General features: G+C 45.8%; 1 protein-coding gene and 2 long non-coding RNA genes across 9 annotated transcripts; 1 reads left to right on the top strand and 2 right to left on the bottom strand.

The window, feature by feature from the left end:
• Nucleotides 1-12798: 12798 nt before the first annotated feature.
• Nucleotides 12799-27222, bottom strand: LOC111846393 (uncharacterized). 5 transcript variants are annotated; one of them, XR_011984793.1, is made up of 6 exons: nucleotides 26882-27222; nucleotides 24841-24963; nucleotides 24108-24218; nucleotides 23021-23135; nucleotides 22450-22623; nucleotides 12799-14001 (listed from the first exon to the last, which is right to left on the bottom strand). It is a non-coding gene; the product is annotated as an uncharacterized lncRNA (long non-coding RNA). The 5 variants fall into 5 exon arrangements; XR_011984792.1 differs by having other exon boundaries at nucleotides 23021-23100; XR_002838874.2 differs by having other exon boundaries at nucleotides 22450-22549; nucleotides 23021-23100.
• Nucleotides 27223-56990: 29768 nt separating this feature from the next.
• Nucleotides 56991-116891, bottom strand: LOC111846423 (BAH and coiled-coil domain-containing protein 1-like). Of its 3 annotated transcripts, none has more exons than XM_072704625.1 (27): nucleotides 115582-116891; nucleotides 105831-106160; nucleotides 81313-81486; nucleotides 78372-78494; nucleotides 76409-78271; nucleotides 76173-76287; nucleotides 75879-76084; nucleotides 75619-75777; nucleotides 75129-75328; nucleotides 74596-74929; nucleotides 72997-73731; nucleotides 72066-72229; nucleotides 71831-71967; nucleotides 71385-71498; nucleotides 69938-70052; nucleotides 69644-69845; nucleotides 68811-68978; nucleotides 66718-66977; nucleotides 66333-66477; nucleotides 66118-66232; nucleotides 65790-65865; nucleotides 63778-63886; nucleotides 63514-63630; nucleotides 63232-63393; nucleotides 61747-62966; nucleotides 61349-61585; nucleotides 56991-60782 (listed from the first exon to the last, which is right to left on the bottom strand). In XM_072704625.1, exons 2-27 carry the CDS (start codon nucleotides 106000-106002, stop codon nucleotides 60573-60575), a joined length of 7632 nt encoding a protein of 2543 aa, XP_072560726.1. In that variant the 5' UTR covers nucleotides 106003-106160; nucleotides 115582-116891; the 3' UTR covers nucleotides 56991-60572. The 3 variants fall into 3 exon arrangements, with proteins under 3 accessions (XP_072560726.1, XP_072560725.1, XP_072560727.1); XM_072704624.1 differs by lacking the exon at nucleotides 115582-116891 and adding an exon at nucleotides 108841-109180; XM_072704626.1 differs by lacking the exons at nucleotides 105831-106160; nucleotides 115582-116891 and adding an exon at nucleotides 84223-84358.
• An 8084-nt stretch (nucleotides 116892-124975) lies between these two features.
• On the top strand, nucleotides 124976-127477 carry LOC140581659 (uncharacterized). Its single transcript, XR_011984785.1, has 3 exons — nucleotides 124976-126010; nucleotides 126673-126738; nucleotides 126851-127477. It is a non-coding gene; the product is annotated as an uncharacterized lncRNA (long non-coding RNA).
• Nucleotides 127478-144179: the final 16702 nt, after the last annotated feature.

The raw sequence follows: 144179 nt of genomic DNA, 5'->3' as shown, positions 1-144179 counted from the left end.
ATACTCTCCGCAGGGTTCTGGAGGGTTCATGGGAGTTTGCCCAACCAATCTACATGTGTTTTGTGGACTTGGAAAAGGCATTCGACTATGACCCTCGGGGAGTCCTGTGGGGGGTGCTCCGGGAGTATGGGGTACCGGGCTTCCTTTTAAGGGCTGTTCGGTCCCTGTATGACCGGTGCCAGAGTCTGGTCCGCATGAGCGGCAATAAGTCGGACTTGTTTCCGGTGAGGGTTGGACTCCGTCAGGGCTGTCCTTTGTCACCGATTCTGTTCATAACTTTTATGGACAGAATTTCTAGGCGCAGCCAGGGCGTTGAGGGTGTCCGGTTTGGTGACCTCAGGATTAGGTCTCTGCTTTTTGCAGATGATGTGGTCCTGTTGGCTTCATCAAACCGTGACCTTCGGCTCTTGCTGGGACAGTTCGCAGCCGAGTGTGAAGCGGCTGGGATGAGAATCAGCACCTCCAAATCCGAGACCATGGTCCTCAGCCGGAAAAGGGTAGAATGCTCTCTCCGGGTCGGGGATGGGATCCTTCCGCAAGTGGAGGAGATTAAGTATCTCGGGGTCTTGTTCACGAGTGGGGGGACGATGGAGCGGGAGGTCGACAGGCGGATCGGTGCGGCGTCCGCAGTGATGCGGGCGCTGCATCGGTCTGTCATGGTGAAGAAGGAGCTGAGCCAAAAGGCGAAGCTCTCGATTTACCAGTCGATCTACGTTCCTACCCTCACCTATGGTCACGAGCTATGGGTAGTGACCGAAAGAACGAGATCGCGAGTGCAAGCGGCCGAAATGAGTTTCCTCCGCAGGGTGGCTGGGCTCTCCCTTAGAGATAGGGTGAGGAGCTCGGTCATTCGGGAGGGACTCAGAGTAGAGCCGCTGCTCCTCCGCATTGAGAGGAGTCAGATGAGGTGGCTCGGGCATCTAATTAGGATGCCTCCTGGACGCCTCCCTGGTGAGGTATTCCGGGCATGTCCCACTGGGAGGAGGCCCCGGGGAAGACCCAGGACACGCTGGAGGGACTATGTCTCTCGGCTGGCCTGGGAACGCCTCGGGATTCCCCCAGAGGAGCTGGATGAAGTGGCCGGGGAGAGGGAAGTCTGGGATTCCCTGCTGAGACTGCTGCCCCCGCGACCCGACCTCGGATAAGCGGGAGAAAATGGATGGATGGATGGATAATATAAGGAAGGAATAAGTTTTCCTTTCAATACCGAATCTCTTGTAGATAGTCTTCTAACGCAGTGAGCTGGGATGCATCATATGGTTTGACAGAAAAATATAACTGTGTATCATCAGCAAAACAATGGAACCGTACACTATGATTTTTAATAATGTTACTAAGAGGTATCAAATATAAGGTGAACAGTAGTGGGCCCAGCACTGATCCCTGTGGGACACCATGTTTCACTTTAGTAGGTTTGATAGATTCATCGTTCACATGGACAAACTGATAACGATCAGTTAAATTAGAGAGAGCTGTCCCCTTAATGCCAACCACAGATTCTATCCAGGCCAAGAGTATATTATGGTCCACAGTATCGAATGCTGCAGTTAGATCTAGCAACACCAAACAAAGATATACAACCACAGTTGGAAGCCACAAGCAAATCATTCATTACTTTGAATATAGCTGTTTTTGTGCTATGGTTTGGTCTAAAACCAAATTTAACAGGGTATTGCTAATCAGTGGTGCAATCTCCTTAAGGAGCTTTGTAGGAATTGGGTCTACAAAGCTACTAGAAGATTTGCAGGAGGAAATTAAGCTCAAAAGTTCTGATTGGTTTACAGGAAAGAAAGATTCATAGGTGTCATTATCAGTATGAATAGGAATAGTAGAAGTCTGGTAGCTGCATGAAGCTCTGTATGGTCTGTCTAATTTTAGTTATTGTACCATTAAAAAATGTAATAATGTCATCACTCCTAAGAGATTCTGGGACTCTTTAACATTGAATTTTGTGTTAACGTAGAAAGAGATTCAAATTGGAATTTAGGATTGTTTTTGTTCTCTTTTATTAGTCTGGAGAGATACCAATTCTGATTGAGATGCTTTTTTCTCTCAGGTAGAAGGTAAACCATTTTAACACTGGGCCCTGAAGTGGCCCAACTTGTGCCACTAAGCATTGGAAAAGATTCTCACGGTCAATTGTGTTAAAACCTGTGCTAAGATCAATCAGGACTAAAATTGCACAAGGGCCAGAATTGGTAGTGAGTAGAATGTCGTTCAGTACCTTCAGCAATATCTTGGAAATAAGTGGTAGCTTGGAGATGGGCCTGTAGTTTTTATGGTCACTGTGGTCTACGTTATGTTTTTAATTTTTTTTTCCATTGACAAATACACTTCTGTAAACTGACATATGTGAAAATGATCATTTACAAAACATCAAATACTTTCCATTACTGTTTTAAAATGCTACTTAGCTAAAGTAATGATTTGTTTATCTTTGGACTCTTTCGTGCAATGAGTAAATTTACTTGAATTATAGAAATAGCCAATGGCACTACATCACATTATTTGCAGTACAGCTAGCTAAGTCCTACAACTTTCCATCTATCCCTAGTGTCAGGCCTACCTATTGTGTTGCCCTAATGTGTCTATTAATGACCAATTATAGAGCCCTGATTGCTATTTATACGTAAGGGTTTGGGCTCTGACTAGCAAGTCAGGCATTTGTTGTGTGTGTTGTGGCTGTTATTGCCTTTGCTGGCACCGGTATCTGTGTCTTGTATGTTACCTCAATCATCTTAGTCTACCCCGTGCATAACCCTCCTGTACTGGCATCAGAATCCCAGTCTTCCTTCACCTGTGCCAGGCTGCGTGTCACACCTGTAAATAAAATTTCCTAAACTGAGAGTAAATATTTAAAAGCTAAAGATCTTTAAAATAAAAAGCTAATAAAACCACACTGAAAACTAAGTAAACTTGAACTGAATTTTAAATGAAAATTGAAAATACCATAACTAGATTCAAAAATCAAAACTATAATAAAAATAACACAAAGGCATGGACAGCTATATGGTGTTTCTGTTACGAAGGTATTTTATTTTCATTTACGGTCATCTAGGAGTCTTTATATAATCCCATAGCGGGGAATCACGTAAATGCTTGTATTTCTGGACTATGTCAGTCAACCTTTCTTCTATGTTTGTTTTCAGTCTGATGCGAAAGGCTAAAAAAGGTGTTTGTATACAGTCTTTGGTCTGATCTTCTTTCTGATCAATTTCTGCTACTTTTCCCCTTGGCCGGTGAATGATTGAGGTGCGTTTGCATCACTGATCAGTGTTGTGTCAGTCTTTGAGTGGCCCGTGCCCTCGGTCACCACAGCCACTGGCGTATCCTGGTCAAGCATGACCCAGGCTTAAGGTGGCAATTCATGGAGGGGGTTTCATTTTATCATAGGCATATATTTTCCTTTCTCCTGTTTTTCCTTTATGGAAAGGGGTATACAAAAGTCAGGTCAGCACTGGGGCGAGGCAGGGGACACTGTGGATGGGATGCTGGTCCATTTCTGAGCACATTCATACTCACAAAGGATATTTCAGAGACTCTCAGCTCTTTGAAGAGCCCTGAGGAGATGGGAGAAACCACTCAAAATTGGAGAGAAACCCCACAGCCACCACACCATCCTGTAAATGGCACGGTTGCTTGTATATTACAGAAGGCATAAATGATAAATAATAAATATCATAGTGGGCATGTGTGCACTTACCCTGAACACTGCCGATGGTAACCCATTTTTCTTGGTGGACAAGTACTTTCTGTTGCTGGTTTTCAGCCCCACCCTGAGACCCAGCCACTCGACCCACAAGCAGGTTAGAACATTTTGTCAGTCATCTCTGCAGCTGCTGTAAGGGCCCCAGGCTGAATATCCCCTGTCTGATAAAGGGCTGTTTATAAAAACCTGCCTCCATCATTCTCAGAAACCCACCCCTCCACCTGAGAGTGCAGGAGCCCCTGCATCAGCAATGCCATTTGAGCCCAATAACTGAGTGTAAGACGTCCACCTGCATGACCAGCCTTAGAGCAGATGGCGGACAAGGCTAGCATTAGTCTGCTAGCTATCCAGGGGGGGCACATAAAACCTACCCTGTATACAATGAGGGATTCCTATTGCCTCTCTCCTCTCTCTGGGACAGACAACACCCTTGTCACCAGCCATCTGAGTCAGACAAAGCAGACATTGTGAAGATTCTACCTTTGCTATCAGATTTCTACCTTTGCTATCAGTAATTAAGAAATAAAACCAGGAGCTGCCTGAAGTCACATGTGCTACCCATGTATTAAAGGTATATTACAGGTGTTCACATTCACAATCTACTTCATAGTCTTTGGGACATCAGTGGAAAACGCGAGTTTAATCCTGCTTATTACAATTACGTCACAGTCAACAAACAATTAGATAGATGTGGAGATCTGGACTTATTCTGACTTTCACCACTGCATTAAATCTGGCCTGTAGATCGATCTTTCGCTTTCCACAGAATAAAAAAATAATTTTGCTCATCTGCACCGGTAAACTTGTGAAGATTCTACCTTTACTTTAGTAAAATTTTGGGGTAGTATCTACTTTGAGAATGAAAATTGAGTACTTTTTCCACCACTGGATTAGACTGCAAAAAACTGCATAGCAAACCAGGAATCCATTATGCTTGCTTAATGTGAAACAGTGTTAAGGAGTTAAAGAGAATTGTTAAAACTCTTCATCTGGAAAATAAGTGTATATTTGCCCAGGAAAACACAATTTAATATTAGAACACATGCAAATTAACAGTAACACAATAAAATCCAAGCAGAATTTCTTCTGTTCTCCAAAAGGTTACTGATATATTGTTGGATGGCTAGATGCACACTGCTTCTGTTCCCGATCCTCTCCTCACCACAGCCATAGTGCTGTATGTGAGACCTGACCGTGGAGAATATAAATAACACATATGAGTGGCATTTCATGTCTGACTGGACACTAAAACATGGCGACTAAGAAAGAAAGAGTACAACTCTCGCCGGAGTCTTTGTGTATTATCTGGTTAGATGAGAGATTTCAGGAACACAGAGCTTGTCTAGGAATCACTCTGTCCAAAAGCAGCTTCCCAGGTTCCCTTCCCAAGAAATGAGGCACAAAGGCACTGTGGGAGCACCAGCCATGAGCTGGAGACAAGCAGGTATCCAAAAGCAGAGCAATGACAGGCAATCAATCACTAGATGCCCCATAGTGGACTTTAAGATGATGGTTACCTTGTTGGATGGAGACATATATGTTGTTGCTGGCCAGTATGACCACCTGTGGATAATTCTACTCTGGGTCAAAAACCTCATGCTTTCCAGGTTTGGCACAGCGCCCAGAGTGTGAGGTCCACCGCGGGTGAGGGGTACCTCCCTTCACAGTCCTTACAAGCCAATTTCCTGGATCAAAGTTCTGTCCCAGGACTGCTGTCTGTTATTAGCCTGCCATTGTGGTTCAGAAATCGGTTGTTGCAGGTTTTACTTGCAACATCCCTGCCCAGTGGATGTCGGTGTCGACAGAGACCTCATCCTCAGGCACCCACTGGTGGGCATAGTGCTTGCAACTGATGCTCAGAAAGTTGGCCTCTGGGTAGAGGGCCAGGTGCACGGACCACAGCTCCGACTCGCCGACGGACTGGGCACAGCAGGACAGGTAGTCTGTAGCGCAGCAGAAGTAGTGCTGGTGGGGCTCGGAGAGCAGGGTGCAGTGGTCACCGGGCTGGTGGGGCTCGGAGAGCAGGGTGCAGTGGTCACCGGGATGGTGGGGCTCGGAGAGCAGGGTGCAGTGGTCACCGGGCTGGTGGGGCTAGGAGAGCAGGGTGCAGTGGTCACCGGGCTGGTGGGGCTCGGAGAGCAGGGTGCAGTGGTCACCGGGCTGGTGGGGCTCGGAGAGCAGGGTGCAGTGGTCACCGGGCTGGTGGGGCTTGGAGAGCAGGGTGCAGTGGTCACCGGGCTGGTGGGGCTCGAAGAGCAGGGTGCAGTGGTCACCGGGTTGTGTGCCATTGCAGGCATCTCTGCCAATATTCAAGAGAGCTCTGAGGTGGGGTGGGGGAAGTATCTGGCGGAGGATGATTAAAAGGATCCTAGTGGGTGTCCTTCAACCCCAGAAAACATCTTATTCCTCTGTCTTCCAGCTCTCTCGTGTTTTGCCGCTGCTGTCCATATTCGTTCAGTTCTTTCCCGTATACGTGTAACATCAGGTGTCCCCTCTCCGCGTTGGAAGCTGCTCTGATTGTGCTTGCCATAGCACTGCATGCTGCAGTGCTACGGCAGTGAAAGGAAAAAAAGCTCAACTCAAAACTTGCAACTCAAAAATTGCAATTACAGTACCATTAGGTACTATTATGCTGTATATGGTTACATTCACATTGCAGGACAAATGTGGCCCAAATCTGATTTTTTGCTCATATGTGACTCAGATCGCATTTTTTCATGACAATGTGAACAGCACAAGTCACATGGAATCCGATTTTTTCAATTCCGATTTGGGCCACTTCAGTATGTGATCATAAATCGGATACAGGTCTGATTTTTTTGCAACGCGACCTCAGTCTGAACAGCGAAATCGGAATTCATGCGACTTTTACGTCACTCTCGATCGACGTTCGTCACAATTCTGCGCAGGCGGAAGTCACCATATGTCCCCGTCAGAGTGCCAAACATGGAGGAGAACACAGAAGCTGGCCAGTGGAGGGACAGGGAGGTGCTGGATTTAATAAGTATTTGGGGAGATAAATCTGTTCAGGCAAAACTGGATGGTTCATATCGTAACCGGGCAGTTTTCGAATCAATAAAGTGTCATTGCGTCTTTGTTGTTTTGTGCGCACGTGGGCCAGTTCAGTATAGTGAACCATTCACATTGACATCTGATATTGCCCACATTAAAAAGAGTAATGTGAACAAGCAAACAAAAAATCCGATCTGAGCAGAAAATCAGAATTGAGCATTAAGTCCTGCAGTGTGAACGTAGCCTATATGTGAGGTACATACTCTGCTTTTCCCTGAACGATGGGCATGCGATGTGTATGTGTGTGTGTGTGTGTGTGTGTGTCCTTGTGTGTGTTGGGAAGAGAGGTAGAGATGAAAGTGATGAGAAGGAGAAGCAAAGGGAAGATTGATGAAGGGGATGTTATTTGGCCAGGATATCCAACCAAAGCCTGATGAAACCAAAGCCAGACTCACCACAGAGTGAGAAGGCCAGAGGTAGGGGCATGGCAACCACCAGCATAACGCCCCGCCCATGGCACCCCCACCCCTGGCAAATCATGCCATGCATGTCATGCCACCCCTATTGAAGGATGGGGTTTTTTTTTTTGTCTGTATAAGTGGGAGACAGAAGGCTATTCTGGTCTGATGCATTAACAGAAGCAGAACATGCAGGCTGGCCCAGCCCAGGACAGGAGAGATCAGTGGGCAGGAGGGGGGACCCCCAGAGAGCCACCACCCCACACCAGCTCAGTGACCCTCCCCAACCAGAGGCACAGGGCATAAGAACCACTCTCAAGGCCCCGGTCTGAGAGAGGAGGGAGCAAAGCTAACTAGGATCAAGTGGAAGTGATGGGATTGGGGGGCTAGTGAAGTCAATATTTAATGGGAGGAGTAGTGGAGGGATGTGGAGAAGAAAGAAAAGAAAAAGAGAAAGAAACAAGAGTGATTTTTTTTTCTTTTTCACAATTGCACACCTCTTATCATCACATATAAGTACAATCTCGTCTCTGTTTTTTCTCTTTCCCGTTTTCCTGACAGGTAAAGAATAACCTAGGCAGGAATGAACTCCTCAGACAGGCCCCCAAACTGCTGATGGTACTGACTGTCTCTCTCTACCTCGGCTTCACTTGCTCAGTTGCGCCCCCTTGTTATCAGGTTGCTACGTGCGAACCATGTGGCTTCGTCTAGTTTGATGACAAATGGCAGCCTGTGCATTAAGGTGATACTCTATTCACTCCATCTTGTCCCCCACAATTGAAATCACTGTAGTGTCTGCACAGACTACCTGTGGCTCTGCTACCATGCATTACGAGTGATCAGACCACAGATTATGGGATTTCCCAACAGCCGTAAGCTGGCCCTGTGAGCGCTCAGTTCTTTGGGCCAGTTTAGCCCCTCTTAGCACACAAAGCGCTCTTTCAGCTGGTTCCTGCCCCCAATGGTCTGTCCCCAGCAGCGCTGCTCCAGCACCCCCCACACTCTCCAACCTACCTGATTTGTCTCTTTTCCCGAGACAATGACCCATCTTTACCTACATTTATGGTCAGAACACCCCACACTCTCCAGCCTGCCTGCTTTGACACTGACATTTCCCGAGCCACTCACCCTTTCCCTTACCTCCAGCTCAGTCTTTCCGCTCCACAGATGACACATAGCTGTGTAATTCAACCCCAGGTCAGGTTACCTGTACAGCAGCCTGTGCAGTGTGTGTGCATTACAGAGGGCACCTAAGACTGGAGTGTGAGTATGGGTGTCAGTATTAGCAGAGGTTCAGTGTCAGTACAACTTCCTGGGGGTGATGATGAGCATTTGACCAAGTTTAGGACATTAACAGACATGTAAATTGACAGGTAGAAGAGATCTATGAGATCAAAGTGAATGACCGCAACAGCCTCTCAATTTGGGGGGAGGGGGGGGGCGGTAGCTCTGGGTAGCACAACCACAGCCACTGAGCCCTCAGTATTTCCTGCTCTTTCATTGCCTTAGTAACGTGGTTCTCCAAGCAACTCTCTGGACACTTGCCATCCCCAACACTGACAATATACTGTGAAATAAAGGAGGTATTCAGGCAACCGGCATGGTCAGTCACAGGGCCATTTCTTGCTGTTGAAAAGATCAGGGGATAAGTAAAGTTTACCTGAGGCTTGACTTTTTTTTGAAGGAAGATTGGCATCGGGCTAAAATACTTGGGGCTAGGCTTAAAATACTCAGGGCTATAGCCCCAAGTGGTCGGACCCAACGATGCCCATGGTCAGTCAGCACTGGCAGGGCACTCCTGTGCCCGTCACCTGACAGCATCAAGGACCTCTCCTCAGGAATGATCCAGGACTACCAGCTACGATGAACAATGGCTAAAGGCTGACTCTGGCCTTCTCAGACTGCAGTGACCCTGTTTAATTACGCTGACGCTCTACTCCATCAGCCCCAAGTCTCGAGCCCCCAAGCTGACACAGGGGCCTGTCCTCTAATTCTCTGAGTAATTTAGGATGGTTTCAGCAAATAGGGACATTATATCCACTATTCCACTGAAAACCTTTCACATCTAGCAAATTTATGGAGGCCTAGGTAAACTCTTAACCATTAAACCCATACAGCTGGAGTTATAAACTTCCCTAAAGTCCTATTGGCTCATGGACCTGAAAAGCCAATAGAAATGTTTCCTCTGGCACTTGGTGGGGAGTGTGGGCTGGGAAATGACACATATTACATGTTAATGTGCCATACAGGTATTACTAACATGGCTACCCCCTCCTTCTCAGCAGTCAGGAAAGCTAGCTGGGTGTTTAGGGGATCACACTGGGTCAGGAATTTGAGGCAAATGAAAGCCTCAGGGCAGGAGAAAGTGACATCCCTGCCAGCAAGAGCAGTTTTTCATGCCGCCTTAGGGAAAGCCCAGGCATAAATTCTAAATGAATTCAAGGCCATTTCAGAAAATTCACCGGAATGATTCATGGAAATTTTTTTGGCACCACGAGATACTCCACAGGCCATGATCTGCTTGAAATACGACTGGAGTTACGGCCCCCGCCGTTTCGAAGGGCCACATGTCATCATTTATAATGGGCTTTCATAAAATCAAAGAGAGGAACGGACATTTAAAACATACAACTCATACACACCATGTCAGCAGCTTTAAAATGTGAAGTCAGCAATGTATTAAAACAGCGGCCCATCCTGCCTGTCTGCATGGGAAGGTAGAATTACACAAAATCACAGGGCGTATAGGTGCACTGCGTCTTGGCCTCCACCAGTGAAGCAACCACTGCATAAACAGGCCTGTTTCTGCTTTGCCCAAGAGCAAGGAGACATATCATGGTCATTTAATACGGCCCACACTCAAAGCTAGCACAATATCTCCCCCTTGTGGCAGGTCCTCTCAGCAGCAATGTCCACCGACTGACCTACATTTTGCTCCAGTGTTTCATCAATTACCACGGGTCCTTCAGGCAAAACGCTGAGAACCTACAATTATTTGACATTTCCCAAAATAGCTGCACTGACCTTGAGAAACTGCAGAAAACGTGCTCCGTAATTTTTTATCAGAGAGCAGAGAAGAAGGGATTTATAAATCACAAGCCTAATGCATGTAAATCTAAACAGGTATGAAGGCTAGGTGCTAAGACAGGAAACTCCACACATACACATATTTTAACTGGGAGTCTGACAAACTGTGAGAGTGTGTACTGGTCTTGATTTATCTCGCTATGCAATGTTGATTATCATTTCTCCAATACTTTAAACGCTTTCATATTAACAAAAAAAATGTGTTCTGAAAAAAGATAGCTGTGAGTAATGGCCTTTCTATATCGCCCTCTAGTGTTCAATACACTTATGCCTTGTCCACACATACACAGATATTTTTTAAAACGGTGTTTTTCCTCCTCTGTTTAAAAAAAAAATCCCCGTGCACATGAACATTGTCTTCTAAAAAATTATCGTCCACATGAAACCGCTAAAATGCGCTGTCAAAAGCATGCCAAACCAACAGGCGGCATTATAACTCTAACCGTACTGCCCTGTTAGCCAATCAGAAGCCCTATTGCCAGTCCTGTTAAGTTGAAAATCATGGCACACATTTTGACGCCTGTGTTGTTCAATATAATGCGAGAGTGACTCAACAATTATCTGTACACATGTAAGAAGTCCTGTCAGTAAGGTTAGCACAAGCACTATTTCGGCTAAGTCCGCCATTGCTCAAACTCGCCTAATGTATACAGCAAACAGCGCGCGCTCTGACGTTAAACAAAGTGGACAACGGCACACAATCTGACATTTCAAGCCAAAAAGTCTGTTTTCCCTGTCTACATGTCGACGCTGAAAACGGAGTTTCTTAAAATCTTCACCCTGGGTGGAGTTTTGCAAAAGGTCCATTTTCAGTAACCTGAGACGTCGTTTACATGTGGACAAAAGCCCAAGACGAATAGAAATAGGTAGGTTTTAAAATATGCCCGTGTACGAGTGGACAAGGCATTAGAGTACACAAAAGTAGGAACATGGGGCAAGAAAATAACTACAATTAATTTCAAGTAAAGGGTTTGCTGCAATTCATTATATATACACCCAGTAATATGGAGTGGTATTCTGGAAGGCGAGGTCACACCAGTTAAGGCCAAGCATACACAAGTTAACTGCTAAATTAAACATGGAAAATGTCAGGTAAACAAAAAGCATTTGATTTAGGACACCAATCATTACAACACTGGCCTTTTAAGTGTTAGCTAATTGATTTAAATGCCCAGGAACCAAAGACTCATCAGCTTATTGAGGTTTTCACATCCCCAACCTCACTCTAAGCCAGGGGACTTAGGTCCAGGCTCCACAGAGCAGTTACAGGTGGTTAGAAGGTAGGATCACTAACCCTGGAGTTAGAAATATTAATGCCCCCCCCCCCCCCCGTTTCTAATTCTTAATAGTGTTAGGAGGTCTTCAGCTCTGGCATGTTTTCATTTTAGGCCTCCCTGGTTTGAAAGCCCCACTTTAGATGCCTGCCAAAGCAGCAGGTTAGTGTATAGCCTGAGGTCTGTCCTGTCCCTTCCCGATCCCCGTTGCCCCAAGAAGTGACCCTAAATCCTCTGTGATCCTGCTCCCTGCCCAGCCTCCTATCAGACTGTTCTCAACCCAAGAGACAGCAAATCACAAAGAATGGCATATCAAGCAAATGCCCCGTTATGCACGGTCACGTTTTCACTCAGCAGATATTCTCAAGGATGCTTTACTGGTTTATGTGGCCGAATCCCGAGGGACAGCAGTGCAAATATGCAGGATGGATTCCTAACCCTGAAACCCATCCAGATCTACACTGCGGCCAAGAGCAATCCTGCTAGAAGGATTTTTCAGAACGTAAGGCACTAGTAACACTCTGCTGCACAAACGCCATGTGCTGCTGATGCAGGGGCACATTCAGAGTGACTCAGTTCACAGTGTTGGCCGCTGTTGACCGACATTAGAAGTGCCAGCCCTCATCTGCTCGCAGTCAACTACTCACAGTCAGCTACTCACAGTCAGCTACTCACAATCCATCACTCACAGTCAGTTACTTGCAGCCACAGTCAGTTATTTGCAGTCAGCTATTCATAGTCAAATATTCCCAGTCAGTTACTCCCAGTCAGATACTCCCAATTACTCACAGTCACTTACTCCAGTCAGCTACTCAAAGTCAATTACTTACAGCCTGTTACTCACAGTCAGCTACTCAAAATCAGTGACTAGCAAGCGGTAATTCGCAGCCAGCCAATCAGAGCCACAGTCAATTACTCGCAGTCAGGTACTTGCAGTCAGATGTTGCCTCATGTCCAACTTATTCTACTCCACTGAAATGTTTGTTGAAGAGTGACTAGGGCAGACTGATCACATGTTTACTGATCATACCAGGCTGAAGTGATGATGCTGTGCTCCTCTCTGTATGGGTCATAGCAGAATTCCATGTAACTCGAGTAGTTTACCCACTTACTGTAAGTTTCTTAAAATACCAATGGTATTTAAATGACCTGTCAATCTACATTCAAGGCTGAACCACAGTACTTTAGACCTACTCAGAATATATTCTAGCATACAGAGAACAAATACACATAGTAATAAGGAACAGAATAACAAAACTTTTTAAATTTTTTTTACATTTATTTTTTGCTTTTTTCCCCCATGGAAACAGCATCTCTGTTTCCTCTGTCTGCCAGATCCGTATTATCTCTCACAAGAAAAAACTATGCGGTTCTGTTTCATCGATAAATCCCAAAACATTTTCTCAACTACTGTGGTGTACATTGTACAAGAATGGAAAAACTGTGAAATGATAATCACACATGTTCACTTTAATAAATAAAAACAAATAACTAACAAAAACACAACCTAAAATTACAAAGTGAAATGAAATTGTAAAGGGAGTCCGCAACAAATAAAATATTTATAATATCAAAAAAAAAAAGCTTTTCATAGCTGAATTTATCCATCCATCTTACACAAAATTACTAACTCAAGAAAATGCTTTTTATTATTTCTAGGGTGTTGCATGTGCTTCCTGGGACTGACTCTGGGCTAAATATGACACTGTACTGCAGAATCTAACAGAGAGATAAAGATGGATGGATGGATGGATGGATGGATGGATGGAGGGATGGATGGATGGATAAACGCTAAGCACTTTCATTTCGTACTGAATTCTTTAGGTCCCACTGGACAAATGCCCAACAAAATAGCGATACACAATTGCACTTGTGTGTTTACCAAAAATATCTCTATAAAGATTTTAATCTAGAACTGAACATACATTTATTTAGGGTAATCTATAAATAAATACAACAGGGTATCTGACCAATCAGAAAGTGCAGCACCAGCATGGCCAAGCTGAGGGCTAGATCTGCTAGGGGAAACACTCTCACTTTGTCACACACAATATCACAGTGAGGACTAATCTTCACAGTACCTGTGATTTGTTTGAAAGGTCATAGCTCAAGCTGTAAACAGTCCGCTTTCACTGGACTGATTCCTGTATGTCCACATTCCTATCCTACTTACTCTCACTGAACTTATTAGTTAAGATATTCAAAATACAGGGCAGAGTCCCCTTGAACTCTAAAAAAGGGCACATTTATTCAAGTGTGATCTCTCCTATCTCCACTTATCAAAAACAATCTCAGTAGGAATTAGTGGCTCCATCTAAGATATCCATCTTCCCGCAGGCGTGTTAGTGACCAGGAGGAACACCCCGCCTGCACACGCTTGACCCTCCTTCATCTGTGTCCGCTGTTTCTGAACACTGCTACCTTCCAGAGGAGCTTTCTCAAGACAGCAGGTGAAGCAGTGCTTCAACAAAAAAATGAAAAGAAAAAACATTAATATCACGTAAAATATCTTTTTAATGCCAATGTATCATCACAAAAAGCATTTCCATGAGAAACTACATGTGTGGCAGATCAAAAGAAATCACCCTTAGCTTGATAAAAGGAACTTAAGTGAAACAAAACATTTTCTGCTTCACAAAGCTAATACACATCACTATATTTCGCACCACCTTCTATTTAGTAATTGATAGGATAGTTATGGAATGATATGGGGTGATAAAAAAAGGTGTGACTTCAAAATATGTAGTTTACTTTGGCAATGTATCAACCTACACAAAGCCCAGTGGCAACCTTAGTGAAGACGTGTGTCTCCAGTTAACCAAACACAATGACTGATTGATGCAGTTACATTCTTGGGTCAACAGGAGTTGGCATTTAGGCAACACGATGAGAATGAAAACTCGGACAACAAAGGAAACTATAGGGATTTGACCTAGGATGATGTTCTGGCTTTTGTTGGTGGGTTTGTGTTCCACCTGTAATGTAGAATAAAAGAGTAATGTAAAACTGTGTAGTCTACTCATAATCAAGTCACTCCACTCTTTCAGAAAAACATAATTTTTGTCAGCATCACTTTCTATAGGCATCACCTCACCAGGTTTAATAGTCACACAATTGAAAGCTCAGGAAACATTTGATTGAACTCAGCAACAAATGGAAAATATTTACGAGTACTTTAGAATGAATTTTAAATTATTTTACAAATGACAAATGTGTGATCAGGTCTGAAATTATATCCGTGGAGGGGGGTTCAGTCTGGCGTTTGTGTCACTAATAGTTTTCGTTTGTAAATTTCTTATGTTCGTCAACAGCTGCCACTGCAACCAACTCATAACAAAATCTTGTGTTTTTCTTCAGCTGTATGCCACCTAGTGGCAGGTGTTGATTTGTGCCATCAAACTGTGAGTTGAACTGTGTTTTATATAGCAGCTTACCGCTGCAATCCATAACCATCTACATTTTCAATATAGTCTTACCATTATCCCTTTACTGATGTCCCTGTCTACACAGCAAGAGAATATAACAAGATGGGATAAAGACACAGTGGGATGCAGGGGCAGAGGACACACCTGGCAGCCCCATTATACAAGGCAGCGCCATCTACTGAGGTGTGTACTGTATAACACACACTGCCTGCTGTGTGCCCGACCAAAGAGAATGTTAGCAAGGCCTCTCCTCCCAGCACCACAGTGCAAAGGTTTATCAGATGGCTGCAAATTATGTCCAAGAGTAAACATACCAAGAGAGACAGAAATTGAATAAAAATAAAATAGAGATCTGGGGCTTTAAACACAGGTCTATCAGGGGTAAAAGAAGTGATGTCAGTTATGGAAACCAGGCAGGTGGGATCCCTACAGTGGATATAAAGTGTCCACACCCCTGTTAAAATGCCAGGTTTTCGTGATGTAAAAAAATTAGACCATAATAAATTATTTCAAAACTTTTCCCACCTATAATGTGACCGATAACCTGTGCAATTCAAGTGAAAATCAAACTGTCTATTAGGGGGAAAAATATAATATATATATTATATATAAGTATATAATTTAATATAATAAGAAGTGTACAATAAGCTGGTTGCGTACGTGTGCACACCCTTAATGTAATACATTGGTGAAGCACCTTTTGATTTAATTACAGCATTCAGTCTTTTTGGGTACAGACCTGCCAACAATTAAAGTGACTCAGATTAACCCAAATAAAGTTCAGCTGTCCTAGTAGGATTTTCCTGACATTTACTCAGTTGCATCCTACAGCAAAAGCCATGGTTCACAGACAGCTTACAAAGCATCAAATGAATCTCATTGTTGATAGGTATCAGTGAGGAGAGGGGTAAAGAAAAATCCCCACAGCATTAGATATACCATGGAACACAGTGAAGTCATCAAGAAGTGGAGAAAATATGGGACAAAAAGTATGATGATGCAGAAACAACACTGTGCATCACCAGAACAATACCATACCCACGGTGAAGCATGGTGGTGGTAGCATAATTTTTTGGGGTTGTTTTTCTTGTTTTTCTTCAGCTGGTACTGGAGCTTTAGTCAAGGTGGAGGGAATTATGAACATTTCCAAATACCAGTCACTTTTGGCCCGAAAACCTCCAGGTGTCTGCTAGAAAGCTGAGGATGAAGAGGAATTTAGCAGGACAATGACCCCAAGCATACAGTACATCAAAATCAACAAAAGAATGGCTTCACCAGAAGGAAATTAAAGTTTTGGAATGTCCCAGCCGGAGCCTAGACCTACATACAACTGAAAATCTGTGGGGCGACCTGAAGAGGGCTGTGCACACGAGATACCCCTGCCATCTGACAGATTTGGAGCGCTTTTGCAAGGAAGAGTGGGCAAATATTGCCAAGTCAAAATGTGACATGCTAAAGGACTCCTACCCAGAAAGACTGAATGCTGTAATTAAATCATAGGTGCTTCAACAAAGTAGTAGTTTATGGATGTGCACACTTATGTAACCAGCTTATTGTATGTTTTTATTTTTTATATTTTCCCCCTAACAGGTTTGTTTGTTTTTCAATTGAATTGTGCAGGCTATAGGTCACATTAAAAGTGGGAAAAGTTTTTAAATGATGTATCATGGTCTAATTTTTTTACATCACAAAAACCTAGCATTTTAACAGGGGTGTGGACACTTTATATCCACTGTAGGCACAAGAATGTGATCCAGCCAGGGCTGTATCACCAGAAATCTAAGCAAGAGAGCTGAACTGTGCCAGAAACCTGGCCCTGTATCAGCTAAAAAGCTGGGTGGTTTTAGTGAAAACGTGGTGGGTGACCAGCCAGACTGACTCCCACGCCAAGTGGCCTACCCACACTCCGCAATTCTCACTCTGACTGGCACATCTGACTTGCAGGAGCCCTGCCTGCTCATGGGTCCTGCCCGATTGCTACAGCAGTCCTAGGTGCCTAAAACCACCATGCTACTGGGCTCAAAACAGCTTACAGCCATCAGACCGGTGTTCTGGAAGTCAACAAAGCATGACGTGAGAAACAAAAACACATAAACCCACCAGCAGGAGGAAGGAGGATGTCCTGAAGGCCCCATCAGTCATAGAAAAGGCAAATATCATCCATTCACCCCTGTCCCATAAAGATTACCAAGGAGAGCCTAGAGCCAGTGCCAGGAAGCCAAGGGCAGGGGGATCGGATTAAGCTTCAGTATCATAAGTACATCACTACTCAACTTATGATGAGATGTACTGAAATATTTATAGACTCCTCAGGAATGCTAACAGTGAAGTAAAAAGTTACATTAAGATGTTAAATATGTTGTCAATGAAAAATGGCTTAGAGCCAATATAAGCCAAATCCATATTCTACAAACAGGCTAAAAGTTACACACAATTTTCTTACAATCATACAAATATAAAGTACATTCACTCCTCATACACATAAAAGGTCAGTATATACATCTACCATCTAGAAAGTATATCTATTATATAATTATGTTTTGCTAAATTACATGACATTCTTGTTAGACTGAATTTCTTTGAATTAAAATTGAATCCTTCTTCCTGTCATTCCAATTCAAATTCGAATTTGTTAATGGAGTGAGCCTCCTCAGCCCTGCATTGGACAAGTGGGTACAGAGAATGAATGGATGGTTGGATGGAATAGGGCAAAATTCATAAAATGTGAATTTTGCACAACCCTGCTATTGGTCATTATGGAGTGCAATACTCTGCTATCTGCGCCATGGATCCAGGTGAAGGATAAAATACCAGCAGCTCATCTCACCTACTTTGCATCCTCCCAGTAGTGCAGTGACCTCCTGGGGGCGGCAGTGTCAGGTGTCTGTAACTAAGCTTCAGATTGGATGAGAGGAGGATGAGTCATGCTGCTCTGCATGCTAACGATGGATACGGCAAAGGACATAGCGGGCCCGCATCCCTGGCAGTCCATAGGGGCGGCACACAGGGTCGGGTCGCTTGGAGGGGAATGCTCCCCCCAAGCGGTGATGGAAAGCGTCTCTGAAGGCGTCATTTATTTCTGCATGTAAATTCATTTTATTTATGTATGTAAGTTCCGTGATAAGGATCTGAGCCCAATTAGGCATTATTTACTATTTAGTGACATGGTATGTCTATCACTGAGCTCTATCCTCATCTATGAGTCTTCTGGTGAGTCCCAGAAGACTCTGAAAAGTGACTCCATCAGGACTGTGGGTGTGGAGAGGTTCGATATCAAGGGCACTGTATTATTCAGCAGCCTGAGTGGGGGGCCCCCGACAGCCAAGCTGCCACCCGGCCTGGGGGAAGGGCTCGTCCCTATGGAATTAGCAGCAACACATCTAAATGGTCCTTCATTACAGAAACAGCTTTAATTGTGCTGCAAGTGAATGGAAAACTACCGAATATTATTCATTTCACACGTTCTTCGTAAGACTGGGATTCCTAATCCCGGCTCTGGAGGATTGGCTTTGGGTTTTTGTTCAGGCTGAGTTTAATGCATCAAGCAGGACCGAGCTGTTGATTGATTTCTGAGCAGGAGCTGGCGCATGTGGCTTCTGTCACACAGCAGTCCTTCTTTTAGGAGAGTATTTGCAGCATCTTCCATGCACGTTCCCCTGCATCTGCATCCCTCTTCATGTGAGCTGTAGGCTACTTTGTAAGCGGCCGGACAATAAATGTTCAGAACTCTACTGCCTGTTTACTTGCACGCACTAAAACATCTGCTCACATTACTCCTGCCCTCTGTGTAATAGCCCCTAAAATTTGGAATGCTCTTCCTCACAGTCTTTGTGAGGAAAAATCGATTATCCATTTCAAACTCCTGTTAAAAACACATCCCTTAAATGAATATTATTTGTCTTCTTGTATGTAATGTTTTGTTAAATGCTTTTTTTGTTGAATTGTAACATGTCCTTGAGTGTAGTAATTATTATTATTGTTATTCTTCTTCTTATTATTATTATTATTGTTATAAATGGGTCACAGTGCCCCTCAAGGAGTAGGAATACATCAAATTTATATGTACATACAACACTTTACATTATTTAAGATATATACTACATGTTCCCCTAAACATGGATAAGAAGTTAAACATTTTAATTAGTCATATGTTGAAACATTTAAATTTATATAAAATTTCAGTTACTTATGTAGGAAGCCATAGTTATTTTTCCTGAATTATCATATGGATGCTTAATGAATTTGCAAATCACGGTGTAAATACTTTAAGTTTTGTCAATAATTATATGTAGAAAAACAACAGTCCATAATGTCGTTCAGAAACAGGCATAATTAAACCCAGCTTTCTAGGCAACGTAAAAATGTTCAAAAGGCATTTCTCCCTGGAATGATCACTGGGACGTAGGGGTGTAAATCGTTGACCCTGAGGGATTTCCTTAGTTAATTTGTAGTTATATAATTATGTTCATTTAGTTCACTCATTTATAGCTTTCATATTTCTCATTTTTATATTTCTTTCTCTCCTTGCTACTCGCTCATCATGTTCTTTGCCTCTCATACAACTTACTCTCACCAAGGCCGTCTGACCCCCCAGCTCCAGGAGTCTGTATGAAGACCAGAGATAAAGGGGCTGCTTCCCCCAGGGGGGGCAGAGACAGACACAGACAGACACTGAACCGGCCGTGTGAAACATCTTTCTGTAACACCTTCATTCTGTCTAAATAAACTGCTTTAGTTTAAGGAACCTGCCTCATCATTCAACTAAAATTACCTGAGGTTTCACTGAAGAAATCTATCAGTTGGCATCATGAACAGGCTCAGTGAGAGACAAGGCTGAGAGACTAATTAATGCTGGATGACTGAAGACAATAATTAAGCACGCAAATCAACGGAGGTAAGATCTTCCTCCTGTCTTTGGTTGAAGGTTGAAAATAGCCTCTCCCCTGCTTAAACACCCAATCAGAGAGTTGTTTGATGAAGAAGAAGTAAACATTTGTGAGATATCTGTATTTGTTGTGCGCTCAAAAAAGATAAGTTGACTATAAAAAAGTTTTTCCGTTGCTGTAACGGGATAGAAACAGTTTGGGAAAATAAAAAACAGCCATTTACTTTTCGGGAAAAAACAGAAGAACAAAACAGTGCTTTCACCGTTTACTGTTTGGGATAAAACAGAGTTTACAGCTCATAATCTGTGGCTGTTCCATCAAACATGGTTTTATCTAGGAAATTTGGCAGTAGAATTAATGTTTCTGCAAGGCCGACCACTGAGAAGGGAGGAATGGAGCCTCCAGATGTCGATGTAGAGTATAAGATGAAAAATCTCAGTGAATATCTGGACACAGCTTGGTGTTTGAAGTCGACTGCTGCTGACATCCATGAGAAGTATGCTATCAATACAGATTCAGGTGGCATTTGGTCTTTGGATGACATGCGAAGAGTTGATGAACTGCAGAGCCGAGATGAGCAAAAATCATATTGCTTTGTTAACAAATCAGCAGCTAATGGCTTCGAATGCAGTAAACGCTAAGCGACCCCTAAGGGGTGGAGCAACCGCATGGGTGACTACACCTATTCCTTCTCCTCCTCCAACACCAGCCCTGCCTTTGACTGCTCTTCCACCTGTCCCTCCTGCACCCCCTCCGCCACAAGTGCCCATGCCAGCAGAGCGGCTGCATCCTGCTGAAGAAGAAGGATCGGAAAGAACAAAGCCTCACCCTGGCGGAAGAATTAAAGGCCACAATGGAAAAAAGAAGCAAAAAGATGAGTGCTCCCCCAGTGGTGACTCTGAGTACTACATCATCAGTGACTCATCCCAGTGCACCACCACCAGTGGTGTCTTCAAGCACTGCATCTCAAGTAATGGTTGATACATCTGCAAATGATGAGACATCAGAAGAAGAACCATTTGCTTGGCTCCTCTGAGAACAAAAAGAGTCAAGGCAAGAAATGAAGGGGTTGGAACATACACCTACCGGGATGTGTACATTCATGAAGTGGCAGACCTGGAGAAAATAGATAAATGCTCCAAAGAGCTTCCACATCTGAAAAAGGGGGGACTAAAGACATGGCTGCGCTCCTTCCTAGGACTGTGAAACTACAACAGGACATGGGTGGATTCCTACACCAAAATAGTTCAACCACTCAATGATCTACTGAAAGGCAGGAAAGACTCCAGAGATCATGTTGAGATGAATGAACTTCAGCTGAAGGCTTTCCAAGAGATGAAAGACGCACTGTGCAAAGCTCCGGCCCTGGGAATTCCAGAAACGGGCCAGCCTTTCATCTCTAATGTTCATGAAAAGAGTGGCTACATGACAGCAGTTCTAACACAAGATCATGGTGGCCTGCAGCGACCAGTAGGCTACTATTCGGCAAAATTGGATGATGTTGCTCTCAGATGGGGGCCATGCCTGAGAGCCGTCCAGACAGCATACATGGCAGTCATCACTGTCTCAAGCCTGGTGCTGGATCAAACTCTGGTGGTGAGATGCCCATATGCTGTCCACACTCTCCCAACAATAAGCAGAGCATCACAAGTCACAGCAGCCCATTGAGCTAAGTGGTGAACTGTCTTGGAAGCACCCAACATTGTCATTGAAAAGGCTAGTTCAAACAACCCTGCCACCCTGTTGCCAGAGTACAGAGAAGACATTGATCACGACTGTGTGGAAATAGTAACTGCCATGGAAGAAGCTGCCCACACTCAAAAAGCGCTACTGCATAATCCCAACCTGGTGTTGTATACCGATAGTTCCTCAATGGTCGAGGGGGGTGTGAGATGTGTTGGATGGGCAGTAACGACAGACACGCAGGTAACTGCGAGTGGCAGTATGCCTAAAGGCACATCGGCACAACAAGCTGAGTTAAAAGCACTAATTGAAGCATGCAAAATTGCAGAAAATCAGTCAGCCAATGTGTACACAGATTCCAGATACGCATTTGGAGTTGTCCGTGATTTTGGACTCCTGTGGAGACAACGTGGTTTCCTAACTGCAGCTGGGACACCAGTGAAAAATGGACAATTAGTTGGATTACTGGATGCTATCAAACTTCCTGCTGAGCTAGCAATCCTGAAATGCAAAGCTCACACCAAAACTGACACAGTGGAAAGTCAAGGAAACGCACTTGTAGATGGAAGCGAGAGGTGGTGACACAAAAAGTGACACAGACTTTGATGTGAAATGTAAACAGCTAAGAACGGTGACCAAACATCTTGATGACATCAAGGATATGCAGAGCAACAGTCCTGCTGACAAAAAATAGTCATGGATGGAAAGAGGCGCGAAACTTCACAAAGATGATGTATGGAGATATGGAGACGGACCCAGAACAGTGGCCCTGTTATCACTACTTCCCTACCTAGCGTACCAAATTCATTCAGTAGGTCGCCTTGGTTTGGAGAAAATGGTGCATTGATTCAGTCAACACTGGTGAAACCCACAGTTCCGATCACAAGCACAGCAGGTGGTGCGACAGTGTCTGACCTGTCAGAAGAATAATGCAGGTCCAGGAACACCGACACCAGCTCTAGTGGCGGCTGCTCCACCTGGTCCCTTTCTCCATCTCCAAGTGGACTACATCACTCTGCCGAAAAGTCACGGTTATTCAGATGTACTTGTCATTGTGGACAAATTCTCGAGGTGGGTGGAAGCAGTTCCCTGCCGAAAAGCCACAGCCACACACACCGCAAAGACACTGGTCAAAGACTACATTCCACGCTGGGGCCTAACATGCCAAATTAACTCAGACCAATGAACACATTTCACTGGAGCAGTCTGTCAAGAGATCAGCCAACTCATGGGCATTGAATGGTCATTCCACTGCCCTCATCACCCATAGTCATTGGGACAAGTGGAGAGGATGAACAGAGTCATCAAAAACAGGCTGTCCAAATATCATCAGGAAGGAGTGCCTTGGCCTCAGGCACTGCCAATCGTTCTCTGCAGCATCAGGGTGACAACCAATAAAAAGACTGGTTTGAGCCCATTTGGGATCATTACAGGGCGTCCGATGCATCTTCCCGACAGCATAGATCTGAAAAAAGCAGACATTCACCTTGCTGGTTGCTTCACCTAGCCTGGTTGATTATTGCATTAAGCTCATCAGTGCCGTTCAGTCTGCCTTTCAACAGGTTTCTGATGAGTGGGAAGATCCTGTCATACTCTGGTACCTGGTGGGTGGGTACTGATCAAGAAACACCAGAAAGAACCGCTTGGGGCTAATTGGGAGGGCCCATATCAGGTACTGTTAACAACAAACTCAGCTGTTAGAGTGTGTGGTAAAAGAGATCTAACGTGTTAATTAAGGTGATGTGCTAGTAACCTCTCCCTTAGTAGCCTACCCGCATATGGCCCTTTGCGGATAAGATTGGGCACCCCTGAACTAAAAGAACCTGAGGTTTCACTGAAGAAATCTATCAACCCCAAGGCGATTCTATTCTATTATAATCATTGAGGCATCTTGAATTTCTGTCACAATCCATTTTTTGACGGATTTGGTAACCTAATTTCCAAACCTTTTTGTAGTAAAAAACGCAGATACACTAATGGTGGGTCTATATACCAGAGGTATTCAAACTGCACTTGCGTGGTGCTTGGGAAACTGTCTAATGTGGTGTACCGGGTTCGGACAGGCACAGGGAACTCGGCTGCTGTGGTGCACAGGGACAGGCTAGCACCATATCACCCAAGGCCACACTGGCATCTGCAACCATGCCTGCCCTGAGCTTCCAGGACTTTAGCCAGAACTAGAGGTAGGATTTGCCGAAATGGTTGGTGGGACAGCTGACCCTCTAAGGGGGGCTGTGTGAAACCAGCAAACTGCCCCCTGCTCTAGTATGTGGTTGCATCACTTAATTTTCATGTGCTGGCATGATTTACTCCGGATTGTAAATAGTTGAAATGTTGAACCTGTTTAACATAGAAGGTGTTATTTCCAGATGCTGAACTACCCAAAATACACCGAACCAGTCTGTTCCACCTCAGAGACTGCCTGGCTTGTCGGGCCTCATGATATGCCATGTAAACTCGGACTTGGAATGTGCCCTTATTTGGGAGAAGGTGTGATACTGGGAGCATGGGAAGAGGAGATTCACCAACGCTATCAGCCCTGGGATGACAATACACCATAGGGCAGCCTGTACCTCTGATCCTTCAGTGTGAATTCAGGGGGAGCTGCTGACTGAGCAGCAGTGGTGGCGCCTTTGGGCGCGTGCAGCCAGTCCCGACACGCAGCTGGAAATCTGTGCAGACGCCTGCAGGTACAGAAACACGTGTTTCTTAAGATCTGGCACTAGTTTGCTTTTATTATTACTTAATTATAAACGGTGCAATTTGCTATAGAAAAGTACACTATAAATTTCTTGTGATTATTTGTTAATAACAGTCTGTGAATTATATGAATTAGGTGGTTTTGGGATGATGATCCAGGCAGGGATCACAGTCACTGCCAAAGTTATGTATGATGTGATTAATATAAAACCAAGCGGTTTCTCCCTGCATCTTCAACAACTTCACTGAGTGAAACACCAATATAGAACTTTGCAATAGGCGAGGGGACCATCTGTAGTAAAACAGCTGGTTTTATGAAATCTACCATTTTGTCTGGCTTAGTTGACCAGCTAGGCAGGCCAGGTGAAATTGAAATAATGAATAATTCAAATACCAAAAGCTGATGACACTGCACGCGAACAAGTCTGCTGCTTTATTAAGGGGATTCCAGGATGCCTTGAATTAGCGCTTATATTAAAAGCTGTAGGTCATGCAGCAAAACAAAACCTGGACCAGTCCATCCTTTTTATAATCCTCTCTGGATGGATCCAGTTGCAATTTCCCTATGAAACACAGGTGGTGTAAATGACGGATGAAAAAAGGTACCCATTTCAAAACTGTTGATGTGCATTTGGAAGTAGTTTCGTAGTCCTGTGATAAAACCTCATGGTGTTCAGCCGTTCGCTTGTTAATCCAAGATGCAATACTGGCCCTAGCTGATGTGGTGCTCTAGGCAAGAAGAGAAATTGGTTGGAGGATATTATGGCTCTGGGATGTGCAGGGCTGGTTTTGCAGATGATGACATCCCCATCTACTGTAGGATGGCCCAGGCAGCAGCTGACATCTGTTAGCACCCCCCCCCCAACCCAACCCAACCCAATAGGCTCCGTTTGCAACCTAAACTGACCAGCATTCCTGGTCTTCATCTCAGGGTGATGGTAAGAATGGGATAGAAGTACAGCTATGCTGGTGATGAGGCTCAGAAAAAGGGGTGCCTTGACCCAGAAATACCCTATCAAGCATGGCATCCTCACCAACTGGGATGAGATGGTGAAGATCTGCCAACTTGTGGGGGCGCTGTGTGGCCCAGTGTGTAAAGAAAGATTCTGTGCCCATGATTGGAAGGTCACTGGTTCAAATTCACCATTGGGCTGCTGGGCAAGGCCCTAAACTCCTCAGTGTCTTGATGAGTTAATGGAATTCAAGGATTGTTCAATTGTCTAGCTAGCAATTGAACAAAAGGCTAGCAGCATTTACAGCTCTCCACTCAAAATCTTGTGCTGGAAGCTTCAAGCGTGGAGCATTGGGCCTCAGAGCCTCTCCATATCTTTCGTCAGCCCTGCACCACAGAATTACCTTCAACACTAGGGTCCATGGGCCATGTATGTGGGTATAAAGGCCATGCTGTCCCTGTATGTCCCTGGTCATACCACAGACATGGTGATGGACTCCTGTTATGATATTACCCACCTGGTGTCCATCTACAAGGATTATGCCCTGCCACACACCATCCTACGTCTGGACCTGGCTGGTCGTGACCTTATTCACCTGATACCTCATGAAGATCCTGGCCTAGATAGGCTACAGCTTCACCATGGCCCAGAAGGAACTCATGTTAATGTACCTGAATTCAGCTGAATTCTGGTCCATTGAGTAAATCAATGAGATTTAAAACAGTTATGAACCACTGGGAATGCTAGATATTGCAGCTGTTTAATGTTCTTCACGAAACTAAAATCCTACCTCCTCACTGTGGCGGACAGTGACAAAACCCTCCTCAAATTCTACCAGCTGCTCACTTTCATACTCGTCCTGGAGCTTATATAAATATTAGACAACCTCTTCAGCATTATATAAATGAATCATGTTATACATCCTGCTGACCACGAGCAAAATAAGGCAAACCCAGGTGATACAAATATAAATTTACACATTCAAATGTACAAGATTTTACGGATTTATGCTATATTTAACATCACTCGCTAGGTAGCGCCGTCGTCGCAGTTATGGCACGGAGGACCATTTAAGGGCTTTCAAACAGTAGCTGCTGAAGCGAAAGGAAATGTCGGGGGACGCGCGCCAAATGCCGTCACTATGCTCGCGTGAGCGCGATCGGAGCGCAGGTGAACAGAGCATTTGTTAAAGTACAACTGCTACTGTACGTCGCTTTACTGCTCCTGTTAATAATGCAAACCAGCGCGCCCGGCGTCATCGAAGACCGATGGAGGGGTAAATAAATCACACCATACAGTACGTTTTATAGCAAAGCAGGAAAATGTGATATTACAACACCACGCTTGTTACTGCGCCCCGATGACAGGCTCACGTGCCCCTCTACTCTCTTTCACACGGCTGCCTCAGTGCTCCGCTCTAAGAGCACGCATTAATAGTTTAATAGTTCAGCTATTAAAAATTAAACACCTGAATCCATTTTGTTCGCTATTCGATTTTCATATACATATGTACATAACTGATACAAAACCCACCGAAAATCAGAGAATGGCGATTTTTCACGATTTTAACTCCATCTATAGTTACAGATATGATGCATTTAAGTGATATTTTACAACGGTCCCGCGGCAAGCAAACAAGAATCGCAAAGGCTTAATGGAGCTAACAGAATTTCAGATGTTTAAAAAGCTCTTACCTTATTTTATTAATTCACCTATGAATAATTCTGTTGGCCATAAAAATGTGCAATTTTGCCTCTGACCGGCTAATCTCCACCCCCAATAAACCACTTTCACACACCTACATAAGCGGCTCGTTTAATAAAACTTTAAGATACTTAATCCAGTTTTATATTTGTTGACCTGTGAAGTTTTCTCCACAAAGCATATGATATCATTATATCGATTGATAGATTGTAATAGCAAATCACAAACAGAACCTAAACAACCACCCTTAAAACGCAAAAAAGTGTTCCCGTACATCATAACACAGCCATTCTCCACGATCAAACCCAATTCGAGAGTGAATTAGGGGTTAATCAATGACTTTTTCCGAGGAAATCTTGCGTATTTCTCCTTCAGCCAATCCGCATTAAGAAGACGTGTTGTAGTCGTCGCCGATTGGCGAGCCAGGTAAATGAATAGTCGTCCTTGTCCATGCAGCTTGTGTCCCACGTGGGGTCGCCTGTTATTGCGCTGTGTCTCCGCGAGCCGCACCCGTCGCTTCATCACACGCCACAGCGGCTGGCTGAGCCGCACTATCGCGGATTCGGTTCGTGTTGCTTAGCTGAACATATCCTTTCGCGATCACAAAACGGCTGCGCTAGTTGAGCAGCGCTCAGGTCTTTTCGGAAATCTAAGTGATATAAAACATAAGTTACCCGTCGATTGCACGTTTCCAAATCAGTCGGTTAAACTATCTCCCTAAATGTCGTGGACGTAAACCGTTTTATTTGCTACCGATTGAAACGTATTCCTATCAGATTTTTTTTTTTTACGCGTAGTCCCTATATATGGTTCTTTTTTTGAATGTGAGTCTTTCATCTTAAGGTAGCATAACATCTAGTGTTTTAAAATAAACAAATAAACATTAAATCGATATTAACCAGATAAAGATTGTTACTTCTCAAAAGACAAAACGAGAGGTTGATGTTAATTAAAACAGACGAGTTAAGAATAACTTCATGGTTATTAAACTAGCACAATGTTAAAATGTAATTGTTGTCATAGATTATCTACATGCTAAATTAAGTTCCAAGATGATGGATCTAGTATACTGTACAACCTTATGCGTAACTGGTCCCATGTGTTTGTCATGGAAGTTCCTCAAAATTGGTTTTCTAAAGCAAGACTAAACGGTAGCTGACAAAAATAACAGTGGAGTAGTGACGGTATTAAATAGTGCTAAATATATGTACGTCTGACCTGCAGCTAGTGTAACAAATATCACAGTTTACCAACTGATGCAACCTTTAGTTAACATGTTTAAAATAATAGGCTTTAACATTGATACAGATTTTACTTAGAGAATCAGTTGATCGTAATGACTCGCACGTTTCTTGGAGGTAGGTTGTAATTCATGTATTTCAGATGAACAAAAAGCGAATTAGGAAAACTGTGACTGCTTTCCAGCTCCGTATGGTGAGGCCTAGGTAACTGCAGCTCCTATAATCCTACAAGTTAATCAAATCTCAAAAATTGCAACAAGGAGAAATACTTACAGGCCTGTTTGTATGTTTCTCTATGACTACCCTCTTTTGAAGTCACATTGGAGAGAAAAATGGAATGTGATATGTGTCATTTTCTCTCTTTTTTACTTTTATTTTAGTCTGCGAAGGTTGTCAGATTCAAACACATTAGATTTAGTTTCTTGGTGAAAAATTCTGTGACAACTTACATTTCAAGAAAAGGAAAAAAAGAATTTAATTCTGGTCATATTTATTAGGTGTGACCACCTGCAAAATCAGATGAACCAAAGACAGAAATGCATATTAACAAGACTGAATGTGTGTGGCCAGAGATCTAGGTGTGTTGGTGCCTCCTGTTGTCAGAGATGTCTCATATTTCATAATGGCACCAAGCAGTTCAGCCTAGAGGATGTCAAACCAGCATTCAAATCCTCTACATTTCAGCACCTGCATACCTATAGGAGGTTTTCAAGTTACATCACACTGTATCATTCACATCAAGCAAAGGCCGTCATTGCCATATTGGTGCTGTTATGATCTCCCCCCAATCTAGCGGTTTGGGGTGTAACAGAATAGGCATGTGCATGTGTGTGTACAGAATAGGGCACAGGAGTCAATAGTATAGCAAACCTGGAAGTGTATTTACCTGTACAAAGATTGCTGGCACCACAGTGTATTTACAGGACTCAGGAGTGACCCACGCCAAAACAACAAATAAAACAAGCTAATGCCATAAATTCAACCTACCTTTCCTGAACAAAAACAAAAGTACAATCACTTCCCCTAATCTGCCTAGCCAACACGTAGAATAAACAGAAATAGACAGACCAAAAGAATAGGCAGTCACTCCCTACATACACTCTATCACAATCACTCTTTCAAAGCATCAAAGCCAAGGGCTGGGCTTAATCGTAGTCGGAATGCAAAGCTAGAAAGTCGGTACACAGAAAATCAAGCAAAGGATTAGCGATAGTACCAGGGGCAAACCAAAAAGTGAGTTACCGGGCAGCAAACAGAGGTCACACACGAGTCGGCAAATCATAATTCAAAAGCATGACAAAGTATGCCAGCAAGAGCACCTGTTGGTTTCGGTGTAGTTGGTCATTTTCTGCAGAAGATCCGAAAATGATGACAGCAGATTGAACGAATTTTAGTCGGAGCTCCGAGTGAAGCCAACGAATTGTCGGTCAAGTCACTAGCCGGGCGTCTTGACGCAGCATCAGTCGAAGCAACCCAACATGGAACAAAGCTTCCGGCACTTAACAGAGCATATAGCACTTTAGGGCTGATATATACTTGACGCTCACAATGCATAAGTATATGCATCATGGCCACCATGCATTGCACCTACATGAAGAGTTACATGAGATGCGGTACACCAAAAATTGGGATGGCAGTATGGTCACCTTTTGTCATGGGACTATGTGTTTATATATGGTAGTAACATCTGATTTTTTAAGAATGAATAGCTGGAAGAACTGGATATTTTCAGAGACGAGAGAAAATTTTGCGAGCATTATTGTGTCTCTCTGTGTAACCCATCTTAATTTAATGGTAGTTTAAGTTTCTACGAAAGCAGTATAATGTGTACGAAGTACAATGAAACTAACTTGAAATTCTGACTTGCCTACTTTCATAAGCAATAGATTTTCGGAATTTATAAATCTTAGTTATAAAATTTCTCGAGCATGTGGTTTACATTTCGCTACAATATTTATTTTGTTATAGGAAACAAAACTTAGCAAGCTGTGCGATTTTTTTTTATTTAGTAAATAAGAACATAAGAAATTTACAAACCAGAGGGGGCCATTCGGCCCATCAAGCTCGTTTGGGGAGAACTTAACTAATAGCTCAGAGTTGTTAAAATCTTATCTAGCTCTGATTTAAAGAAACCCAGCGTTTTAGCTTCTGCTACACTAGCAGGAAGACTATTCCATACTGTAACTACACGCTATGTAAAGAAGTGCTTCCTCAAATTTGTTTTAAAATGTTCTCCCGCTAATTTCCATTTATGGCCACGAGTTCTAGTATTTAAACTAATATTGAAATAGCCATTTGGCTGAACAGCATCCAGACCCGTTAGAATCTTATAGACCTGGATCATGTCCCCCCTTAGTCTCCTTTGCTCAAGGCTAAACAGATTCAGCTCAGCTAACCTCTCCTCAAAAGACATTCCTCTAAGACCAGGAATCATTCTCGTAGCCCTCCGTTGCACCTTTTCTAAGCAGCAAACTCCTTCTTAAGGTATGGTAACCAAACCTGCACACAATATTCTAGGTGGGGTCTTACCAAGGAATTATATAAATGTAACATCACCTCCCTTGACTTAAACTCCACACACCTAGAGATATAACCCATTTTTTATTGCTTCCCCACACTGGCGAGAGTGGGACATGGAGGCATCAACATACACACCGAGATCTTTCTCGTAATCAGCTACCTTTATTTCAGTGGAAATAAAATATCTGTACTTTATATTTCTGCTCCCTGCATGGATTACCTTACATTTATCTGTGCTAAATTTCATCTGCCAAGTATCAGCCCAGTCGCTAATTAAATCCAGATCCCGTTGTAGCCTCTCTGCTGCTAGATCAGTATCTGCTACACCACCCACCTTGGTGTTGTCTGCAAATTTAACCAGTTTACTGTATGTATTGGTGTCAATATCATTAATGTAAATTAGGAACAATAGTGGTCCTAAAATTGAACCCTGCGGTACCCCACTATGAACGCAGGCCCACTGTGACATTGTGCCTCTAATAACTACTTCCTGCTTCCTGTCAGTTAACCAGTTTTCGATCCAAGCTGCCAGTTCCTAAAATCTCTGCTCTTTAGCAAGAGCCGTTTGTGGGGGACAACATAAAAGGCCTTCTGGAAATCTAAGTAGATCACATCGTAGGCCTTTTTGTGATCAATTTCACTTGCAGCTTCCTCAAAGAACTCAAGTAGATTAGTTAAACAGTATCTACCTCTCCTAAATCCAGTTGGCTGTCCTTCAGAATGTTATTTGCATCCAGGTAATCTACCATTTTCACTTGGATTATAGCTTCCATTATTTTTCCAGTAATGCTAGTTAAACTGATTGGCCTATATATAAATGTTTAACATTAATTTAAAATTCACCACTGCTGCTTTTGCATGAGCTCCACTTGCTCTCTTCATGCCATTCCTAATCATTTTCATCCTTGCTGTTTAAATCACTCATGAATAGACGTGTTTGTGGGAAATTGATTTCTTTTTAACATTTTTTTTCTTTATAAATATTCTAATACTTATTGCAGAAATTCATATGTAGTGAAGTGACTGTGTCTAACTTCTTTCAGGTGCTTCCAGTTTTAGAGCCGGAAGAGACTGGGGAGGCAGGAGGGTCCTTGGGCACTGAGGAAGAGGGAGGTTGTGGTAGTAGGGGATTCAATTATTCGAGGTATAGATAGTTATGTATGCACCTGTGAAAGAGGGTCCTGTAAGGTGTCTTGCCTGCCTGGTGCCTTTTGGCCCCAACCGGGATGGATCCAGTGGTCGTGGTGCATGTTGGCACCAACAACATAGGAAAGGGCAGGAGGGCTGTTCTGCAGGATAAATTTATAGAAGTCGCAGATAAGCTTAGAAGCAGAACATCCACGGTGGTATTCTCTGGGATACTTCCCGTGCCACGTGCAAGTCAGGCAAAGTTAGCTGAGATAAGGGGATTAAATGCGTGGCTAAAATGGTGGTGTAGGAAAGAGGGGTTTAGGTTTATGGGGCACTAGAAGACTTTCTGGAACAGGTGGGACCTGTTCAAGCCGGATGGGTTTCATCTGAACCAGTGGGGAACCAGTGTATTGGGGAGGCGTATGTGTAGAGTAGTTGAGGAATGTTTAAACTAGAGACTGGGGGGGGCAGGGAGGTTAGTTAGGAATATAGGTGGGAAGAGACGGAAAGCCCCAATTGATATTAAAAGTGGGCACTGTAAAAGGTCTACCCTTTGTGGTCTGTACTTAAATGCTAGGAGTATTAAAAACAAAATTCATGTTTTAGAGCCTTTAATTTCATCAGACTCTTACGACATTATAGGAATAACAGAAACATAGATGAGTGACAATGATGGAGAAGAATATAATATGGATGGTTACATGTTGTTCCATAGAGACCGGATAGGCAAGGGAGGTGGTGTTGCAGTTTATGCAAAAGAAAACTTGCAGGCAAGGGAGCTCACTGATAAAAATAAAACTGCAGAAGCTGGATTGGTAAAACTAGATGCTAAAAACTCAAATGACCTAATTGTCAATGTTTGTTATAGAGCACCTAATGTAGCTGCAGAGGAATGCAGAATGTTATATGACGATATCAGGATTATGAGTAATAAAAATGATAAAATGATGTGGTGGTTATGGGTGATTTTAATTTACCTGGGATACAGTGGGACATAGTCTCTGGCTCTTCTGTAAATGAACTTGAGATGATGGAATTAGTAATAAGGGTTTTTTTTACTCAGTTTGTTAATGCCCCTACCAGGGGAGAAGCCCTTATTGATCATGATTTCTCTAATAACCAGGATAGGATTGGGAAATTAGAGGTTTTAGAACCACTGGACAGTAATGATCACAACATGATTAAATTCGAGGTTAATTTTAGTGTCCAAAAAGCAAAGTCCAAAACAAAAATATGCAATGTGAGGAAGGCTAACTTTAATGGAATGAGACTGAAACTAGAAACTGTAAACTGGATGGAGTTAAACAGCAAAACTGTTGAAAATACATGGGAATTTTTTAAAAGCACATTGTTGCAAGTGCAAGAGGACTTCATACCTGTTTCCAGCAAAACTAAATCTAGGAAACTGCATCCAAGGTGGTTTACTATGGAAATTAAGAATAAAGTCAGGAGGAAAAGGGCTCTCTTCCACAAATGGAAAATAACTAACAATTTCAAAATAAAGGAGGAGTTTCTAAGTCTACAGGTTGAGTTAAAATATAGCATTAGACTCGCTAAGAGGAATGTAGAAAGGAAGATTGCATTCGAGGCTAAGGATAACATTAAAAGTTTCTTCCAATATTTTACCTCCAAATGAGTTTAATGATTTTTTTACAAGGGTGTTCACAGTAGAGAACAAGTAACCTGCCACCATTTAGTACAAATTCAGCGTTGTCTATGACCAATATATGTATAACTGAGGCTGATGTGGTACAAAGCCACATTAATAAATAAATCACAAATAAATAAATCGCAGTTCCCTGATGGCATCTTTTTTAGTTTTAAAAGAAATGAGGGATATTATTAGCTAATCTTTATCATTACTATTTCAGAAATCCTTATCTACTGGTGTGGTACCTTCTGACTGGAAGCATGCTAATATAACATCCATATTCAAAAAAGAGGATAGAAGTAATCCAGCCAATCAGTTTAACTTGCATAACTGGAAAGGTAATGGAAGCTATAATCCTAGTGAAAATGGTAGATTACCTGGATTCAAATAACATTCTGAGGGATAGCCAACATGGATTTAGGAGAGGTAGGTCCTGTTTAACTAATCTACTTGAGTTCTTTGAGGAAGCTACAAGAGAAACTGATCACAATTTAACATAGATAAATGTAAGGTAATCCATGCAGGGAGCAGAAATATAAAGTACAGATATTTTATGGGTTCCACTGGAATAAAGGTAGCTGATTATGAGAAAGACCTCGGTGTGTATGTTGATGCTTCCATGTCCCACTCTCGCCAGTGTGGGAAAGCAATAAAAAATGCCAATAGGATGTTGGGTTACATCTCTAGGTGTATGGAGTTTAAGTCAAGGGAGGTGATGCTCTGTTGGATAGCGGGTCACAGGGGTCCTGGAGGAATCTTTCCAGTGGTGAGGTAAAAGCTATTTGTGACCATGTGGAAGTACATAAGTTACCTGAAGCTCCTGTTTGCTTGGCGGAGAAATTGGGTGTTCCGGCAGAGGGTGTTCCCAACCTTTATTCCTGTGACACCCATCTTGACTTGGCCAGAGGACCCAAGAGGACCTTAAGAAGACCCAGGTGGAGGATGGTGTTCTGAGGGTGGTAAAGGAGTTTGTGGGCACAGGTCAGTGGCCCTCCTATCTAAAGAAAGCTCATCCTGAGATTATACTTTTTAGGCGTGAAAGTGGAAGGCTGAAGGTAAAGGATGGTCTGTTATTTAGAGTCACTCAGAATGTGTTTGGAAAAGAGACGTGTCAGCTTTTATTGCCTGAAAAATTCAGAATGCTTGTGGTCCGAGCATTGCATGATGACATGGGACATTTAGGTATAGACAGAACTGTGGATTTAGTCAGGAATCGGTTCTACTTGCCAAGATTGGCCCAGATGGTAGAACAGTGCATAAAAAATTGAAGGAGATGTGTTGTCTGGAAGACCCCCTGCACACGTGCAGCTCCCCTACATCAGATTGTTTCGAGTGGTCCCTTGGAGCTAGTGTGCATTGATTTTCTATCACTTGATCCTGATGCCAATATATTAGTTGTTACTGATCACAAAAAAGCCTACGACGTGATCTTTCCAGAAGGCCTTTGATGTTGTCCCCCACAAACAGCTCTTGCTTAAGCTCAAAGCTGCAGGGATTTTAGGAACTGTAGCACTTGGATCGAAAACTGGTTAACAGACAGGAAGCAGCGAGTAGTTATTAGAGGCACAATGTTGCAGTGGGCCTGTGTTCATAGTGGGGTACCACAGGGTTCAATTTTAGGACCAATATTATTCCTAATTTACATTAATGACATTGACACCAATACATACGGTAAACTGGTTACATTTGCAGACGACACCGAGGTGGGTGGTGTAGCAGATATTAAATTAGCAGCACAGATGCTGCAATAGGATCTTGATTTAATTAGCGACTGGGCTGATAGCTGGCAGATGAAATTTAACATAGATAAATGTAAGGTAATCCATGCAGGGAGCAGAAATATAAAGTACAGATATTTTATGGGTTCCACTGGAATAAAGGTAGCTGATTATGAGAAAGACCTCGGTGTGTATGTTGATGCTTCCATGTCCCACTCTCGCCAGTGTGGGAAAGCAATAAAAAATGCCAATAGGATGTTGGGTTACATCTCTAGGTGTATGGAGTTTAAGTCAAGGGAGGTGATGCTCTGTTGGATAGCGGGTCACAGGTAACTATTATCTTTGAGAAGTGGTATGTGTAATACTTGTCTAAGGTCCCCATCTACCCTGTATCAGGTTCAGCCATTTGGGGTCTTAGTGAGGCCAGTTATCCGTACAAAGGCTATGTGGTAGTGGAGGTTCAGTTCCCAAAAGAGTTTACAGGTGCTCCTGAGACATTGTCCGTTCTGGCACTGATTTGCCCTGGTCCAATTACCCCAGATCAGACTCCAGTGATCTTAGGAACTAACGCCAGTTTGTTTAAGAGGCTCACTTCTTTGTGCCAGGGAGCACAGGGTGCAGTGTTAGCACATGTTTTGAGGGCCACTGGCATGGCTGATGCATGTGCCCCTGGGTTGTGTGGTTCAGATAATGTGATAGGATCTCCCTTAGCCATACCACCTCAAGAGAGCTGTTGTGCATTGTGCCACCTAGATTTCTGTCAACCGGTGTCCAAGGGCTTACTGCTGTGCTGACTGAGGCTAGCGATTCCATACCTTTGCCTCAAGGATTAATGCTGCAGCCCATTGTTGCCCCAGTTTCAGCTGTCAAGGGCAAGAGTTCCTCAGTTCTACTGCAGAATGAGACCAAGAAGGATACCTGAATATGATACTTGAAGGTACCCCTCTGGGAATAGTGCATGAAGCAGACATAGCTGCTTCTCCCATTAGAGAAAATGCTTAGGGAAAAATGGATCCCAATCTGATTGATTTTGGAGACTCTCCCATTCCTTTTGAATGGAAAGTGTGGCTTAGGCAAAAGTTGTCTGAAAGACGGCAGGTGTTTTCCCTACAGGAATGGGAGGTTGGGCTATCAAGTGAGGTAACTCATCATATTCGCTTATCGGATTCTCGGCCTTTTCGAGAGAGGTCCAGACGTTTGGCCCCAGCTGATATTGAGGACGTACGTAGGCATCTGACCGACCTCCTGGCGGCAGGGATAATTAAAGAATCGCGAAGCCCTTATGCGTCACCAATAGTGATAGCTAGGAAAAAGAATGGCAGTGTACGGATGTGTGTCGATTATAGAACTCTCAACCGTAAGACAATACCTGACCAGTACACTACTCCTCGTATTGAAGACGCACTGGATTGTCTGGCAGGGAGCCGATGGTTTTCAGTGTTAGACCTTCGCAATGGCTACTACCAAATGGCCATGGCGGAAGAGGATAAGGAGAAGACGGCATTCATCTATACCTTAGGGTTTTACCAATTTGAGCGGATGCCGCAGGGGGTTCCCGGGGCACCGGTGATGTTTCAAAGATTGATGAAAAAGGCTGTAGGGGACATGAACCTTCTCCAAGTTTTGGTGTACTTGGATGATTTAATAGTGTTTGGAGCAACTTTTTTGCTTGGAGGAGCATGAGGAAAGGCTTTTGAAGGTGTTGGACCACTTAGAAGAGGTAGGACTGAAAATTTCATTGGAGAGGTGTCAGTTTTGCCAACCTAAAGTTAGGTATGTGGGGCATATAGTCTCCGTGGATGGTATTGCCACCGACCCTGCAAAAGTGGAGGCTGTCACCTTGTGGCCACAGCCGACCAATCTAAAAACACTGAGGTCGTGATGCTGATTAGCTGTCCCAAAATGGGGCAGGGGAAAAGGGGGGGTCCTGGAGGAATCTTTCCAGTGGTGAGGTAAAAGCTATTTGTGACCATGTGGAAGTACATAAGTTACCTGAAGCTCCTGTTTGCTTGGCGGAGAAATTGGGTGTTCCAGCAGAGGGTGTTCCCAACCTTTATTCCTGTGACACCCATCTTGACTTGGCAAGAGGACCCAAGAGGACCTTAAGAAGACCCAGGTGGAGGATGGTGTTCTGAGGGTGGTAAAGGAGTTTGTGGGCACAGGTCAGTGGCCCTCCTATCTAAAGAAAGCTCATCCTGAGATTATACTTTTTAGGCGTGAAAGTGGAAGGCTGAAGGTAAAGGATGGTCTGTTATTTAGAGTCACTCAGAATGTGTTTGGAAAAGAGACGTGTCAGCTTTTATTGCCTGAAAAATTCAGAATGCTTATGGTCCGAGCATTGCATGACGACATGGGACATTTAGGTATAGACAGAACTGTGGATTTAGTCAGGAATCGGTTCTACTTGCCAAGATTGGCCCAGACGGTAGAACAGTGCATAAAAAATTGAAGGAGATGTGTTGCCTGGAAGACCCCCTGCACACGTGCAGCTCCCCTACATCAGATTGTTTCGAGTGGTCCCTTGGAGCTAGTGTGCATTGATTTTCTATCACTTGATCCTGATGCCAATATATTAGTTGTTACTGATCACTTTAGCCGCTATGCTCAGGCTTATCCCACCAAAGATCAGAAGGCTACCACAGTGGCCAAGGTCTTGGTGGAAAAGTTTTTTGTGCACTACGGACTGCTGGCCCGAATTCATTCGGATCAGGGTCGTGATTTTGAAAGTAGAGTGATTCGTGAGCTGTTGATATTTTTGAGGATTTGTAAATCGCGAATAACACCATACCACCCACAGGGGGATCCGCAGCCTGAACGCTTTAACCGAACCTTGCTATCAATGTTAGGGACATTGACATTAGCTCATAGGAGGCACTGGAGCCAACACGTGAATCAACTTGTGCATGCTTATAACAGCACAACGAATGATGCCTCCCTACTATGTGATGTTTGGTCGAGAAGCCAGGCTGCCGGTTGATGTGTGTTTTGGATCATATGGACATGAGGGGAATAGTCACTCCCGTTATGTGGAGGAGTTGACGAAGGACCTGCAGAGTGCTTTCCAGTTAGCTGCCGAGGCTGCTACAAAAGTGCACTTAAGGAATAAGAGGTCACATGATAAAGTGCTGCGCCATCAGGTTTTGGAAAAGGGTGACAGAGTGCTTATGGAAAACTTGGGGTCGAGAGGCAAAAGAAAGCTGCATAGCCGGTGGAATCCATTGCCTTATGTGGTAGTGGAAAAGATCCCTGATATTCCTGTGTATCGGGTAAAGCCAGAGAGTGGCATGGGAAAAGTGCAGACTATTCGCCAAGACCACTTGCTGCCTATTGGGTACATGGTTAGAATGCCTGATGAAAAAGATGTTGAGTTTCTAGGGCGAGGGCCTCAGACTCATGCCCAGCGGAAGGCCGAGTTGGATAGAAAACGAGACCCAGAACCTCAAAGTGCACAGGGTCTCTTAGCTGGGGAGACTAGTGAGTCGGAGGATGAGGTTGAACCGTATAGGTGGAATGTAAGATGCAAGCAACACCCCAAGCCAGAATCTGAAAGAAGATTAGTGGAGCCTGTGGAAACTGCAGAGGGTAACAATGAGCTCAGTATAGAAGGGGATTCTGGAGACATTGCCGAGGTAGAGGAGATTGAAATGGATACTGGAGATGAGGTAGAGAGGACAGCTGTAGATGTGGAGGGCTCTGTACAAGAAAGTGAAGAAGCTGTGGCTGAGGGTGAGGATAGGCATTTGCCTTGTTCAACTGTGAACCCGATTTCCAAATGAACCATTAAGCCGGTCATTAGATTGACATATGATGAGGCTGGAAACTCCATTGTTCATAGTGGGGTAGTAGTTAAGATTAGTCGGAACTGGCGTAGTGAGATAACGGCTATTGCAGTCTCATAGGGACATGAAGACCATTTCAAGGGGGGGGGGGAGTGTAATCTGGTGTTGGATTCTTTTATTTCACAGAGTATGGATAGGGCGTGGTGTAGGTGCTGAGCTGATGCAGGCACTGCATAAGTTTGTTTTACGTTCCTGTTTTCCTTTAGCTTTGACTTGATTGGGTACTGTTTTTATATCCACCAATCGGGGAAAGGGGAGGGAGGAGCAGGAGAGCGGGAGGGGGAACTCTGGCGGGAAAACGAGGGAATAGTTTGTGGAAGTGGAGGCCACAAGACTGCCCATCTTGTTAGAGACTGGCCGCGAGCTGTGGAGTGGAGAAAAACGTGGGCTCACCCCGCCAAAAGAGAGAGAAGCCTGCTGGAGCTGAGGTCGCAGGACTGCCTGTCTTGTGAGAGACTCACTACGGAGTGTGGAGAAACCCTGGCACAGCCCGCCGAGAGAGGGAGAGCAGATTTGCCTCCAGGGAGGGAAGGACCGTGGGACGAAAAAGTTCTTTTCTGACTCCAGGATTCGGAACATGTCTAGAAAGGGGTGGACTGGTAGACTACCTTATTTTCTGTGGTTAAGCGGCCGTTTCAATTGTGGTCACTATGGTCGCAAGCATCGGACAGGCCTGCCACGATTCTTTATTTTAACTTTCTACATATTTAACTGTTTGATGGACTAACGGACTGAGGGTTATTGTATATATGTTGTTCATTCTGAATATGATTGAATATATTATGCCTTGTGTCGATTAGCGTTGTGTAGTAAATGTTTTAAAGTTAACTGCGTCATTGTGTATTGCTCGGAAGAAGACCGCACTGGGTATAGGTAGCCTAGCTCTGCATAGGCTTTGACGGGAGCTCAGCTCAAAAGTAGAAGATAAACGAATCTAGGGCCCCCGCATTTAGAGTTAATACAGTGTTCGACCCCATAGAGGGCCAAAGGGGGCACTACATACGCATCGCGTCGTGTATGTGTCACCTCGCATGAAGTATATCACGGCCCCTACAGAGCTTATGGCATGTAACAGTGCATAGTTTGTCTGGTACGATAATCTGTGTACTGTCTGTGCTCTCTTGCCATCTTCATCAGTGTCAAGTGTGCTGTTTTGTTTTCAGCTGCTTTTTCTTTTGGGGATCCTTTAGAATATCCTAGTGAGCACAGGCAACAATGGTGATATAGAATCTAAACGGCGCATCTCACTGAGAACACCTTAACAGCACCAGCAAAGTTTGTGGAGGTCACTTTGTCAATTGTACGAATAATCTTTACATTTTTAATGTTTCTATGTGTTTGTTTCTGTAGATAACAGGACTAATCTCCGTTAGCTGGTGAGCATCAGTTTTGTTTTTGTTAGCATGCTAATGTTACTGTAGCTTATGATCCCCATCCAGTTTATGGTTGTGCTGACTGATGTAACCTAACGTGAACACAAGTACTTTTATGGCTTTTTGTGCCACATGATTTATGAGAAGTAAGCTGATAACATTGTTTCATTTAAAAAAATATGACATGGAAACATATCTTATAGGCCATTCTTATCTTTTAAAGTTAGGTAAACCAGCCACTATGTATAACAGGTGCAACACCAACAGTGAACATGAGAGCGCAATCTGTCAGCATCATGGACATTAAGAGAGCAAAGCAAAAATAAACAACTAAGACAGTCTTTTCAGCTAAATGAAACCTGCACCTCCAGCGATAAACAATCAGCAATTTACATTTAAAACACTGTCACTTATGTGCTGTCAAACCAGATTTGTAGTAATAATGACAGGACCAGCATTGTAAGGTTAACTTTACTACACAGAGCAAGGTGATCTCAAACTGCCATTACATGACACAAATAAGATAGCGATAAACAATGAATAATAATAAATGAAAAAATGACATTTATACTCCTACTTACCCGTGAATACGCCAAAATATTTCGTCCACACTTTTCCTCAGCAGTTTTTGTACCCAGACATTAATAAAGAAATTAAACCTCCAGACTTTTAGTCACTTTCTTTTACTTCAGTGTACCCACAATGTTTGAAAAACCAGAAAATGAACAATATCCTCATAAATGACAGTGGGTGACTCACAAGTATTTTGCATTCAGTTTTATTGGCTCTCATCCAGCAATATCAACTTTCTCTTTATATAATTTGCTTTTATTTTATTTATTTCGCTTTTATATAATACTATGTAACATTATTTCACATTACCATATGCAGTGTACTGAATTTGATTGCTTGTGAAAGAAAATGTCTACTTGACTTGCTTGCATTTATATGCTCGGGGTTCCCCATTACCATGACTGACAATAAACCAAGATGGCAACGTGAGGCAGTTGCGCAATATTATTGCAACCCTCCTTTACCTATAGGGTCTGATCAGGAATGCAGATTTAGGGGTCGAAGCCAAGACCACTTGCCCAGCCACAGACTCGTGTCTGTCGAAACTCAATATTACCTGCAGTTGAAGCTGAGGGGCAGCGTTGAGGGGGCCTGGCTAAAGGGTGGGGACCCCAGGGCCTAGAGATGGAGTGAGAGACAATAAGAAGAGCTAGCATGTCACTCTGGATGTTCCTGACAGTGTATTTGGGCTAATGCGATGCACTCAGGCTATCAGGCAGCAGCACCAGCCCTAGAAAGCAGAAAAAGAGCCTGTGAGCCAAGCCCGATCCCCCGGGCTCTCAGCATAGGGCTGTTTCTGCTGGCGTGAAAGCCAGCGCTAAGGACCCGAAGGCTGCCGTACTGTCACACAGGCACAGAGGTGTGCATAGGGCTTGCTCCATCTGTCACACACTGACCCTCCTGTGTATCACAATGGCTCAGACACACACAGAGACACGTGTGTACAGTTTGCTGACTGTGTCTCACACTGACCCTCCCATGTATCACAGTGGCTTGCACACGCACAGAGGCACACGGGCAGAGGTTTGCGTACAACTCAGTCATTCTGTCACATGCTCATCCTCCTGTGTATCATGCCAGCTCACACATGCACAGAGGTGTGCCTACAGCTCGCTCACTCTGTCACATACTGACCCTCCTGTGTATCATGGTACCTTGCACATGCACATTTGCATTTCACTGACTGCGCCTGCTTACCCACATTCTGCCATTGCTTGAGTACATACACGTAACATGCTGACACACATCTGCATCCCCCTTCCCCCCACATCCCGCTGGTCTCCCCTCTCTCACACCCCCGGCTTCCTGTTGGGGTCCCCAAAGCTTAGCAAGCAAGATTAATAGTGGTTCCCAGTCCTCAGTAGGCAAGGCCGAAAGCACACAATTTGCTGGGGGGAGGGAGGAGGGTTGCGTTTTGTTCCTGGGTTAGGGCCACTCACCAGCTTCACACATGTCCCCCCCTCCCCCCATGCCTGACCATGGATTAATGTCTTTAGTGGGATTATTCCCTTTGTATCTGCACCTTTTTCAGATGAGCCCAGTTTTTAAGCTGCTCCAACACCCACCTTTGATAAATGACTCATGATATACATGCAGTATTTTTAATTTTGGCATAAAATTGTTTAATCTTTTTATCTACCTTTTATTGAGGACAGATGTTATTCTTCACAGACATGTAATAATACTGTCATTAAGAATACTATGGCATATGAAATACACATATTAATGTGTCCTGGATTTGTCTCTTTCCGGCCCTCGGCCTCGTTCACTTGTCTATACTTTGTTGTCAGATGTTTTTCCCAGTAAAAGTCTCTGTTGCTAATCACATGGCTTGGGAAAGGGTTAGAGGGCGTTCAGGCCAGCATGGAGGTCCTGACCTGAAAATCTGTCTTCAGCCACCATGTGTTTGGTGCCGGGTCAAACACCACAGATCTCTTTCAGTCCCCTTTCACTGTTGCCATTGAAGCTGACTACATAGGCTCCTCTCTGCTTCAAAAAGCCTGTCTGTCATCTGCCCATCACACCACATGACACTGGAAGCTGACAGAGAATTCTGTGTAGATGCCCATTTCTTAATTATGCAGGTAGAGGGGATAGGCACACTTGCCCATGTCCAGCATTCCGCACTCTGATTGACTCCCAGTGCCTCTCAGTCATAATTCATCTTGTCCTTCTGGATCTAGGGACCGCAGTGGGGAAGCTTGACCGTGGCATTAGGCCGCGTATCACTGGCTTTCCTAGCAAGGAGGCCGCTGGAAACGAGTGGCTAGTGATCATTTCTAACTACTGAATTGTCATACGACATTTTTCAGCAGGAGAGGGGCTTCCCGGCACAGTGCGTGAGGCACAAATCCCAGTCATAGTGACTGGCTACAGGCCCTGGGGCCCCAGCCATATTCACTATGTGGTCCAAACCTGAGAAACCTCAGCTTAGGAATCAAACAAACAAGCACACACCCAGGGGACACTTCAGAAACACGCTCAGCTTTCTGAGTGTCATTTCATGGGAGAGCTCTTTGATGAGTATGGTACTTTATAAAATGAACATTGCAGTGGCTGCTTAAACCCCAGACTCACTCACTCATTCACACGATCACTCACTCTTTAACACACTCACACATTTTTTTTATATATTTTGATGGGTGTGTGAAATGGCATGCATAACCTTTTCACTAGGTAGTGCTTCATACAAGCATTTAGCCTGAAAAAATGCCAGTGTTCTCATTATTGGCACTCTTCTTCCTCTGCTTTCTTACGTGGAGTAATTAATGGTGTATTCTGCTGAGTCATCTGGGAAGCATTCATTTTGTAGTTCCACCAGGGAATAACACAATTAAATATTTCAAATTGGTGCAGCCATTGCTGCAGACTTGCAATCTGCATTCAGTTTGCCTTGATCTCGAGATTCGCCTGATAATAACTCAAATGAGATGGATGAATGGAGGCTCCAGTCCATAAAGAGTGAGGGAAGACACTCTCAGTGTAGCTGGAAGTGTACAATAGCTCGTTGCATTGCTGCTTTAATGTGTGGGTCCTGATGTCGAAAGCTCAGGCGAAGTAAGTCATCTGAGCTACAACCTCTGGGGATTATCATGCTCTGCTCTGATTCAATCATTAGGGATTATCAGGCTCCACGCTGACTCAGGTTTTGGGGATTATCATGCTCTGCTCTGCTCTGATTCAGGCATTAGGGATTATCAGGCTCCACGCTGACTCAGGTTTTGGGGATTATCATGCTCTGCTCTGATTCAGGCATTGGGGATTATCAGGCTCCATGCTGACTCAGGCTTTGGGAATTATCAGGCTGAACTCTGACTCAAGATTTGGGGATTATTGTGCATCTTTCTAAATCAGGCTTTGAGGATTATCACACTCCGCTCTGACTCAAGCTTTGGGCTCAATCAGGCTCCACTCTGACTCAAATTTTGGGGATTATCAAGCTCCGCTCTGACTCAGACTTTGAGGATTATTCCGTACTACTCAGATTCAAGATTTGGGGATTATCACATTACACGCTGACTCAGGTTTTGGGGATAACCATGTGCCACATAGATCCAGGCTTTGGGGATTATCACACTCTGCTCTCCCTCAAACACTCCCTCATGTTCTCCCCTCATCGCCATGGGGCCAGCCCTCTACGGGTCCCCTGTGAGGCAAGGGAGAGCAAACAATGCCAGAGAGCGCCCCACCAGCCAGCCCCCAACGTCTGGGGGGCATGGGCCGACGTGCAGCGGCGTTGCTGGCACAGACAAATGGGGTTTCCCTGGCCCCTGCGCTTGCATGCTCCTCTGCGTATTAATTTGTCAGCACAGCTCCCCACCCCACCAAAGATTTACCACCCCCCCATATTGGCGCTCCTGCAGATAGTAGAGCTGCCGGCAATTAAGCACAACACTGTTCAACATAACCCCCAAGGCACCACCGCTCCAACAAATGAGGGCCCTGCAAGGCCCCTCCCCCATCCGCAAGCAGTACTCTGAATGACATGGAGGATGAAGATGACCATATGGACAGGGGATTGGGGCAGACAGAGGACACAAAGGGCTTGGGTGGGGACTGCCGGCTCCCAGCTTTATGAAGGACGGCTGCAGACACAGTACAAAACTTTGTAAAACCACCGACCATGCACTGAACCTCAGCTAGATGGCGCCATACTGAGCTGAAGACTCCTGTGGGGGAGCTGTGACACTGACCCGCCTGGTATAGCCTGTTAGAGGCGCATCCCCTTGTCACCTCATCTTCAGTGGCAGAAACTGGGCTAAAAACTGAAAACTTTCTTATTCTGGAGCAGATCCCTCATCAGTCACACTTTTGCACCTAAATAGTGCCCTCCTAAGGTCATTAGACATTCTTCGCTCTCCCATGACGAAGGCTTGTGTGTCTGTCTCCCGTAACACAGATTGCCTCACAGGTTTGCCCTGCACGGCCCGTTTATGAAATCCGAGACGAGCACTTCAGCTGAGCCCCTCATGGCATCGGCGCTGCAGGAGAGAGCACATGGTGAAGGAGGGCCAGCTGACGGCTGTGTTTGCCAGCGGGTCAGAGTGAGAGAGGAGGCATTACACAGCACTGGGATTACTCACCCGACTCTGGGCCATAAAGCACAGACTTTATTGAGAAACGTGGGGCATTTGGAACAGTTTTGCTCGAGAATAAGATGGACGTCTGTAATATTTGTCTTGGATTACGACCTTCACATCTACCTGCCTTTACTTAGCAACTGCGTCCTGGAAGAGGAGCTTGCCGTGTGCTGCCCCTCCTCCCCACCTCAGCAGAATGCAGGCGAAACACCTTGGAACCACTTCTTGTTTCTGTTCCAGGCTGGTTTCACTCTGGTCTTGATGAACTCCATAACACCTTTCGCACCTTCAAAGCTGGGCAATGCTGAAACTTCAACAAAGCCCCAGTAAAACTGATTCCGCCCCTCTGTACCTCACAATGGCATTGTTAGGAGGCTAACTGAAAAAGTGTGTCACTTCCTCTCCTGATAAATATCCTCTGATGTGGGGGAGCTATTCGTCACCTCTAGTCTAATATTACTCTGCTTCTCACTGTGTCGCTGGCCACGGAGACCAAACAATGGTTGAAACATTGTCCTGGTGAATGGCCACAAAGACAAAATAAACCGCTTATCAGGGGCTCCATATCAGCGTGAGTGTCTTTTCTTTTCCAGATCATTCAGATTTTGCCCTGTTCCTCAAAGACAAAGGATGCCTTTGTGTTTCCCCAAAGTTTCATTAGCTATCTGTCACTGTCACCGGAGAGACGTTTGTGTGCCGATATGGGTGACGACTGAACGCCAGATCCGACCTTCTGAAAAACTCTCTGACGTTTGGCCGGCCTAGCAGTGAGGGATGCCTCAGGAGCAGAGAGCAAGGGGTCAGGGAGTTCTGAGGGAAGGGGGCGGGACTTCTGCCCCCTAGGCAGACATTGGTAGGCACGGTAACGCTGTTCTCATTCTTTTCTCGCTCACGTTAATTGGCCCTCACTGATGATGGGGTACCAGCCTGGCAGATCAAAATGCTGTATTCCCTACAAGACATGGAGGCCCATTGATCCCACAATGCATTGTGATCTGTGGGGAGGTGGGCTGGAGTTCACAGGGGTAGGAGCAGCCTGATCTCGCTTTTATTAAACAATCGGTGATTGGCCGCAGACCCTGCTCTCCCCTCCCCCCCCCCCACATGCACAAAGGCCACTGCACACACCTCTGACCACTGCGCACACCTCTGACCACTGCGCACACCTCTGACCACTGCGCACAAGTGATGTTACTGATGGATGTGTTGCTAGACTCCCCCAAATATACCACTGTGAGGCGGATTTTGGGGACCAAGCGAAAGTGAGCTGATTCACTGGCCTTTAGGACATGAATTCCCTGCATTCCGTGTGTGGGAGGGGGTTCAATTGAGATAATACAGCTTTGGCCTTCAGAGAGGAGAGCAGTGGAAACAGAAGCCAGAGCCAAAGGCTTTGCTGGCGGGGGGTGGGGGGTTGGGTGCAATGTCAGAATGCACACCTTCAGAGCCGGGAAACACAGAACAGTTGGCGCCGCAATTAGGAAGCAGACAGGTCACCAGACGGGCCGCAGGACGGGTCGAAGCGCTCTCAAAGCACACCTGGAACCTGACGTACTCTACAGTCCATTAGGGCTCCCCGCTGGGCGTAAAAGGTAAGTACGTCAGCCAGGAAGGTGGTGAAATGTATTTCTTTGGTGAAATACCTCAACCCCTCCCCTCCCAATTGATAGAGAGCTTCCCTGGGAGGCTGAGAATAGTCCAGGTCATGGGGGGTACACGTGGCCACTGACAAATCAATCAGTGGCACTAAATGTGATTCTCAGGCCAATGGACTGCATTAAGAGTGAAAAACAGTTCAAGGAAAATGGAGGACATTGCTGTGGACGCCTGCAGTCACACGGCCCATTTCTAAGTGTCCTCTGTATGGAAAAAAATACGTCTTTGTCTCAGAAATGTGCCACCAAGCCGGAGCAGGCAGTGAGGGACCAGGGACACTATTAAAGCCTCTGACTGGAAGAGCCTGTGAATGCAAGGTCCTTCTAATTAGGCCCTTTTGTTAAAATGGGTACACAGATCGGATCATAAATTACCTCCAGACTTCAGGACCTTGTTTTTCAGCCCCACGTACCATGTGGGCAAGGCTCACATCCCTCTCCTGCCCGAAAGGTTTCTCCTCTCTCCTTTGATAGACAAATGGACTGACTGTCATACAGGGAAGGGGACCCCTCTCTCCCCAAACAAAGTGGCCCTCCAGCGGTGCTCTGGAGCACAGGCACACCAGCCTTCTCTGACCGCCGGAGTAACAATAGGCCTCGAATGGATACCACCCCCCGTCATTCACTGTCACGCTGTACAAAGGTCTGAACTCAAGGAGACCCGGTTTCCATGGCATCACAAGTGGAGCGTGAGGGGCCCATCAGGTAATCCTGTTTCACCGAGTCTCCTACATGCAGAGGTTTGGGAGGGGGGGGGGGGGGGGGAGGGGGCACAGTTTCACAGGCAGAACAGTGGTGACCTCGCTCATTCACTTTAATGAAAAATAAAGTTGGTTTTACGAAATGGGCGGTCATGTACATCTTCTGGTGTTTCTGAACAGCTTTTGGTTGGAGGTCATCTGGCTATGAGCCTTGTCAGGCCTCTCCGCTCAGGGAGTTCGGGACACACATCTGTGTTCGGATCCACCCACTTCTCCCTAGCAGGGCTGTAGATTTACCGGTTGAGCCCATGTGGGCTTTGGAGAGGGGGCTGAGCTGGGGACCCCAGGCATGGATATCCATGTCCATTTGTGAGCAAATACTGACATGCTGTGGGGCTTCTGCATGGTCCATCATGCGGCTCGCTAGATGACCTCACTGACCCCCCCCCCCCATCCATCTCACTGTCTCACACACTGACCTCTTTACGTCAACCCAGGTTTGTGTAATCAACCCCCTCCGCCTCAAACTGCTTAGTTAAAGATCATTGATCAAAACAGAGAGTTCCAGTGGAGGGCGCACTGGGACCCAAAGTATTTCTTCTTTTGAGCAAGTTCTGGGGAGACATACAATCTGGAATCTCCATCATTTACCTGCAGTCAGACTCTAACACGGGGGCAGGGGGGGGGGACTTCCTGGAACTCCTTTGTTCTCCTACAGCCCTTTTGCTATCAATATAAAAACCTGCCTGCCTTTCCCCTCTTCTGTTGTGCTCTCCTTTATGTTCCTTTCTCTCTCCATGTAAGCTCCCAGGACCCCATTCCTGCATCTCCATGTCACATGGACCAGTTTACCATTACCAAGGTGTTGGGTCCATAACCCTCAGCTTCCTTGCTTCATTGCTCTTACCAAAGTGCCATCAGCCTTTCAGACCTTTCTCCCTCCCCTGTATCTGGACTGAGAGCCAGAGAACATGAGTGTGATCACAATGTACATTATATTGCCAAAAGTATTGGGACACCCCTCCAAATTATTGAATTCAGGTGTTCCATTCACTTCCATAGCCACAGGTGTATAAAAGCAAGCAGGCATGCAGACTGCTTCTACAAACATTTGCGAAAGAATGGGTTGCTCTCAGGAGCTCAGTGAATTCAAGCATGGTGACAGGATGCCACCTGTGAAACAATCCATTTGTGAAATTTCCTTGCTACTAAAAATTTCCACGGTCAACTGTTAGTGGTATTATAACAAAGTGGAAGAAACTGGGAACAGCAGCAACTCAGCCACAAAGTGGTAGGCCATGTAAAATCACAGAGCGGGGACACACACAGAGGTTGCCAACTGTCTGCGGAGTCATTAGCTAGAGACCTCCAAACTTCATGTGACCTTCAGATTAGCTCAAGAACAGTGAGTACAGAACCTCATGGAACGGGTTTCCATGGCCGAGAAGCTGCATCCAAGTCTTACATCACCAAGTGCAATGCAAAGCGTCAGATGCAGTGTTGTAAAGCACGCCGCCACTGGACTCTAGAGCAGTGGAGACGTGTTCTCTGGAGTAACGAATCACGTTTCTCTGTCTGGCAATCTGATGGATGAGTCTGGGCTTGCCGGTTGCCAGGAGAACAGTACTTGCCTGACTGCATTGTGCCAAGTGTAAAGTTTGGCGGAGGGGGGATTATGGTGTGGGGCTGTTTTTCAGGGGCTCGGCTTGGCCGCTTAGTTCCAGTGAAAGGAACTGTTAATGCTACAGCATTCGAAGCCACTTTGGACAATTTCATGCTCTCAATATTGTGGGAACAGTTTGGGGATGGCCCCTTCCTATTCCAATATGAATGTGCACCAGTACACAAAGCAAGGTCCATAAGGATATAGATGAGTGAGTCTGGTGTGAAGGAACTTGTCTGCACAGAGCCCTGACCTCAACCCAATAGAACACCTCAGGGATGAATTAGAGCAGAGACTGCGAGCCAGGCCTTCTCGTCCAACATCAGTGCCTGACCTCACAAATGCTCTCCTGGAACAATGGTAAAAAATTCCCAGAAACACACTCCTAAACCTTGTGGACAGCCTTCCCAGAAGAGTTGAAGCTGTTATAGCTGCAAAGGGTGGGCCAATCCATATTAAAGTATTAAGAATGGAATGTCATTAAAGTACATGTGTGTGTAAAGGCAGGTGTCCCAATACTTTTGGCAATAAAGTGTACCTTTACATTCTTTTACATGTGTTGTTGGTCTTTTCAGTAGAAGAAGCCTTCCTCACAGACAGCACAAAAGCTAAATTATCAGGGGTTACAATGCACTTTTCAACCTACATCCCTCAAACTGTGGTGTTTCTTAACTCCAGTAAAGTGTCTTTAGGTTCACACACTTACCTCTTTGTGTGCTAGCTAGGGACACAAGTGTGTTGTACAAGGACAGCCTGACAGTGTACAGTCATACCCCTGAGCTTTGAAAAAGGCCATGTAGCTGCAGCACGTCCTACAGGCTGAAGACTTTAGATCAAGCTTTACCACTGGGTAGAGGTTGGAGTTTACAAACAAAAAAATATCTGGAAAGCACTGGAGGTAAAGTGACAACACCGTCCCCACTCACTTTCTTGACCACATTTTATGTCCTGCTATTAGTAACAAATATGAGAATGGTCAAAACTGACAACAACCCACCAATGGCAGCCACAAACTTCAGTTTTATGAAGTAACTTTAGATTCAGGTGCACAAGACAGGTTTTCCAAAGACGTAGTCAAACAATCACAGCTAAAAAGTCTTTGTTAGGTTTTTGCCAAAACGGTCTGGCGGCAGCCGCTCAGAACGTGCACTCTCAGCCACTGCACACTCAGCCACTGACGTCATGTGCACTCTCAGCCACTGCACACTCAGCCACTGACGTCATGTGCACTCTCAGCCACTGCACGCTCAGCCATCTGCACGCTCAGCCACTGACGTCATGCGCACGCTCAGCCACAACAGGAAGTGCAACCGGGAAATCGTTTCCTATTAGCTAAGTTAGTGCTAATAAAGTGTAAAAATGGTACGTTTTCGATTTACTGTCTTGCCAATTATGAACAATATGAATTTTTTCTTAATCAGGTTAACATGTGCATATTTATGTTGTTTGGCTGGCCGTTGTTGGTTTATTTAAAATGTTAGATTTTGAATACCAGATCAAGTTAATCAAACTAAATGCTCCCATGTTATTCTTGTTATTAGTAGCATCGTGGACGTGGTAGCGTAGCGAGAGCACTAATGTTCAGACCCTGCTACTTTATTTTTTCCGCTGTTATTACAAGGAAAAATTAAATCATCATAACTCGCTAATGCGCACACAGTGCGCGTGTCCCCTTATTCTATATATATAACCACTGTTACATACATACATATATGTATGACATACATTACCATAAGGAGACCGAGAAACGTTCTCAAGACCACACGAACAACTAAAAACTATATGACTATACGAAGACACTCACAAGATAACTCCATGAAAAGCTCTGTAAAAGTAGAAATGTGTCTATTTTATCGTAAGATAACGTGAGCTTACTGGCTAGTAGTTGCCATAACTGAAATAATTCACTCCAGCCAGAGAAAAAAGTTACTAACGCACTACATCAAGGCACTACATTGCAATAATGTATGGCATGAAATAAATAAACTTGTAACTATATAATTCAGTAATACAAATAAAAAACCTTAACATACCGTTCTGGCCTCAAGAACTAAGTTAGCACTTGATTCCCCTGCACTTTTTTTTTTATTAACGTCATCAAGCAGATATACAACAAATCCAATATAAAACATCAAATATAGAGTTTAACGCTACGGGGATTCCCCGGTTGCACTTCCTGTTGTGGCTGAGCATGCACCTGACGTCTGTGGCTGAGCGTGCACCTGACGTCTGTGGCTGAGCGTGCAGATGCCTGAGAGTGCACGTTCTGAGCGGCTGCAGCCAGACCCTATTTTTCGTGCAAAGTTTAAATTATATGTCCCAAGAGCTGTGAGGTAGCCTCACAACATCATTCAAAACAATACGAGTATGAAGAATGTAGGTTGGAACAATTTATAATGTAGCAGCTTAAAACGCAGGAAGATATCTGCAGGTCTATAAACACTTGGGCTCACAATATAAAAAATCTTTCCATTTTACCAGCTCTGGCTTGTTCAACATTAAAACCAGAAAAGAACAATTCCAATACAGTGAGATGGTTTTCTCATAATGATTGTGGAAATAAGTTGGAAGCACAAAATAACTTTAAACATTTGTATTACTCGGCTGATCATTTTATCCAAAACATTTTAAAGTTATTTAAAATGCATTATAATATTTTCATGGAGTAACAAGGATTCAGCACAGCAGTGACTCTCAGTTAATTGAATTTGTTAAAAATTCCCAATAACCTCAATGGTACCAGGGGAGCTATTTCTTTCCCTACACAGACACATCATCTTTCAACCAGATGAAAAAGTGATATCTTTCATGTTCCTTCACACCTCCAGGATTGGAGGTTCGCACCCCACCCCTGCAGTTGGTGATGTTAATAGTAGTTAGTGTTGTCACGCTTTTCATAGTGTGAAAGTGCCTTGATTCCTGGGATAATGGTGCATTCGATTATTTCTCTCCGAGTCGGAACTCGGATGAAAATGTCACGAAACGTCATGAAAAACGTAACTTCCCGTCGGAAACACGCCTCTTTTATGACGTTCATGTCGCACAGAATTTTCCCCTGTGACGTAATTTCAACATGACAGCTTACACACTCAACAGTAATGCTATTTTGTAAATCTTTAAAAATGTTTATTTTGTTAAATGTATTAATAGTTATAAATGTAACTGCACGTGTTCGATTTAGAGAATACCATATCATGACCGTAAACAGTATCCTATCATGCAATATCAGATTTTTACCAGACTTGTTAGTGTCTTTGGTTTGTTTGTAGTTTGTTTGCCTCTCAAAAAAAGAATATTGCTATGAATGTACTAAAATATTTTATAAAGCTTTTAATGTGGTTTGACTAGTTTGTGTTTCTTGTTTGTCTCCCTGAAAAAAAAAATCTCACTCCAAACCTGCTACAATATAAAGCGACAACACACAGCAGCGTGTTCATGGAGGCAGCCATGTTTGTTCCGAGTGGTAGCTCGAACGGGAGACTGTCGGATGTGATGTCACTCATCTCAGAATTTCCCAGTTCCAAGAGAAAAATGAACTCTCCAGGCTCATTATCTCATGACCTAAAGTCCAACAGCAGATCCACATGACAACAAAGTCCTGAGTGCTGACCTTCCTCTGGCAAGTAATGGATTCTGAGGTGAGCCCCAGCACAAAGCTACTGCGCTCTCTCTTCCTCCATAAAATGACCTTCCAGTTGTTGCACCAAGCTGGAGCAGTGGTACACTATGACCAAATAGCGGTGGGAGGGAGCAGGAGCAGTGGTACGCTAAGACCAGAGAGCGGCAGGAGGGAGCGGGAGCAGCAGAACAATATGATCAAAGAGCGGCAGGAGGGAGCGGGAGCAGCATTATGCTGTGCCCAAGCAGGCAGCCTTGCTTACTGATGGATTCGATTTGCTGTGTTGTTTGACGTATGACTCAGAGGATGGAGTCAAACTATACCAAACTCCTGTTGCTCTGCTTGTTTGCATTACTGAGCAGGAGCGGCACTCATGTAACCTAAAAGTATAAACTTTACCCAGGAACAATACATGAAAAAGCTTCTTTCCCACCAATCCAGTGCCTAAAAAGTCTGGAGTACGTAATAATAAGCACAGAAATGGAAGACGGTATAGTCATTGGATTTTTAAAAAACAAAACAATACAAATCACTTGGGAACATGACTGAATTGGCATGGTGAGAGCGTAACTAAAGGTGTAGGACATTATCTGTCAGAAAAAGCAGGAGAAGACTGACAGTGTGATGTATTAATGAATGGAAAACATACTATTCATATTTGTATTTGATGTACTTTAATGGCTCTCGGATAGCTGGTTTTCTTTTACATAATCCAGTATAAACAATAAGGTGATAATATAATCATATCTGGTCTTGTTCAAGGATCAAACTGGACTCATCTGTTGTACCCTAGAGCAAGACTCTGTTCTGCTTTGAGGGCTCTTACTGTAGCAATTCCTTTTGACTTTATTTGGAAAAATCAAGATTAGGAAACCACACGCACAAATCCCACGACAGGCCCGTCCTTAAGATCCTGAACTGAGTTGCAAAACTTGACGTGTTTCAAAACTTAAAACCCTAGCCACATTTTCATTCAATTGCGCACAGATTACAAGTTCAAACATGACTTCTGCAATTACAGACAGTACTCACTCGGTCAGGAATTCTTGTTTCCAGTTGATCTTATTGGATTTTCAAACAGTCCATTCTAATTCCTTCTTTTCACTATTCCCTCATCATCATAGCAGTGACATAGCAGAAATGTAGGCGTGAGTAATGGATAATCATCCCAGCACCACATGCAAGACTATGATAGTCATTGCAGTACTTGAGAACATGACATAGATGTTGGACAGGACACTTCGGGTGGCCGTGGACTGGCTCGTACCACCTGCTGGAAGGGAGTGATCGGGAGGAATGGCCTGCCTGAATGTATTCCGAGCGGTGATCTGTTATCGGACTTCTGTGCTAATCACAGTTTGTCCATAACGAACGCCATATTCGAGTATAAGGGTGTTCATAAGTGCACTTGGCACCAGAGCACCCAATGCCGCAGTTCCATGATCAATTTTATAATCGAATCATCAGACCTGCGTCCATATGTTTTGGACACTCGGGTAAAGAGAGGAGCTAAGCTGTCAACTGATCACCACCTGCTGGTGAGTTGGATCCGATGGCAGGAGAAGATGCTGGATAGACCTGTTAAACCCAAACGCATACTGAGGGTGTGCTGGGAGTGTCTGGTCCCTGTCTGGGAGATCTTCAACTCACACCTCCAGAAGAAACTCTCTTCTCTCCCAAGGGAGTCAGGGGACATGGAGGCTGAATGGTCCATGTTCTGGCGCTCCATTGCTGAGGCAGCAATGCGGACCTGTGGCCATAACGTTGTTGGTGCCAGTTGCAGCGGCACCATCATAGCAGAACCCCGAACCCAGTGGTGGACATAGCAGTAAAGGGAGCTGTCAGGCTGAAGGAGGGCTTCAGGGCTTGGTTAGCTTATGGGACTCTGGAAGTAGTGGACAGGTACTGGCAGGCCAAGCAGGAAGCAGCTCGGGCGGTTGCTGAGGCAAAAACTTGAATGCGGTAGGAGTTTGGTGAGGCTATGGAAAAGGACTTTTAGTTGGCTTTGAAAAGGTTCTGGCAAACTGTTAGGTGACTCATAAGGAGGAAGCAGGCTTTCACCAATACTATTTGCAGCAGGGATGGAAAACTGTCAACCTCAACTGGGGATATAGTTAGGCGGTAGAAGGAATATTTCGAGGATCTCCTAAATCCTACTGACATCCTACCTCGGAGGCAGTAGAGCTGGAAGACTCAGGGGAAGAATTGCCCATCTCTGGGGCTGTGGTCACTGAAGTAGTCAAACAACTACTTGGTGGTAGGGCTCTGAGGGTGGATGAGATTCGCCCTGAGTTTTTGAAAGCTCCTGATGTTGTTAGGCTGTCTTGGCTGACATACCTCTACAACATTGCGCGCATGTCAGGGACAGTGCCTTTGGATTAGCAGACTGGGGTGGTGGTCCCAATCTTTAAGAAAGGGGACCAGAGGATGTGTTCCAACTTTAGGGGGATCGCACTCCTCAGCATCCCTGGGAAAGTCTATGCCAGGGTACTGGAGAGGAGGGTCTGTCCGTTGGTCGAATATCGGATCCAGGAGGAACAATGCAGATTCTGTGCTGGTTGTGGAACAATGGATCAGCTTGTCACCCTCACAAGCATACTGGATGGTTCATGGGAGTTTGCCTAACCAGTCTATATGCCAGCAATAAGTCAGATTCCTTCCTCATGGGTGTTGAATTCTGCCAGGGCTGCCCTTTGTCAACAACATTTATGGGCAGAATTTCTAGGCATAGCCAAGGAGTGGAGGGGGTCAGGTTTGGGGGCCTCAGGATTGCGTATTTGCTTTTTGCAGATGATGGGCTCCTGTGGCTGTCACGCCCACCCGGTGATGCCCGGTCACGTCCACATCGTGACGACAGCAACCACAGCTGATCCTGCCTAGAGAAAATGGAATTCCCTATTTATGCCTCGCAACGGCAGCAGGTCAGTGCAATGTATTATTGGCATGCCACTACTAAGCATTCGGTGTTCAAAGGTACAACAGAAATGGCCCTCTCACCTGTAGTAGAGTACAATTTTTTTTAACAAATTGGAAGGTTAATCATTGACAGGGAAGAGAGAGATTGCATTGTGCTTTCAGTGATCCATAGGGGAAGAGAGACGCCGCCGACACAGAGCGAGGCTTTCCTGCCCATGGCATGAGATGGGGAGGGCAATGAGCAAGGATTTCAGTGGAGGACGCCTACTAGAGCGTAACTCCGCAAACACAAAAGAAGGCTGAGATTCTGACAAACACGGCCATCCCCATAGCGCACACTCATAACCCGGCTGAGTAAACAGCCATTTATGCTAGTTGAGGCAATTCCTCCAGAAAATGACTAATGGATGTCTCTCTCTCTCTCCTCCCCCCCCCCCCCCAAATAAAGGCACTCCGGGGCCCAAGGAGACAGGGTTTCCACCAGTATTACAGTCGATTCAGCTGACACCCACCAGCATAATAGAGACCTCCAATTAGAGACCTCCATTAGTCAGGAAGATAAGGGAACGTGAGAGTGCAAACATAGCATGATCAGCCAGGGCCTGAAGTGCAGCAGAGAGGAGATGAGGGCAAAGGCCATAGAAAGGGGAACGCAAACAGGCGATCAACAAGGCATTAAACGGCAGCTAAATGTTACGATAAGTCATCGAGACTGACTTCAAAATAAGATTTTGAAGATTAACCGTCACAAACAATGGGTCGTGGACACACGCACAAAATTCAATAGCCAACACCGATGAAAAAAATGGTTTTTGGCAGAGCGTTCCCACTACACCCCCCGTGTCAGTAGTTTGAACAGAAAAATCAGCCCTACTTGTCTTTCACACTTTCTCCATATACTATGAATGCGATTTCAACAGAAGATTAATGTTTTTTTTTTATTTTATACAGTCAAAGCCAAACTCCAACAGCAGGTTTTGTCATATTTATTCATAAGCCATCTGTAAAAATCTTAATACTAAAATGTTTTTACATGGTTTGATGTTCATAAACTCCATTTTTCTGCAAAATGCCTACCCCAAAATCAAAACACACTGTACATATTTACAATTCTTTACAATATTGAAACAATTAGAAAACACTTTAAATTCAAGGGAAGAAAACAACAAAACAATAGGAATATAATTAAAATCTTTATTTAATTTGTGTTAAAATATTATAATATTTGCCAAGTAACTCTGAGAAATAATTTTAGGAATATGTTTGAAAACTTTAATTTCCTTACTGTTGCTGATAATGGATTTAAATAAAATTGGGTGAAAGGACAGACGGTCCTGCGTCCTCCTCACCGCTTACCGTGACCTGTCAGCTGCTGTACAATGCTCAACATCTATTCAGTTACATCCTAGTAGTATTGCACCCGTGTCATACAACGTTGACCTGTCGATTAAGCAAGACATTGCATTAGTCCTACACCACCCAGCACCTATGTCCAGTCAAGCTGGCTAAGGAAAACTTTTCTTACCATTCTTCAAAATCAGATTATTTGGCCTTTATTTAAAGTTGTGAGAAAATGTAAAATGACTGGGATCCATATGGTTTTAATGATCAAGGGAACCCCCCAAGTCTATATATGAGGCAAAACCATGAAGAAGCTGACATGACAGAAACAGCCCACAGACGACTGCCATCTGTGTAGGAGTGACACATTCGCATGTGGGTGTGCACACAGGCTCTGGCATGTCATTGGATGTCAAAGCTATATGCTTAATTTCCTACTGTGTGAACTCAAATTGTTCCCTGGCCACATTTTATGCAGAGGACAGAAAAAAAAGACAAACAAGCAATTTGTACATGACAAAGTAAACTAGTTCTTATGTACAACACCGGTTTCGACCAAGTGATGCTTCACAGTAATTCCTACATCTTGGATTAACAGTTGGGATCAATAAAAATATGAGAAAAGGCTTAATGATCCACATTTGCCATTTATAAGTACATGAGTCCCTGTTATAAGTACATAGCAATTCAAGCATTCAACATCAAGTTAAAAAAATAAGGAACTCTATAAAAATAACATAATTTCTTTAAATCTTTCCCTATTCAAACAAACCACACAAAACAGTAAGTGTGGTAGGACATCGGTTTATTGTCAGTAATCAACAATCATTTAACCAAACCATAAGAAACGGGGGGGGGTTGATTGTGCCCAATGATGTCACTTCCTGCCAAGGAGCAGCAAGGGAATCTCACTGCCAAGTTACAGACTAGCAAGGGGTCTGCTGACCACACTACTAACAGCCATTGAGAACGCTGATCCAGTGTCACTTCAATAAATAAATGTCCTCTGCACCATCACCTAAGAGCTCAGTCTATTACATCAGAAAGTAACATCTTATATTGTACTACACCAAATTCTCTATAAAGTTACTGACTTTGCAGCTACATTGGCAATAAATAAAGATGAGCAATAGTTAAAATACTGATTGAATAACTCAATATATTTGGCAAAAGCAAAAGCAACAACAACGACAGTTACAACGAAAAAACATATCGCTTTGATTGTTTAAGCCTATCAAATAGGCAACTTCTTTACTATTTTAAATATTAATTTTAACTTCCTCTTAATGATTGTGCTTCACAGGCCATCAATTTCCCACATGGTGCATGCAGAGTTGCAATGCTAACCTGAAGACAATACAGTACTGCAATGCTAACTCTGCCCAGAAGCTAACATAGTGCTCCAATGCTATCCGTGGTCAAAGTCTGACATAATGCTGCAATGCTAACCTTAATCAGAGGCCAACACAGTGCTGCAATGCTAACCCTGCTCAGAGACCAACACAGTGCTGCAATGCTAACCCTATTCAGAAGGTAAGAAGGTGCAGAAATGCTAACCCTGCTCAGAGGCCAACACAGTGCTGCAATGCTATCTATGCTCAGAAGCCAACATAGTGCTGCAATGCTAACCCTGCTCAGAAGTCAACACTGTGTTTTGATGCTAACCCTGCTCAGAGGCTAATACAGCGCTGCTATGCTAACGCTGCTCAGAAGCCACATTCTCAGAGTGGCGCAGAATAACTGCATATTCCTCTGAGACCAGCAATCCGCAGAGTCACAACTGCCCACGTCCAGTAAACCATCTAACAGTTCAGAAGTGTGCCCGTCTCTAAAGGGCACAATGATGAGAGACTCAGGGGTTTCTGTGAGATGTGAAAAAGAATGGCAGACACCAGCAATAACAGTACAGATAACAAAGGTATTATAGAGCAAAGTGGTAAAAAGGAAACTAGACTCACTGAGCCGTTCACATTTCAACTGGCCAAGGGGCCAGGACATTATGGGATGCCCCTCCAACCTTTGACACATGCTGTTCCAGGAACAATGCATCAGATGGACCACCTGGGTGATTGGTTTTGGCAACAGCAGTGGTCATTGTTTGGCTGGTCTAACTAGCCAGCGTGGTGGTGGTGGTGGTGGTCATCGTTAAAATTAAAACAAATAAAACAAAGTCACAACCCATTCAAGTCTCATAACCAATATTCAGTAACCTTACAAAGGAACACATCTGACAACACGAAAGAAATATAATCTCTCAATTGTATTTGTGTGTGTGTACGTGCATGTACACATTATATACATATAAGTATATATATACTATATATATATATATATATTACAGACACACACACACACACAGACATTAAGAAGAGAATTGTTCTGTACAACCCACCAACCCACACACACATGCACGCACGCACGCACACACACACACACACACACACACGTACACACGCACAGCCTGAATCAGATCAGGCAAGAGGTACTGAAGTATGGCTTGATAGGATAACCATTCCATTATGTATACAGTATGTATCTGTGTGTACATGTACAGAAGTATCTTTATATATCTATGTAAATTCACGTTAAAAACGTCCCTGGAATTATCAGAATGAGGTCTGCAGGTCTCCCGTACATTACACTTGCCAGCTGAGGATGCCCCTTGGACCAGGCTATGCCACATAGCAGCTGTGCTCTATCTTCCCCACGTCAAACGCATGTCAGAAGAGGAGGGGTCAATGATGCTTATGTCAGAGAGATCACACCACTACCCCCTCACTCCAACCAGCCACTGTCCTTGGCAGATACCAGGGAGGGGCAGCGCGCCTGTTTGGAGGTTGGTCTACAGCAGGTTATTTTCACATGGCTAAGGGGCTTTTGTCAAACTACACTCTTGGAGCTCTCCACCCAAGTGGGCACAATCCTGTGCAAACTGTGTAGTGCCGTGGGGCTTCTGGGTGTAGTGGACCGCCTGGGGATGCCCTTTGCTGTATCCATGTTGTCTCTCAATGTAGTGGCGGCTGGCCACTTGCATGTTCACAAGTGTCGAACAGTCGTGTGTTTTCCCTGCCTCAGAAGAGCTGGGTGACACTGCAGTTACACTTCATACCCTTCGGGGGGCCTGAGGGCTCCTCAGCAGTATCTAGAAGTAGATCCAGGGCTAGCACAGGATGGGCAGGCCCTCCGCAGTAAAGAGCTGGCCGTTGGCCGGGTCATAAGTCCCAGCCAGGTAGTAGAGCTCCTGGCTGTTACCAATGGGCTTCCTAATACGGCTCAGCTGCTCGTACTCTTCACGGCTCACCACCTGGCACTTGTGGGAGATTGTCTGGACATCATTCTCATCTTCATGGGAGGACTGGTACAGGGCATGCTGGGAAACATGAAGGAAGACAGTGAATGTGACCAGCACTATGCATTAACCACAAAGAATCAAATGTGAGTGTAAGATGTACTTGGAATTCAGACCAAAGACGTTAAAATCTCACTGACTATGAATATTCAGTATGTCTGCTTTGCCACAACCAGCAGGGTGCAACATCAGAGACTGAATATTCAATGTGCAATACTGCTAGCCAGCCAGCCTTATTTCATGACAAAAAAGAGCTTCACAAATACAAGCCAAAGCTGCTTCCCTCAAAACTCCCACCTATGGCAGGGAGAGGATACCCTATGATCTTACCCTCACTTACTTTCTGCCCCGCAAAGCAATACTGCTTCAGAAAATCTGAACATCTGGCAAGGGCAACACATAGCTCACACTGCAGATAACAGCTCTCAAAGTGAAGATGTTTTTAGCTTTCACTCTGGTTAATCCTGAGTTTTGATTACTCATATAACACTTGATGAACATGTTGAATTCAGTTTCTACAGCTGCAGGAAAAGCCTGGAAAATAAGTTGCATGTCAGCACTGCTTGCCCTTGAGCTGCAAACCCCACCTTGCCATCACGTTGCTGCTTGCCCAGCTTTGTCTCCTCAGGATGGTAGAACCACTTCACCTTCACCACCATGCTGCTGCTCCAGGACTCCCAAAAGCTCTCGATGCGGCCCACGTAGGGCAGGTGTGGGCGGCCGGCGGAGAGGAATACCGCACAGTCCCCGATGCACACAGTCTCTCGGCCGCGCACCACAGCTTTATAGAACAGCTTGCGTGCTTTACCCTTCATGCCCCTCCTCTGCCGAACACAGACCAAACAGTCAAACAATTGCGAAACACAACATGACACATTGACCATCATACTAATGACCTATTCGCCCTACAGACTAAAACAGGTTTAATGTACTTAGCGAATGCATTAACAGTTATGACGAGACCACATATATCCAGGTGGCTTACCTGTGTGGGGTTTCCAGACCATTTCCAAAGCTGGCGTGCTGGCAGAAAAGCCGAGACCTTGGGCTGGTTATTCACCGCCTGGAACTTCTGTCTCTTAGCCAGATCCTTTGGACTCTTAGGGGCAGAGCCTGGACACTGCTTTCGTTTGAGTGGCTTGCTGCTGGCACTGTTGTCATTCTCGGCCTTTGTGCCAGGAACAGTCATGGTCTTGGCGACAAAGGACCCCTGAGTTGGCCCAGATGCTGGTTCTGGGGGTTGCAGGAGGGGCCGATGGGAGGAGAGGCAGCCCTGCAGCAGCAGTGCAGAGCCTTCCTCATCCTCCGAGCTGTAGGACGAGTCATTGTCTGAGGAGCAGAGGCTGGAGCTGGACAGGGAGCCAGAGCTGGAGGAACTAGAGGAACCAGAGGAGGAAGATGAGACTGAGAGACGGGAAAGGAAGCTTCCAGCTGTTCTGAGGCCCCCAGAGGCAGTAGCCATGGGGGCTCCCCTCTCATCATCATCATCCTCTTCCTCGTCCATGTCAGAGTAGGAACTGGGACAGTCACTGTGACAGTTCATGCCAAAGTCAGCGTAATCAGCTAAGACCAAGGATGGTGTAGGTTTCTGCAGGTGGGACACCCCTTTGAGCAGGAGATCTGCTCGAGTGCCATCCGCCTTATTGTTGTCTTTAATGAGCAGAGCAGGGTGAGAATAACCAATTGTCTGGGCCATGGCAGCCACCCCTTTTGTGTCAAAGCCTTTGTCCAGCTGACTTCCATGCCCTGTGGATCCTCGCAGCAATAAGGCTTTGCTGTTCTTTGTCTTAGGCGAGGTTACCCCCTCATGGTCAAGTTTGACAAGAAACTCTGCCTTCCGGCCCTGCATGCCCCCACCTTCACCTGGCCTCCTGCCCCGACCGCAGAGGGAGCTTCTGGAACTGACAGACATCACAGACGGCTGGTTTCCAAAAGAGGAGTAACCATTAGCAATGCTGCTGAAGGAGTCCACGGCGAAGGAGCTCCGGAAGATTCCTTTAGCTGGGGCAACTGTAGGAGATGAGAGTGAAAAGGCTTCAACCTCCTTCCTTTTGAAGGGTTTCCTGGGGCTCCCATTGACCTGGAAGAGATTGTTTATAGCCTTCTTTTTGGGCACCAAATCCACTGGCCAGCTGAGCATAGGGTTGGCAGTCTTATTCATCCTGGTCACCAAGGAATTCTTTGTTGTTGAACCTTTCGGTCTGCCTGTTAGCACACAAATGATAGTAATGAAAATATGCTCCTTATTTTTTAATGAAATGACTTAATGACACACAAACTGTCATAACACCATGGGTAGCAACCAACAGCAGCCCCAAGAATGTCAATCTGCCCTCTAAAATACATTCACCCTATTTTCATGCCTATTTGCTCTTAAAGAGGACCCATCCACTGCCATTTTCCCATAATTAATTCATGCATTGTCTAACTGGACCTGTATTGTCTAACTGGTTTCCAAGGGTGGTTCTACCTGGCTTGGCCTTGGTGATGGCCTTGCACTCCTTCACATTCACCATTTTGCTTGGCTTCTCAGATGTCATGTGAGACAGAGGTGCCTTCTCCAATGTGGAGCTCCTTCGTCCCCTCTGTCCAGCACAGGCCACCAGGGTAGGTGGCTCGACGCTTGCGGGTGCTAATGGAATAGGAGTGGGGCTGAGCATTTATCTGTGACTATGGAGAACTAGAGAAGCTGATGGCTGACACTATTCTACCTTTCAGTTCACATGGTAACAGTGAATTATGGATTACTTACAGTGGATCTGATAGTCAGGGGGGAGGAGGCGAATATTGGGCAGTGAGATCCGCCCCCGATCTCCATCGTCGAACTCCACCATGACACCACCTGCCTTCCCATCTTCATAAGTGCCTCCTACAAGAACAGGTAGGAAAACAAATAAGAATGCTTGATTTCATCAGTAGTACCAAATTGACATGAATGATGTGGTAGCGACTTTTGCGGAGATGTGCTAAAATGCACAAAGTGTATGAGCAGAGTTCAGGCCCCTGCCCCGCTCACCTCGGCTAACATATCCGGGGTAGAGACACCGTGAGCGCTCGCTCCAGTACGCGCATACCCGCTGGCCCGATGTTAGCAGCGCCTCGCTCCCTGGCTGCACATCAAGGACCTGACCGAGACACGAACACACACATGCACACACATAGAGCTTCAGTCACTTGATGTGTTACCAAAGCACCTAAACAGAAAACAGAAGCGGCAGGATCCATTGTTGTCTGTGTCAGTCAACATGGGCGGGTGAAAGAAAAATCTACAAAAAAATATAAGTGATCAGTGCTCAAGCAGGAAATTCCTCAACCCTGGATGCGTGGTCTCCTACATGAGCTCACCTACACTGGAAGCGAGATTGAGGACACACATGTACACACGCTTTCTCATGTTACACCATCAGCAGGCTGACATTTCAGCCTCAGTCAAAGCTGACGGGTACAAAGCAGGCTAATGTTGCTAATCTGGGCTCGTGAGCCAGAGCGCATTACGATGACCGCCTGCTGCCTGCTTTAAACTCCAGGCCTTGGCCAGGAAGGGAGACTTGCTGGGACTTGCAGGTAAACGGGTGTTTGGATGCACCTACCTGGATTTTTAGCCCAGTTAAATGATGCTTTGGAGACTTATTAATGCTTATTAAAAGAAACATTTGCAAGAAGGATCAGTGTATTTGTATAACACCAAAGAAGGAAGATACAGCTTTTGAAAGGCTATCTGGGTGACTGTGTGTCTGCTCATGTGAGGTAAAGAGAGAAGGGAGGAGGGAGATAGAGAGAGAGAGAGAGAGAGAGAGAGAGAGCCTTGATGGGCTTCTGCATGTATCTGAGCAGCAGGACATCTGTCACACTGTCACATTCATTTTTCCTCAGTCTCTCTCTCTCCACTCTGCCTCTCCTTGTTTCTATCCCTCCCTCTTTCGCTGTCCTCCTCTCCATTTCTTTCTGCCTCATTCTTTCTTTTTCTCCCTCCCTCTCCCCCTTTCACTGTCCCCCTCACCATTTTTCTCCTTGCCCCCCTTTCTGTCCTCCTCTCCCTGTACTTGTTTCTCTTTGTCGCTCCCCTCTCTTTTCCCCCCTTTCTGTCTTCCTCTCCTTCTGTTTCTCTTTCTACCTCACCCTTTTTCTTCCTCCCCCTTTGCCCCTTCACTGTCTTCCTTTCTGTTTCTCTTCCTACCTTCCTCCTTTTTTGTTCTTCCCCCCTCCCCCTTTCACTGTTCTCCTCTCCATTTCTCTTTCCACCTCTCCCCGCTTTTCTCCCTCCTACTCTCATCCCTTTCTCTCCCCTCTGCCCTCCTTCTCAGTTTGGCCCTTTCCCACTCTCCAATTCTTCCCCACTACCTCCCCAGCCCAGACAAACTTTTCCAGACTCCCTGCTACTGGCCCAATCACAGACCCCTACACAGCAGCTGGCCCAATCACAGACCCCTACACAGCAGCTGGCCCAATCACAGACCCCTACACAGCAGCTGGCCCAATCACAGACCCCTACACAGCAGCTGGGTCAATCAAAGACTCCTGCACGGCTGTAGCTGTGTGTCCTGCACATCTGTCCCAGCTGCATGCAGCCCCCTCCCCCCACAACCAGCCTCACACCCCCTGCTGCTACTCCTCTCCCCTGGGAGCCAATGGAGGGGCCGAGCTGGGATTGGCTGAGGAGGCGAGTCTCTCAATCCCCTCATTCCTGCACTGCCCCTTTTAAAATGTTTACACTGAGAGGATCAGCACGTCTGCACCGTGATGCATGACAAATTGTGCTGTCACCCGCGGCTCTGTTGTCATGCCGTTGGGGTGAGAAATTCTAAGCGGTTGCGGTTGAGGGAGGAACGCTGTCACTGGAGGTGGTGGCGGTGGTGTCACTGTGCCGGACCTGGCAAAGGTCACGTGCCATGCAGCTGGGGCTGTGCACTCCGCACGGAGAGTGTGACTAGCAGCTGAGCATGACAGATACTGTCTGAAAATCACCACGACCCTAAGGTAGAGCGTCAAGTTCTGGGCAAGAAAGAGAGCCCAGAAGGCTAAACTCACAGCTTCCTGTAAGAGCTGCTCCAAGGAGTAGATCTTCTGCCGGCTTCTTCGCTCGCCGTCAATGGTGATGCTGTAGCTGGGAGAGCACAGAGCAGAAAGGGCTTGTTTTGTGTGTGTTTTCACAGACTGTTCCCCACTCAGCCTAGCCCCTTGAAGCAGGGTAACAGAGCAGAGCAACTTTTCATCAGAAATACATCACTGACTTCCTATGAACCTCTGGGCAAAAACTGGAGTATGAGTTCTTCCGAAATTCCACTGTTTGATCAGAATGACCACTGGCCTGAGAAGGACGGCGATGGTGCATGTGGCCACACTGCCTGCCACTCACATGTCCGTCAGCTCCAGCGTGTGGATGCGAGCGGCGTACAGGAGCTCATCTTCCGAGATCAGGACCTTCAAACCATCCATGAGCAGCTCTTTGGTCAGGATGCAGCTGGGGAGGGCTGCAGAACACACACACACACACACACACACACAATCAAGAGGGTGGCTGCTAGCCCTTCCCAGGAAACGTTTGTGTACACATGGAGTACCAGGCCTCACCCGGTGTGCTCCTGGTCACGTGACACATGTGCCCTGGCTGGCTTCCGTCCTCCCCACCATCTGAGAAGCTGCTATCCTCGTCCATTTGAAAGCCTTCGTTGGCCGCAAAGCTCTCCAGCAGCCGACTTACCGCACGACCTTTGGACTGGATAAAGTGAGAGGAAGTCTGTTTCATCATGTCACTCACAGTCTGACTGGCTGGATTGTGCTTGGGCGACAACCTTAGGCATGCCATGTAAACTGGGGCACCCTTCAGCATTTATAATGCACTCTGAGTGTCTTTCATACACACCAGTCTGCTGTGGGTGTGGGGTGGACGACTCCCATGAGCCCTTATGCATACTGATTATGCAAATGATGGCCCTCTCCGGCCTGCCCCAATCACCTTTCTGGTCGGCACTTGCTGTGTCACACTCTTGCGTGTTGCCCTCTTCAGCCTCTCGCTGATGACTGCAGGCGATCTCCTGTCTCCTCGCATCCCCCACATCGCCTGCTGGTGGCGAGGACTGGGGCCCCGGACTCTCCTTGGCCTCCCCTCCTCCTTGTCCTCGGCTGGCTTCCTGGGGCGCGCCAGGGGCATTGGCCTGGAGGGGACCTTCTTCTTCACCTTCACCTGACCTTCGACGCAGGAAAGGCTTAGGGATCCTGTGGTTGAAATTTGTGAATATAAAAACATGTACAAACATTAGGTCCATCAAGCTCGTTTGGGGGAGAAACTTATCTAATAGCTCAGAGTTGTTAAAATCTTATCTAGCTCTGATTTAAAGGAACCCAAGGTTTTAGCTTGCGCTACACTAACAGGAAGACTATTCCATACTCTAACTACACGCTGTGTAAAGAAGTGTTTTCTCAAATTCATTTTAAAATGTTCTCCCACTAATTTCCACTTATGGCCACGGGTTCTAGTATTTAAGCTAATATTGAAATAGCCATTCGGCTGAACAGCATCCAGACCTGTTAGAATCTTATAGACCTGGATCATGTCCCCCCTTAGTCTCCTTTGCTTGAGGCTGAACAGATTCAGCTCAGCTAACCTCTCCTCATAAGACATTCCTCTAAGACCAGGAATCATTCTCGTAGCCCTATGTTGAACCCTTTCCAAGGCAGCAATGTCCTTTTTAAGGTATGGTGACCAAACCTGCACCACACTGGCGAGGGTGGGACAAGGAAGCATCAACATACACACCAAGGCAGAGTCCTGCACGTGTCCACTTTTGGAGACCTGCACCCGCACAGTACAGCACCACACCCACCCGTGCACCCGTGATTATTTCAAAGTTAAATCCGCACCCGCCTGGGCACGTTAACATTCTGCCCGTTACCCGTCCGTTACCCGCCCGTACCCGTGATAAATTACACACAATTATTTTTTCTATGCACCTCTCAGCGTGACAAGCGCTAGGCCTACATGAGTTTTGAATTGCAACGAAAAAGTCCGTTTAACACAAAATCAAATCAGATAGATCTAAGCTATCCATACTGTGACGAGCGTTAAAGAGAGAACACGACGACACGCTTCCGCAAGGATTCAGACGTGTATGTGAATGTTTGTCGAGGCGATTATCTAATGATGCGTTTGTTTTTCTCTCGGAACTCGGAAATTAAGAGTTGAGTGACATCACGTCCGACAATCTCCCGTTCGAGCTACCGCATCTCGGAACAAACATGGCTGCCTCCATGAACACGCTGCTGTGTGTTGTTGCTTTATATTTTAGCAGATTTGGAGTGAGATTATTTTTTCCGAGACACAAACAAACAAGAAACACAAACTAGTCAAACCACATTAAAAGCTTTATAAAATATTTTAACACATTCATAGCGATATTCTTTTTTCGAGAGGCAAACAAACTACAAACAAACCAAAGACACTAACAAGTCTGGTAAAAATCTTATATTGGATGATAGGATACTGTTTACGGTCATGATATAGTATTCTCTAAATCGAACACGTGCAGTTACATTTATAACTATTAATACATTTAACAAAATAAACATTTTTAAAGATTTATAAAATAGAATTACTGTTGAGTGTGTAAGCCGCCATGTTGAAATTACATCACAGCGGCAACTCGGACAACAAAATCTTGTCCGACATCAACGTCATAAAAGAGGTGTGTTTCTGACGGCAAGTAACGTTTTTCGTGACGTTTCATGACGTTTTCATCCGAGTTCCGACTTGGAGAGAAATAATCGAAAGCACCGTAAGGTACCCCCGACATACTGAACACACTGTGATGATGACAATTTGTACATGATAGTCTAATACATAGATATTTTCGCTTATATGTTATTTTTGCAGGCTACAACACTGTTTTGATTGACCTGCTACCCGCCCGTGTGTAATGAATTACCCGCTCGCATACCCGCCCGTAAAATTCCAGAACATTAAAATCCGACCTCTGCACCGAGGTCTTTGTGTGTCAAAGAGTGAAGTGTAAAAAAGCGCAGACGTGTGCAAGCTCCAGCGTGCAGCCTTACCGCTGAGGCCTTGTCGCTCCTTCTTGTTCTTCGCTTTCTGATTGGCTTCTAACTTTACAATGGACGAGGGGGAGGGGCCAGTCACCACCAAGCTGGCGGAGCCGTCTCTGGGATGCAAGACGTCATCTGCATCCTCACTGTCATAACTACCCTCCTCTTCATCTTCCTCTGAGTAGGGGAAAAACATTGGATCAACAATGACCCAGATTCTACAATACACCCGAGAAAAGTATTAAAATGAAACAGATATTAAACAGGCAGAAGTGTAAAAGTGAATGTGGATGCTGCTGACTGAGGAGGCCGCGCAGAGAGATGTGCTTGTGTTCGTGCAGATTTACGGCTTGGCGGAGAGGTAAAGCCAGTAAGAAAAATCACACAACGATCAAACAATAATGGAAGCAATTCCCGGCTGCCTTTCCTGCCAAAGCTAATTCACTGGGTTTTAACCACCCAACTTCAGGCCAAGAAAAATTAACTTGCAGCCGTTAGCGAACAAAGAGAGCTCAGCACCCCCCCCTTCCCCCCCCCGTACTGGCAGCTGTCTGCAGCAGTGCGGGGTGTCAACGCCGTGCTGACAGACCAGTCATTTACAAGACAGGCGCTGGCCCCCCGCAGCAAGGGCTATTGCTTTCAGGACCATTAACATATCGCCGACAGACACGGCCACCATCACTTCACAGGCAGCTCTCTTCGAGAGGATCAGCTCGTCACACATGGCCACAGCGAATGTGATGAGGCCAGACCGGCCCATCAGAGGGGATTCTAATCGGAAGAGTCTTCTACCGTCTTTGCATAGACAGAGGCAGATTAAGATGCTGGACGCTGTTGCTCACCTGTGTCACTGTGTTCATCTGAGTCATTGCTAGACCTGGCAGTGCTAAGTAATGGGTGGCCTCCCGGGGCGAGCCTGCGGCCCAAGGCTAGAGAGCCCCCCCGCGATGCTTTGGTCTTCTGCTTCTGCTGGGACACGCCGTGGACCAGCTTGGAGCTAAACGTCGCTGCCCGCACCCCGGGCTTGCAGCATCGTGCCTTAATCTGGGCGGGAACGAGGGCATGGTTACACAACAGAATATTCTGGAAATGGTACCTACCCCTAACAAGTGACAGCAGGGCGTTGGAACACCGACCTGTGTGGCACCGAGACGCTCAAAACTCTGGTTGGACAGCTTCTTCTTTTTGAGGTGCACCTCTCCACAGCCAATCAGGATCTCAGGCTGCAGACTGAGCCCCGCCCCCAGAGACCTGAGTGGGGCAGCAGAGGGAGGTGTTGAGCAGAATGGAACAGCTTACAAACTAATGAATAAAATATGGGAAGAAACAGAGAGGCCATATTGATCCTAATAAAATTTCTTTTCCTTTGATGGCAGAGGTCTGTATATTGCAATCATCTCCGCAGCACCCTGCGATTTCACAGTAAACCGAGAAATGTAAGAGCCTTGTGGGTCTGCTAGTGGCCTGCAGGCTTTGAGTTGCACTACTAGGCGACGTGTCTATGTGACTGAGTATGCTGTAAATCTGCCTGCTTACATCACTTCCTGCACTGGCATGTTCAAAGAGTGGGATCTACTGCCAAGTTCCCAGAAACAGGGGGTTTTGATTGACAGGTGGGTGGCAGTGGCATGTGACTGTGCAGAGCCAATGGGCAGCCCTCACCCTCATTAATGCAGCCTGCCAGCAGTGCTCCCTATCCAGTCTGGCCTTGTGGCCGGGGAGTAACACAGAGTGACTAATCAAACAGAATTGCACCCGGGAAGGGGTGGGGGTGTTTTTAGGTGGCGTTCCATGTGCCTTGCAGGGGCCATTCTGAAACTCCATCAGTGTTGGTACACATTCCTACAGCCGGCCGATTGCGATACTCAGTCTGGCATATGCAATAGGACAAGCACACTCTGCCCCTAAAGGCTCCACCCACGAGATTGGGGTGGCTGGCTGCTTGATGCTTAGTCTGGCACCTGCTCTACAGGGACATGCTCTACTCCTAAAGGTCCCTCCTCAAAGGCCTTGGGGGGGTGGGGGGTTCTGGCTAATTAATACTATGAAGTAATTAGTCTAACAGAACTGACCCAGTGACCTCCATTAACAACAGCCGAAACATCTGCAACCCTGATGTTTTCCCAGCATGCAACGCTCCCCCTAAGGTCTACCCAGGGCTAAGTTGCCGCTCTGAAGTTTACCCAGCATGCCCCAGTCGTAGCCCTGAGGTATTTCCCATATTCCACTTCTGCTCAGCATGTTTATCCGTCACTATAATTACTGCCGAAGGTGGGCTGGCCGATGCGGCCCGTCAGAGCAGAGAGGCTAGGTCCGATGGGACCCAAAGAGCCTCTTCCAGCGGACCTGCAGTTGCCCTACATTCCCAGCCTTGTGGCCATGAGGCTGAGTTTCTGGGTCAGAGAGCTGTCAGCTATGTGAGGCGAGGGGTAGGCCACGCAGACTGTGCGGCCACACAATCGATACAGCGAAGGCGTCATGGGGTTCCAGAGGCAGAGCCAGCTCAACAAGCCATTACCGGGGTCTATGGCAACACCCCTACCCCGATCTGGGGTGAGAGAAGGGAGGCGCGTTGGGGCTGACCTGATGTTGCGCGGGGCCTCTGTCAGAGCCTGATGGCCTGTACCAAGGGTGGACTTGCGTTTTCGTGGCCGTCCAGGTCCTCGACGGGCAGGGCTGCGAGGAATCTCCTCAATGCTGTGATAACATACAAATCTGTTCATGCAATGCAAACTCTCTTAAATGGCGTCAGGAAACTTTTTTGAATAGACAAGTCTTTGTGACAGTTCTTTGTGACACTTGTTCTGAAAAGGTGTTATATAAATAAATTACTTATTAAAGCTGAAGTGGTCTGTGTAAACAGGGGTCAGGGAGGAGTCTGTGTGAAGCAGTTAGCAGTCTGTGGGGGAGTTTGAGGGGAGTCTGTGTGATGTAGTCTGTGGTCTTAGGAGGGGTTTGAGGCTGGTCTATGTGAAGCAGTCGGTCTGTGGGGGGGTTTAGGGTGCTCTGCATAAAGGCTGCCTGCTCACTTCTGTTCCTGCTTCCTCTGCAGCTTCACCAGCTCCCTCTGCTTCTCCTTATAGCGCCGTTGCAGTTCTGCCAATCGCACACGCATGGCCAGTTCCTGCGCCCCCATGGTCTCCATGGCACCCTTCACTGGGCAGACCTGATGCACCCACACCCATGCCCCACCTAGTTAGGTCAACCAGCTTGAACGAGGATGCTGGCTACTGAACTCAGGTCAGATCGGCGTGCATCTCCTACCGGCTCGTGTCGAGGGGTCCAGGTGCACTTTCTGCGCAGATTGAGGGTCCTGCGGGCAGAGGGCTCTGCTCCGGCTTCCACATCCCCCTGGGGCACCACCTCCAGGGCACGGGCGGTAGCCAAGGTGGCGAGATTATGGAGGCCGGGGGTTGATGGATACTCCTCTGCAAAGCAAAGATGCAGCAGAGCGATTGTTAGCCAATGCACCCTCCATTGCCCGGAGTCTGCTGGGGTTACGAGGGCTTTAAGATATGAGCCAAACCCCTCGCACCAGGACAGAGGAAGGCAAGCATATAGTCTGTCTGGGGATGAGGAAGAGTGGATATAACAAACACTGCAGCACAAGCAGGAGAGTGTGGAGTATAAAACGTGCGTTGCTGGTATGAGCGAGGACAAGCATGCAGGAGAGAATGTTTTCCTCCCAACTGCAGTTTGACCACAGCCTACAACATGTGGCAAGTCCATCTGTCCCAGACAGGGAGTGGGGCGGCAACCCAGCTTAGTGATATTGCCCCATCTGCCACATCCATGGTGGGGGTCGGTGTGGACGGCTTTAATGCCAAAGGACACAAGAGCGTGTAAGTACAACCGACGGGCCGGATGGTCTAAAGGCCCCTGATTGGCCAGACAGAGCATTAAGGTCTTTAAAATCGATCTGAGGCCACTGAGGAGGCACTGAAGAAACTCCAATCTGAGTCTCCAGAGAGGCTCTGCTCCGTAAAGGTGGTGTGTGTGTGTTTGTGTGTGTGTGTGCGAGCGGGTTTACCTATCCTTATGGGGACATAATGTCCCCATAACGTGATAAATATCAGTTTTTTTCCCTTATGGGAACTGGTTTCCTGGTCCCCATAAGGATATGTTTACCCTACATGTGTGTGTGTGTGTGTGTGTGTGCGTGTGTGTGTACACTTGGGTGCATGCTGCAGCTCACCATGACTGTCCCGGTCCCACTGCCATGACTCCAGTTCCGCCAGCTCACTCAGTAGCTCCATGCCGCGGCTGCGTGGGCAGGGCAGGGCCACAGGGGCAGGAGGAGGCGTGTCCCCACCAGCACAGAAGGCAGCGGCAATTAGCAGCTCCAGGCTCCAGCAGCTGAGGAAGGAGGCTTGGGGGGACCCCATCACAGGGGAGGGGGGGGTGCAGGCAGGAACGCAGCCCAAGTCAGGGGACACCGCCCTGGACTCCCCAAGCATGCATCCTTCTGCACAATGGTCGGGGTCCACATGGCCATAGGTGACCACTTGCCATCCTTCCTCTACTCCTTCCTGGGTTGCTGCATCCTCACTTGGGTCCACTTGCATAACCTCCCCTTCTTGGTAGGGGGTGACGCTCTGGGCCTTGTCTAAAGCAGCAAGCTCCTCATGGACCGGCCCCTCTGCCAAACGGCAGCCTCTGAACAGCTCATCTGGTTCTGGCTGAGGCATGACACTGACCTCCACTTCCCCAGGCTGCTCTGCCTCTGCCTCCTGTTGCTCCAGGTCCACCCCAGCTGCTGTGGCACGCTCAACCTCCTCTGCCAACGTGGATGCAGGAGGTGGGGCCGGATCCAGGGGCTCCACCTGTACCGCCTCCAGGTCGGCAGGCTCGGCCAATGGGCCTTCATGAGGGGAGGGGCCGCCCCGGTAGCCTATGACGATGGCAGGGTATGTGTACCCAGGTGGCAAGTCTGAAGCAGAGGAAGAGAAGTAGAGGATGAGAAGAGAAAGAGAGCCGGAAAAGTAACCCACTCGTTCATGCTGTGAGGCCCCCCGTCAGGTCACCTTAGGGATACACCCATCCCCACCCCCCCCTCCCCCAACACCCCCCACACCTCCACCGGCTGCAAGTGCCCGCCACTCCCTCCACTCCTCTGCAGAGACGGCCCCTTTGAGTCAGTGAACCTGGCCAGTGCGGTCCCCCCCAGCTCCAGGTAGCCTCACGTCCTCAAAGTCCGCACAGCCCCCCCCCCCCCCCCCCATACGCGTCCTGGGACAGCCAGAAGCCTAATGTGCTAATAGCTGTGAGCAGCTTGCATGGTGTGAGGTGTGATGTATGCCTCTGCTCGCGTGGTGACATCACCATCGCCATGGTGTCAGGGCTGATTTACTAGCCATTATTATGTAGCTGTGTTTACCCTCACCTCCAGATTGCCCCCCACCCCATGACTGAATTACTGTGGTTTCTGAGGTCTTATGTTAGCAGGGTGAGGGCGCCCACCTCCTCCTGAAGTGCCCTGAACATCCCTATTTTGCCGCTCACAATGGGTGGAGATGAGTTAAGGTAGTGTGGCGCCCCCGCTGGCAGATGTAGTTCAGCGCAGCCCCTATTGCCTGAGGAGAGCGGCAGCATGGGGGTTGGGATGTGCGGCTCAGGGGACCTCCTCTGGGGAGGTGATTCACACGGGCAAGTGGGAGTCTGACAGGAGCAGCTTTGGGAGGTGGAGTATCATGGAAACGGTAACCACGACGATGGGAAACGCGATGAAGTGTCAGACGCCTCATGTCCTCAATCTGGATTACGTTCCTGCGGAGAACTGTAGCCGTGTCCTTACCAGGCTCCAGGGATTGTGGGTAGTCCTGCGGTGGCTGCCCCTCCACTCTCATGTCCTGGCGCTCGGCCTGCTTCGGCATGCGCAGCAGCGCGGGGCTCAGGGCCGGGGAGTGGGGTGCGGCAGCTGCTGGGCTGGGGGCGGGGCACGGCGTGCCCTTGGTGTTGGGGGACCGCAGGGACGGAGAGCGACAGCAGGGGGACAGGCGTGCCGTGCATGACCCCGACGAGCCAGTCTTTCTGTGTGACGGCACCACGGAGAAGGGCTTGGGGGGGCGTGGGGGCTCCGGCACCAGCATATCCAGCCCCTCGGGGGCATCTTCAGCCTTCTTCTGCATCTGGGGGGAGAGCAGCAACATTGCAGGTCTATGGGATTTAAGGGATCTACAAGATCTGTGATCTAGCACCCCTGGGGTACCTGTGACATCAGTCCACTTGTCCTGCTGCTCTTTATTAACACAATCACACATAATTCAGGTTCCTTATGCATGTCGCCCCTTATGTGAGATCTTTGTGCTTCACATGCACTCTCTGTACCTGTACATGGTTGCTCCTGTGCTGCAGCTCCATCGCATGAGCAGCCCGCTGCTGCTGTTGCTGCTGCTGCTGCTGCAGGGCATACAGCTCCTGTTGCCGTAGAAACTGGGAGCGGGAGTAGACTGCGGTGTGTTGTATGTGTGACGGGGCTCCGCAGGCACTGTACACTGGGGGCCACAAGCCAGGCTGCTCAATCACATCTGGGGGAGAATGGAGGACGGGGGTTGAGTTCGGGGGGGGGGGGGGGGGAAGTGCTGGTGTGGGGGGGTGATCCAAAATCCATCAATCATTTATGGGGGAATGACTGATTGAGGGAGTCGATGACAGCCCAGCCCCTTAAGGAAGAGGAGTCCGGCTACTCCAGGCTGGAGTACTGGGAGCCCCCCAACGACAAAGGACTTGCAGCTAACAACACTGGCATCAGGGGAAGCCAGTGGGCAATAAAGGGCGAGCTGCCAGCTGCACCCTGCAGGGATGCCGTGAGCCCTACCGAGGTGATGGGCAGATGGGTGGACCGCGGGCTCCCCAGGCAGCACCACAAGGGGCGTGGAGGTGTCCTGGGTCAGGGGCAGCACTGGCTGCAATGTGCTGGGCAGGGGCGTCGAGAAGCCGGGGGGGAGGCCCTGGTGCAGGGCGGAGTGGCCGATCCCTGAAACCGGGAGTAGGGAAGCACCGACATCAGTGATTTGGCACAGTGACAGCGCACGAGAGCCTCCTTGCCGCTCATTGGTTCGCATTCATGTCACTCACCGTAGGAATGTCCGGCCATCCAGAGGGAAGGACTTCCTGTCTGTGGCATCCAGTGGTGGTGAGACGGATGGTGTGCAGAGGGGTCGGTGCCTATTTGGCTAGACTGCAAAGAAGTCCCACCTGGGACCATGATGTGAGATGTGAGGTCACCATGGCAACTGCTGGAGGGATGGATGCTTGCAAACTCCACTCGCTTCTTATTATCCCTGAAAACCGGCAATCGAGGAACAGGTTTAGGGGGGAGTGGGGGAGGCAGACGTGAGGGCCGAGGTGGAATAGGGAGGTGTCAGTCACCTGATTAGAAGCTCCTGTTCCCTCTCCATGCATGGCTGGCTCAGCTGTTCATCACACATCCTCTTCCTGCCTTCCTCCACATCAGGTTCCAATGAACAGCCTGTCCTTGGTCCGTCTGTGGGGGAGCAATGATTCTCATGTGACCTCTGACATCAAAGCCTGGGTGTGTATCGGCAGTGAGGAAGTGAGCCTCAATCACCCCCCCACCCCCCCAACCCCCCCCACGAGCCTCTAACCTTTTGTGGCAGGCATGGCCCTTCCGTGCCGGTTGTGGCCGGAAGGACCGTCCAGGGGGTGGCAGGGGGGCTCGCTGTGCCTTGCCACGGCGACGGCTATGCCAACGGGAGGCTGGCGCACCTCCCCCTCCCTGTGGGATGTATCCCTGGCCTCACGGCCCCTCCCGTCCCCACAGTCCACCCTGTCTCCATTAGGGGCAAGGCCCTTCTTCGAGGGCAGGGTCTGCTTGCTGCCCTGGGGGGGGCAGCCAGCCCCGACAGTGCCCGACTTCAGACAGCCCAGGCCCCCAAAGGGTGTCCTCTGGGGCAGCAGGTGCGGCTGGTGCTGGCTGCTGTACTTCAGGAGACTTCTGATGGCACTCACCTCTCCCTGGGGGCCTCGGGGGCTGGCTGAGGGGCCAATGCCACCCAGCTGCTGCTGAGGCTGCTGACCCAGTGTCCTGCTAGCCCTGATGCTGGCCAGCGACTCCAGGTAGGCTTTCCGCCGCTCCTCCTCCGCCTGCATGTGATGGGCTCGCACAGCCCAGGGGGGCACCGGCTGCTGCTGCCCACCTACGTACCCGAGAGCCACCATCTCCAGCTTCTGCTTCCCGTCCCGCCCCGGCTCGGGTGCAGCTGCTTCCTGGGCGGACCTGGCTTGCTGCTGGTGGCAGATGCGGGCCACCTTCTGGCCGTCTCGCTGCAGCGCACAGCCGCCGCCGACCCCCTCGCTGCGAGAGGCCACGCCCTTTGCCTCGCCAGACTGGACGCCGGGAGATGGGCCCATGTGGGAACAGTCACGGAAAGGGGCTGCACCGAGCGCTCCTTGGGGGAGGGAGGCTCTAAACGAGTCCATGTCGGTGCCACCGAGGCAGTCGCTACTGCGGGGCCGAGGGCCCAGGTGCCCCGAGGGGGCCAAGTGCGGCTGCTGCTGCAGGTGCGGATGGGGCCAGGCAGGGGCCTTGTCGGCTTTGGGGTACACCTGCTGCTGCCAGTGTGGTCTCCGGGGCCAGCTGCCAGCCCCCTCACTGCCGCCTCCCGCCCCCTCGCCGCCACCCTTTTCTACCACCTTGTCCTTGATGCCACCTGCATCTCCTGCCCTCCGGCAGTCGGGGTTCCCCAACTGGAAGGGCCTGCCCGCCCTGTTGTCTTGGTGGCCCACGGATGGCACGAAAGTGGGCCCAGTGAGCTTAGGCTGGAGGGCCTTCTCTTGCACGATGGGGTTGGCGAGAGGTGCCGGTGGGGGTGGGCTGTAGAATTCCGAATGGTACGGGGGATGTGGGGGGTGGTGGCTGTGGCTTGGGTGCAGGGGTAGGCAGTGGAAGCCCCCAGGGTTGGCGGCGGAGCCCACGGATGGAGGCATGGGGTACGGTACTGAGTGCTGCAGCACCGGTGCCCTCTGCAGGCAGTCAGCTGGCGGCTCGCTGATCCGCATCTCTCGACTGATGGCCTCCTTGGAGCAGCGAGTGGCCCCTGCGGCCCCTGGGTGCCTGCCCAGAGGTGGCTCCCCGCCCGGCGTCTTGGAGCTCAGCAGGCAGGCACTGAGCTGCTTGGCCCTGCTCTCCAGGGGCTCCCGACACTCCCCAGCCAGCACGGCCTTGTGCCTCACCAGGGCTGTCTCCTCCTCCAGGCTGTGCCCGTTTGGCTGTGGCTGCTGCTGCTTGTGGCGCTCCCTGTCCTTCGCCTCCTGCTTGCCGCCGCCCCTCTCCTTGTCTTTGGTGCCGCCAACGGAGAGCCTCTCTGCCGTTGCCTCTTTGAGGCTTTTGTGCTCACGACTGCATGACCGCAGTGGCTGTCCACTGGTCGTCCGGGTGACAGAAGAGAGGCTGTGATTGGCTGAGATGAGGGGCTGCTGGGACGGAAGGCCTCTGAGATAGAAGTTTTCTGGACGAAATGACAGAAGAGTCCAATGTGAATGGGCACTAAGAATGGAGATAAATGCTAATTTTGCTAAAACACATCAAAGTATCTTAAAAGTACTCACCTTTTTGGGCATCATAGAAGGGGTGCTGGCCATATAGGACGCTGCTGTTCCCATGGTGATCCAGGTGGCTCATGGGAAGGAAGGTGTGCGCCAGGCTCCCTGAGAAGCGGGCATACCCTGGGGCTGGCAAAAACAGTCCAGATGAGAAACTTAATCAACTACTAAGCTGTGAACTGTCCATACCCACCCTGACAATAAAGCAGGCCGTCTACAGCTCAGTAAACTGGGAAATTACAGGGCTGCTGCCCAGGCTGCCCACAGGAGGAGGTCAGAGGTTGGCAGAGATTCATGCTCCTTCACTGAGACATCTGTGGCAGATGTGACAGCGGCCGTATCGGGGTAGCACACACACCCCCCTCCACACCAATGCAGAGTGATGTGATGGCAGGTTTGGACCATGGGGGAAACCTCAGTGGAAGAGTGTACCCTCAACTGAGAGGAGAGTCATCTTGCAGCAAAGGGCCCCCGTGGGCCCCCAGGGCCAGACATGTTTGGAGGAGGGGTTCTCAGGGTGGCATGTGCTAGCCGCTTCCTAAAGGGAGACCAGCATTTATTTTTCATGCATCTGCTTATCATGATATGCCATATCGGCAACTAATTTACAGAAAATGACATATTTCTACAGTAAGAAATATCGGCAGAAATTCGCCGCTTCTCCTGAAGGCCCATTATAGCCTGTGGGAAGCAGAGCTTGCCACCCCCCGGCCTTTTGCCCCTCCCCTCCTCCTCCTAACACCCCTGCCCCCACCCCGCCCCATGCAGGGCCTCCCAGGGAGAGCAAAGTTTTTTCATCCAGCTGTGCTGATCTGCCTTTCATCTGCCTGTGCTCATGTAATGAGGCTGCGAGGACAGTATCCCCCCCCCCCGCTCCACACCCCTCTCAGGAGCCCCATTACTATAAACTACCTTGTAAAGGTAAGTTATAGAGCATCGGTTTAGAGAACAGTGTGTTTCCCTGAAAAACGGGGCAAGCCTTCGGGGAGAAAAGGCAGAAAACTGACACAGTTGTCCATGTATCAGCTCCGTCCCAGGACCAAGCACAAGGATGAGCAGCAGGGCCTCGGGGAGGAGACCCCAGGTGGGCCACAGACAGACGGGGATGTCAGGGGTGACAGTGTAGGTGAGGGGGTCAGAAACAGAGATGGCCCTCTCTAGGGTTGAACTGTAGACCCTGAGAAGCTCAGCCTCTGCAGGTCCCCAAACTGTTGCGCAGGTACCAGGCCTCTGTAGGGCTAAATCCCAAAATCACAGAATCCCATTCGACTGGTGGCTTGATCCCCACATGCCTCTGGATCCCCCCCCCCACCTTTTACCCTGTACACCTTATAAACGTGTCTCTCTGATACTGCGTGTCTCTGTGGTATCACTATGACGAGAACAAAGCAGCCTAGTGAAAGAGCTGCTGGGGGGATGGGGGGCTTGACGGATGACAGCTTGGGTCCTGGGAGCCTCCCTCGCTCTTGTTCTCCATGGGATTTCCTGGTTGGCTAGAGACAAAGGTGCGCGGCCCGGAGAGGAGGCATCTGGGGGGGTCGTGGGGTGTTGAGCTTCTAATTGCAGAGCTGCTGGCGTTAGCCTGAACTACGTCGTCACCTCATTCAGCTAGTGGATTCCACTAAGCCAGGAGTGCGTGGGGTGTCTGTGTCTGTGTCTGCATCTCTGTGTGTGTGTGTCTGTGTCTGCATCTGTGTGTGTGTGTGTGTGTGTCTCTTTGTCTCTGTGTTAGAGTACAATGAGTAGTGCAATGACTGGGAGATTACGACTCCCTATCTCTTCTGTGTCCTAAGGTCCCCATGGGGCTCCCATTTCTCCTCGAAGATGGTGCCCCAGCACTGCGGCCACACAGCCGCTCCCCCCGCGTTTAGCTCAGTACGTGACCTTGGGGGAGGGGGGGGTTAATCCCAGCAGACGTGTCATCATTTCAACCCACCACAGCCAGCCACAGGGCAGGACCTCCCCCCGCGTCCTGGGGGGGGGGGGGGGAGCTGACCCGGAACACGCGGTTTGTGAAGAACAGCAGTGGCTAAAGCACGGTGTTTTCCGGAAATCCCAGATGTGGGGGGTTGGGGGGTTTGAAACCAGTCTGTGGTGAATCATCTGTTGTTTGAGACCCTTTTATCAATGGAGGAGTGCCAACAGTTAGCAAGCTCGTGCCCAATGGGGCCTGCGGGGCCCTTAGCAGTGGCGGGCAGACCGCGGGTCGGGACGTCACTATGGACAAACATCACACCTCTCCCCACCCTCTCCAGCGCACTGCTGGTGACTGAGGAGAGACGCAGGCAGTTTCCAGAGAGAGGCAGGCAGCAAGCGTGCCACCACAGGCAGCCCCCCTACAGGGACTGGCAGTTGGTGGGGCAGGATATGGTCTATTGGTGGTCTCCTCACCTGATGGGGGTAACGTGAGCCGTTCGCGCATCCTCTCGCGGTCTGTTTTGGGGGTGCCACCCACCCACCACATTCAACGGGACCTGGCAGATGGGCGACATGCATCAGGCTGCACGTGCGGTGGGGGGCAGAGGGCACCAATTCCCTCTGTGGTGCTGAGCAACACGAGTGACGCATTTATCGCCGAACCAGAACCAGCAGGTCGACCTGGGCTGCGGTCGTCATTGTGGCCTTTAGTATTAGTGGACATTGATCAGGGGCCGCCGGAGTCTGAATGATCACTGGGGGAGGGTGTGCTCATGTGTGGCCCATCATGGCTGTGCCACCTCTGCCCTTCTCTCTCTCTCTCTCTTGCCAACAGCAGTTACTCTGCCCGCCCCCCCCCCCCCCCACATATAACCGTCACTCTCCCTTGCGTTCACTCAGCTTGTCCCGTCTCGGAGATGCATGTACCCTGGGTGGGGAGGCACAATCCTCCTCTCCCCACAGTGACCCCCCCCTCCCCCCTCACCTCCCCTGAGGAGCTGAAGTGTGGAGCCTGCCGAAGTTTGCTTACCATCATGGGAGTGGGGGAACCATATCTGCGAGGCGTTGGAGTGCGTGCCCCCCCGGAAGGATGGCGAGGAGGGCGATGTGGGGGGACCCGAGGAGTGCGAGGCTGGGGAGCTCAGGCTGCTGGTGAGGAACGTGCCCATGAAGGAGGCAGAGGAGTTCCCCATCAAGCCACCACCTGTACAGGAGAGAGAGACAGAGGGGGGGGGGGGGAATGGGTGTGAGGTCAGGAGGCCAGGGCCAAAGAGACCACGGGACGCCTCAGAACACCCCGACAGCACAAAACAGGGCAGTGCTTCAGAAAAAGCCCCCCCACGCTATACTTAGTCTCTTTTAGACCCTCTCCTAAACCATCTCTTCATTGGGTCACTCTGACAGCCATGTAGGCTCTTCCCCTGATGTCCCCCACGGCCCCCACCTTCCCAGATCCCAGATTCGGGATTCGCTGTCAGGCTGCTTGTCCACCTTCACCCAGATGGAAGACGGCGGCCATGGAAAACCCCCAGAATGCCTTGCAGATGCTGCAAGACTGTACCTGCCATTGCTTAGGGGTTGGGGGGGGGGGGGGGGGGTGGCAGCAAGCCTCCAAATACTCATGAGCTATGCTTGGGTCAACCTATCCATTGGCCCAAAAAAAACCCGACGATTTTCAATTTTTAAGTATTTTATGGCAATATAGTGATGGGTGCATGTGGCTGCGTGTGATTGACCAACATGCCACGCGGAGCACTCACGTCGGCAGTGTTGTAGCGTGCCTTATCCTCACCAACAGCAGTGAGCCTGCACGACAACCAAAGGTAAGAGTTCTAAATTCCTCCCACCTTCACCAGTTTCCCTTGATGAATAACATGAATCACCACAAAGCCGAATAAATCTGTTTTCAAACATGTTTTGTCATAAACTGAATCATGAAACGCCAAAGAGAGCATTGAATGTGGTTAAATTACTGTTTTTGTTTTATTTCCTATTACTTTCAAAACGCTGCATACCCTTGTTTAAAGTGTGATTAATATTTTGAGTTTAAATATTTATTTACAAAAACAATATTTGTTCTGCAGTTGTGTAACTAATTTATTTTTCAATTTTTAAAAAAATAAATAAAAATAAAATAAAATCAAATACCACCACCCCCCATAATCATTGGCCACTTAATGTTCATGTGAGGGGCTTCACAAATGCAGCACTTAAAACGGGGTTCCAACTCGATGGAGCCGCCGGACGTCTGCCTGGAACGGCAGCAGAGATCCATGTGAAATGGAAAAGGGCGGAGACACCCACATGATTCATGTAAGAACCCTGCTGACAGACTGTGAGAGTTAGGTGCCGAGACAGAAGGCAATAATGACATTATTACTAACAGTACTAAAGCAAAGCCAGGCAGAGAGCTGAATTCAAGGTCCACGCTGACACCTGTTATGGTTGCGAAGCAGGAACATTTCCAGCTGATGTCAGAGGAGGGATGTTCCCCAAATCAATGGCCAGATCGCCCATCCTCATGCCAGGATTCCCTCACTACAGGTTCCACATGTTCGGCTATAAATATCAGAAAGTACTGGACTTCCCGCTGACTCCGATATGGTAATTGCTCTGCAATTTTTCCCGTGCTGGGGGTTTCCACACAGACAAAAGGAATGGCCTTCAACTCACCCTCTAAATTCAGAAAATTAAGAAAGAAGAAAATGACTGGAGTCCGTCACACGCAGGTGGAGAGAAATGCTTCCCAAGTCATTATGTTGGTCGGCATGTCTGTCTGTCTGCTTCTCTGTCTGCCCATTTGTTTGTCTGTCATTGTCTCTGTCAGTCTTTCTGTCACCCGTTTTGTGGAAGACAGCAGGCATGGATTAATCACAATCTCTCTTAACCACACTCATGCGCAGAACCACTGGGCTATACAGGGATTATTAAGGCAAGTAAATTCACACACAATCCCTCTACAGCTTCAAGGACCACCCTGTCCCAGTGCCAAGTCTTACTCACTCACTGAGAAAACAGACCACACTGATTCAGCACAGACGCACCATGGCAACGTGAGCACTGACCAAACTGCCCCTCCTTGCCCACTGCGGACCAACAGGAAACATCTCCCACCTTTTCACTTGTTAAACATTTCCGATGCACTGAAAGGCATGATGATTCAGTGACTATTGGAGCCCAACAGCCTGTCTGCCTCTTGTGGAATTCAATAACACAGTCACCCGCATGGGACAAACACACACACGCACCCACAGAGTCACACCCACAGAGTCACACCCACAGAGTCACACCCACAGAGTCACACCCACAGAGTCACACCCGCTGTTATGGAAAACAGGAGAGCACAGCCAATGAAAATGCAGATGGGCCGGGGGTGCTGGCCGGTCTAGACCCGTGACCTGTGACCTGCAACCCACTTTATGAGGCACCGGAAGCTGCCTCACTTGCTTTCTCGTTCATTCCCCCGAAATTCATCTTGGCCGGCACCAATCCCCAACAGCAATAAATGTGACCTGGGGGGGTGGGGGGGATGGTGACGCATGAGCGTGTGGAAACGTGCACTCATGCAGACTAATGGCACAGAAGAGCAGCCAGCCCTAAGAGCAGACTGGACTAGACAGATCACACATTTTGGGGGGGGGGGGGGGGGCGGGGGAGTGCTTAGACAATGTTGAACTCATTAAAATCCCAAAATCAGCCACTAATGGCTCCTTGGATTATTTTACAGGTCGCTATGAATATAGCTTCACATACAAGTCCCCCCCCCCCACACACACATCCAGAAATGGGATGGATGCTTAAGGCCCCCATATGGACAGAGATGCCAGCCCGCCCTGATCGTGACATGCACAGGACTCCCGTCATCTCGGCCCCTGGAACCATAGCCGTTCTCCGCACAGACGCCCCCCCCCCCCCCCCCACTCCCCAGCCGGCCGCTTACCCCACACAAACATGCCAGAGCACCCCGTCTGTGTCCTTGCTGTAAACGGCCAGTGGCTCGGAGAGGCAGGGGATGGCTGCTGCGGTGCAGGATGGGACACGTACGGCTCTTCCTCCGGCTCTGTGTTTGCCGGCTGAGCGAGAGGAGTGGTGCTTTTAAAGGCGGGGATGGGGGGGGTTTCCGTAAAGTCCCGCTCATCTTGAATACATTACGGGGCCTGGTAGCCAAATTCCTGCTGGTTTGGAAATGACACCCCCCCTCCCCAGTGCTGCGGTGTATTACTGCCCCCGCTTGAAAGTTGTGCTCGGGGTGTGGGGGGGCGGCAACTGTGGAGAGAAGTATTAAGGAATGGAGGAGCACTTGGGGTCCAGGCAAAAGCTGCATCGTGTGAGAACAGGGTGACTCAGCAGAGCATGGAGCAGAGCCTGGATCTCGGAAGGCGTGGAGTTTCTGGGAAAAACCGAGAGCAGCTTCCCAACATGCCCCAGTTTCTCATGGGCCCATCTCTGGCAGCTTCTTCTGCGAGCCGCCTCCACATCTGGCCAGCGGTTGGGCATCACCGCCCCCAGCTTCACTCAGTGCAACACTCACGCGTCCGGGCGTGACGGCATGCGCCGATCCACATCGTTCCCGTTCACGGTGTACAAACATGGAGTCTCTGAGGCTGACACTTGGGGGCGGGGGGGTCCCATCGAGCTGTGTGAGAGCCTGCCCCCTTGCCCATTCACTCATCTGCCACACGGGAGAGACAAACACTCCCCAGCTTCCCGCAGTATATAACAAGCCACTCCCTCCTTGTGGGGGGCAACGTCAGCAAGTCAGATATGCTCCCAAGAATCAGCATTCCGACGGACATTCAAGTGTTTTAATCGTGATCCTCCAGATGGCAAACAAGAGGCCGGCTGATCTGGGATCAGCGCTTCACTGAGATGACACCTCGCTTGCCAGCAAGATCAATGTTATGGATGGCACCTCAGCTCAAATGTGCTCAGCTCTCATCCGGGTCTTCAGCTCTGCAGCCATTAGAAACGTGGTCTGATCTGGGTTTTATGGATCATACCGGACTGTGCATGAAGCAAATTCTGTCACTTTCACCATCATGCCAGGGCTCTGAATCATCACCACTAATTACAGCAGCGGCAAGAAAGGGAGCAGGACGGACCCCTGATTGGCTATATCCCACATGGTCAGCTCAGTCAGCTGCAGGGTCAAGTGTTCTGAGAATCTTGTCCTGTGGTCCTGGTATCCTGCGGCAAGATGGCCGAAATCACAGGCAGAGCCAGGCCAGGCCATGACCACTGTGTTTTTTTTTTTGGGGGGGGGGGGGGGGGGGGGGGGGGGGGCAATCTCCTACCTTCACAGCCACATGCTGACTCAGCAGGGCCCTGAGGCATGCTTGCAGCCCAGACAGGAGCAGGTCTTACCATGGACACAGATGTGCCACTCAACACACTGCTGTGATCAGCCATGAGGACCGCAGTGAGATGCTGTGCGGGAGGGTGCATACAACTCAAAAACTGAAACAATGAGGTTGGTCCATTTTGTGACGCAAACATACCTTGATTGTTCATTGGCCAGGGGAAATTTGGCAGAAATTCAACAAGGAGATTGGATCAAAGATTGTATACAACCATGATTCCTGTGTATTATTCCTCGCTACAGGATTATAAAGACTCCCAGAATGAAAATAAAATAATAATAAAATGACAAAATACGATTACAGCAGCAACGCCATATACTGTACCCTACGTCCTAACATCAGTGTTGTTATTTTTATTTTTAATCCATCCATCCATCTTTTTTTACCTAGTTGTCATATGCAGGGTCACAGAGGTCCAGAGCCTATCCTGGAAGCAAAGGGCAAAAGGCAGGGAATAACCCAGGATGGGGTGCCATCCCATTGCAGGACACACTCACACACCATTCACTCACACATTGACACCTACAGGCAATTTGGTAACTACAGTTAGCCTCAGCATGTTTTTGGACTGTGGGGGGAAAACGGAATACTCAGAGGAAACCCCACAATGACACAGGGAGAACATGCAAGCTCCACACACATGGAGCCACGGCAGAGACTCGAACCCTGTTCCCAAAAGTGTGAGGTAACAGCGCTAATCACCATGCCACCATGCTTACTTTGAATTTTCATTTGAAATCCAATTTGATTTTAGTTTTTGTTTTTTATTTCAGTTAGTTGAGGCAATATTTGTCATTTGTTTAGTTTAGTTTAGTAGTAGTTTATTTTAGTGTTGTCAAAGGTATCAAAAGTATCCATTCTATCGCGTATAAAAGGGATTCAGCAATAATTTTTCATTGCATCGATTCTACAGCCTGCATGTCCGGTTTTCTCTGACAACTGAGCTTCATCGGCTATGTGTCTAGACCTGAGTCCAGTGTCACACATGAGGGATGTTTCTCAGTATGCGCACTTGACCGTTCTTGTGTTCTCACGTATCCGTTTTACGTCATCGTCCATTACCAAAGACCAGTTTCAATACACAAAAACAGAAGTTCAGATGATGGTAAAAATCCCCGGATGTTGTTCATGCTCTGCCCCAAATATCAACAATAAAGGCTAAATTGCCTTGCTGAACGAGACCAATCCCAAGATTAATCCCGACCCAAGTTCGTTCTTGAGAGGCAATTTAGCAAGACCACTCTTGCCAAGACCACAAGTCTGATCTTTGCGATCTTGGTATTAAGAAGCACCCAAGGGGTTAAGAAAACTAGTTCAAAAGCATCAGAGCTTAATCAATAAAGAGATCGTGTCTGAATTCAGTGGCTGCATCCTTCGAAGGACACGATCTATGTAGCCTTTGTAGGCTGCATCCAACCAATCTTGGAATATGTTGGGTTGCTTTGCAACTCTGCAAAAGAGCTACACATTTCTAGACCGCATTTGAAGCAGACTTCAAAATAGGACAGCCTTGCTGCACTGCTGTGATGCATTAGGTCTTTGATTGCAGCCTTAGAAGGATGCAGCCCCTGAATTCTGATACAGCCAGAGCGTAGTTGGAGTGGCCTCTGGAAATACTTGGCTTTGTGCCAGATGAAGACAGTAAACCACCAGGACATATGCAAGCCTGTATGTGAGTTGTGCCACTGTACAATACTGACAAAGAAGGCAACCACCACGAACTTAGCTAAACATTTAAGGGATCAACACGTGACGCAGCAGAATGTTTAGAGAGATAGGTATCATATTTCTGAATTAATAAAATATTGATCTGTATGAGCCTGCTACAGTTGAAGTAGACGTGACTTTTTCTTTGCGTTATAAAACACCTTTTGTAATCAGTCAAACATTTCCACATTATGACAACAGTCTGCAATTACTTGTATTCAGCTCCATACAATCTTGTGAAGCCGTGTTGATTAGTGCTGATCATTCACATACAAACTGTTAGAGTCATGTAGTTGTTATAAGTGTTTGCGCTTTGAGACACAAGATAAAGTAGGCATGTTAAAGTAATGTACATCTGTTCTAATATGCATTGTGATAATAATATAAAAATCTAATTTTTAAGTGTTAATTTACTGCTTGTGAATGTCTCTGAACGTGATTACAGCGTGTATTTTGCTTTGACTGACAATGCAATGGAAAGGTTGTGATAGTGACATGACTTTACAAAAGGTAAAGTTTTTCCTGCAAACAAAATTGTAATTGAATTTTTTTTTTTTAATGATTGAGTTACATTATATGTCTATCTAAAAATTCTATACTTTTTTTTGTATCCTATCGAATAGTGCTGAGCGATTTGGGGGAAATAATCACGATTTTTCTGACAGATAATACGATTTCATTTGTGTTTTTTTTTTTAAGTCAAGCTTCAGTTCAGTACAGGGGCGCCGTAAGGGGGAGGAAAGCTAGGACGATTCCAAGGGCCCCTGAGTGACAGGGGCCCTAAAAAATTAGGAAAATAACTGGATTGGTTTGGACTGGGGGGCCTAACATGATATGCTTTCATGGGGCCCAAAATCTCTAGCAACGCCCCTGGTTCAGTATGTAATAGATTTAAAACGTATGATGCAGCATAACCACATGAGATACCACTAAATTATTAACTGGTAGGAATCTACATTCGACAATTATAGATATTAGGATTTTGCCGATTATTGATATCTGCGTTTTATTTTACCGATAACCGATATTATTACGAAGTGCGGTTCTGCTACCGTCTCTTCCTCTGTGCTTGAAGAACCGCGTTGCTTCATTTAAAGTCCCACCCATAACAATCTCTGATTGGCTAGATGACATATGGTTACTAGCCAATCACCACTGAAGCCTCGCTGTCACTCATACACGTCACTCAGGCACATTGTGAAGCACCAAGGATAAGAGGAGAGCAGCTGAGCGTGAGACCTTATTGAGGACTGAAGGTAAAGCAGCTCATGTTTCCGAAGTGAAAACAATACAATCCTCCACACTGAAAACACCACGTAGCTCTTGTGAGTTGTTTCCATAATGAAAAGCCTTCCCGGTTTCCCGGTTATAGCGCTGAAATGTCGAAATGACGGACCTTGTTGCAGTGATAATGTGAGCATGAAGTGGGATGTGCATGCATTGTTAGTAGTTAACTGTAATAACCAGGTGTTAGCAATAGAATCACAAGGGCTTATGAACATTTTCAAAATACTTGTCCATCCCTACTTTCACCAACACACAAAAAATCACCCTTATTAATCAGCTGCATACACACGAAACACCTTGAATCAGTCACATTCAAAGATGAAGCGGTCCATAGCTGAATATAAAAAAAACCTTATGAGTACAAAAAGTGTTAGCAAATCATATTATGATAAAGCTGGAAGCACCTAAATCCGTGCAGTACGTACATTACTCCTCCATACGAGGTGGTGCTAGAACTAACGTCAATATAAATAAGGAGACAAATGAAATAATGTCTGCACGTTGCAGAATTTGAAGGACTATCAACATTTACTCATTCTCTATTATGTAATTAAGCAAAATGAATTAATGGTTATATAAACTCTGTTATAAATACTTAAGAATCTAAAAAGTATACACTTTTTGTTTGTATAATGAATAATTTAGCCATTAATTTAACATTTACATGTCAATTTAACATTGACTTTAAATAGAGCAGCCTTACTGTAATTACTTCTCATTGCAGATGGATGCAAAGAAAACACCAAAAAGCGCTGTTTGGAACTATTTTACTCATTCTACTACACCAGGGAAGGCTATCTGCAATACATGCAATGCATAAATACGTCCAACCTGTGGTCCCATCTGAGGATCATCATGAGTTGTATGAAACCACACAGAAAATAAGTAATAAAGGCATTGGCTGGATTCGTCTGATTATCAAAATGCCATTCCATTCACACACCTTCAGGACAGGAAGAAATCTAAATACTGGGTTTCCTTTCCTGTTTGTGCACTTATAAATCCTGATTTGTAGTTGCAACATGGCTTCTGAAAATATGTGCATATGTGGAGCTGCACATCTGTGACTTTGAAAACACAAGTGTGCAAGCACAAACTTGGCTGCACGGGTGCACAGAACTAAAATACAAATGTGCAAGTCTCTGCACAAAACTAAATGCAAATGTATTTTATACAATCACAAAATTCTGTCAGAATAATCACTCCAAGAATAATAGGACTTTTCTGTAAACAATTTCTGACCTTAAAATAGATAATTCACTTTTATAGCTCAGCAATGGAATCAATATTTTTTTTGCACTGTGAATGTAATGTTTTCCTTGGGTTTCACACATTTGCTGTTTGTGGGCATATACGCAGTCGAGTTGGGCCACTTCTGTTCGGTGAGCATGACTGGCATGCGAGGAGCACGGAACTTCTGATTGGTTAGAATGACTGTCACACAAGGGGGATTCTCACAATAGTTTTAAACCCTGGGTCAGACGTGCTGTGTAATGCATATCGTAAATCACAGCCCTTGCGATGTGCTAATCACGTTGTTTCAAATCGCAATTTCAATTTGAAATCAATAAATCGTTCAGCTTTAGTATTGAAGTTTTAAATTTTGGTATCATGACAACACTAGTTTAGTTTGTTAGTTTGTTATTTGTTTAGTTAAATTTGTTTTCATTAATGATAATAACCCCACCTTTTGTACTGTAAGTAGGTAACGCACAGTACATTTAGTAAACATTTTAGATTTAATATATTATCCATACCACACTTCACATGACTTTACTCTACAGTGCTAACCAAGGGCACAGGTTTGGTTTCAACACTGGTAGGGACCAAATCAGCCCCGAACCCCCAACCCTGCTAAACACACACAGTACTCCCACAATTCTGGTAGGGACATGTCCTTACTGTCCACACCCAAAACTATCCCAGCCCTGGCATCAAAGCACACAGTTATCTGGTGCATCAGCACAAGAAGTACGATTATTTACCATCTGCAGTAAGCATGAGCGAGGCCTTACTCTCTCTGCAATTCTCTCCATTAATGTATAACGTTAGAAGGAAGGACAACAAGATAAGTCATTGAAAATGTGCACCCCCCCCCCCCCAAACATACATATACCTTTATACTATACCCGATCCAGGTAGCCCACCCTCCCCACCAATTGATTAAGGCAGGGATGGGTGTGTCAGGCTTCTTCCGTTTCCCCCTCCCCCAGAGGAAGCAGGTCATCCCTGTGGGTCTCAGCCTCATACCCAAACCGTAAAGCATGACTAATGTGAGCATGAGACAGGTGACCTCATCCCCCAGAATGCCCCAGAATGCCAGCTGCCCTCCCTCCGGGTGCCTTTCCACCCTTTCATACTTTCCAATTGCACAGGGAGGCTTGAATGAGATTTCCCCTTCTGCTCTGCCTGCCCCCTCAGCAGCTGCGCTGATATGGGAAACGGAGGAAACCCCCAGAAAGTTATTACTGATTCACTCCTGTTTTTCCTCAGTGTGGCCCGAGCAGTATGTCTGAGCAAAGACACAGTGCTCTGGGATGCAGGACGGTGAAAATCATACCTCTGAAGAGAAAGAGAAATATACATACAAAGACTCAGTGAAACAGGCACAGACTCACCGAGACAGGCACAGACTGGCACAGACTCGCAGAGACGGGCACAGACTCGCCGAGACGGGCACAGACTCGCCGAGACGGGCACAGACTGGCACAGACTCGCCGAGACAGGCACAGACTGGCACAGACTCGCCGAGATGGGCACAGACTCGCCGAGACGGGCACAGACTCGCCAAGACGGGCACAGACTGGCACAGACTCGCCGAGACAGGCACAGACTGGCACAGACTCGCCGAGATGGGCACAGACTCGCCGAGACGGGCACAGACTCGCCGAGACGAGCACAGACTCGCCGAGACGGGCACAGACTCGTCGAGACAACCGCAGACGCTGCCTCCTTCTGCCTTACCTGAGGCAGCAGAGTCTCCTGCTGATTTTAGCACTTTGGTATGAGTGGAGCCTGTCGCCAGCATTTCCAGGTGACAAATCTACCTGCAGACCTTAGACCTGCAGACATTTGTTGTTTTGACTCAACTCCTGATGAAATGTGTCTTACCTCTAACTTACTGTGGGTAGCTTCACGCTCCCAGGCCTAGGGGTGAACAGGGCCACCCTACAGCAAGGCACTCAAAAGAGTCTGCAAAATAGCCCGTCCCCCCACCCAAAGAAAAAACCTCACAAAGTTATTTAATTGAGATAGTATCCACTTCCATTAAAAACCTCAAAGTGTGTTTTATGAGGCCTGTTTGCTTTGTAGAGGCTAAGCCAAGCGCCTTTGAAAGGGGGGCGGGTAACACGGTACGTTTTAACTTCATTCACAGGACGATTTTGGGCCCCAGCTTGAGGGGGCAGGCAACATGGAACTCGATTTAACAACTGGCTGCCGTGCAGTGTGTGGAGGAGAGCGCCTCCCACAGGCAAAGGGTGCTGTAAAAACAGGGGGTGGGTAATGGGGCGCCAGGTACCCCTGTGGCACACATCTGCCCCGTACCACATCAAAAATGCCCCCAGCCCTCCAAACAGACTACTGGGTGGTCTCCAGGGATGAGGGGCCAGCTGGGAAGCTGGCGCAGTGCTCCCTGAACCGGGGCTGGCGCCAGGAGCCATGGGGAGGGGGGGTATGTGAGATCAGCCTGCATCTGTACAGAGGCACAAATCCCACACATGGGTGCACAACAGACAGGTGCACGGGGAAGGGAGAGAGAGAGAGAGAGAGAGAGGAGAGAAGGAGACAAAGAAAGGGAGTGGGAAAAAGACAGGAGAGAGGGGGAGAGAGAGAGAGACAAGAGAGATGGACAAGAGAGGCTGTGCCTCTCTTCAGCATCTGCTCACACGGGTCTTTGAAGAACGGGCTACAGTGATGTCACAGCGGGAGTCAGCAAGGGGAGTGCCATGGCCAGCGAGGCAGCAATCCCAGTATGTCACTACTCTCTCCCTGGGCTTCTTATGGTGTACTCACACTAGCTGATTTGTACCGTGCCCGAGCAAATTTAACCCCAAATTCCATTTCATTTGACTAGTGCACCCAGGTCCGCTTGAAGAGAGGACCTGAGCACAGGTTAGTCAAACTTGGGTATAGTACCCACAACGTGATCACTGACTGTGCCTGAGCATGGAACACAGACATGGTGTCAGTGATGCAACTGGCATACGCATGTGCACATGTACACTATACATGAACCTGGAAGGAATGGATCAGGTAGGCTGTACAGATCAGGTAGGCTGTACAGATCAGGTAGCAACAAACGTTTAACAAACATGGCGGTAAAGGAATCACTTTGGTCTGACAGAGGTTGAGTGTTTGCTGGAAATTTGGGCTGATGAGCATCCAGGAGCAACTGGGTGCAACATACAAAACTCAAAGATATTAGGTAAAAATGGGTCTACCTTTGCACCTGCAGAATGGCTGAATGAAAACCTCTGCGCTGCATGCTCTGTAAATCTATAAGAGTGTGTTATCATACCCAAAATGACTCCAAATAATCCAGAAAATAAGGACATTAATAATAAACTCCATTATGCTGTGTGATAGCACTTTTCTTCCTCCATTTTCTTCAGCTCAAAACATTGTGCAGGGATGACTAAAGACCTAACCACGTTTTTTTTTTTTTTTTTTTTATCTGTTTATCATTATTTTCTTAGTTTGCAACCATCTTCAAGGCTGCGTTTGTATTGTATTTCAGTGGCAGGTTATTTGCAGAACCAGTCGACAAAGAAAATGTTTCAAGTCCCACCACAAAGTACCAATGAAGTGCCCCAGCTGGTTTGGAACTTTCGGTACTGGAACTTTTGGTACTGGTACTTGATCGTAAGTCAATGCAAAAGTGAAAGTACCGAAAGTAATGTACCAAAAGTATGCGGTGGAAGAGTGCCCTGTAAGTGAGCGCAGGAAGGGTGAGATGGAAAAGTGTGTGTGTGTGTGTGTGGGGGGGGGGGGGGGGGATAGGATTGAGGTACCATTGGGAGGTGTGAGGTACAGACCAGAAGAGACTTGGTGGAGGAAGATTCAGGACTTTGCTATACATCTGTACAGAGAGTGGCTGGCAGATATGACTGGAATGTTTAAATGAGAGATACAGCATACAGTACCGACAAAGTTCCTGGACTTTCTGTTTGTTCATACAGTACAGATAGTTTAAACATTGGGAGGTGTGAGGTACAGACCAGAAGAGACTTGGTGGAGGAAGATTCAGGACTTTGCTATACATCTGTACAGAGAGTGGCTGGCAGATATGACTGGAATGTTTAAATGAGAGATACAGCATACAGTACCGACAAAGTTCCTGGACTTTCTGTTTGTTCATACAGTACAGATAGTGTGTGTGGAATTACTGATTCCCACACTAGCAACTGTTCTCCGGGGCAAGGAGCTTCTATCGCATTCCCACCACAGGAATTCAGCCGGATTGTAGTTCCTAAACTATTTTGTTTAGTCCCTACTCCAGAGTAGGTACTTTCTGTACGACTAGGAACTACTGGGCAGGACTTACAGTGATAAATTTGCTAACTGGTTGATCACAAGCACTAGCACTAACTTAAAGATATACAGAAGTACATGGAAGTTCCCAATCAAGACACCCCAGGAACTCAGAACCAGGTTCCTGAACTTCAGTGGGAAAGCACCCAGAGGGTCTGGAATTCCCATTTGTTCATACAGTACAGACTGAGGCTATGGAGTTTGTTTAAATGGTAGACACGGGGGCTTGGAATTCACTATATGCTACTTGCTGTAAAATCAGGTCCCTCAAGTTGCCATGGAAAAACTGGCTGCTCAGGGGAGGGAAGAGGACCCACCCAGCCCCAGTTTGACAGGGGGCGCACCAACGAAGAGCAGCACCTCCCCAGCAGGAGCGGTCAATGAATTGAGGTTCTGTGCTTTGTCACGTACTTTGCAGGTCATCAGCCGTAAGCTGGGCTTGCTGGAGGGTGGCCAGGAGGCTCCACCACCATGAATGCATGGTGACATGTGGAGCATCATGGATTACTACCTGACACAGAAGCAGCTTTTCCTGCCTGGCTCTGGCTAAGAGATACCCGCCAGTGCGCCCACAACAGCAGGGCACCAGGCAGTAGCTACGCACTTTGTTATTTGCTGTTTCCTTCATCCTCCCAGACGAAAGCAGTTCCAGCAAACCCAACCTCCCCCCCCCCCCCCATCCTCATCCTCGTTTTTGGGAAATCTAGGCTTTGGCTATAAAACTTTACTGAGGAATAAAAGATGACTCATCAATCAAGTTACATGCTCATCTGACTGGCTACACACAGATCGCTGACTGATTAGCCAAGTCGGACATTAACGGGCTCGTTAGGGAAATTTAACCGTCACGTCAGCAGACATTTTCCTGGAGAGGGCATTTGGGCAGCTGGGGGGAGGGATGGGCTGTGAGAGAAGGCAGAAGGCAGCTACACTGATCGAACACCCCGGAGACCCATGCAGGTACACACATTGCAGACAGGGGTGGGAGCTATCCCTCTCTCGCTCCCTCCCTCCCTCTCTCCATCCTTCCCATACTCTTTCTTTCTCATTTTCTCTCTCTCGTTCTCTCTCTCACACGTACACAAACACACACACACACACAGTATTATCAGTAACCAGGATTATTACCAAAAACTTAGCAGTGGAAGAGACTCCATTTTAATGTAGGACTGCTACCTCATTGCTGGTGTCATATTTCATTCATGGGAGACCAGGACCCATGCAGAGTTACAGGGAGCTCATCAAAACTGAATCACGGGAGGAGAAAAAAGGGACTGCCATAAAAAAGGCAAGAGGTGGCAAATGAGGAATTTCCTTTCTGAGTTGCTGAAAATCAAAGAGCTCAGGCAGGAGAAGGTCTCACTCACAGAGGGCAGTGGGTCCAGCGTTCAGATAGGCAGCCTGGCACAAAGGTGTGTGTGTGGGAGGGGGCTCATAAAATCACAGATAACAGTGCTCATGGGGCTTCAAAGCTTGTAGCACCCCAGGCTGCGTCTGTAAAAAGGCCCAAATACACATACAGTGCAGTAAACCTCTCACAGCCTGTCCCATAAAACACACTACACAGGGCATGGAGGAGTGGAGGGGGTAGGTTCCGGAACAATCAAGGGGTGGAGTTATTGAGGTATGGGGGGCAGGCGGTGAGGAGACGGGGGGGGGGGTCAGAGACAGAGTCAAACAGATGGGGGGAGAGAGTCTGAGAGGCAGGGCAAGATCATGATCCTATGAGATAGATAGATAGATAGATAGATAGATAGATAGATAGATAGATAGATAGATAGATAGATAGATAGATAGATAGATAGAGGGAGAATGAGTATGAGTCAGAGATATGGAGGGGTAGTGAGTCAGAGAGACAGAGTCAGAGAGACGGTGCAGAAAGAGAGATGGGGGCAGGAACAGAACAGCAGAGGGGTGGAGTTATGGAAGGATGGAGGGGCAGGCAGAAAACATAATTATGGAATTATGAAGGTATGAAGGCACAGCACGGTGATGGGAGGTAGCGCATTCAATGGTGAGGGGGGTAGAGAACAATAAAGGGCAGAGTGAGGGGGAGCAAAGTAGGAGGGTGGAGGCAAAGCAAGAGGCACATGAGGCTGAGCAGTGCTGGGATACAGCAGCAGGGCACGGGAGGCATCACATAACACAGACAGGGTGCTGAATCTCACACCCCCCCCAACACTGGGGCTCCATATGCTTACAGATATGAAAGCACCCAAAATACAGAGAAGGGCGATAAAATAAGGCAGTGTTATGTGACGCAGCAGACAGATGTATCCCGGAGAGATCTCACAGGACACTGGAACAGACCTGCCTACTAGCATCCGCAGCTCAGGGCTGAGAACACTAACTACACCCCTAACCCTAACCCTAACCCCAACCCCAACTCCAGTAAGTGAGACGCACCATAGACCTAACACCCACATGGCAGGAGCCCAAGAGAGTCGGTCCAGCAAGGGAACACAGAGCTGTTTCTCACCAACTGGCAGGACTTCTGCCTCTTGCTACACGGGCCCCTGTGTGTGTGACCCAACAGGACGCCGGTGCGGAGGGAGGAGGCTGCCAGGGTTACGGGAGTCTCAGTGCTATGCTGATGGAGAGTGACACAATTACCCACACTTAGCCCAAACACAACCCCACCCTCATCCCTATGGTGCGTAGCTTTGCTGCCCCCTGCTGGCAGACAGAAGCATGCCTCAGCCGGTCAATGTCAGAGCGGTCACTATGAGGCCAACTCATATTAAAATCCTAAACTACAGGTGACGTGGTGCGTACTCCCTGCTGACCTGCAGTCTCCAAGGCACACGCTGCTCTCCTCCAACATCCCCCCCCCCCTGCATAATGCCCCACCCCCATAACGCCTGGAACTAATGGCTGACATCCATGCCGCTGGGGCGGGACCCTGTACTTGTGTGAAGTGAACCATCCCGACAGCAGCAGATCCAGCCCAGGGGCGTCAACCATGTGTGTTAAGCACATCCCAGCTGGGTGGGGGGTGGGGGGGGTTTAAAAAAAAAAAAACGTCTAGGAAAGAGGAACTGTAAAACATTTATGCAACACTCCAGCCATCAAACTGTATGAGCCTTGACATCAATGGGTGAGGTTTACAGAACCCCGCCTCCCCCCCCCCAATATACAATCAGGAGAAGACATGGAACGAGACGGACCACTTCTGACCCGCTGGGATCGCTGGGTGAACCCGACACGCAGGCAGTACTAGCCCCCCCCCCCACCTCAGAGCTTCACAGGTCATTTGTGGTCTCAGGGAACAATTACAGCACTTGAACAAGCCCAAAAAAACATTTCAAAGCTAACAAAGACAAAAACACAAACAGCTCGGAGATTGAACAGCGGAACACCGGGGGGGGGGCAGCAGCACGTGGGGCCCAGCAAGAGACGAGCAATGTGCAGGTCTGAGAACGATGGCCACTGTGAGCCACACTGGGGGGGCCATTCCCCTGCCTCGTTTGAACCCGTGAAACCTGACCTGTGGATGGAGACGCCCCCGTGGACAGCTGGGATTACATCAGCAAGGCAGTGTAAGCTAACCAACAGCTGGGCAAGTGCTTTGAACTACCCCCCCTCCCCCGCTACCATGGCTCCCCCCAGCCAGCCCCAGTAATGTCCATGTCCTCCTCATCTGGCTGTCCTCTTTATTCCATTTACATAAAATCTCAGGTGGTTTGAAGTGATTTGCTGCCCCCAAAAAGCCACCCCACCCCTCAACCCCTGCTTGCATGCAGTAACCTGGACATAGCACTTCATTAATGAGCAAACTTTTTTTTTTTTGGGGGGGGGCAGGCACCCCAGCACAATCTGAAAAAGAGAGAGACAGAAAGAATGGGAAGGGGGGAAACAGAGATGGAGGGAGAGAGTCAGAGACACAGGGTCAGATCATGGTCCAGTGAGGCCCCTGGACACCTGACTTTTGGAGGCCCCCCTGTCACGATAGATAGATAGATAGATATGGATGGATGGATGGATGGATGGATAGGGCCTGTGAGATGGAGGAAAGAGTCAGAGAGAGAATCAGAGATGGGGGGACAGATGAGAAGAGAGAGTACGGGAGATGAGAGTCAGAGAGACGAGGGGGAGAGAGTCAGAGACACGGAGCGGGAGAGAGACAGTGGAGAAAGTCAGAGAGATGGGGGGCAGGCACAGAACGGCTGAGGGACAGACTTATGGAAGTATTGGGGGGGGGGGGTGCACAGTACAGCAGAGGGGCAGAGATTTGGAGGGCAGGCAGAAAAGAGCAGAGGGGTAGAGTTATAAAGGTATTAGGGCACAGCACAGGGGGTGGGCAGGTACTCAATGGTGAGGGGGGCTTAGAGAGCAATAAAGGGGCAGAGTGAGGGGGATAGAAGAAGAAGGATAGAAGAGAGAGTCAGAGAGACAGGGAAGATAGTCAGAGATACAAGGGGGAGAGAGAGTCAGAGAAACAGACAGCATGTTTACATGAGCTACGGTTAGAACTCAGCTGCCATTTAATCAGACTGCTGCCCTTGTCCCAGTATACATGCACAGGAGGGGAATCGATTTATTCATCAAAGTATGTCCAACTCCGACACAATAGGTGGTGATATGGCTCATTTCAGCTTGTTAGTATTGGGCTTTTTCCGGTTGACCTATGTCACAGCCATCACAGATGTAAAAAAAAATAATAATAAAAGCAATAATGGATGCGTGGAGAAATGAAGTGACACAAGCTTTAACTGTGATCTGATTGGAAGAACAGATACAAGATCAAGATAAGTAAAGGTATTTTGTATAATATACTATGACAACACCGTATTGGAAATTTTTCAAATATTTCCATTTTGATTCTGTTGTAACAAATATTGGGGTATTTATGAAACAAAAAAGAACCCATCTAAGAGTGATTTAAACAGCGAGGATGAAAATGATTATGATCACCTCAGAAAACGCATGCAGCGCTCATGCAAAAGCAATGGAGGTAAACTTTAAACTGATTTTTAAACATATACTAGATAATCTTGAAAAGAAATAATCATTAAAATTGCAAAACTTGCTAGTTTTTTTTCCTATGACAGAGTAAAAATATTTTAGCGAAACAAACTCTCTGCACTATAATATCTCTAACAAACTGAAGGAAAGAAAAATCTAGCTGACTAGCGATGTAAGAATTGGACATTGATTGCGATGTTGGTATTAATATTGCATGTCTTCCAGTCCTACTGCACCTATTTTTCAAATTTAGTACAAAATACTGTGCTGGTACCAGTTTTTACGCCAGTGGAAAACCAACACCTTGAAGTACCGTAGTTTTGGTATCTTCTTGACACTTTAGTTGAGCGGTGAATTGGACAGCTTTACAATGCTGTACAGTGCTTTACAGTGCTGTACAGTGCTGTACATTGCGTACATGCTGTATGTCCTCTGCTATGCTCCAAGCTTCTTCTGTTACTTCCGGTCAAAGCTTGTGGGAGAAACTGTGGAGCATGAGCAGAGCGCCTAGGGCAGTTTGAATCCGAATGAACATGTAACATATACATGCAGGAGTAAATCGACTCCCAATCACATTGTCCGAGTGTCTTAGTCCGAAATTTGATTTGATACGATTTCAGTCAGACTAACGTGTCTACATGTACTTTAAAAGTACGGTTTTAGTCGAACTAACACAATAATTCGATTTTCTTAGTGTGTATGTAAACGTACTGACAGAGAGAGAGAATGAGAAACGGAGGGGGAGAGAGAGCACGAGTCAGAGAGATGGAAGGGTAGTGAGTCAGGGAGACAGGGCCAGATCATGGTCCTGTGAAGCCCCTGGGCACCTGCCTTTTGGAGACCCTTGTCATGAGAGACAGCAGACACGAGAAAAGAGAGAGTCACAGCAACAGGGAGAGAGAGACGGGAGAAAGTCAGAGAGATGGAAGAGACTCAGAGAGACAGAGGTAGAGGAATGAAGAGGGAGTAACCAAGACAAGAAGAGTCAACTTGGGAGAGAGAAGCTTGGTGACAAAACAGAAGCAGTGCAGAAGGGAGGGGGGGGGGGGTGCATAAAACTGCGAGAAAATGGAAGATGATTAAAGCCAAGAGAAAGAATAAAAGGAAAGTGATGGAGCAGCGATCAAAGTGGTGGGGAGGAACAAAGGGAGAGGCAGAGAGAGTTTTGTTTTAATCAACCACCGAGAAAGAGGAACAAGAGTGTTCAGGGTGGGGGGTGTGGGGGTTGGGGGAATCGGGCACATGAATGGAGAACCATGCGGCATAGTGGGGGGCTCCCCAGAGGCTGATTAGCACAGACTCCCCCCAGAAGGCCACCAGAAGCCCTCTGCATGTATATTTTATGGCAAAAACTGTGTATAATACAGCAGCACATATATTCACATACACGCGTCACATGTAATATAAATCCACATGCATGTTATAAACACAGCTGCGTACCACTAGTTGTTACAGGCGTGTGAGGAGAAACAGAATAAAATAGATTGAAGGGAGCCCTGCTACTCCACTTGGCAGCTGGACAGGGGCACTCCCTGATGCCTGTGGTGAACCCCCTCACCTGACCCCCAAAAGAGGAAAACATGAAAGTCTCCAAGCTATAGAATGAGAGGGACTGAATAGAAGGGGTGCCCAAGGGAGCGTCCCCAAGCCACGCATACCAAAATGTTGGACTGAAGACCATCAGGTTGTCGAAACACACCCAGAAACCAATCATGGAGGAGACCTGTCAGCCCAACGTTTGCCCCCCATCAGAAGATTTCAATAATAAAACTGAAATAAAAAATAAGTTACGGGGGACTTTCTTGCTGAGTGGGTAAAAAGTCAAACAGCTGTCATGCGCACAGCACTGTTTGGGGGGGGTGGGTGGTCATAGCCCTCCCTAAGAGGGGGTCTGGGGGGGCAGCCTGACTGCCTTTGTCAGATTTTTTCCCAATCTGGAACAGGTTCCCTGTGTTTTCACAGGAAAAACTGCCCCCAGAAGAAATGGCTCCAGCATGGCACCACAGAAAAGCTGGTCTCGGAATCTGGGACCGTAACATTCTCCAAAGTGGGATGGGCTATCGTGTGCAACCCTTCTGCATACCTGGAAAATTCAACCCATAATACAATTTAGTCTAATATTGCCGGTGCTGGTAGTGAAACAATTTCCCAGCTTACTAGCAGAAAAACATTACATCCATTTTTTTTTTATTCTGTGGAAAAACAAAAGATCATTCTGCTGTCCCGAATTTAATAATAAATAATAAATACGTCACAAGTCAAAAAAATAAGATATTCTGGCATTCGAAGAGATCACGTGATGGTCAGAAAAGTTCAGTTTTAGCAGACTCTTATTGTGTGATTCTCAGAAGGACAGCAGTAAAACAGCGAGCGAGACACGGAGCCTTTAAGGAGACAAAATGTCGTAAAAAACCTTAAAATGGTATGGACTGCATTTGCTGAAAATAAGAATTTTGCATAAAATAACTTACACTAAAACATTTGCATAATTCACATAAATGATGCAACATTAAATTTCTTATTCTGTAGAAAACAAAAGATGGATTTAATAATAAATTACAAACATATCACAGGTCAAAAACATAAAATATTATGCCAAAGCGATCATGAGGCTCACTGCAAAGTTAAGTTTTTAGCTCTTTTATTGCGCAATCCTTAACAGGACAACGGTAATAAACCGACTTACACACCCAGACAAGGGAGCCTTTACGTGGATATAGGCAATAGAGAGATAATGCATCATACTCTGAAAACAATATTTTCTGGTTCAGTAGCTTATAAAAACTTAAAATAAATAAATCCAAAAAATAATAAACAATAAATCCAAAAAATGAAATACAGATTAACCTTTGCATTACTTTCACTTCTGCTTACGTAACATTTCTGTTCCATTCTTTTTTGAAACCAGTGGAAATGCGGGCAGGTTCTCAAAAGCCACCAAGCAAGAACCAGCCCAGCACTGGCACCAGCACCTATGGTGTTGGTGGAAACGCGGCAGGGAAAACGGTGCTCAGGAACATGCCTCCGGCAAGGAGGTGGGGGGGCTTGCAGTGGATGCTTGAATGGATGGAGGAACGGGCGGATGGTTGGATGGATAAACGTGTGAGGCTGTGGGGTTTGAGGTCTGTCTCAGGGGGGTCCTGCTGCCGTTACACCAAAAAATCTTCAGTAAAATACACGACTGGGTCAAGGTGTAATACCTGCAGAAAACCTCTGTACACATGACCCTGCCCCACTTCCCGGGACGAGCATGGTGGGGGGAGGCCGGGGGACAGAAAGAACGAAGAACGCGACACGATGTGGGGTTGCAAAACGAACAGGGGCTGGAAGAGACGAGGAGAGTATCACCCGGGAAACACAGGGGAGCCAAGAGACACGACCCAAACTGAGCAGCCAGTGACAGCACGACTTACTCAGGAGGATGCAGTCCGGGGGCTAAATCTACAAAGCCCCCCTCCCCCCCTTGCTATTTAAAATCATTAACAAACCAGTTTGTCCTTAACCACAAACTGCTCAGCTAACTATGACTATGATGCAGGAGCTCAGAGCCAACTGATGCTTCCTCACCTGTCAGGGCTGCTTTGGAGGGGGGGGGGGGGGGGGGGAGAGACGATAAAGCGCCCACGTTCAACTAAAAAAACCAGCAGGTCATCCTGACCGTGTGGCACCACAAACGTGTCAGTTTCACGTGCGCGTGCACATTGCGGCCTTCTTGTGGCTGCTTTGACATGCCGCGCACAGCACGAGGGAAAAGACATATGACCTAAATGTGCCGTTAAAATTCGGTTTCCGCTGCAGAACCTCGGACGACCCAGTTCCACTTGGCAGAGGGGAAACGTGGCCCCAACGTTTGGGAGGAAACCCGAAGCAAAGTAGGGTGGGGCGGAGCATCCCCCCCTCCCCACTACCACCTGTGCCCCAGGAGCGACCCGGCATCTGCCAGAGTGCGAAGCGTGCTGCCGTATGCCAGGATGTGGCGAAGAGGTCTTCCCACCCCACGGTCGCCAAGCAGCAGGAGACCTACATGGGGTTCCTACTTACAGGACAATGCTGCGAAAGGTGCTCCAGCCCCACATTTCCTGACCTCACGCTATCAGTGACCTGGTTAAACTTCTCAGAGCTCTTTTGGAACTTTTCTCCTCGTTCTTCCCAGGATTCAGAAAGTCAAAGGAAGGAACCCGAAGGAGCTCACTACTCCCAGACCTTCAGGTCTAAAGTGTCCTCTGCACCCACACACACAAATTACAGGCAAGAGAACAACACTGTCCTCCAACAAACTTATTTTAAAAATTTAGTTTTTACTGATTTATTGTAATATACTGACCTGGCACTAAATCAGCCCATCTTGGCCTCTTTTAGGTACTTTCTGCAGAAACTATGATACCTAGTACCCAGTGTCCCTAGCACCTTATACCGTGTCTCAGCGCCAACACCCTTGCAACAAGTCCGGCTCATCCCACGCAACACCGGAGCACCTCAGCCCCCAGCCCTCTCTTCCCGGCCCCCGGCATGTAATGCAGCGGATAAAAGCGACCCATGCTGGAGCTCTGCTAATGTAGGCCAAGGTGAACAACAGAAGCAAAACAATGGGATGGACCCCTTGTGAAAAGCAGCCACATTAAAACTGACCTAATCCTGCAGGCAATCTGTGCCACTTAGAAGCAAAACGAGACTCTAAGCCTGCAGTTTTGAGTCCTAGGGAAAAAGGGGGAAAAAACAAATCACACAGATTCAGTCGTTTAAGCCATTAACCTGTCAAGATAGCAATCGTACGGTCAACAAAGTAATAAACGCACGCTGAGTGCCTTCTATTCCCACTTTTGTCGGGTCGTTTTTTTCTATTTTACAAAGCGTAAAGAAAGCAAAAGACTCGACGATCTCCTTAGTCTCAGCACCCACCCGATCCATCCTTCCCGCCGGCGTCCCTCTCCGGCGGCCCCGTCATCTGACATGCTCCCTCCCTGCGGCCGCGGCACGACCCACGCGTACCGCTCTCTCATTTCAGGTCCCGGGAAGCCAGACATGGCAGACTGACAGCTCCTTGGCCATTAAAAGCGAGCGGATCGCTCTGTGGAGCCAAGCGATGGCACACCTTCAACAGCAACAGCAGCCGTATTCAACAACAATTACGTTTCCCCGTTTTACTGCACTCTTTATTATTTTTTTAACTACACATTTTTTCAATTGGTGCCATACGTGAACTGGTGCCACGAAGCCGATTATCAGCGTTAAAAATATTTATCTAAATTTGTTCGTAGTGATTTTGTAAGTAGCAAGTTGACTAGAACGAGCATTTTTTTTACCAAATCTGTTTTTCATCATTCTGTTATATTGTTAACCATAATTGACCAACGTCAGAGTCCATAGATTTCATAATACAGATTAATAATACATTTCATGACATTGTAACCAAGCAGAAGACGAGCCACAAAGCATTTCAATGTGCCGTTCAGCTGGTAATAAAATAATTTTTGTTTAATCACACACAGATTTTCATAAAATTTCAAACTCCGTACTTATCGTCCAAATTTGTCAATAGTTACTTTGACACGCAGATAAATTGTGCTGTTCGTCAAAACAACGGCGATCACAACACATGCTTTTGTATTTCACATTCAAATCATTATATAGTTTAATGTTTTTATTTCTTAATGTCGTGTATTTCTTTCGAATTTCGAATATTTGGATACCCTCCACACAAGCTAACAAATACATGTCCTATAATATTTAACACACACACACACACACACACGTATAGGCTACCTGTCGTATAACTAACAAAATAAGAATGTTACATAGTTATAATTTGAGTATACAACAAAATAAAAAAATATGTTTGCACTGATGACATAATTAACACTGGTCTCCGTGCAAACTAACATTAGAATAAGACTCAACACACAAAGCTGTTTCCCTGCTTAGCGGCTCAATGCTTAAGCATCTACCGAGGCGATCTTTACGGCGGAACCACAGCCGCCTAGAATGTACCAGATCCGGGCCTTGACCCTAGCAGCCCCGCCGTGGACCAAGCGCCAAACACCAAGCGTTTCGACCGGCGTGCGACAGCAAACACCACTATCTAATGTACACACGGGTTACAATAATCACCAAAAGGCAACGAAAGCATAGGAAGCATAAAATAAAAACGCCGAGGAATAATGCCGGTTAACAGTAAAACATTTATATTAGGAGCTTAATGAGAACATTTTACAAATATCCTGATAGCGGCGAACCATCGTAATAAGTAGACAAGCGACAAGAATTTCAGGGTAAATCGCAGGCTTCTTGGCTGCTTATAGAAATAACACACGCAATATATGCATGGTGCATGTGGATTCTGATTTCAGGAATTCGCTTCATAAAAACTGACAGTTTTTCCAGGGTCATTCGACACTTAAAACACCTGGAGGTACATTAAACTGTTCCATAAAAGTAAATATTAAGATAATTACTAAAAACTACGTAAAGTAGGGGCCCTCTGTAATTTCTAATTTTCAGAATTGTCATGCCGTCGCACTAATTTCCTTTCTGTATAAATGATTGTTTGGGGATAAATCCCCGGGGTCACCCTTAAAAAAACACATAGAAACCCACTGAGGCACAACGCCAGCGACTCAAAAAAGCGAAATTCAGCTTGAATCTATTAAATCGCATATAATTTGTGCCCTTAAAACGATAAACGTGACGCCGAACAAACCTGAATGTGGTGCCATTGGGAGGTGGGACGAATAGTATTTTCCTGTCTGGAAGTGTCCGCGATGTTGTACAGACGCGTGGCCGGTAGAAGCAATCCTAGAAGCGGCGCGGTGGACCAAGGCACCCCGCTCAGACAGGAGGTGGGGTGGTGGGCCGAAATCCCGGCCTTCCATTTTGTTGAAATGTGATTAATCCGAAACCCAGTGGGGATCCCCAGGACATCGAAAGCAGCCCAAATAATATAATTCCTTTGTGGGACTTCTTCTAGGTATTGCAGTCAACATATCGGTGGCTCCTGTAGCTTAAAAGTAGCTTCCGACCATTGTCTTTCCTGCAAGAGAGAAACACAGCGGCTGCTGAATATAACAAACAGCGCTGGAAAACATTATGCAAAACATCTAATGAGGAATTCTATACAGTGAATAAACTGTGCTTTAAGATGACCTACGACGCGGTGTACTTCAGTACTGTTATCTATAACAATTGTTTGGTTAAGCGTCCGGATAACTGTAACTATTGTACAAGTCTTACTGCACGGAGACAAACGTTCACCATTTGTGGTGGACGTTATTGAGGCTAAATGTAAACGCCGCAACAAAACAAGTCAGCATCAGCAACTACTGAGATTTTTAAAGGACATATTTGACGACCGTCGTCGTTAAACGTGCATACTTTCATATACTAAAATCTAGCCGCCTGCACGTCTTAAGGTTATGCTTTCAGAGGATGAGAGCCTTTCGAACATCTATCGACCGGAGTGGAAACCAAATCGCACCTTTTTATTGATACATTTCGGCTTTACAACATTCCGCGTTGTATTTTATTCTAAATAAAAACACCATTTTTACTTTAATAAGAGTGAATTGGTTTTCATGATGTAGCGGGTCGTTTCACCCGACTTCTTTTATATTGAAATTCAGATACAAGATAAGTTACAATGCATTTATGGATGCATTTTCTCTGTCGTTGAGTGGTTATTTATAATACAACGTACGTTCCCTAGTCACATCATTCGAGGTGTTCTTATTCATTAACCAGTTTTGGCAAACTGGAATGAATGATTTACAGTATAAAACGGATTTACCAGGGTGACAATCTAAATTCAGATTCAGGGTGTTCTTTAATTAGGCTCGTCTCCGGGAGGTAAGATTCCTTTGTCATTAGAGGACAGAGATGACCTTTAACGGAACTGTAGATGCCAACATACATTTATGTCTTTGCGTTTTGACAACTAAATATTAGTTGATGAAGAGATGTTTCTGCAAGCACATTCGAATGTGTGTTTATGTTTTCGATTGTGTACAAGACATTTTATTCCGATGCTGAATTCTGGGCGTACAAAACAACAGACTAGATCCCGAAGGTTGTACTCAATAAATGAACACAATGATTCATTTGTAAATGAGGTATGTGTTTAGAGGTCAGCTTTGGTAGTACATTAGGCCTATATAGCAACTAATAGAAATATATAGCATAAGAATCTAGGAGTTAATTGTAAATCCATTTACAATCCATAGGTCATACACCACCGTATAATTTAATCGCAATAATCTTAAGATCTTAGTACAGTTGAAATGTTCCTTTGGATGAAAGAGGAACCGTCGTAGTTAAAACTAAATAAGTGCGTGATTAGTGTCTTCCATATGAAATAGTACTTAGGTTGAATAGGCCCATGATGTAAAAAAAAAAAATGTATTTCAGACAACTCGATAATACGTTCCCAGTTTGAGTTATATAATGAAAATCACACGAGCGTATCATTTTGGTATAAAGCAAGCATCGCCTTCCTTACTTTATAAGATAAAGATATTTACATTTATGTTTATATGTTCTTACACTACCTCGGTTAACTGCGTAAAGTAGGAAAAGTAAGAAGTAGAAGTAAACGCCTATGATTTTAAAATGCACTCGTAATTTAACTTCATTGGTAACTACTCAAGCTGTCATTGTCTCCACATTGCTTAATCAGTCTTCAGAGTCCTTCATAATGGAAAAACGCGTGAAAATAAGCGACCATTATCGAAGGTACTATATTAAAATTGAACTAATAACATTTTTATAAATATCTAACTATGTTATCTACTGTGTTTAATTCAGAAAAAAACGTCTAGCATTGTGTATGTCGATAGCCTAGGCTTCATATGACTATAGAAATACTAGCGTCTGTCGAAACAAAGCAACGTCTGGATTGAATTATGAATAATGTGTCCGATTCTGAATTTAAGGCTGCAACATACACAATGCGAATGCATTTTTTCGGTTAAAAGTGTGGTTGGATTTAAATACTGGGAGATTATTAGAGATACTGTTTTGAATTGATCAGGCCGAGTGCGAAACGACCACCGCACCTAGAACGACCGAAGAGACTACGCCGTGGCTGGGGTAGGATTATAAACACACTGCTCTAAGCAAGACGAACGACATTCAGTTTCAAAGCCAAAAATCCTTTATATGAAGAAGTAATCCATTGACTTTACAATAAATTCTCACAGTAAGATATTTATAATATAGCCTAGGCTATATTTTTAAAGAAAACAATGATACAGCGAAACGAGGCTATTAACTACAATGAAGCGTCCTTTATATTAAAACGCGCTGTGTTCTAATTTGTAAATCGATTTCGTCTTGCTTGCTTCAGCCAATAAATCTTTACAAAAAAAAACTGCCGTCGTTGTAGAGTGTTATTTTTAATCCAATCTATTCCGTGATAAAATTGTGTGCGAAATCATCCGAATAACGTATTTTAATCATGTTACAAATTATACTACTGTGCAAGAGGAGCAAAATACATTTGCACAAAAATGAAGGTACCAACGCGCACGAGGAAATTGGATTCCAGCGATTCCATGAGTATTTCATAGTGTAAAATACAGCGGCTTTGTGTGAGATTTATTGAGCTTAGAACAGGATTTTAAATTTTACAATTTTATAATCAATACCAGGCTCTCGAGTAAAATAATACAAAATTAGTATAACGTATATTTGCAAGAAAAATAAAACAGATTACTTACTGGTAAGTTATTCCTCGAATAACAATAAATAATTGAAATGGTCATGAACAAAAAATAGTCTAAAAGTTGCTGGTGGAAATGGTTACATTACTGACGTGGTAGCTGTTTAGATAGGCTACGCCGAACTTCTGGCTCCTTGTCTAGTGAATCGAAATTCGAACCTCCAAACAGCTTTCTCAGCGCCTCGTTCAGCTCGTGCCTCCGAACCTAGGGAGGGTAAACACGCTCGCCCATTGGCCGGATACCCGCATGTTAATGTGCTCGTGTACTTAGCCCGGGGACATACGGACTCTGCCATTGGTGGATGCGCTCGACCAATGGCAGAGCTACTAGAAGACCTAAACAAAACGGCGGGCGCCTAATTCAAGTTCCCTCATTGATCTATGAAGCGTAACTGCTGTCATGCGTAATTCGTAAGGGAAATGCAACAAATTGCATTTTCTGTAGGAATTATTTAGAACTTTATTGTTTTTATCTGCTTTTTGCTAAACAGTACGATAAGAATTAACTTTAGTCTTTCGTCGTCAGTAACATATGTTTAGACCTATATTAAATTTTGGACATACTATTTAAAGTACTGAAACAAAATAATCAAGATTACAGCCACAACGGATACAGAGCGGTGATACTTCAATAACTATTACTTCCAGTGTGTCCTGATGTTCTTCTAACCAGTGGACCGGAACGTCAGCATGGCAACCACTATACCATTTTAACGGAAGTGTACAACACATTAAATTCTGCCAGCTGTGGTCCTGGAGGGCTTTAATAAAACTAGGTTTTCCTTTTTTCAGTATCGCAAACTGCAAAAGATAAGCAATATGTAATAATTCTACCAAATGTTATACGAACTTGGGTTTAACATTTAAAATGAGAAATACTAGCAAGTTATGAACATTGTTTTAATGGGTAATATTAATAATTTATTTGTATTATTAAAATTAAGTGTATATATAATATATAGCCATTGGTGTTAAAAACTTATTGTCTCTGTAGGTTGCGATTGGTTTTCGTGCTGCCAACACGTTGTCAATCAGAAAGCATAAACAAGCCTCTGATTGGCTGCTGGCCAGTCCGCACTGGGCTGTCTGAAGAAAGCAATTACTGGCCCTGTGGTTTCAAGGCAGCCCAGAATGGAATGATGAAAGGAGATAAGGAGAGACTGTTTCAAGGCTTCCCTTGGGCAAACCTCGCTGGCCCTATATCCATTGGAGAGTCAATAGTGAATCAAAAGAAATCGGATAAAAAAAAATGGCACATTACATGTATTAAAATATCCTGTCCAGATTCGACGCAATAACAGCGTAGCAGTTAGTGTTGTAGGGTGAAATTCCGTAATTTGCATGAAAGATGGCTATATCCAGAACGACGATTTAGAGTTGTCTAAGATAATGTTTGAGGAGAAAAAATGGAATGGTAGGATCTGAAGCGCCGCCAAATGAAAAACGTAGGGCTCTTCAAGAAGACAAACGGACAGGATCTCACAAGCATTGGTCATTTTGCAGAAGTTTTGAGGTTCCGTGTTCTTGTTGACTTTTTTTGTAAATCTATATTGCTTAATATCAGAATCAAAGGAGTTAAAAATTCCCAACGTAAAAATGTGTCGAGTATATTAACGCTAATGATAATGTAACTTCCATTATTGTCGTGCAGTTCATGATCCAGATTACATCGAATGAAATGTGGCGTCCACCTTGAAGAATAAAAAACTAAAATTAAGAACGGTAATTTAACAAACCTGCTGTATTCATTGTAATTTTTAGGTGATGACAAAATAGTTGCCTTTGTTTTAGACAGTTATTATCTTTCATATTATTAATACATTGTTTAGATTTTATTACCAATCTCATTATCAAATTACAGAATTAAAGTATTAAATAGGCCTCCGTGGCTAAACGAGTGATATTTTAGAAAGATTAAATAACATTAACTATATGTAGGTGATCCATATCTGCCTGCGTATTTACAATATGAGCACTTTCTAAATATTCTACTATTACAGTCCTGACTCGGAGCTTAGTTTTTTTTTTTTTTTTTTTAAAAACGGTAATAGGAGGCACTTGAATGAGAAGCTAGTAACATGGTCTTTGACATAGTATATTCAGAACTCACCTTTTCCAGCGCGCAATGCCACTTGGCTAAATGTAAGGGCTCATTGTAATATTCACACAGATGTGTGTTTTGACTGGGTGGCGACCCATGGCCCCTCGCTCCAGCGGCAGCACCCGCCGCCCACACGCATTTTCTACACCCTAAACCATTGCTGGTAAAGGAGCATTGAATTTCTCCTTGTTTTTTGTGATCTCGCTGTAGATTTAACAGCTAGAGACGTGGTTGTATAAAAATAAAACTTCAACTTAATGTTTTACGCCGAGGTTATTAAATTATTCAGCCTAGTGCTTAATAGTATGTATAGGCCGCTGATAGAAAATTCGGCCGTCGTTCTCCTATGTTACGACCGTAGTATTTAGTTGATGTGTAACACATTAACATTCCCCAAAATGTTCATATAGATTTGGCGTGTAAGACCTATATGTATCCTGAGTCAAGAAAAAGTTTTGTTGACTTTTGTGCTAAGTCAGGATGGCCGATTTTAATCCATTATCTATCTATCCATCCATCCATCCATTGGTTGTATCAGCTTAAGTATATTCCGGGACACTGAAATACCGTGTGAATGACGAGTGCATGCGTAGTTCAGAAAAATGGCAGGAACTACAGCGCTGGGTAGGTGCTCTGTGAGGAAGCGCCGAAGTAATTAATGTGGAGTGTCTGATTGCTCCTGAAGCAGACCAGTTCCGCGAAGAAGATTGTCCCGCGTAAATGAAGCATTACAAGATGGAGCTTCTCGTCTATTTTCCATGCACATGCAGCAACCGGAAGAGAGCGTTTGTCACCAGCTGGGCTGTGGAAGGGTACAGTGTGATCGACCCTTTTGGATATTTGGGTTAACTTAAGAAAATGTGCAATGTTGGAGACATCTCGTTTTCGGTATAGATGAAAGCCAACAACGGCCTTTTCCTGACGCCGGGAACACTGCTGACCAGAAGGACAAAAAGCGAAATGTGACCACCACAGTCATCACCAACACGTCTAAAGCACGATCATAACCGGTCATTGTACTAAGCAAATAAGAATTTCAATTAAAAAAATATATACATATCCCCAATTCCCTCACCCCCTAAATAATCGTTTATATGCATAATGGTAATATGATACATTAACATATATATTTGATGCAACCTTGAGGTCTCAGGTTTCACAGTTGATGCAGGATTGTAGACAGGTTAGTTGATCAATAGGCCTATAACTATTTGGTTTTTAACTAATGGAGAAATAGCTAAATACTTGTTACAAATTCGTTTCGTAGCTTTACACAAAAATTATGGAATGCAAGATATGACACCGGGCTGTCATATTCCAGTTCTGTCTTCACCAGGTCCGAAATGAAAGTCAAAACAATGGCCATCATTTCCGTTAATGTCACAACATGGTAATTTACAACCCATTAAGAGTAGCGTAATCTAACAACCACGATTTGCAATTTGTTCGAGACGGACGTGAGCTGGTTTGAGTTGGCGGTTTTTGATAGTTCAGTGCGTACTATAAACGCTGGTCTTTGCATAATGTGGTCATGTTCTAACAGGAATTGTTCCCTTACAAAAGTAACGAGCAGCTATATATTTGTTTCTGACTGCAATTCAAATGTCGTTTGTAAACACATAGGCCTACATATATATAGACAGACAAATATACACGATATCAATCTGTAAGGTTTTTAGCATCTGCATATAAACCATGCCACAATTATTTAGGAAAATCTTAGTCTTACAGTTAAGCGACAACGCTCATATTAGTCCTATATTATGAAAACCATAACGCCACCATCCCTATGCCGCTCGACATATATTTCTTGATCGCTAACTGATGATGACCGCCTCAATGCATTAGGGACTAGTACGCTAGGTCAGCTATTCTTCAATGTTACCTAAAGGCCAATGGAGATCTTTAAAGGGTGATATTTGATTTCGAGATAGTGTTGTTTTCAGCAGAAAAAAACACTTCAGCTACCGGATTTTTACATAGGCCTATGCTCTTGTAAATAAGATCAACGGTGTCTGCGCACTAAACAACGCACGTCACGAAATACGTAAAACGTAACGGAAAAAATGGATTTGGGCGTGAATAACGAAACGAGCTATATTATGCAGTATGGTGTTTGGGTAGCCTACCCATTTCATAAACATGTATTATTTATATATAACAGAGTGACTTATTTCAATCAAACCTTATTGCAGGTTTCCTTTTTTAAAAGCTGCATTACTTATCTGATTCTAACTTGGTTATATATACTTTGCAACATGTAATGCAATGCGTCCTCCCAGTGTATGAAACGCCACAATAGGCCATGTCCTGTAGTCATACCTCCAAATAACATAATTCAAGATCTATGCAGTCAAATTTCCGTGTGCATGTGAGTTCAGTGCAAATAATCTCAATTATTCATGTATACCTGTCAATAAGACTTTTCAAAATATAACAAATACGCACAAGTACATTGGATTTAAAGTTATTAAATGCGTTAGTTATAAGCTATGATTCAATTAAACAAATCTCCGTTATTTTTCTTTTGATTTTTCAAGAAATCGTTTCAAATATATTGCGTTTTTATTCAAATTGTGCACTAAGCTTCCAAGACAACCTATATTGCTGTGATCGTGACTGAAAAGATATTACTTAAATATACATTGCATTAATATAAGCAATAACACAGATTTTAGAATTTATGCATTTATAAACTGAATTATGATCTGAATTGTGAGTTGCGTTGTCACTGGGGAAAACAAGTTACTAAAGACACAAAATACAATACCAACGTAAACTCCAGGATAATGAGACTTTTACGTATCCTGATGCTAGGGTTTTGGAAGGCAAGCGTTACATAATGCAACATATTGGCCTAACTAGACGAGGGTTTAAAGATTAGCGTATCACTGATACAAATGTATTTCTTGTAAAATATAATTCAGTTTTAAATAGTTAGGCCTACATTTATATTAAAATGCATTTATAATAGATTCATTTGCCTAATCCATGATGAATTTAACACACACACAGTAAAGCGGAACTGGCTTGCACGTGATCCTAATTTCAATTCTAGCGATGAGTCAGTCTTACAAAAAAGTAACATTTTAATTACTGGTGCTTCCGTTACATTGCAATTTAAATCTATACACAGTAACCTCGTGCGCTGCATGTAAGACTTGCATTGCTGTAATAGCCTACTCCTTAAAAATAAACGATGACTACTTTTCTACTAGTGCAGGCCTACAGCGGCGGTGACGGGAATGATCCAATCCAGGAACTTGTTGGTTCCATATGCAAAACATTTTTATAGATCGTGGAAAAAATATTAAATGCAAATAAACCAAACCGAACTAAATATAGAATATCACGAAAATAAAAATCTATTCTGTTAATACCGTGTAGAATTAGTGCGGTTGTATCTGACGTTTGATCGCAATATGTAGTGTTTTCCATTTCTGTTTAAATCGTCCTATGTGGGTGAGAGCTCGATATCCACATTTAAAGGGCACGTCGTTTAATAGTAGATCCGGATTAATAGCTAAATACACTTGATTCTGGTAGCACCGCGCGGCATTAATTTTACGTTCATGCAGATTGGTTTAGTTAAAAAAGATTTTAACAATAAAATAAACATTTGGTAATTCGATTGCTGAACACAGTTGTCTTACCACAGAGATGAGATTTGTGCGGTGACACGAACTGACCTTGTGACCTAGTAGCCTTCGTATATACAGTAAAGTATGAATAACACAAGGGGTTGGCCTACCGTGTATCCACATCCATTTCTACATTCACACAAATAGCCTATATACTAAAATATTACTAGGCCTACATTCAAAAACGTGTTTTCCCAACTTAGATTGTAATAATAAACAGTTGAATGCTACCACGACGGTCTAAAAAATTAAAAACACTCGACAGAAACCCTAACCCTTCGCAGTAACGTCCCCCATTGTTTTACCTGGAAAATCTAGCATAGTTAAATTACACAATCATGCCAGATTTCATTTATTTGTGGATGAATATTGTTTGGTTAAAACAAACTAGTATGGTGATTTTTTTTAAGTAGGCCTAAATAAAAAATATATATACATAAACTGGTAATGTAGTACAAACTGATGCTCATCTAAAGTTCATTAGCTTCACACAAAACGGTTTTTTTTTGCTACATGTGTGCAGTCGTCTGACTGCTGGGAATTGGTTTCCAACGTCTCTTTTCCCAAAAAGTAATCAAGAAGCTAAATTAAGCTGACGAGTTTTATTTAGTAAAACACGTATTTCCATTATCTGGACTGAACTTTTGCGCTATAAGCTTTAAGTAATGGTCGGTCTTATTACCGAAATAAAGGGTGCATGGAAGTTAAAGATGAAGCCTACAAAATATCGCAATCGTCGGAATCCGATTCCCTAATTACTTTTTAAAACTACGACAGCAGTATGTTTAAATATATCAATTTAAATTCAAAATTTAACCGGCCAAAGGTGACCGAGGCTTATGCATCTTATTTTTTAAAAATTAATTATTAAATACCAATTGTTTAAATTAATTTGTATTTAACAATGAAAATACACGTCTCCTTATAATAATGCTTTTATATAGTGGTTATGCATTTTCAATGGTAAATTTGAATGCGGAAAACGTAAAGTACCTACCTATATATACATACATACGCCAGCCCCTGAAGGAGACCAAAAATATTTAGGCCTACTAAGAATTTGGATATAAACAAGAAAATACACGGACAAAAATGTAAACACTCAGGAAAGAGAAGGAAATCTTCACAGGTTCCTTTTCATTCGATTACAGATCCACTCAAAAACGGCGAAGCCGCAGTAGTGTAGCAGTCGTTGATTTAAAATCGATGAATCGTTTTCCCCAAATACAGGAAAGTTTTTTGGATGTTTTTTCGCTATCTTTCTATTCCTTAAGAAAACTCATCTAGTCCAGAACGCAGAGCAAATCCATCCAAGAGACCGAGCAGCCTGTTCAAGGCTCTATAATCTCAGATTTATGGTTGGATGACGCGTCGTCTTCTTCTCCCACAATGGGGCTCGGTGACATTAAACAGAAAATTGATGGAGAGACGACCGAAATGTAATCTCCTTTGCACATTCAGGCCATTGCATTTGGCCTTCTTTATTTAAAGGAGGGGGCACACTGAGAGCGAATACAACCCATCACCAGCGACTGCCCATCCCCCATTCTCTTGGTCATTACAAACTGGACTTTAAGCATCGATTGATGAAGACAACTGTATCCCACCGCCTTACACATTTTAACGATTTAAAACCATGCTGCAGATTTAACTTTTCCTGGCTCCATTTTCTTTACCATCCCGCACTTCATTACAACCTTTCAAACTAGGAAAAAAATAAAATAATATAAAAACAGCTCCGACGCAACACAAATCAATGCTCAGTGAACTTTTAAAACTAAAACAAACATTATCCAAGAAAAATACAAAACTTTCAACGACAATTAAAAAGCAATTTCCTTTCATTTCCATGGTTTTCTTAAAAATGATAGATGCAGATCAATGACTTTTAAATTATCATCAGGAGAGTACGCTCAGTAATTAGCACACCGCTCCAAAACAAACCACCGATCATTCATTTTAAATCCGCCGTCCGCCCCAAGAACAGCCCACATTGCGTCCACTTGATTTGTTTAACACGATTACCAAAAGAAAAACACAAACACAAGATCCGAACACCAATCTTTTACTTCTGGCTTCTCCAGTCTATAATGTATTCCACGGAAGGAAGAAAAGGAAATATCTTTAAAAGTATCTCTTACACACAACGCCGTCGAGCAAGAGAACCGATATTTTTCTGTCCCCTTAAAAAAATCTGGATTCACACTTAAAGGCGAGGGTTACAGTCGCCCGACGCGATTAGCAACCGATTTGGCATCAGTTTGACTTTCCATGAGTGAGTATCATCCCTGTTATTTGAAAGGATAAACCGATCTAGATTCAGCGACCGAAGGTACAAGCGCCCACAAACCTGGTTGCTCGTCGCGAATCTGTTAACCTTTCCTTTAATGTAACCGCAGAGGAAGCATGACGTGATTCAAGTCTGCCTCTCTGGGAGGTGGGAGGGGAAACACTGAGTGTTTAAAAAATACGAATAAGGGGAAAAAAACAGAGAAATTATATGAATTGATTATACACTCATAATGATAGCAATAATTTCACGAGCCCCTCACTATCACTATATGGTTGGAATTTTTAAAAATTCCATCTTGTTTTCGCCAAAATGGTGTCTGGTCTGGTCTTTCTTTCTAATGACATACCAATTTAAAGCACTTTGCTGGCCTTCTGGGCATCTATGAAAACATACGTCCCAGTACAGAAACGGTGATCCAGTTAACTTACTGAGTTGAACTGTTTACGTGGAATTAGAGCAGAGACGGAAATGTCATTAGTTTTTATGCTTTTTCACAAAGGAAACCCCTTCTTGTGTGCTTCGGTTTAATGTGTGCCGTGCCGCTATGCGGGATCCGAAGCTTTAGCGGCATTATGAGCCAGACCCTTAACAATGGGAGTTTGATAAAGCAACTACCCACAACCGATAGAGAGGAATGGAATGTATGAAGACGCAGCATTACAGACCCATACAACAAAACAACGTCTCTTCCTTTTCCATCCTTAGGCCTTGTTGCATCCCGGCCCTCAAAAGTCCCGTGACAGACCGTGGAGACGTGGCACGCTACGATTGGTTAAGATATATGTCGTTTTTTCATTTCACGTGAATTCCGTTAAGTGATTTTACACAGCACTGTTTTAACTTAACAGTAGGTCTCAGTAAACGTTACAATCGAGAAATAATACAGTCCAATAAGTTATCGCCTATTTGGTAAGAGAATGCTCATAAGTCTAGCTGGTGTTTATGAATCTTATATTTACACTGATCATTTACTTTCTTGAATTGTATTTGGAGATTTCTCAGTGCTACAGCATTAAATTTTATCTTTTGCGTCAGTCTCATTCTTGCTTAAAGGACCCATACTTATTTAGGAGTGGTGGATTTGTGGTCCAGGGACTGCTGCTCCCATTTACATGAATGACAAGGCCTTAAAATCTGCTGTGCATTGTTCCACATCAACACCACCGGCCACAAATATGTGCTCATAATTTCAGTTTTTTTTTTGTCTCAAAAAGTTTCTTTGGTGTCATACCCCTTTATCTGCCACCCAGATACCTTTCAGACATTGCCAAGGTCTTTTCCAAATACATACCAGAGCAAGTTATAAAGTTGTGACCACATAAACAGATGTAAAATAGCTTTTGTGGTACTGTATTCTCTGTATGCCATCTTCACAGTCATGCGGATAAGTACATCTTTAATTGTTACCCTTATATTTCAGATTTTGAACTCTGGCATGCATGGTGGAAACCATGATTAGAATCAAGTGCTTAAGGAAATTGATTCATTTTAAACAAGTACTTCTGTCTCTAATATAGACTGGCAAACTGACTTCTCTGATAAATGCATCAGCCAAGGCCTCTCGTCCTTTGGAAATGTGTATTGCTAATACAAACAGATTACATACTGAGTGCTGCTTTGGGTAACAGTTGCTGAAATTTCAAGCATCTGTTGAATCAGCCAAGACCACCCTTGGAGCTTGTTCAAATACCTCAGTCCCGTGGCTTTCATTTCCAAGTGTGCAGCTCTGCACCTGACTCACAGCAATTTTCTCTTTTGTTTCCAAGTAGAGAAATGACAGTTTTTTTTTCCCTTTTTTTTCTGGAAAATAACACTTTTCTTTGCCAGTCCTTGGCCATCGACTGAAATTATGAAACATGTATCCGGCTGCAGAAGTGAGACTTAATGCACAGCCGCCATATTTCTTCAGTCTTCCGCTTCTTGATGCAGAGGGACTTTTCTGGGTTCTGGTAAAGGCGAGGTATTAGTGGCCAAATCTGAATGGTGCGATGCCGTGCCACTGTGCCCCCAGCCTGATGGTAGGGTACCGTCTGAGGGGCCATGAATTGTAAGCAGATGAACCGCCCCATAGATTCCCTTGGCCCTTGAAGTTGCAGCTGAAAAAATGGATTTTACGTGGGACAGAAGTGAAAGAAACCATCACAAATACCCCACTGCTAAGCTGATAAATAATAGCAGGCAAAGAAGAAATGCAGAAAAAAAACAAGCAAAAGCTCATTTGGATGGTTTAAAATGTGGTGAAAAGAGCAACACTACAGCTGCATCAACAACAAAATCATGGGACTCTGCTGGTCAGCCAGCCAGGCTTGCAGTACTTTCGTGGAGCGCGTTCTTCCTGGGGGCCACGGCAGGTGGGTTCCTGTCTGCCAGAACAGTCATGGCACCAGCATATTGTTTATGGATCCATGTGTGCTGCGGCAACTTATGAAACATGGTAAAGGCCGCATGCAAAAATTAAGATCGTAATTAAACGGCAATTAACTGAGTGGGGGGGCCTCCTCTCCATCTCATTCACCTGAATGCAAGACAAGGGGGGATATTTATTTGCCAGATTGAATCGCTGGTTTATGCTTCACTTCAACAGAGCAAAATTCAACACCCTCAGCACAGGGAAGTGAATTCCTAGAGGACAATGTCCTGTGCGGGAATCTGCACATTTTAAAACATTGAAGTAAAGCACAATTGTTTCTAGAGGACTAAAGGAATCTTTTGATGAAAGGATATGGGGGCAGTTCACCCCTACTCTGTGAATGTTAAGTTCCCTTTTTGGTATGCAAGATCTTTTCTTAAAGTCATGGGAGTTTCTGCCAAATGTATATTTTAAAGTGATGTCCTCTTTGAAAAGCCGGGAGTTAAAATCATGATTAGCTTTTTATTTATGAGGGTGACTCGGTGAGATAGTTGAGCGTGGTACAATGCATGTACATACATTAAATATGCTTCGGGCACCTAGAAGAAAAGCCATCAAACATTATAGCACAAAGAGGGCTGTCTCTTTCGGGCCAAAGTATTGACTTTTCACTCATTTCTGTCCGTCCAAATGGGGTCTTTTTCTATGGCTCTGATACAGCTGCTGGAGAATGGTGACACACAAAGACAGCATTGTGACCCCTCACTCTGCCACGCTCCACTCTCCCTCCGCTCTCCTGCTTCCCCACAACATCTGCAGTGGAGAGCACGCCCAGCTTGTCATGTGACCCGGCCGGCTGTCACTGTGGCTGTTGTTTGGCCAAAGAAAGGTGGGCCTGTGAGGCCAGCGGAGCCTCACAGGCAGCTGCGTCGCCCAGACGGGCAGGGTCCTGCAGCATGCGCCCAGTGCCCTCCCCCACCCAGCCCGTGCTGTGACTCCATCGCCGATCCTCTGCATATCTGTTGATCTCTGCTTATTCTCTCAGGTGACAGCATGAAGTGAAAATGTTCTTCTCAGGGGTAGGGTGATGGGGGGGGTCAACAAACCCGTGTCTCCCAGTTAGGAGCTCATGGGTCTAACTGGATCCTGAGATAAAATCTCTCCAGCTGAAGGGGGTGGTAGCGATATGGAGTCACAGTGGGTATGGTGCTTATGAGACTGAAACTCGTGACATTCTCCTAAATATCATGAGTGTTAAAAAGGAGAAGCTGGAGTGTGGCATAGACATGCTCCTCATCCTGCAGCCTGCACACGCCTCTGGGCACCTTATACTACATACAGTGAGGATCAGAGATCAGGGGCAGATATTGTCTCTGCCGCAATTGGGCTTAAGGGTCTTGCTCAAGGGCCCAATGGTGGCATCATTCTGCCAGTCATGAGTTTTGTCAGTGTCCTTCTGATAACAGAGTCCTAACCCATAGAGGCACATACCTGCCCCTAGTGGGACTGCACAGACATTCTGCACATATGATTCCCCTGTTTGTCACTCATTGGGCTCTATTTTCCACCTGCGCAAAGCCTGAGGCAAAGTGGTTTTGCTATTTTCGCACCAGCGCTCCTTTTCCCGCCATGCGCACACAACATCAAAATAGTAAATGATTTTGCACCAGCTTTCCGCTCTTAAGAGTGGTGTTTATAAAATGAGACGTGGCCAGGCGCACTGTCATCGTGATGCTATTTTAAGGCAGTGCAATGTCATTGTGCTTTCGACCGACAAAAACCTCGTCTAAAGTCAGTTGTGCATTACTAAACGTGCGGGTGCACGACAGCTCGTTATTGAGACAGTTACGCGCTCGTAGTGCACTAATGGCACCAATAGTTTTTTGTTATTTTATTTATATACGTTTTATTATAGAATACAACTGGTCCTTTCACGTAATCATACTGCTCAGTAAGTCACCAAAAGAAAAACAATTAAGTAAAGAACAAATTGTATCATTAAAAAAAACTTTTGACTTCATTATAAGAATTAAGCACGTACTGTAATTGAAAGGACATTTGGATTGCAAAAATGCGTTTCAGATATTTAGATTAGTCAGGTGGAATATTACAACGCAGCTCTCAGACGGTCGCGGCATTCTTTTATAGTATGTTGTATGTTGCGTAACATGCCATGCGTGATGAATGCCTGTTGGACATAAATGAGGACCCATTAGAGGACTTTAGAAGGCGTGATGCTTAACTGTATGTGCTGATGCCAACAAAACAGTGCACGTCAGCAGCAGCGCGGGCAAGGAGGGATCAGCTGGCAGAACAGCTGAATCGTGGGTAGCTTTGTAAGGAATCTAAATTGTTAGAGTTGAAACAGCCCTACTGCCTTTTATTTGATCACTTTACAACATACAAGCATAATTTAGTCCCGTTCCCAACCACTGCTCTCGTTCAGCAGCGACCTCCCCCCTTCTAACATCGTTATAGCACTATCGGTACTGCACGGGTGATCTAATGATGCAAGAAAACGAGGCCACACTCCATGCTACCTCATTCCACGTCTGCTTCACCATGAACGGCTTAGGTAGAACCGTGCTGCTCCAGTTCGATGATGTGCTCGTGCATTTTCACGTCCGTTTACTCCGCCGAAAACCAATCTGACTTGCCGGGCAAATGCGCCATTGTAATAGCAATCCGCCGTAGATCACGTGTCGCTGCCTTTTAAAGGTGAGGTGCCATTCCGATTGCTTTATTGCTTGTTATGACCAAAACACGCCTCTGAATAAATAGGGGAGTTAAGACAACCTTTTTCTGCCAAAGTCCGAAGTCTGGTTTTTCTGCCGTCGAAATGATTTGGACGCGCCCATAACTGTTAGTTCCGTTTTGCGTCTATTGTTTTTTGCCCCAGATTTGTATTGACCCCAAATCAGACTCTATGCTAGAGGGATAAGTGGTTAAATAGCTTAAGCTATTACTGATAGTCTATAAGCCCCTTCCCCACTCACCATGACTGTCCGATTTTTAAAAATTATGTTCACTTGGGTCGTTCGCTTGCTATTTGACCCACCCGCAGCACTCCCTCGTTAGACCATTTCACATATGCTAGAAGTACTCACTCCAAAGCACACTTCCTAATTTATTAGGAATTCATTGGTAATTATTACTCAGTTCAGGATTCACATTGGTCTAAAGAAATGTGTCGGCCAGTATGGGAGGACTTATTAGCCTGAGGGCACTTCTGTTCCCAGAATCCTCCCCCAGCTGCAAAGACGACTAAGCGTGGTTGTAATAGATAGATCCCCAACTGCTTTTAGTGAAGGCAGAGGGTATTAATATAGCAACATTAATAAGTAGAGGTAGCATACAGGCAGTATTCCTAGCAGGGAGGGTTTGACTGTCTCGTGGGACAGTTGAGGCTGAGGATCAGCGTCAGGAGGCTTTCTGATGTCGTCCCTCCTGGATTCGTTTTACATGCTTCTGGCTGCGTCTGTCCTGAATGTGAACCTTCCCTCAGCTGCATTTCCCTGGCTGGGCTAATAGGGCTTCCGACTGTAGGGGCTTTACAGGCCCGTCAATGGTCACCATTGTTCCAGTGTCCCCCTCCGACAGCTCAACAATGTCTGTCGCAGATAAAATTTTAGTGCTGGAGGTAATATCTAGAATGCTCCGGTGGGATGCTGGCAACTGTAGAACACTCAGACATCACCCCTCCCATCCAGCCACCCTTCCTCCTCATCATCCTCCCCATGGGCCATCACAAGCAAAACCACAGCCTTCAAACTGTGTCCACTTTCGCTGATGGAAAATGCCCGCCCCCTCCCCTCAGAGACTGGCCCACGATGCACTCTCCACAAGCACTCCTGTTTTATAGCTTTTAAATTACAGCTCTTAAAGGGCTCCGGCGGGGGGTCTGCTCCGGCTGGCAGGGAGCCGCTCTGCAGTCAGTCCCCCCATGGGGGCTGGCCCCACTCGCTCCAGTCAGCATGATAGAACCAAGGTCTGCACTGACCTGCAGGAGGTGAGTCATCAAAACAAAGGGAGGCAGGCGTGAGAGAAATATGTACGTTGTCCGTCTAGAATGAACTGCTTACAGCTTTCAAAGCAGGTGCTGTCTGTCATAAACAAGGCATTATTTTACACCATATGGGCTTAAACTATGTCAACACACCTTATGCCCGGCGACACTGAGATACTGTATCATTTAATCGTTTTCGTGGTTGGCACACCAAGGGATTTCACTGGTTAAGTACGTTGACTAGAGGAAAAGGGGAATCCCCAGCCTCAGGTTTGACAACGTTCATGCATTACCTACAGTGCATTTTTCTGAATATGTCATGTTGTACGGAGAGAAAATCATAGCTGTGCCACCGTTTCCTGACTTGTAGAAACATTGTTTTGTAATTTCTAAAGACTCATGACAAGCTCAAAAGGGAACAATGTTTAAATAATTGTGTTTTGTGTCTCAGTGTTAAAGGGGTGTCAGTCTAAGGCTATAGATGGGATAATCAGTAAGACACTGATATTGTACTCATCTCTGTTGCTAATGTAAAATGTGTGTTAAATTGGTTAACAATGGAAGGGACTGTCTGAATTAAGTAATATGTTACTAATTACATTAACTGACATGGGTAGAAAAAGCCAGAGTATTTTCTGCTTGTATTTTGAAAGCAAGTTGTTTCTCTGCATCCGGTCTGTGGCATTAATAATGCTTTAATAACCTGCAGATCATTAACTTAAGCCACCTATCTGTCAGTCACCCCACGTAATGTTTACATATATGGCTGCATTTTATTGCATTCATTCAAGTCAGCCTTGGACTTGATATGATGGTGTTCCAAGCTGCAGGCAGCCTTTAATTAAAAACAATAAAAGATAAAATAAATAGGAAGGAAATTGGAGGCAACAGGGAACATGATAGTTGAGTATGTGAACTTGTATGCACAAGTCAGTAGGCCTTCGTGTCGAGCAGTCAGTTTTAGCCCAGAGCACTGGACCTGAATGGGCTCGGGATAAAATAGCAGTTATTTAAGCACACTTCCTGTGAGTTCCTACAAAGGTGCATAACCAGTGTCAAAGGTTCGCTTGTAGACGTCAGGCAACTGAGTCAAAACACGAGGATAAAGAAGCCGCAATCTGAATCAGCCTGCTACCACTGCGCTCTCTTTAAATTAAACAACACTCATTCATGCCGGGCCTCAAGGTGATTTGCATGGGGACAAAGGCAAACGGCCGGCTCTCCAAAGGACAGCATGGAGCAACGTAAGACGAACGGAGGTGTTTGCTCACGTCGCTCTCAGAGGTGAGTGGGAGGCGCTTGACTGTCTGCAGCATCTGCGAACACGTGCTGATTCATGCTGACCTGCAGCTCGTGGAGACTTTGTATGCTTCTCAGTCCTGCTGTTTATTTTGGGGGTGTTTATTTAAGTCCCATGTCTATTTGCAGAACTATTTTTTTACTGATTTTTTTTTTTTACTTATATCCATGTCTTAATGGAACTGCGTTTGGCCATATCATCCTTCCAGGTACCCAAAAAAACTACAACGTTACCAGTACCAGGCATATTATAAATTCCATAATAATCCAATTTTAACAGGTTATGAACGTTTAATTGGATGGGACTTTGAGGGGGCTGTGTTTTAATGAGATGGTCAAATTAGTTAACCGGCGTATAAATGACATAAAACAATTGAGCAAATTCTCACTTTGGTATATGACCAAAAGCCGGGATCCGCCTTAAATCTGAAAATGTTGTGTGGGATTTCCTCTCAGCAACTTTAGCTTCTGCGGTTCGGGGTTGCCGCCAACACTCAGGCAGCGGCTCGCCCAACCCCCCTTCCGCAGATCTGCAGGAGGGGGGAACCCTGAACCCGCACCGCGAATCTCCCACATAGCAGCCGGCTTGCAGGATAAGCTGGAGCGGCGCTATCTGCTGCCGGCCTTGGGTGCCTACAATGCCGTATAAATTTAAACGATCGAGGTGTTGAATAGGTTCTCAGAAGAAAGCAAACATGGAACAGGGGAACTGCAGAGACCTGTTTCCTGATTCCCGAAGACAAAGAGCTCTCTGTGGTGGAAGGAAGGAAGGAATGTCAAGGCAGATGGTTGGTTTTTCGGAGGGGGGGAATCTAAAATTACCCCTGCTATTTTAAATGCATTGGCTATAAGTGTGTTTAATATTGGGAACAGCTTGCAGTAACTAAAAATTTTTGACACAGTAATTCCGATATTTGTTGTCTGTCAATTATTTTTGCTTGCAAAGGTAAGGTGCTGATAAGGAGTCGCAGATGGTGGAGTAACGCAGCAGAAGATGGTGTGACCGACACCATTTTTCAGCCGTAGGCGCGACTTTCGAAAGGGCTTTAAATACGGATGTGAAATTGGAGGTTTAACAAAGACGACGACAAGTCATTACGTAAACACTTTTTTATGTTGCTCCCATTTATGTAATGTTTTTGATAACCTTTTATGTGTTGAGTTCAGGGTAACCCTGCCTGCTACAAATGTTGCATCTATAACTACCCAGACAGCAATTCCCTCTGTGCCGGATCCGTTTTCGAATCACTAGATTCGCGTAGCAGTCACACTCACTATGCACCTCTGCGCCAGCTTTGCAGCATATTTGTCCGCAAGCTCTGACTGACAGTCCGTCAGAAAGGTCCGTATCTGATCCGGAGCAGCAGCGCAGACCGGACCCGCGCTTTTTTAAATCTCGCAGATGCGCGTGTACGTGCCTCAGTAAGAGGTAACTGAAGAGTCACACAATAACCAGGAAGACCTGCTTGTGGTTCTTGGTAAGTGCATTATAAAACTATATTAAGATTGACATATACCAGGTGATAGTTCCATCTATGCGATTAAAAAACATAACTAATGCGAAAGTAGGCTTAAAGTAAGAATTGGCGATTGTGGTGAAAGCCTGTTCTCAAAATTGGTGAATATCTCCGTTCGCGTGGATGTTATGTGCAATGAGATGCGGGCAATATTTTTGTACGTCTGCGTAAAATTCTAATTTTGTGTTCAGTGTCACCAACTTGGCAGTAAATATTATCTAAGCTCATTTCCAGCCTGTTTGTGTCTTCCAGTTCATTTATCTGGTTAGCATGCAAACGTTACTTGAAGTTGCTCAAACTTAGTAGGCCCAGTTGATGGGACCCTGTTTACACGGTTTTTGGATAAATCAGCAAACTTCGTTTAGTTAAATGTTTGCATAACGTTTATTGCTAGTGTTAGCATAAAATCTTTTTCAGATTTAATTTTGATAGTGTTTGAATAAATATGTTTATTTAGATTTGAATTGTATTTTATCTATTAGGTGAAACATTAAGTGTATTTTCCCCCCTTTTTTCAGTTTCTTACTTGTTCATTTCAAATTCAGATTCTCATTTTTGCAGCAGTGTTAGAGTTTTTTTTGAGTAGCTAAATATCTCCTATTTCTTTGAACTGTGCTCCATAGGTTTTGTTCCATTCCATCTGCTGATGCTAGTCAAGTTGAGGTCAAGCTGCCCATCATCTCTTGCAGGTAACCAGCTATATCACATACATACAGTCACATTTTGAGACACATAATGCACCTGTACCTTGATTTTGAAACTTGTTTCTTGATCTTTATTTCCACCTTTATTTCCACCCAGGTCCCTCAGATCTGTTGATAAAGGTTTCCTTCATGTTGCTCGGTCCCGCCACAAAAACAAAGGGGACCGTGCTTTTGCCGTGGCAGCTCCACGTCTTTGGAATGGTTTGCCTCCAGATATTAGATCTGCACCCACGATCACAATTTTTAAATCCAGACTAAAGACTTATTTGTACTCTTTGGCCTTTGCTTCTTAGTTTTTTTTAATTTTTATTTTTAATTTTTATTTTTCATCTTGCTTTTGCTTTTTATGTATGTAATTTTTTTTTTTTTTTTATTGTGTCATGCTATCATGTTGCACTGTGTCCACGTCTTTCTATGCAGGTAGTTCTCGTTTGTGTTTACTGTAATGCTTTTAGCATTTTATGCTTGCTGTCTTTATTTAAGTTTAGTTGAAGTTTTAGTTTGACATTGTACAGCACTTTGGTCAGTTTTCACTGTTTAAATGTGCTATATAAATGAAACTTACTTACTTACTTACTTACTTACCTGATGCCCTGTCGAATAACACATTAAGATTTAGAAATGACACTCTATAGCAGGGGTCTCCAACTCCGGTCCTGGAGAGCTACTATCCAGTAGGTTTTCTGTCCCACTTGGCTTCTGATGAGCCACACCTGGCCCTGTTATTTACCCGAGAACAGGTGTGGCTCATCAGAAGCCAAGTGGGACAGAAAACCTACTGGATAGTAGCTCTCCAGGACCGGAGTTGGAGACCCCTGCTCTATAGGCACCACCAATATCATCCAGCACAAATGTTGAATTCCTTTCCTCCTGAATAAAGTGAAAACTGTATTCCCAGTTTACTTTCAGACGTGCTACTTCCTACTCTTCAGTGACAGACCAAGTAAGATACCACCACACACACACAAACACAGATCAATGTATATTCAGAGATTAGTAAAATAAATGTACTTTTTTATGTTCAGACCTGTACCCGGTTCCACTGGCTCCAACTTTTGCTGATCACCTGTTTTCCTTTAACCATCCAAACTATCATGTAAGTTGACTGTTATTTTCAATGTCTTGCTATTTGACACTTGGTCTCCGCAGACACGTAAATTCGTAAAAAAAAAAATTTAATTATTGCATGATGCATTATTTTTTTTATAAATACAATTGATATTGAATTGAACAATTTATTCCACGCAAGCTTGTCACAATGTTTTTGAATATATTTTTTACATTTTTCATTTGACTGGAGTTTTTGTAATGACAAAAAATGTTATGTGTTCTCTGGATGAGATTGAGATTCAGAAATGTAAAATAAATAAAAATAAACTGTTTTGAAGATGAGAAATGTGTGGGGATTTATTTGGGCCATGTCTGGCCCAGGTGTAGCTGAAAAAATTAATCACCAATCACAGACCAGGGCCAAATGAGCCCCAGATGTAAAGTTTGAGTCACGGATCTGAGCCAGATCCACACCAAATATCATAGCATTAATAACTGTATCGGGCCAGTACTGGCCAAGGTCTGTTCCTGATCCCCAATCCAAATCCGTGCCGGTATTGGGCCGTTGGAAAGAAAGACCCCGGCGCAAACCCGTTTTGCGGATCTGCACCAAATTCTATCCAATGTCTGGCCCAGATCTGCCACAGTTACCTTTTGCTGTCTGGGTAATGGAACCTTACTATCTTTAGAACATAAAAGTTGACGTATAATAGAAAAATAATTTCTTACTTTCGTTTCTGATTAAATTTATATCCGCCGACGACCTTCTTAATACATATTTTGTCAAAATTAGATTATGTTCTTACTAATGCAAGTTTGACAAGTTCATATAGCCAGATACAGAACATTTAAGTCACGCTGGTAAATCGACATATACGCGGAAAATAATATGAACTGATTTTATTGTAATTCATGTCTTTAAATGTCTAATAAACCATAAGCAGTGTATTTTCTGAGAAATTAAACAGTTAAGAGATGGGGAAATGTCTGTATTAGGGATCTTTTTTCTCTCTCCCAGGTTAGGAACTTAATTAGACATCGACGATGTCAGAAATGTATTTTTGTTTTTTTATTAACTTCAATTTAGAATTATTATGATAGCCTCTATTCCATTCGATTTTAAGTTGAATAGTAAAATCAGTTGACCGTCAAGATTGTTATTAATATACACTGTATTTTTATTTAATAATTACAGTTTTTTGGAGCAGTGTCGGCTGCTCTACATTAGTTCTTTTCATATCATTATGACAGAATAAGAGCATCAATACTCAAAAATTAAACTTGATTTTCAGATATAATATGTATTTATAATTTATATGCAATTTACAATTATTCTGAATATCAGAACTAACTATACATTTTGATTTCTCTTACTCACTTCTCCTTTCTCACAAGCAACTTCCAGAACAGAGATAACCTTGGAAAAAAAGTGTATTTTTTAAATTGTGCCTATAGTAGGCCTAACTAGATGACTGTGAATTGAAATTATTTAATTTAAAAAATACAATTTAATACTTGAAACGTAACAATGACATTGAATATGTAACATGATTTAATTTTGTTTTCAAATATAACTGAGCATATGGACATACTATAGTTTTTAAAGTACATTTGCAGCACGATTTAAGAACATGCCCAAAGATTATTTGAAGGGCTGCTATATAAGAAACACACATTCTCTTCAACACCTCACCGTTAGTCAAACAGAGATGACAAATGATTCTCCTATGTAACTAGTTAATGCTGGGCTGAATTAAGTGGAAGAGTATGCAGAATATGGGAATAATCAAATAGAAATTGAAAATTAAAGTGAAGTAAGGAATATGTGTTTGTTTTGTAATGTTTACATTTAGTCGTCGTCATATCATATCCAGAAATGAGAGAGTACTAAATAGCTGGCGTCCCGTCCAGGGCATACCCCAGCCCCGTGTCCTGTGATGGACTGGCGTCCCGTTCAGGGTGTACCCCAACCCCGTGTCCTGTGATGGGCTGGCGTACCCCAGCCCCGTGTCCTGTGATGGGCTGGCGTACCCCAGCCCCGTGTCCTGTGATGGACTGGCGTACCCCAGCCCCGTGTCCTGTGATGGACTGGCGTCCCGTTCAGGGTGTACCCCAGCCCCGTGTCCTGTGATGGGCTGGCGTACCCCAGCCCCGTGTCCTGTGATGGGCTGGCGTACCCCAGCCCCGTGTCCTGTGATGGACTGGCGTACCCCAGCCCCGTGTCCTGTGATGGACTGGCGTCCCGTTCAGGGTGTACCCCAGCCCCGTGTCCTGTGATGGGCTGGCGTACCCCAGCCCCGTGTCCTGTGATGGACTGGCGTCCCGTTCAGGGTGTACCCCAGCCCCGTGTCCTGTGATGGGCTGGCGTACCCCAGCCCCGTGTCCTGTGATGGACTGGCGTCCCGTTCAGGGTGTACCCCAACCCCGTGTCCTGTGATGGGCTGGCGTACCCCAGCCTCGTGCCCTGTGCTGCTGAGCAGGATAAGTGGTTGGGAGATGGATGGATGTGTCAGTAAGCAGTGCTCTGCGGTGGAGGGAACACTGTCACTTCCCAAGTCAGCAGATGTGCTGCTTGGGCTTCGTCTGGCTGCGTCTGCAATCCAAGTGAGTGCATCGAGGTCCTAGTGCACCACGGCTGAAGATGCCCTGCCCCCCCCTCTCCCCAGGGGCACGCTTTTAAATTCACCACAGCCTGTAATTCACGAGCGGCCTTCCGAGAAGGTGCCGACTGCTGCTAACTACAAAACATTCAATTAACTTGTCCCATTTCAATCTGAATTTCAGTCATCACTTAATCACCTCAACACAATAACGGGTTAGGTGAAGGACGTAATAGTATGTTCATTGTTTCTCTACTGTCCTCAGTTATCACTTTCACATCTGGGCTTTTTCCATTCAGCCTTATGTACAGCTAACAACTTTAAATGATTGAAAAATGCAATTATAAGGCTTATATTTCAATTCTGTTGCTGACTGATTGTTTAAAAAGAGAGGGAAAAAAATCCATGACCATTATAAAACACACAGCTGTGTAGTTTATTTTGGTATGCTGCTGAATCTGATAGTTTTTCAAATATTTAGTTACAAAAAACATTGTTACTATTTGTTATATTATTGTATTGCCCTCATTAGTGAGTCACATGAAGCAACAGCTGTCAATTTTCCTGCTGATGTACAGAAAGTGTCTTTTATGGTAAATCACAGGAACAGGTTGATTAGAAGCACGTCATCCACTTAAACCAGGGTAGGATCCAATACCCTGTGTTCATGACAACACAGAGGAACATGTACACACAACTCATTTCAGACTGTTTAAGAGTAAACACTGGAGGTTTATTTTGGTAAGAAAACAAGTGCTTATTCTAATATGAGAATAATCATTAAACTTAAGGCATGACAAGTAAAACCATTTTTAAATAAAGTTGAATTGGATGTTATATATAACACAAGAGGCAAACTAACAACACATTGGGTTATGTGTGTGTGTATATATATATATATATATATATATAAATTATATTTGGATAATTGACATGATTTTTCTAGTCACCACATAGATTCAACTCTCCACATTTTCAGATAATATGAAAAGAACAGGGTGTCTCAAAGAAACCACAGAAAAATTAATTCTTAATTTTTTATTGTATAATAAAGTGCAGTTTTTAGAATCATGGCTGTTTGTCTTTTGATGAATGGGGGTTGGCCCAGAAGGTAAACCTGTGTGGGCTATATGGTATTCTCCTTTCGGCACGCTTAGGATGTGTAAGTACATGAAGGCGATTTTCAGATTTACTAAGGATAAGGCTTAAAATCATTGATATTGTCAAGCTATAATTCAAAAGCCCGCCTGCAGGGGTCACTGTAACCAGGAGTAGCCTTCCCAAAACTCTGTTAAAAGATCAAAGCCTCAAAAAATGTATTCCACATTCCAGCATACAAATGGCCCACCAGTAAAACACTGGCTGTCTTATACTCCTCCGCTTTCTGCCCCCACAGTGCTTAGTCACTTCTAAGCTGGGGAGGGGGGTTGCTGGGTTCAGCTGAATGACACAGGCCTCCACCAGGTCGCCCTCCTCGCGGTGATGAGCCCTTGACTGAATCTAGCCAAAATATGGCTCTGAACAGTGAAAGGCATTAATCACCCCCTTCTTTTATCTTCGTACCTGTCACCCTTCAGCAGGCAGCTAGGCAGAGCCCTTTTTATACACTTCGTATGTATGTTGAGCTGTGGCCCGCAGTAGCCTGGCTTAATCTCACTACAAATGTTTTGACAGGAATAAAATTATTATTTCTTTAAAGATCGGCCATGGGAATTTGCAAAGCCACCCCTGGCCCGACACGTGCGTTGTCTAGCTCCTGAACAGCCACTGAAGCTTTGAAGGCTGGATTTTTGCTCTTGTAGCCTCTTTTGCTTTTGTGACCACATCTCATGAGACACGGCAGGTGGCGCAGAAGGTCACGCTCTTCTCTGAAGGCACTGTCAGCCTGTGCCTATCTCTTCATAAAGATCTCCAGGACCATTCCAGTTTTATTAGGGTGGCATGGTTGGTTCTCTAGTGAAAATGCCCTTCGGAGAGATGACACTCCTCACCTGTGAATCAGTCTACCTAGGACTGAGTCACGATGGTCTTTCGACATGTCACTGCAGGCTGGGTGGTGGTGAGGGGGGGTCGACATAAATGGAGGCAGAACCCCGGCTGAATGGTACAGATCACTCAGATAGTTTACATGCACACTAAGAAAATCGAATCATTGTGTTAGTTTGACTAAAACCGGACTTGTAAAGTGAATGTAAACATGTTAGTCTGACTGAAATTGTACTAAATCGAATTTCTCGAAGTCGGAGTAAGACACCCAGATAATGCAATTGGGAGTCGACTTCCTCCTGCATGTATACGTTCCATCGGACCCAAACTGGCCTAGGCACTCTGCGCATGCTCCACAATCCCCCCCCCCCCCCCCCCCAGGCATTGACCTGGAAGTAACAGAAGAAACCGGTACACAGAAGAAGCTTGGAGCATAGCAGAGGACTTATAGCACATATGAAATTTACAGCACTGTAAAGCACTGTACAGCACTGTAAAGCTGTCCAATTCACTGCTCAACTAAAGGATGCTTCTCCACTGCACCAGGTGCCGTACTTTTGATACTTCCAGAAGGAACCAAAAGTACGGTATTTCAAGGTGTTGGTTTTCCACTGACATAAAAATTGGTACCGGCGCTGAATGACTTCACTACATGAGATGGGTTTTTTGTACTGAATTTAAAAAATGTCTGTAGCAGGACTGGACAACGTGTCATATTATTACTAACATCGCATGTTATGTACATTCAGTTCTTACATCATTAGTCAGCTAGATTAAGATCTCACTTTGGTATGGATATTATAGTGCAGGAAGTTTAAGTATCGTTAAAATATTTTTGCTCTGTCATAGGAAAAAAAAACTAGCAAGTTTTGCAATTTTAATGATTATTCCTTATCAAGATTATTTAGTGTGTTATATGTAAAATCAGTTAAAAGTTTACATCCGCTGCTTTTTGCATGAGCGCTGCTTGCATTCTCCAAGACAATCAAAATCATTTTCATCCTTGCTGTTTAAATCACTCGTAGACGGGTTACTGAGATATTCATTTTGAACTCCTTTTTTTTGTTTCATAAATACCTCAATATTTATTACATATGCTGTCATAGTATTTTATACAAGATGCTTTATCTCTTGTTACCCTGTCCTGATCTTGTTGTATCTGTTCTTCCGACTAGATCACAATTAAAACTTGCATCACTTCATTTGTCCAGGCATCCATTATTATTAATATTATTATATATTTTTTTTATATCTGTAATGTAATGGGTCAACCAGAAAAAGCCCAAAACTAACAAGCTGAAAGGAGCCATAACATCACCTATAGTAACGGAGTCAAACATAAGTTCCCTCAATAAATCGATTCCCCTCCCAAGCATGTATACTGGAGCAAGGACAGTAGTCCGATTAAATGGCAGTCGAGTTATAACCGTAGCTTGACTTTAGCTGTGCATGTAAACGTAATGATTGACTCTGGAAAGTTCTGGGTGGCCCTGCTCATCTCTCTCCCTACTCCCACAGAACCCAAAGGTCTTTTGGAGGAGGGGTGTGGGAGTCTGGAGGCGAGGAGATGGAGGTGGGCGTCTAGAGCTGGGGCTGGAGGCTGTTTGATCAGCCAGGATTTTTAATTGGCTTTTGGCTTCCTGGTGAGTCAGCAATGCAGCGAGATGGTCTACAGAATCACCTCTGCCAATTTAAATGCTTCTGAATTGCAGACCCTGCATTAAGTCAGCCTCATGTGGGCATGTCTTAACAAGTACAAACCCATTGCTTTTGCACGTGTGTATATGTGTGTGTGTGTGTGTGGCCCAAATGTCCCCACAATGTGATAAAAACCTATTATTTCCACATTGGGCTGACCATTCATTCAGTCCCTCCAAGGGGAAACTCAACTTTATACAAATCTGTGACTGCAATAAAAAAAAACTAAAATTGTGAAAAGTCTTGTATTTTGTTTGGTTACATATGATCAAGGTAAGGGCTGGGTAAGGGTCAAGGTTGTCATTGTTGGGATTAGAGTTTTACCTAAGAAATAAATAGAGAGTCCCCATAAAGATGTGAATACAAACGTGTGTGTGGGTGTGTGTGTGTGTGTGTGTGTGTGTGTGTGTGTGTGTGCTATGGAGGACTCTGAGGACAGTGAGCTGTCATGGGGAATTGCCGGCCGACAGTCTAACAGCCACTTTGCTGCTCATACCGCAGGGTGCGGCCAGACTGCAGCCTGCCCCAGAGAGGCCCCATGAGAGCCAGACCGCACCCCTCCCTCGCCCCGCCTCGTCCACCTCCCGATGTCAACTGTTAGCAGACATGTATAACAAAATATGTACATACACACACCAGAGCGCTGAGTATACAGGAGTAAACACACACACAGAGTATCAGAGTAAGTCAGTCACTGCCTCCATTCTCTGGCTCTTCAGTTCAGTGCATGTGCTGAGATCTGGCTTAAGACAACTTCCCATCAAAACAGTGAAATATGGAAAAACAGGCATCTCAACATAAAAAATTAAAGAACATAAAAATGGAACTGCTGAGATGATCCTGCTCTCTTTGTGTGTTCTGTGTTTCCCCCTAGTGGTGCAGTAGCAAACCACAAAGGCTAGCAAAGGCCATGAATGATTTTCAGACTTAAAAGATAAACCTCAGATTAAGGGAACATGCATAACATTTTCTGTGTGTGTGTGTGTGTGTGTGTGTGTGTGTGTGTGCCTTTGCATTGATCACATTTATGGTCCGAGTGTGGTAAAACCTGAAACTTCCTTACTTTTGGGGACATTTTTCAGGTCCCCATTTGGATAACCTCAATTTAAAAAAAAAACCTGTGAATGCAATCAAAAAAGGCCAAAAGTCTTGTATTTTGATTTTTATTTTGTATTTACTTTTGGTTAAGGTTAGGGCTGGGTATGGCTTAAGGGTGTCATAACTGGGATTTGGGTTTTTTCCATAGAAATGAATGGAAGGTCCCCATTTAGATAGGTACGCCAACATGCGTGTGTGTGTGTGTGTATATATAATTATCATTATTTTGACTTCTAAAGAATAGACTCAAAAAGGCCTTCAACCTCCAACATAAGAAACAAAGCAGACAAACAGTGGAAACACTTTTCACGACCGAACCAGACGCTTTTCTTTGGGACGCTTTTCTTTGGGACCCAAGACCCAAGGTCTGGCTGTATTTCAGCAGTTAATGACCACAATTTCAGCCCCAGCATCAGCTAAACAAAGTATTTTTACCCCAACTGATTAACAGAGAAAGCCCGAAATGTTAAATGAAAACATTATTGCACTCTTTTAATTTTAATATCATCTATAATATATTCTGCTTGGACTTGTCCCTGGGCCTTTATCATAAGCTCACCTTTATGCCTGGTAGCCTCCTCCACAACTCATCTGTTTGTAATGTGCTGTTTGTCTCACTGTCTCTTTGGACAGAATTTTCTGCTTAATAAAAATAACTGTGAAATGTAAATAGTTTATTATTGTTAACAGAAAAATCTAATAGGCCGGGAATTGAAGCACCTTGTGAAAGAGTCTTGGCGGACTGTTGATGGAGGTTTGGCCTGGTGTTGGACGCTGACACAGCTCCGTATCAGGAATGTACGGCGAGGCGGTGGGCAGCCCCGTGTCGGCATCCTTAGCCCACATAGTGAAGCATGTAAATGGCAGACTGGGCTGTTAGCTTCAGGGCTGCTGGGTCCTTGCGGGTGGAGGCTGATGACTGATTTACCGACGGCACATGACAAAAACCTTGGCAGCAGGTGTTTGCTTGGGTTGTGACTGAGTAAAGACATTTTAAGAAGGGAACGGACCATCACCAGGTGCATCGTGATGCTAATGACAATTACATCATAAGACAGTATCGTCATTACTGGGGAACAATGTAGACACCATCAATGTTCGTTCATTTAAATGATTTTTTATTTTGCAGACGCTTTAATCCAAAGCAGCTTACATTTTGAGAACGCAGGGTCAGCCAGTGGAGCAATTGGGGGTTAAGGGCCTTGTTCAAGGGCCAATATGAAATGACTCTGCTATCCACGAGATTTGAGCCGGAAACCTTCTGAATCCAGGCTAACCTACTGAGTTGCTCACCTCCCCCTTTACCAAAACTCAGCAATTCACAGCCCCTTCCTGCCTAGTCCCTTACACAGACGGTACATGTGTCGCTGCGTGAAGCCGGTGGCTGTCGGCACTGATTTACAAAAAAATGTTTTAACTAGGTGAAATCATTGAGCTATATATGAGGCCTGCAATCTTTCTGCCAGCTCGCCTGTGTGCATCCCGCAGGGTTTTTCTGCTGCATGCAACTTGCTGCAGAAATGATTTTACTTCAGATCTACTTCAGTGTATTCAAATATTTTGACAGACCGTACATTAGGTTAAGTGAGCTTGTTTACGTTCTGGGCTCTGCCAAAGAAAACACACGGGAAGTCTTTTCCAGGGAATGCAACGTGGCTCCTATAATTTTCCTCAGTACAGGGCTGCTAGTTGCTGCTACTGTGTTGTGTCTGCTTGCGCCTCCTATTGTAGACACTGGGAACTACAGCAGTTTTGTGTCTTGACCTTTGTCTCTTACTTCGATTCCCCCGTGTCCTTTCTCATAGACTTGATCTTGTAATTTCCTTGCCCCTCACCCCCCCATCTATTTGCTGTGCCCTCCTCTGACCTCCGCTCACCAAGCCCCTCGTTGCACTGTGAAGTGTGTGCCCCCCCCCCCCCCACCCAGTTGCTGAACACTCAGGTAGGATCATCACCATGTGTTCTCCATATAAGCGGGTGGGGGCATCGTGAGCTGACAGGCAGCACTCTGCCCAGGCTCTGGGGGGCCTGTGACTGCTTGGTGGTGGTGGTGGGGGGGAGGGGGGGGGCTTGCTGTTTTAACATGTCAAAGTTAAAAACTTATTTGCACTACTAGGGTTGCTGCAGTTTGATGGCTGACATGGCAGAACCAGAGTGGGAGATGGGATTTTTACAAACCCCGTCATACGTGGCTGTATCTCCTGCGCAAAGGGCAGGCATGAGCCTTTTCTGCTTGATCTCTCTCTCTCTCCCCTCTCCTTTTCTCTCTCTATCTTTTTCTCTTTCTCTCTCTCTCTCCACCCCTCCCCTGGAAGTGGTTTGCTCCTATGGCCTGGCCCTCACGAAACCCACACCCTGAAATAACAGAGATCTCAGAGAAAATGCACAGCAAGAGCAGCTGTGGCCCTCATCCACCCAAGCCAGGGCTGTTCCTCACGGCCTGTAATTAATTTTCCAAAGTCCCACCATTGGGAGCAGGACATGGGTATGGATGGGATGGGCCAGCAGTGAGGGGGGTGGATCTGTTCTCGTGGTGCCCCCCGCTGTCAGCACCCCGGTACTAATCGACCCACTGAATATTTACAAATGCTTTTTTTTAAATGTGGTTTTGAACACAAACTCAACTAAAGGACTCTTGGCAGAGCTTGAATAAGACGGAAAATAAAAGTCACCATTACGAGAATAAATAGCAGCCCTCAGCCTGTCACACTTCCAAAGGCGGGAAGAAGGAAGAGTGCCACCGTCAGCCACCCAGGACCACAGTTTGAGGGCAGCTTAACCATAAACAATGCCTCTCTTTTACACCCCTAAAAAGAAACCAGATAAACACATGCACACTCAGATACACCCAACCAACACATGCACACTCAGATACACCCTACCAACACACGCACGCTCAGATACACCCTACCAACACACGCACGCTCAGATACACCCTACCAACACATGCACACTCAGATACACCCTACCAACACATGTACACTCAGATACACCCTACCAACACATGCACACTCAGATACACCCTACCAACACATGCACGCTCAGATACACCCTACCAACACATGCACACTCAGATACACCCTACAAACACATGCGCGCTCAGATACACCCTACCAACACACGCACACACATACATGCTGCCTTGGGCCATGGCCTTGAGTGGTGTGGCCTGTAATCAGCATAGCTCCTGGCTGTGACATTGTGTCCAGCACACTCCTCACACACAGCCCATACATCACACTGCGATCCTGCTTTCTGCATTTGTTCTTCCTTTTCCTTTTCACAGAAACTGACGCTGTATGAACCACGCTGAACCGGATGGGGATAAAACACTGGTACCCCCCCCACCCCCTCACTCCCCATGGGAGTGTCCCAGCTGCTGCTTGGCATTGTGCACAGCTGCCATTAGTGAGCCAGTGGAGTAGAGCATATGATGGGATTATCTTTAACACAGGCCTTTAACATTTGTGTGTCTCCCTCGTAATTTGACGTGCAATCCCTAGGCGCTCCTCTAGGGGTCTTTGTTGGAGTGGGAGGGGGCCTTCCACTTAGCCCTCTTTTCACGGTTCTTTACCAGATGAGTGATCAGGTCCAGAAGAAAAACACAATTATTCTCGTCTTTCCATCCCATGCAGACTGACAGTCCCGAAAATGACTAAAAATCATGTTAATTTTATACTGCATTTGCCCACAAAGCATACTGACTCACAGCAAGAATCAATCGTAAAACGATGGCTACTTCAGGATTAAACATATATAACAAACGTGCCATTAATGTTAACCACCCCATCCAAAGAGTCTCATTACCCATCCCAGGAGTCGCCAACACACCCAGGCTGGGCTTCAGCCCATGATCCCTCCCAGTCTCTTGGGCTGCGTGTGACGGTCAAACTGCCCCAGTGTATTCAAGCACATCTTGGAATAAACATAACAGGGTGAGGGGTAAGGGGTTCAGTGACTCTAAGACCTGAGGGAATGAAAGATGTTCTGGAGGTTGCCAAGTAATGCTACAAGGTTTTAAATCCTTACAACTGTGCTACAGAGTTTTGATGCAGAGCAGCTGTAAATGTGTCTGGATCCTGTTTTATGGGATGACTTGCTGACAGGGTCGTTTTTGTAGCTCGTCCCTCCCCAGGTTCAATCACTTTATTCCCATGACTGATCCGTCGCCCTTGTCCTGGTTGCCTGTCGAGATCTAATGGCCCCCGGTATCCTTCTGAAAGCAGAGATCCACACGCTTGTTTTATGCCGGGCGTTAAAACGCACGCATGAGGTCTGATTACAAGATGTCGGGACGGGACCTCGAGGCCTGGTGATGTAATATGACCCGAATGTAGTGGGAGGCCACCTGAAAATATCCTAGTTTACTTGAACACATCACAAAGTCACGGAGGCGTCTAAAGCAAGCTGCGTTAGAGACGGGCGACGCCTCCGGCAGTGAGCCTCCCAGGGGTGGCGTGCGGCTGACACTGGATGAGATAAAGCTCATGTAGCACATGCTGTGATACTTGGCATCCTACTGCATTGTTCCTGAGAACTGAGGCACTCTTTTCTGATAAAACAAAGACGGCTGTTTTTAGCGGTGCTTCCTTCCTGCTGCCCTACCCCACAGTGCGCGTGTTCTGTAAGTTGGGGAAGCGCTTGTACGGCGCACGTTTTCACCGTTGGCACTCTCCACTGTGCTGCTGGCTGCACGGCGGCAGACTCTCCTGGGTTTCCTCGTGTCTCAAATTTGCCCAGGTCTGAAACCTGTGGGGAGTTTGGAGAGATGGGGCAAGGAAATGGTGAGATACCGAGAGAGGATGTGCTGTCTGATTGCAGTCAGTTGTGTTCCTAAAAATATTGAGTTCAACGAATGAAATGAACATATGTCTGTTTTTTACCCTTAAGTAAAGGTGATCTTGATCTTAAAAAACACAAATTTAAGAATTTGGGTTCAGAATATATATATTTTTTAATACGTAAGTGTTCTTTGAGAGCTTGTATGGGAAAGACAGCTGGAAGATAGATGGATGGGTGGGTGAGTGAATGGATGGAATATCATCTGTACCAAGAGACGTTTGAAGGTGTCAAGTGTTTCAGTGTCCCCTTGCTATAATGGGACTGTCACGAGGTTGTCCCTCACCCAAATATGAGCCCAAATGACTGTAAGAAAGCTCCTCTCCATTTACATAGGGGCGGGATGGACATTCATTGGCTGAGTCATGCTTTGCCAGTGTCCCTTCCCATCACTGCCTCTCTTGTCGCCGGTGCCGCTTGTTCGGCCGGTTTAGCCCCACCTCGGCCTTGAGGCAGTGTCACCACGCTGGGGCTCTTGGTCCCGTTATACTCTCTCCGCTGCTTGATTCTTCCTTACCGGTCAAGACCAGCCAGCATGCAGTGCTCCAGGAGAATGCGGAGAACAGAGGGAGGTGGTTCCAGGCCATCCATTTTCTGCAGGAACTCCTCGTGCCGACACAAAGGCTGAAGGACCTTTCGGGAGTGAATAGCACCAATGACGGCACGAGGCTTTAACGGCAGTGGTTGTGTTTTGTAGAATCGCTTTTGCTTTTTTTTAGAGCGGCTTTTATGTTTCTTTTCAAGGTAATGCCTGTTTGTTTGGCTGAAATTTATTTTATAAAAAGGACAAAGACACAGGCCCAGCTGAAAAAGGGTTCTCAAGAATATTCTGTCCATTTCGGGCTGGAATAAGGTCATTTTTTTCCTGGGCATGTGGAATGAGTGAGCTGTTTCTCTCCCAGGTACTGTTACCCACATGCAGCAGTTAGATGTATTCCAGTCTCAGCTGTTTTGTTTGAATGATGCCATAGGGGCCTTGGTTCCCAGCCAGGCTTTGTTCCCCTTTCAAAGTGTGTGATTGCGCTGCTGGAGGGAAGACTTGTGCCTGGAACTTAACAAACATGCAGAATCCCACCCATGTCATGGCGTGGTTTTCATACATCATACGGGGTCACCATGTCGCGTAGCTGCCTTGGTCCATTTCCTCCCTCAAAAGGTGCCAACCATGAGCCATGAGTAATGGCTTGTAGCACTGCTGTACCCAGCGGAGGGGGAGGGGGGGGGGGCACTGTGAGGTTTTGTCTGAACGTCACTGTGCCCTCTCCCAGGACTCTGTAGGCCTGGCTTGGAGCACTGCAGGCCTGGCCATTAGGCATGTCCATGATGTCATCATGCCTATTAGGCCTGTCCATGATGTCATCATGCCTATTAGGCCTGTCCATGAAGACGTCGTGCCTAATAGGCCTGTCCACCATGAAGCTTTGCCTATTAGGCCCGTCCATGATGAAGTCGTGCCTCTCCAGCATTCCTCTGCTTGTAGGTGGACGCAGGCAAGGGCTGATAGATGGCAGGAACTTCCTGACCTTCAGTGGTTTCCGCACATACATGGCCTCCACCATGCAGCCGCAAAATGAAAGACACAGAGAGCACCATGGTGCACATCATGGCCCAGTCCCCTGCCCTGCCACGTACGATGAGGGATATCTCCAGACAGAGGCTGGGGGGACAGTAGGAGAGCGGAGGGGCCGGGGGGAGCCACCTCTCAGTACTGTCAAGACATATCAGATGAGGAACAGGGCTACAGGAAGTGCCTGATTTGGGCCAAATGGATTCCTCTTGGGGCAGGAGCAAGGGGGCGTTATATTTACAAGTTTAACAGCACAAGATGTGAAAGCTTATGGATTTACTAAGAGGACACATTATATAAAAGTTAATATTACATTACTACAGTGCATACATTAAGCTTATAGATATAACAAGCGGTTTAAGTGAATGTCATCACGTATTCATCAAGTTTCGGTTACTACCCTTAGTAAACAGCTTCAAGCTCATGCATGTGTAGGCACACTGACAGTTGCCATGGCGATTCCTATAGATTTATTTCAAGTGGTATGGGTTAGATGTAAAGGGGCTTTACTACTAATTTCTTGTATGCCTGTCTAGCTTAGTTTGGGCTCTTGTTGTGGGGATGGGGTCCCTTTGAAGGGACCCTGCCCTTCTGGCGATTGTTTATGAGAAGAGGTTTGGGCCCAAATTCATTGAGACTCAGGGGGGATGCTGTTCTGGCAACTGCCACTGAGGCCCCTCCCTCTCCTGACCAACAGGAGGCACTCATCATCGAAACGCCCACTACACCACCTGCAGTGCGTGGACGCACAGCTGCGTCGTGGCTGTGTCACGCGGGCAAACGCGTGACTAACAGACAGAGAGGCCTCTTCCCATGGCAATTGTGGTCTGGCCAGCTTTGTCTGTCTGGGTGTGTTTGCAGAAGGATGGTGACATGAGCTGGGGGGGCTGTGGGACATGCTGTTGAGGTGGGGGTTGGGGGGTGGGGAACGGAGAATTGATGATGACTTAGGCGCCTCTCGCCAAAGTGGCTGAAGCAGCGTTGCTCTGATGGCCGAGGGGGCGGTAGCGAGCAGGCTGCCCAGAGGGGGCTGTGGGCTCCCACGCACTGCTGAAGGCTGCTTTGGTGTGGGCGCTTCCTGCCTTCGGCCCACCACTGCTTTTTATCAGAGAAAGCTTTGCAAATCTCCTTCCCTCAGCAAGTTTAATAAATTCTGCCCTCTAGTGGCCATTCTTATTCCTTGCGCGCTTTGGTGTTTGGTACCATTTCAGTAGGTTAGTTCTGATTGCTCTCTGCTGATCTTATTACTATGTGATTGTTTTGCATGGAAATGTATGAAAATGTATGAGTGAGGTATGAGAGAAGAGGTTTGACATAAGCATATTCCAGGAAAGGAGTAGAAATGTAACAGCTCCACGGTGAAATGCAAATGCAGCATGGGGACTTTGGGGGTCGGGTGCAATATAGATTTGCTCTTCAGAAATCAAACTCATGCTATATTCTTGGCACATAACCTGTAGAGCCAGTGTCAGCAGCAGCGACAGGCAGCCACCCAGGACACTATCTTCTGAGGGGATGCTGAATTAGCAACAGAAAGCAGCCCGGAAATTTGCTGTCAAGCGGCCGTCGCATGGCCAGCAGAAAAATTTGTGACCTTCCCAATGGTCAGTCTGTGCCTGCCACCAGGGCCACCTTCACCACGGCCAGCTTCAGCTGGCTCCCGTAGAGTGACACTGGGTGGGGAAGCCTGTTTAGAGCCCACACGAGCTGAGCAACACTGTGTACAGCTCACAAGCGGATAAGCAGAGAGACACGGGCTAATGAGGATGCCCAAAGGCTGGCTGTAATCTCTGTGGCAGAGCTAAGCAAAGCCGACCTGGTCCTGGGGCACGTGAGTAAAGAGCATCAATCACACCAGTCCTTCAGGCTGAGCTGTCTTCCCTTCCACTCACTGCTCTTGGACACACCCCGTTACTGTGTTTACCCCATTAAACATGTCATCACTGCTTTTCAACCTAGTGATTGTTTTGTGAATTGGATTTTTTTTGAGAATCCACCCTCTTGGGCAGATCTGTCGGGCTCCGCTGTCCGCAGCATATGGGAGGGAAAGACAGTCACTGCTGTCAGCACGTCTTATTGTGCTTTATAAACATACCAGCCTATTAAGAGTTATTTCCTTTCGTCTTTTAAAATAGATCTCAGACTTGCTCTAACAGGTGTAAATGCAATCATGCTGCTCTTTCATACCCTTTGAAAAAAGAAACCTACAATGGACTGAAGATCAACATGGGAAGACCATTTTGTTCCATACATCCACCCATATTCACAACTTATCCAGTCAAGGACGCAGTGGTCCACAGTATAAGGTCAGAAGACACAATTTACCTTTTCACTCCACACAATATATGACTGGTGATTCTGTTGAACAATTACCCAATTACCAGTCGCCATCATAAACCAACAAAAGGTCAGTTACAAATTGAAGTGAAACATTTTCCTTTATAAATAAACTCACTCCCTGAGGAAGACAAGCATGCATCCAACCTCCCACTTTATTTCCTGCACATTCCTGCTAGGGTCATTGTGAGCTGAGCCCTATTCCGGAAAGCTCGAGGATGCCAGCTATCACGGATGCAATTTGGGTCCAT

Source organism: Paramormyrops kingsleyae, chromosome 22 (genome assembly GCF_048594095.1).
Source record: "Paramormyrops kingsleyae isolate MSU_618 chromosome 22, PKINGS_0.4, whole genome shotgun sequence".
Classification (NCBI taxonomy): Eukaryota; Metazoa; Chordata; class Actinopteri; order Osteoglossiformes; family Mormyridae; genus Paramormyrops; species Paramormyrops kingsleyae.
Note: the sequence above shows the minus strand (reverse complement) of the source record. Positions and strands in the feature narration are given on the sequence as shown.

Bases quoted from the DNA above. Each gene is read 5' to 3' on its own strand.
- LOC111846423 (XM_072704625.1), bottom strand. From the start codon at position 106,002: ATGGAAGGCCGGGATTTCGGCCCACCACCCCACCTCCTGTCTGAGCGG. The intron at 76,288-76,408 runs GTTAGAGGCTCG...GCTCCCCCACAG, and splicing joins GGCCATGCCTGCCACAAAAG to ACGGACCAAGGACAGGCTGT. The intron at 69,846-69,937 runs GTCGGTGTTCCA...GTTCCCGCCCAG, and splicing joins AGCGTCTCGGTGCCACACAG to ATTAAGGCACGATGCTGCAA.